The following is a 144179-nucleotide window of genomic DNA, read 5'->3' as shown; positions in this document are numbered from 1 at the left end:
AGATACAATGATACGAGTTGAAATGCCTAGATATGCATTCTCAAAGTTGAATGTTAAGTTGACCGCTAAGGCAAAGTTAACGTGTCTATACATGGTTTTTACCAATATTATATTGTGTATGAACACCAAAACTTACTTTTATATATTGTACTTGAACCCCCTAGGCGAAATTCCTGACTTCCCCATTGAGGGAATAGATCATGACACTCTGTATAATGACTTTAGTTGTTGCATTAGGGTCAAAGGTGGCTTTAGGACAGGTCGGTTGGTCAAATGAACTCACTACTCGAACTACATATACATAAGCAACAAAAAAAAATTAAAATGAATACATGTAGTAAGATCACGTATGTTCTGAATCAGCCAACTCTAGATCACCATGAATTCGTCCTTGTGTACCATAATATAGACAAGATGATTTGAGTTATGATTGGAAGTGAACGAATTTTCGCAGGAAGTTCTATTTTGCAAGGACAGGTTGGCTAGCAATTGCATTAGTTCCAACACCAATAGCATTCTTCTTAGTAGCAGCAAGTGGAAATGAGGTAGCACTTCAAGCAGGAACAGCTCTGATTGGATTGAGTTCAGGATTTATCTTTGCTGCAGCTGTGTCAATAACATCAGAACTTTTTGGACCAAATAGTGTTGGAGTAAACCACAACATTCTCATCACAAATATCCCTATTGGATCACTTGTCTATGGTTTCCTTGCTGCTCTTATTTATGACAATAATGCTGCTGCTGGTGGAGTTGCAACTTTTTCAATACAGATGGTTACTGATTCAGTGGTTTGTATGGGGAGGAAATGCTACTTTTCAACTTTTCTCTGGTGGGGTTGTCTTGCCTTTTTAGGACTTGTTTCGAGTGTGTTGCTGTTCTTTAGAACTCGCCCTGCTTATGCTCGATTCGAGCAAAATCGTAGGACAAATTTGTTGGACTGATCATGGAGTTTAGCTTATGAAAAATTTCTCCAATCAACAGTTGGACAGAAGATTTTCTTTTGGGTTATGTGGGGGTGATTTAGTATGACCTTAGAGTAATTGGGTGATCATGAACTTTTAATCATGCTTGCGCTATGGGTAAAATTTTAAGTTTTCACAAATTTTGCTTCATGAACAATACTTTTGACTTTTGACGTCGAAATTTTGCCATGGCAAATAGGAATCAAAAGTTAAATATAATCCATTTTCAAAATCATTAGGTATAATTACTTGGTTTTGTGGACATACATTAGAACATGGGTACAAATTACTTTGAAGGGCTGATTTCATCATTGAAACCCATTACAATTTATTGCACCCTTTGATAAGTAGAATACTCAATTCAATACAGTTTTTTTTTCTTTTCTTTTTTTATACATCAATAATAGGCTTAATAGAAGACTCAATTGCTTTAGGACAGACCGGTGCATAAAAAATTTAATATTGAACATCGGAAAAACGTTATACCCCAAGAGAATGTAGTGTAAGTTGTCTATTCTAACACATACATAGTGGTTCATTTTGCTAACTTATAACCAATAGGTCAAAAAGTAAAAATATTACCATTACTCCAAAATTCTTCTCTTAGGAGTTCAAAAAATCCATGGATTCAAAGTTTTGGGGTAAGTTCCAAGAAAAGTTTTTTCTTGCTTGAACTTGCAAAGAAACTAACTTGCCTTTAAAAATGAATGATCTTGAACTTTTGACGACATCTACTTGATTCATGAGCAAATCTTTAAGGTCAAAATCAAAACTTGTTAAACCAAAAAAATTTCCTAAGAGAAAAGCACGTCAAAAATTTAAGACCACTCACCTTTAACGTCATTCTTATTTAATTACCTGTTATTTTGTGCATAATAATTAGTAGCTTACGACATAAATCAGCAATGGTGTTTATATAATTGTGTCACTTGGCATCATAGCCAAGGTTATTAATACTAGAATAAGGCATTTTATCAAATATGTACTTTTCTTTAGAATTTAGAGTTATAAAGATCAGAGTCACAACTTATATTTGACTTTTAGTTAACCAAAACTAATAATGTAGGTCTTTCTTCACATAACTTACATCATAATATATTGAGATAAAGTATAAAAACACACCTAAATTTTTTTTTTTTTTTGAGTTTCATGTTGGGTTTTAAAGGTGTGAATGAGAAATAAAAGGTTGTGCCTTTTCTAAAGGGTTGTGACCGTTCCGAAAGGTTGTGACTTTTCTAAAAAGTTGTGACTTTTTTGAAGAGTTGTGACTTTTCTGAAAGGTTATGACTTTTGCGAAGGTTTATGACTTTTTCGATAAGCCACAATAAGCACATGTTCACACTACTCTTTGTTGTCTATAAATAGAGGATTTCCATCTCATTTTAAAACATTGAATTTCTCCCTCTTCTGCATATATATTTTCTTACAAACAAAGTTGAGTCTTTGTATGATTTTGTTACTGGCTTTTGAGTTCGCTGAAATTATTAAAGTTTGAGGTACCTCTACTTCTTTAATAGTTTATCCATTTTATCTTGGGAGGAAATAATTCATAACCTCGGATACAATGAGGGGATTAAATTCCTTAAGGACACAGTGAATTCTGTGGACTCGGATACTATTTTTTATTTTCATCTTTATTGTTTCTAGTTTGCTAACTTTGATACAGGAATAACAAGCTTAAGGAATTTAATATTTTTTCTTGTATCTGAGATTTTTGGATTGGGGGATGACAGATCTTAGAAGTCATTGCCATGGTATTTATATGATTTTGTTATGTCTAAGTACCTTATGAAGGAATCTTAGACTTGATACTACAAAGTAATATTTTTTCTTCCTTACCATAACCTTGGTCAAATTAAAGATGATTAAGTTAAATAATGTGTTATTGTCTTAATAGTTTTCAAAAACTATTTTCAAAAGTTTATTATCTGTTGTGATAAAATTGGGTAGAGAAATACTTTTGTGTGTATTACATTCAATATTGGAGGCATCTTTCAAGGATCTTAATCTAAAAACTTAGATGGCAAGACTTTTTTTTTCAGAAAAGAAGAAGAAAAGAAAAGTTTAATATTCGATTTAAAGAATATAAAAAGTTCATCGAATATTAAATTTGTTCCACAAAAGAAAATATTATTTGGTCTGAGTACATGGACGCTCTATAGAATTTAACATTCATAGATTTGAAGTCAATCCAACAAACTTGGTAACGAGGAAAAACTTTTTGAAAAAAAAATCATTTCCTTATGATTTTCTTACTAAAACTTGTATAGTTTTCTACTCCGTGTGAAATTCGATTGTGTCTGATGTTTGGAGACTAAAATTTTTTGATTTTCTATTCCTTTGGTTTGAAGAATATAAAAACTTTGCCGAATAAATCAGATTGTGCATTTGATTTGAAGAATATAAAAACTTCACCAATTTATTAAACACTCTTTTTGAATGAATATTCCAACTTGAAGAGTATAAAAACCCCATCAAGAATATAAAGGGTAAATAATTTGAAGATTATAAAAACTTCATCGTTAACTAGAAACAATGTTGTATTTTTGGTTTCTGAAGATTAAAACATCTTGGTTTTCTGCTCTGTCTAAATTTAAAATTGATTTGAAGTCATAAAAATTTCATCAGCATTCAAAGCTTATTCAGTTGACAATTTGAAGAATATAAAAACTTTATTGTTAAGTAGAAATAAGTCGTACAAAGATACAGTCTTTAGTATTAGTATTTTAAATACTAAGTGGTTTGTTTAATTGTGACAGAAAGAAAAAAAATATACTAGTGACATAAAATTAATGATTTTGTGTCTGCAATAGATGCATCTATGAATTAAACTTTGACAATATGTAAAGATTGTCAAAGAAAATGGAAGCACTACAATTCTTTTGTAGAATATTATCTTTAAAAGAGGTTTTATGCTGCCAATATGTATTTTGATAGTATACATTTGAAAGCGTGAGAAAACAAATATGTGAAAAATTATTTTCAAATACTTGAAAAATATTTTTGCGATCATAATTAAAATGTGGGGGTTCTTTGCTTGTGATAAAGACAAATTAGATTTGATGTCTAATTTAAATGTAGAAGCACAAGATATGAAATTGAATGACATTCTTGTGTTATGTTAGACCTACAAAATACTTAGAGTATATTTTGATCGTTGAGTTTCTCTTTTACTAGTATATGATATGATATGACTAGTATGAAACTATCAAATTAAATATATATACTTGTTCAAAAGAGTTGTGTTCTCTTATGAAAAAGTGTCACTTAAACTGTTGTGATCTTTTATGAAAAAAATATGTCTACTAAAATACAATTATTTGTATAGATATGAATATTGGTTAAAAAAACACATGTCATGTTTTGTATTATAAAGAAGCATTTGGTTCATATGCTCTTATTGGACCCGATGAGACTATGTTCATGGATAATTATGCAACAATCAAAATTGAAGGGTATGGAAAGGTCCTCTTGAAAAGGACATATAATAAGGTGTTGACTTTAAACACTGTTTGTATTTGACAAAGCTGTAATAAGTAAGAAAAATATATTTGGAGGAAGATGTTAACCTCGCGGAGGGTCTTTTCAAACTCAATATTTCAGTTCCTTTTTTACTTGCTTGAGTCAACTTGTTTATGACATGAACGTTTGGGACATGTCAATTATAAAACCTTGTGAGAACTGATCAATTTAGAAGTTTTATCTAATTTTGAGTGCAATAAATCAAAATGCCAATTTTGTGTTGAATCTAAGTATACTAAGCATCCTTATAAATCTATTGAAAGAAATTTCGATCCCTTAGAGTTGATTCACACTGACATTTGTGATATAAAGTCAACACCATCTCGTGGTGGAAAAAAGTATCTCATAACTTTTATTGACGATTGCACTATTGTTATGTCTATTTGTTGAATGGTAATGATGAATCAATAGAAGTCTTTAGGCAATACAAAACTGGAGTTGAAAATCAGTTGGGTAAAAAGATAAAAATGATAAGAAGTGATAGAGGTGGAGAGTATGACTCTCATTTTGCAGAAATATATTTGAAAAATGGAATCATCCCTCAATCTACTTCCCCTTACTCACCTCAATCTAATGGAATTGCAAAAAGAAAAAATTGAACTTTAAAGAAAATGATGAATATCTTACTTATAAGTTCAGGTTTATCATAAAACTTGTGAGGGGGAAGCCATCCTTACAACAAATCAAATACTCAATAGAGTGGCCATAACAAAACACAGTCTATTACATATTAGAAATGGAAAAGAAGAAAGCCCAACTTTGAATATTTCAAAGTGTAGGAGTGTCTAGCCAAAGTCCAAATTCCTAAACTTAAGAAGGTCACAATAGGAAATAAGATCGTGGATTGTGTTTTCATTGGATATGCTACAAACAATAAAGCATGTTGATTTTTCATTCATAAGTTTGAACATCTGAAAATTCATGACAATACGGTAAATGAATCAGATAACGCTGAATTCTTTGAATATATCTATCCATATAAAATTAAACTTGAATTATCTAGTGAAGGGTCTAAACGACCTTGAGAAGAATAAAAGGAGAATGTACCTAATAAAGAGATTCCAAAGCATAGTAAACATCAAAGGACATCTACTTCCTTTGAATCTGATTTCCTAACATTTCTTCTTAAACATGAGCCTTGAACATTGAAAAAAGTTAAGTCTTCTGTTGACTCATCCTTTTGGAAAGAAGCTGTGAGCAACCACACTAGGGAGTTGGTTGATCTTCTTCTAGAAAAAAAAACTGTGTGTTCAAAATGGATGTTCAAAAGGAAAATGAAAGTTAATGGAACTATTGATCATTACAAAGCAAGACTTGTTGTCAAAGTCTTTAGACAAAAAGAAGGTCTTGATTTTTTTTTAAAACATACCCGGCATTAATTAGGATTACATCCATTCGAATGTTAATTGTATTAGTTGTGGTATATGGCCTTCAAATTCATCAAATGAATGTGAAAATAACTTTCTTAAATGAAGAATTGGAAGAAGAAATTTTCACGGAACAGCTTAAGAACTTTGTGGTTCCTGGTAAATGAAAGAAAGTGTGCAAATTTGTTAAGTCACTTTATGGACTAAAACAAACACCCAAATAATGACATGTAAAGTTTGACTAAACTATGTTGGCAAATAGATTCAAGAATGATAAATGTGTTTACATTAGAGACATTTCAAATTAGAAGATCATTGTTTGTTTGTATGTTGATCATCATAGAGACACTTATGACATATATGTTACTAAACGTATGATAGAAAACAACTTTGATATGAAAGATCTTGGAGTTGCTGATGTAATCTTAGGTTTAATAATCCTTAGAACTCCACAAGATTTAGAATTGTTACAGTCTCATTATATTGAAAAGGCACTTACATAAGTACAAGAATTTAAATTTTAGTACTTCTAAGATTCCAATAAATATGAGCTTTGCACTTCAAAAGAATGAAGGTGAAAGTGATTCACAATTGAATTATGCAAGAGTACTTAGAAGTATGATGTATATCATGAATTGTACGCGATCAGATATAGCATGTACTATTAGTAAACTGAGTCGATTCACAAGTAATTCCAATAAACTAAAATAAAATCATTGGATGACAATGAAAAGAGTTTTGGTATAGTTAAAACATACTCAAAATAATATTTTGCATTATAACAAATATCCAGTAATATTAAAAGGATATAGTGACGCAAATTGGATCACCGGGTCAAACGCAATAAAATTCACGAGTGAATATGTATTTACTCTTGGTGAAGAAGCAGTCTTTTGAAAATCTTTCAAACAGACATGTATTTCTCGCTCTACAATAAAATCTGAGCTTTTCGCTCTAAATAAGACCGGTGAAGAATCTCAATGGCTCCAAAATTTCTTGAAAGATATTTTTTTTGGTCCAAGTCTTTGGCACTTGTATACATGCACTGTGACAGTCAAATTGAAATATGTAGGTCAAGGAGCATGATATATAACGGAAAGTCTCATCATAAACAACAAAGACACAATACTGTCAGACAATTACTCCTTAGTGGATTTATCACAATTGATTATGTAAAGTCAAAGGATAATATGTCGAATCCACTTGCAAAAGTCCTAAATAGAAAGAGAGTTGAGAGATCATCAATGAGAATAGGACTATAGCCGAGGACAAATCATCATGGCGGTAACTCTACCTAGAAGATTGGAGATCCCAAGATCTAGGTTCAAAGAGATCAAACAAAATCATTGATGATGGTTCAACATAGTCAAAATAATTTCTAATGGTTCATTCTCATGACGAGACAATGTAGAGTAACAAGGATAAAGATATTAAGACTTTTTAAGAATTTCTAAGTTTGATGTAGGGTATATCAAATGGTGTATCTACGGGATAGAACATTTAGAAATCACCTATGTAAGTGTGAAGTGTAAGCCGCTTCAAGGAGAATCCCTCTCGCACTTATGAACCAAGAAGTGTTCATGGATGAAACGAACAAAACAATGAGAATGAAAAACAGTTAAAGGGTTGATTGTGTGACTTATGTTGTCTAGGTATACACTAAAACTCGACCGTTCAAAGATATCAAATCTACCGATTGACCGAGTATATCCGATATATGTTCACTATGAAAAGTTCAAAGGAAAACCTACTTATCCAGATGTAATTAATTCTTACTTAAGAATCACACAGTTTTTCATGCATATGTTTTAACAATAGACATTCCCCATTCATGTGGAGGATTGTTGTGTTTTAAGGTGTGAATGGAAAATAAAAGATTGTGACCTCTACGAAAGATCGTGCCTTTTCTAAAGGGTTGTGACCGTTTTGAAAGATTGTGACTCTTTCAAAAAGTTGTCACTTTTTTGAAGAGTTGTGACTTTTCTAAAAGGCTCTGACTTTTGCGAAGGTTTATGACTTTTTCGATAAGCCACAATAAACACATGTTCACACTACTCTTTGTTGTCTATAAATAGAGGATTTTCCTCTCATTTTAAAATATTGAATTCCTCCCTCTTCTGCATATATATTTTCTTACAAACAAAGTTGAATCTTTGTATGATTTTGCAGCTGACTTTTGAGTTCGCTGAAATTATTGAAGTTTGAGGTATCGCTACTTCTTTAATAGTTTATCTGTTTTATCTTGGGAGGAAATAATCCATAACCTCGGGTACAGTGAGAGGATTAAAGTCCTTAAGGACACAAAGTGAATTCTGTGAACTCGGATACTATTTTTTATTTTCATCTTTATTGTTTCTGGTTTGCTAACTTTAATACAGGAATAGCATTTTATACATAAATTATTGAGAGTATGAGTTTCATACATAAACTATCACTTATTAGTTTGAGAAACACATATTTCTCTTTTATTCTGTGTGCACTACACTCTTTCTTTTATTTAGAAAAATTACAGCATCACACTTTACATGGACAAAACACTCCACCTTAACAAAAATTAAAAAAATTATTACAATTAGTTAAAATCAAAGATTAAAGTATTACTATCTCCCGTAAAAAAAATATAAAATAAAATATAAAATATTTTTCTTACTTCACTCCACTATTTTCTCTCACTATTCCCCCCCCCCCCCAATTTTTTAGTTTTATTTTTATTTTTTATAAATATTTTTTTAAAAAATCGTACTCCATCTCTCCTCCCCCCCCCCTTCAAATAATAATTTAGATATTTTTATTTTTTAAAAAAAATTGTCCTGCCCCATCTAATAGAGAAATATTTTTTACTTGCCGCAAGACTTTGTTTAAAAATAATTTTTTTATTTCTGTTATATTCGGTACACAAGTAGAAAAACAATATTTCCCTAAAAATATATGTACATATCTAATACAAAAAGAAAAAAGTATAAAAAATATTATGAATTAAGAGTGTAGGGTTAGATGGGGTGGTATAATATTTTTTTATATAAAATAAAAATAAGAATATTTTTAGGAAGGAGTGGGGGAGGGGGTGTAGTATGAATTTTTTTAAAGTATTTTATAAAGGAAATTTTAAAAAAATTAAAACATAAAAGGACGGGGATTGTGGCGGGGGGTGGGTGGAGTGCGTGAGCAAAATATTTTATATTTTATTTATTAAAAAAATAATTTCTCATTTTAAAAGTAATTTCTTTTAATAAAAAATAATTTCTTTTTTGGGTGATACAAATACTTTAGTCTTTAACTTTTAACTAATATTAATAGTTTATTTAATTTTTGTCAAGGTGGAATATTTTATCCATGTGGAATGCCATGTGGCAAGTTATTTTCAAAAAATGGAGAGATTGGAGAAGATGTATTACACATACCACTGAAGTGATGTATTTCTCAAACTAATAAGTGATAGTTTATATATCAAACTCACACTTTCAATAGTTTAAATATAAAACTCAAAAAAAGTGATAAAATAAGTGTGTTTTTAACACTTATCTCTAATATATTTCATAATATTACGTCATTAATCTAGTGCTTTTCAACTCCTATATTGTTAATGATGAACATAGCTGATGATTATTTTGTTGGCTAGAATTTCAATAATTCAATTGTCTATCATTAAAATAAAAGGATTTGTTATAAAATAACTAAGTTGACAATATTATAACAGAAAAGAAAGTAAGAGAATATGGAGAGAAAACAGAAAAGAAAGGAAAGTAGTGTGTATATGTATTCTGTGTGTTTTTTAGCAATTCACAATGGCCAAGAATGGTCATATTTATAGTTATACAAAAGAAGGCAAGTTGAGCAACTTGCAAAGTGGTGTGTCCACACAAATAAATGGACAATCCACTACTTAACACTCCCCCTTGGATGTCCACATGTAAAGAAAAATGCTAGTAAAAAATATATATATACATAGTTATCCTGAACATCCATTGATGTTGTGCCTCATTAAAAACCTTACTAAAAAAAATCAGTGGGAAAAAGCCTAGTAAAGGAAAAAGAGTACACACATCTGGTAATACGTCTTGAATGCTGCCTCATTAAAAACCTTGTTAGGAAAACCCAGTGGGACAAAACCTAGACTAAGGGAAAAAGAGTGCAGCGCGTATTATACTCCCCCTGATGAAGACATCATTTAATATCTCGAAGATGACGCATTCCAATTTCGTATCTCATTTTCTCAAAGGTTGAAGTTGGCAATGCCTTAGTAAACATATCTGCTAAATTGTCACTTGAACGAATTTGTTGGACATCTATTTCACCCTTCTTTTGAAGATCATGAGTGAAAAAGAATTTTGGTGAAATATGTTTTGTTCTGTCTCCTTTGATGTATCCTCCCTTCAGTTGAGTTATACATGCAGCATTATCTTCATACAATATTGTTGGAGCGTCTTTTGTCAAAGAAAGGCCACATGTTTCTTGAATGTGTTGAGTTATTGATCTTAACCAAACACATTCTCGACTTGCTTCATGAATGGCTATTATCTCTGCATGATTTGAAGAAGTGGCAACCATATTTTGCTTTGTTGAACGCCATGATATAGCTGTACCACCACATGTAAATAAATAGCCTGTTTGCGATCGACCCTTATGGTGATCAGACAAATATCCCGCATCTACGTAACCAATCAATTGTGACGGGGATTCATTCGAGTAAAACAAACCCATATCAATGGTCCCTCGAAGGTATCTGAATATATGCTTAATTCCATTCCAGTGTCTTCGCGTTGGGGAAGAACTAAATCTTGCTAACAAGTTTACTGCGAAGGCTATATCTGGTCTAGAATTGTTGGCAAGATACATTAATGCACTAATTGCACTAAGGTATGGTATTTCAGCACCAACAAGCTCTTCATCATTTTCATGAGGTCGAAATGGATCTTTATTAATATCAAGAGATCTCACAACTATTGGGGTACTCAGTGGGTGTGCTTTATCCATGTAAAATCTCCTTAAAATATTTTCTGTATATGTTGATTGATGGACAAATATCCCATTTGAAAAATATTCAATTTGTAGACCAAGACAAAATTTTGTCTTTCCGAGGTCTTTCATTTCGAACTCCTTTTTAAGACATTTTACTGCCTTTGAAAGTTCTTCAGGAGTTCCGATAATATTCAAATCATCAACATACACTGCTATTATAACAAATTCAGATCCAGACCTTTTCATAAAGACACAAGGGCAAATTGGATCATTTTTATATCCCTCTTTTAGCAAGTATTCGCTAAGACGATTGTACCACATTTGCCCTGATTGTTTCGCCCATATAAAGATTTTTGAAGTTTTTTTGAACAAGTTTCCCGGGAATCTTTATATATTTCAGGCATTTTAAATCCTTCAGGAATTTTCATAAAGATATCGTTATCTAGAGAACCATATAAATAGGCTGTAACGACATCCAGCAGATGCATGCCAAGTTTTTCATAAACTGCCAGATTTATAAGATACCTGAAGGTGATTGCATCCACCACAGGAGAATATGTTTCCATATAATCAATGCCGGGTCTTTGCGAAAATCCTTGTGCCACAAGTCGTGCTTTATATCTTACAACTTCATTTTTCTCATTTCTTTTCCGCACAAAGACCCATTTGTACCCCACAGGTTTTATACCTTCAGGTGTTCGGACTATCGGTCCGAAAACTTCGCATTTTTCAAGCGAAGCTAATTCAACTTCAATTGCATCTTTTCATTTTGGCCAATCATTCCTCTGTCTACATTCATCGACAGATTTTGGTTCAAGATCCTCATTTTGTTGCATTATTTCCATAGCAATATTATAAGCAAAACTATTGTCGACAATTACATTATTTCGGTTCCATATATTTCCTGATGAGACATAATTTATTGAAATTTCTTTATCATTTTCAGGCGCCTTAACCTCTTCCAAGGTTTCATCAATTGTTATGTCTTCTTGCTCATCTTGAGCAGGTTCTTTCATATCATGAGGTTCTTTCATATCATGACCATCTTGATTATTTGCTCCTTTTCTTTTTCGAGGATTTTTATCTTTGGAACCGATTGGTCTACCACGTTTTAAATGTGGTTTAGACTCATTTGCATTATTTAATTGTCCTATTGGGACATCAACTCGAATTGGAGCATTAGCAGCTGGAATATGAGATTTAGTAACTCTTGATAGGTCAGTGAATGCATCTGGCAGTTGATTTGCAATATTTTGCAAATGAATTATCTTTTGAACTTCCAGTTCACATTTATTTGTACGAGGATCTAAATGATATAATGGTAATGCATTCCAATCTATTTCCCTTTTGAGCTGCTTATTTTCTCCCCCTAATGTTGGGTATACTGATTCATCAAAATGACAATCAGCAAATCTTGCAGTAAATAAATCTCCAGTCATAGGTTCCAAATATTTTATGATAGAAGGAGATTCATACCCAACATATATCCCCAATCTTCTTTGGGGTCCCATCTTTGTGCGTTGTGGTGGAGCAATTGGAACATATACTGCACTTCCAAATATTCTAAGATGGAAAATGTTTGGCTCCTGACCAAAAGCCAATTGTAATGGAGAGACTTTGTGATAACTTGTGGGTCTGATCCGCACAAGACTTGCTGCATGCAAAATAGCATGACCCCATAATGAAATGGGAAGTTTTGTTCTCATAAGCATTGGTCTAGCAATTAATTGGAGACGTTTAATTAATGATTCCGCTAGACCATTTTGAGTATGAACATGAGCAACCGGATGCTCAACTGTTATCCCAGTGGACAAACAATAATCATTAAATGCCTGAGATGTGAACTCACCGGCATTATCAAGACGAATTGCCTTTATTGCATAATCTGGAAATTGCGCTCTTAACTTAATTATTTGAGCAAGTAATCTCGCAAATGCCATATTACGAGTTGATAATAAGCACACATGTGACCATCTTGTAGATGCATCTATTAAAACCATATAATATTTGAATGGTCCACATGATGGGTGAATGGGTCCACATATATCACCCTGTATTCGCTCTAGAAATGTTGGGGATTCAATGCCCACTTTGATTACTGATGGTCTAGTAATCAATTTGCCTTGAGAACATGCGGCACAAGTGAATTCTTTAAACTGAAGAATCTTTTGGTTCTTCAAAGAGTGTCCATGTGAACTCTCAATTATTTTGCGCATCATATTAGAACCGGGATGGCCCAACCGGTCATGCCAAATAATAAAATCATTTGAGTTAGTAAACTTCTGGTTTACTATGGCATGTGTTTCAACCATGCTAATACTTGTGAAGTATAAGCCGGATGAAAGAGCGGGTAACTTTTCAAGAATAAACCTTTTGCCCGACATCATTGTAGTAATATAAAGATATTCATTCTTTTCATCATTTGTAGTCTCAATATGATAACCATTTTGACGAATATCTTTGAAGCTTAATAAATTTCTTTGAGACTTACTACAATATAATGCTTCATTAATTGTTAAATTTGTTCCCCCAACAAGTACAACTTTAGCTTTTCCGGATCCTTCAATTAATTTTGTACTACCAGATATTGTATTAATATTAGCTTCTTTCATAATCAAATAAGAGAAATATTTCTTATCTCTTAAAATAGTGTGTGTTGTGGCACTATCAATAAGACACATATCATCATAATTGATTTTGGATCCAACTGATGACTGAGAAATTTCCATATTCTTCATAAATGAAAAGAGATACATTATAAGAGTGTGAAAAACTAACAACATAAAAACTTTAAGATATTGAACTGCTTTAAAATATAAAAACAGTAACTATAATATCATGAATGTGTGTGAAAAATATTCTTTACTCACATGTATTTTTGACAATATTGTATATATAAAGTATTAAAAAAACAACATTAGTACTAATATGACCTTAATTGAATATAATTATAACACATGCGATAACATATATCTATGCAGATTGTTATGTGCCATTATCAAATGATGTGAAAATCATATATACACAGTATACACTAATTTTATAACTTAATGGCTAATTTGACATATTTTAGCATCTTCGATCATGTATTATTATATGTGTTAATAAAGCTCATCAGATACTGGCTGCAAATCGTAAATAAATTACTATGTTAACACGCTTGAAATTCGGTTCATATTTCTTTATATAACTCAATACACTAAAACTTTTAATAAATAAACTCAATTAACAATTTATTTTGGTAACAAGTGTCATAGTGAGAAGTGTTAATCTAGGTTTTTGAATGGTACAAATATACAACTAAAAAACATCAAGTAATATTGTGTGATAATACTACATAAAAATGACAAATAAGTAACAAAAATAAATAACACACCATACTACATAATATAGAGCTTTCAACTTTTACACATTATTACAAACTATATGTCTCTTTGTAAAAGTTACTAATTATAAGATATATTCCCTGTCAGATGATAAATTCCTTAATCAATACTCATAAAATCTTCAGCATCCAAATGAGTAATATTTGGAAGATCTGCGAAATCATCATCTTTATAAGCCATATTTGCCTCAATATTTTCATGTTTATTTGAGGGGGTTGCTTCATCATCATTATTTCGAAAACTCAAGTTTGCCTCCACATTATTATCTCTCCTTTTGAGAGAGGCTTGATAAAGTTTCACAAAATGTTCGGGCGTACGACATTCACGTGCCCAATGACCCTTCATACCACACCGGTGACAAAAATTGGATTTACCTCTGGAAGAATTATTTTGAGGACCTTTATTGTTCTCATGTTTATTTCCAACATGATGACGATAATTGATTCGTCCTCTACCACGTCCTCTCCCACGTCCACGACCACGGCCACGACCGTGGCCGCGATAATTAGTTTGTCTTGATTCAGACTGATTATGCGCTGCTACAACATTCGCTTCAGGGAATGGAGCAGATCCAGTGGGACGGGCTTCATGATTTTTCATCAACAAAGTATTATTTTGCTCAGCCACAAGTAAGCATGTAATTAATTCAGAATACTTCTTAAATCCTTTTTCACGATATTGTTGTTGTAACAACACATTTGAAACGTGAAAAGTGGAAAAAGTTTTCTCAAGTAAGTCATCATCAGTGATAGAGTCTCCACATAATTTTAACATGGAACTTACCTTGTGGATCGCAGAATTATACTCTGTCACGGTTTTAAAGTCTTGAAATCGAAGGTGAATCCAGTCATATCGGGCTTTTGGTAACACCGTAAGTTTCAGGTGGTGATACCGATCTTTCAAATTAGTCCATAATTCAAGAGGGTCTTTTATAGTTAAATATTCAGTTTTTAATCCTTCATGAATATGATGACGGAGAAAAATCATGGCTTTTGCTTTATCTTGGCTTGATGCGTTATTATCTTGTTTAATAGTATCACCTAGACCCTTAGCGTCAAGGTGAATTTCAGCATCAAGGATCCATGATAAATAATTTTTTCCAGAAATGTCAAGTGCCACAAATTCAAGTTTTGATATATTTGATATGATAAAACTGGGATAGAAATTAATTTTAGAAATAGAAAAGACAACTAAAATAAAATTTCTTTAGTAGATATACCTGATATAGAGATTAATTTTCTGGAGAAAATTAGGACTTCGTGCTGATAACGTGTTATAAAATAACTAAGTTGACAATATTATAACAGAAAAGAAAGTAAGAGAATATGGAGAGAAAACAGAAAAGAAAGGAAAGTAGTGTGTATATGTATTCTGTGTGTTTTTTAGCAATTCACAATGGCCAAGAATGGTCATATTTATAGTTATACAAAAGAAGGCAAGTTGAGCAACTTGCAAAATGGTGTGTCCACACAAATAAATGGACAATCCACTACTTAACAGGATTAAAGTTTTAAAACTGAAAAAGTTTTCTTTTTCTTTTCTTTTTGGAATCTGGATGATAATGCATGTCGGGTTGGCTCATTTGTTGAGATAGAGAGCAGGGCGGGGCGGGCGGGGCGAGTTGAGTTCAACTCGTAAATTTTTTAAATCGTCTCACTCCACTCCGCATAATGTTTTAAGATTATTTTTTTAATTAAATTAATATGAAAAATAAAATTCATAATTTTTTTTTATTTTTATGCTAATCAGCATCAACAACTAATTAATTGTTTCTAGTTAACATTTCTAACAGTAATATCTTAATCGATAACTTACTGTTTCTAATTAACATTTCAACAACTAACAAATCACTGAACACGTCTAGTTTATTTTTTTAAAAAAAAATTAAAATTAAAATCAAAGTTTAGTATTAAAAAGTTTATATCTTTAATTTTTAATAATAACAAAGATTTAATTATCTTTGGATTATTATTTGGTACCTTAAACCCACAATCCGCTCCGCTCCGCATTAATTTTAAAAATAATTACTTCAACCCGCCCCCATAAATTTAAACCTATCTCACTCAGCATAGCTCTCAGCCCCCCCCCCCCCAACCCAATACCCCGTCCCGCCCTGCCCCACCCCATTACCATTCCTGATACACACACAACCAAATGTCGAGTCAATTTTATATTGAATGGCGGAGGCACTTTTTGGCTTCGACGCAATTATATTCTATTTGAAAAATAAAACCAAACACAATTAGGATTGATTCATAAATTACCAGAACAACAGGTAGACATAGAGAGACAATTTCTATGTGGATTTAAGTTATAGATGAAATTATGTCCGATTTTCTATAAAATACCGATGAGGCCTTCTTGGAGCATTAGCTCCTTATAAGTTGGTCATTTATTGTTCTAAATTGGATCGTGACAAAGTTAATATATTTATTTGAGAAAAACAATATTATATAGGCGCCCATCAAAATAATAACCAACAAATATATATATATTTTATATTATCATATGATATATATATATATATATATTATTCAAAATATTGTATATTTGTTTTTGTATATTTAACTAGCGAATACAATGATTTTATATCTAGCCTTAGTATTTTTTCCTAGAAATATAATCAAAAGATTTACCAATAATAACCTAATAAGTATTATGATTGTGTAAATTTTTATAAAATGTCAATGCATACAACTTAAACTCATTCCACTTATACCTCTCTCAAGAAATCTAATCTTCCCAAACTAACAAATAACATCAAATATTTCCACATAAAGAAATAATATATTAATGGTAAGTACAAAATGTTTCATTTTTAATGCAAAGGAATAATCTTTCATAAGCCAAAGCCATCTTTTTTGCAGTGAACATAGAAGCTGCATATTCCCTACAAACCTTTCCTCTTCTTGCTAATTTCCCTCTTCCTTCTTCAACCACTTTTTCAAGTGCTTCTACCAATGACTCCACATTTGGTGTAAACATAAATCCATATTCATCATTCACAACAATTGTTCCCTTTATACTAGGAAACCTTGAAGCCATAATTGGTTTCCCACTCATCATTGCTTCCATTAATGTAAGATCAAGGCCTTGTGGTCTAAGTGTTGGATTCACAAATATGTCTATTGAGTTATAAAATGCTTTTAATTCAGATGGATTCATTGAACCTAAGACTATAACTTGAGGTCCTAAATCTTTGTACCTTTGTAACCAAGGTCCAGAGCCAGCTACTATTAAATAAACATTAGGGTATTTTTCTTTGAGTTGTGAAAATGCTTCATAAAGTAAAGGGTGTCCTTTATCTTTTACTAATCTTCCAGCTACACCAAATACTATGCTTGCATTTTGTGGCAAACCTATTTTGGATCCAAAATCATGGCCTAGTCTTGAATCTTCACAAAATTCTTCTTCATCTACACCATTGACAATCACATGGACTCTTTTTCTTGGGATTTGGTACACATCTCTAAGCATTTCTCCACAACTATCACTTATAGCTACATGGTGTGCATAGTTATGAAAAAATCTAATTTCATTTAACACCTTTGGTATCATGCCTTGTAGGCCTTGATTAAAATTTGAGGACATAGGTTCGTTAGGATTTCTAGCTAAATCTTGGAATATGCTTGATTGTACACTCTCTAGAGCTATTCCATGCCATGATACCACGAGATTCGAAAGGCTAAGAGCTACATGATGAGGCAATGCCACACTTTCTGAGTGAATTATATCGAATGGTTCTCTCTCATTTTCCTCTTCATATTGCTCCCATGCCTTATTGTAACGCCATTTCCCTGCCTCGCCCTCATGCCAATGAATAATTGGTGAAAGATTGGAACTTTGTGAAGAATCATCGATCATATGTGATGTAGTTGGAGTAACATGGTCTAGAGGAGGTGAAGTGAAGACATGTACTTGATGGCCACGACGTGCCATAGCCATATGCAACGTATAGGCATGACGTTCCATGCCACCAGGGGTGGCACTCATAGGCCATTTCCTAGAAAAGACCGCGATTTTTAGATTTTTCAATGGGGGATTTTTATCATTGAACTTCAAACGGTTCCATGAAAACTCAGCATTGCGTAGATCACCAGACCAAGACCTGATTTTCGAAGAAGTGGTGGTGCAAATGGAGTTAGTAGGGGTATGGAGGAATAGAAGAATTGGAATGGTGAAAAGAACAATGAAAAAGAGGGTGGTACAAAGGCTAGAATTAAGAGAAAAAAGAGGCTTTTTAGGCTTGTTGAATGCCATTATGTTTTGAGGTTTGAAAAATAAAGGGGGTGTATAGAAATATAGATATGACTTTAATTTGTATAATATTGAAAGGATTTTTCAAAGTTGAGATGCTAAGGAAAGTGGTGGTGGGAAAGTTTGGCACATATGCATGCACTTAAGCAAGTGCACATTGGACTGTTGGGTTGGCTTTTTAGTGCGTTCCTCACGCATACATTTTGACATTATATATTTAGTGAAGTTTCATGTGAAAGGCACTAAAATTATTCTTTAACTTATGTGCTACAAGCCTAAAATCATAATAACTTTATATGTATTTATTTAAAATTTATTTTTTAAAAAAAAATAGATGCAAATTATTACTTAATATTTTTTTTCATAAATGATTTCTTCTAAAAAAAAATTTCAATTATTAATTTTAGGTAAGATTTTATCAATCTAACCTTGAAAAACATCATTTTACTGAGGCAATTATTATATGAATTATTCACATCATTTTATTAAACTTTGTTTCTACGATCCTAAGACTCAAATTCATGATCCTCAATTTGCTCTGATATCATATTAAAGTATGTGATTATCTCATCTAAAAATTAAACTATTAGAAAAGTACACTTTTCCCTGTTTAATCTAAACAATCAAATAAATATTTAGTTACGTAAATAAATATTATAAAATGACCAAGAGTAACGGTGTTGTTGCCTTGTTGGCACATGTAATCTGCGAGATTTTTTTAGTGAACATTTTTACTTAGGTTAATCCACACATAACTTTCATATCGTAGTCCTTCTATGTAATTTATATTTTTTATTACTTATGGAAGGGGGTTGGATATAAAGTTCTGTAGATATAAACACAACTGTTTGATTAAGGAATGTGGTTTTATTTTAATCATGATAAGAAAAATATGTAGCATGAAAATAATCTTTTTTTAAAAAAAATGAAAATATCGGTTACACTTTTGGCAGTAATGGGAAATCATTAGTTAATAATTATCAAATTCCCATTTTCTCATTGGACAAATGTAATTCATATAGAGCTTTTTGTGTTGGTAACTTAAACTATATTTGGCATTACTATTAAAAATTACTTATTTTTAAAAGTATTTTTTTAAAATAGCTTTTCAGAAAAGTATTTTAAAAAAATTATAATATATCTTTGATTAATTCATTTGAAAAGTTCTTTTGATAAGGAGATTGTCTTTGATTAATTTTTTTAAAAAAACGCATTTGAGAGTCAAATTACGTAAAAGGACAAAGTATCAATACACTTTCAATATTAAGATTATTTTAGAGTGAAATTATTTAAAATATCTATTATAAAAATTTGATTAAATTTTTATTTTTATTAAATTAAAATGTACATATCTAATTTTTTAATCAATATTATACATAGATAAATAAAAATAAATAAATATTGATATACCATTAACATGATGATTAAAATATAATTAAAAATATTAAGAAAAATAAATTGAAAATCATTCCACAAATTAAATCACTATATATGAAAAATTCGCCACAAAAAAAATAAGTATAAGGAATATATCGATAAATATGTTTATATGGCAGGGGTATTTTGGTCTTAAAAGAATAATTTTATGCTTCTACCTCTGTTTTTTTAAGAAGCAAAATTTTTTAGCTTTTTTCCAATAGCAGAAAAACTGCTTATACTTTTAGTTAAAAGCAGTTTACTGATTTAACTAAACACCTTAATTTTCCAAAAAAAAAAATCAAACTAAATATTTTTAACCTCTCAACCAGTCACCATGACAAGCAGGCTCTTACCAATTAAGGCATAAATGCATAGAAGGATATTGCTTTTACCAAAAAGTAATAATATTGCTTTACTTTATGGAAATATCTAACATAAAGAGAGAGATCAAGTTTTTTATTTATAAAAGTCAACAATTCAAGTTAAGCAAAATAGACTTATTTGCAAATTGAATTTTGACGTTTTTAGTTAAGAGTTTATCTGGTAGAAAGTATTTTGTGATGTACGTATTTTATTGAAATATATACATGTATAATTTTAAAGACTTTTATTTTTTTGTTGACTTTCTTCTTTTAAGTTTAATTTGTTGGCTTTTATTTCTTGACCTCTAATTAAGCACTAAAGTGCCTTTGCTACTTTTATAAGCACCATTTATGCTTAAATGTTCAGTAATATATTTACGTGGTCGAAAAAACAGCTTTATCTTTTATTGGACGAAATGTATAGAGTAGAGAAGCACAAATAAGAGAGATAATATTTATTAAGGGGATATTAATTAATTTTGTTCTAATCCGCAGGATATTAGCTTGAATCAAAACGGACAGATTAATTTGGGCTAAATAACAATCATAATTCAATCGGCTCAACTTAAAATTATTTTTATTTGTTCTTTTATACTTTATACCAAAACAAACTAGTTAATTTTTTTTTATTGAGATCATTATTATACTAAAATAAACCAAATCCACAAACATTATTTTTCTAATATTTTAATAAGTTTTTGTATTGGTCAATTTAAACTACATAAATAAGCAGCCTAAAATAATGCAAGCTTTCAAATAATCCAATTAATTAGACTTGGTCCTAATACTTTTCGATGATATGAATATTTAATATAAATTGAATTTTTTTAACTTTTTACACAAAGTAAAAAATAAGGAAAGGAAATGGAGCTATATATGTTGACTATGTCTTTGTTGAAGCTTTAATCTTGGTTTGGTCCACATGAGCTAAAAAACAAATTTTGTAGTACATAACACAATTGAATAACTTCTAGCCCATTTTCTATGTTTCTTTGAAAAGAAATTTACTATTTTAGTCTCAATGTTGTCGATGAATACATAATATGTACGTATTTTTACAACTGATAAACTAATATCGTAATACGTAAACATTGTAACATATATAATGATTCATGTCAAAATGGCTCCATAAGTACTATAACATTGCTAATAGGAAGTTTATGTATATATTAAAACCTTATGGTGGTAACTTTCATTTATTTACATACAATTAGATCTCACCTCAACTCCATACTTTAGATACAATATTCATATATAGATATTATATATATAATATTATTTCAAGCACAATCTTTCGATACATACATTTATTTGCTCTTATTATTAACACCCATACGAGAATTCTTAATCACCACAATTTTGCTATCCTTGTTTCCTTTTGGTGCATAAACAACATACTTATTGCTAGATTTTGTAGAAGGTGGCCATTGTCCACAAGCCACAGCCATGTCCCTTAGTGGTTGAAGGGCTTCTAATGTTTCAATAATGGCTGGCATTTTGGGCCTATCTTTTGGGTTCAAACTTGTGCATAGTGAAGCTAGATGGGCCATTTCTTTTGCACCTTTTACTGAATATTGTCCACCAAATCTTGGATCCATTATGCAACGTAATCTTCGACTACTTGATAAGTAAGGCCTAGTCCAGTCCACTAAGTTTTGCTCATTCTTGGGCCTTGTTTTGTCCATTGCTCTTCTTCCTGTTAGTAGTTCTAGTAAAACCACTCCAAAGCTATATATATCACTTCTTGTAGTAAGATGTCCTACATCACAAGTAGACTATGAAGAGATTTGATTCTTAGTTTGTTTCAATAAAACATACGATAATGAGAGGAAAACATTTATTCGCGCTTCGAGTTTGTACCAAGCAAGTAAAGACATGTCTTGTACATAAACTTTGTTACTTAATTATGGTTGAGAGAAAGAACTATGTAAATCTCATTTTAATTTGCAGCAACTCTTTGATGTAGAATTTTTTTTTATTGATTTGGTGTAAACGAGGACTAGTATATTTCTCTAATGGTGTAGACCAAGTTCATAGAAAATAAATTTAGACCCATTTAGAAATTGGGTTCTACTACCAAAAAAAATGCACGAATTGCCTTTAAAATGGGATCATTTTTAACTTTAGCCCCTCATATTTAGTGTTTTGCTTTTTTTTATTCCTTTAGCAACTAAAGTACTTATTACCTAGTAGGACATTTGTTCTTTAAAAAATGAAGTTACGTGGAATATTTTGATACGAATGTTTATAACCTGCTAAAAAGTTTTTGTTATAAAAGACATAAATTAAAGACCGCAGAAAAAAGGCATAAATGTCAAAGACTCTTTCTACTATTCACTCTTTTTTTTTGTTCTGATTTTTTGTGGATCATAGTAGTACCTGTGCTAACATATTCAGGGGCTGCATATCCATAAGTGCCCATTACTCTAGTGGTAACATGGGTGTTTGATCCTTCTGGTCCCATATGTGCAAGCCCAAAATCTGACAATTTAGCAGTAAAGTCCTGAAAAATGAAGCATAAAAGGGGAACAATATTACTAAATCTTTGTATTAGTCAAAAAAATGAGGGAATGCTAAATAATACTAATAAGAATACATACAGAATCCAGCAAAATGTTGGAGGTTTTGAAATCACGATAAATAACAGGTTTTTCAGCTCCATGCAAGAAAGCAAGGCCTTTGGCTGCTCCTATTGCTATCTTCAATCTTGTACCCCATGGCAATGACATCGATAATCCTAAAATTTTTATGCTAAGTTATTTTATTCAAACTCATCACCAATCAAAAGGTTTCATTTTTTATTTTTTTTTTGTAATTCGATGAAATTTGACCTTCCGCTCACTTGTATTTTCGCAAATTACACATAATTTAGTTAATAAAACGAACTTACTTTTAAAGAGATGATTCTCAAGGCTGCCTTTGGGCATGAATTCATAAACAAGAAGGCGTTCTTCATCCTCGCAACAGTAACCAATCAATCTTACCAAGTTTTTGTGCCTTAGCTGCCCTAGAAATATTACTTCCGCCTATCAACCAAAAATAACTGTTAAAATAATTTAAAAAATACATTATTAACTAAGTACTAGAATATAAAAACAGAAAAAATAAATATTTACTTTATATTTGGCTTTGACTTTTTAGCTTAACTTGCTGATGATTGTTATGCAGTCCTATTAAATTTTTGCACCCAACAATTATGAAGACTCAGGAGTGTTTGTTTTCGGAGTTTAAAGTTCAAAAAAATATATTTGATTATAAAATTTTAAAAAATTCTGTTTTTATTTTTTTCAAGAAATTTCAAAAATAACTAAATGCTATTTTCACCTTTTTCACTTTAAATTACTCATAAAAACTCAAACATAGATTATTATTATTTTGAATTTATATCACTGTCTAGTGGTCTAATTTATATGAAAAACAATTTTAATTTATTTGATGGTCAACACACATTTTTGAGATATCACTTTTACTTTCAAAATAAAAACTACAGTATTTTTTAAATTATTTTCACACTGAAACATTAGGGCATCTCCAACCCTAACACCAAGTTTGGTGTGAATCAACTCCAACCCACTGCCCCAAATTTTACACCAAAAAAGAATCTTTTTCTCTCTCTTTATTATTATATTATTATTTCTTACTTCATTTATTACTTCTTATTTCATTTATATTTTCTTATTTCATAAAACAAAATTCTTTCTAAAAAACATTCACTATATATAATTTTCATATTATTTCAAATTATAGACGTTTAATATAAAATTATTTTATAATTCATAATTTTTTAAATAATATAAATTGCTAGCAAATATTACATATTATACATAATAATGGATAACAAAAATAAAAGTGAAATCATTAACAAATTATAATTAAATAATCATTACACAATTGAAAATTTTATTTTAAGTTTTACATGAATATTCAACTTTCAAGATCACTACGGTGCTTCCATAAATGTTCTATTAATGCATTACGTAGTTCAATATGAGCTTCTTTTTCCTTAATTTTTTATGTCTAGCAAGTTTGTTGCTAGTTTGTTGAATATTTATTATTTTCGATAATTCTAAAGTACATTGTATTATTTATCCACCAATTTCTATTTTTGCATATTTAATTTTTGTCAAGGTTAATTGTACTTATATCCAATTCAAATTTATAGTAGAATTAACATAAATTTAATTTCAAAAAAATTCAAGTACAGGAAAATAATATATAAAAAAAATTAAAATTTTAATCTAAAATTAATATTATAAATATATTACGTAAAACTAATAAAATATTTTAATTAAAACATACCAATTTATATAATATTTAATTAAAAGTATTGTTTAATAAAATAGTAATAAAGAATAATTTGTGTGATGAATAGTGTAGCACCAAATTTGGTGCAAAATTTGGCATGGGTTGGAGAAACTTTGCACCAAATTTTATACCAAATATAACATTTGGTGTAAAATTTGGCCTAACACCAAATTTGGCGTAAATCAACTCCAACCCACTACACCAAAAAAGAATTTTTTTTTTCTCTCTCTTCATTATATTATTATTTCTTATTTCATTTATATTTTCTTATTTCATAAAATAAAATTCTTTCTAAAACATTCACTATATAATTTTCATATTGTTTCAAATTATATTCATTTAATATAAAATTATTTTATATCATAATTTTTTAAATAATAGAAATTGCTAGCAAATATTACATATTATACATAGTAATTAATAACACAAATAAAAGTGAAATCATTAACGAAATATAATTAAATAAATATTACATTATTGAAAATTTTATTTTAAATTCTATGTGAATATTCAACTTTCAAGATCACCAAAGTGCTCTCATAGTGATATATTTTATATTTCAATTTTGATGTATGCCAATTACTAGTTTGTTAAATGTTTATTATTTTCGATAATTCTAAAGTACATTGTATTATTTGTCCACCAATTTAGATTTTTTCACATTTAATTTTTGTGAAGGTTAATTGTACTTATATCCAATTAAAATTTATAGTAGAATTAAAATAAATTGAATTTTAAAAAAATTCAAGTATAGGAAAATAATTTATAAAAAATTAAATTTTTAATGTAAAATTAATATTATAAATATATTACGAAAAAATGATAAAATGTTTTAATTAAAACATACAATTTATATAATGTTTAATTTAAAGTATTATATAATAAAATAATAATAAAATATTTAAGAAGTACATTTGGTGTAAAATTTGGAGTGGCTAGGAATAACTTTGCACCAAATTTTACACCAAATATAGCATTTGGTGTAAATTTTGGAGTGGGTCAAAAAATATTTAAAAACAAAAAAGAAACAACAAAATTATAAAAAAGGGAAAATGGTCAAAATGCCCTTAAACTATTTGAAATGAATAAAAAATTTATTCGTTTATAGTTTAGTCCAAAAATATCTTTCTCATCAATACTTTGGACCAGAAATGCCCTTATTGTTATTTAATAGGTCAAAATGCCTCTATTGTTACAAAATGGGTCAAAATGCCCCTTTTCGAATAAATATATATTTTAAAAAAACAATTTTGTTTCTTATAAAAATATTACTTTTAAGGAACTCTATTTTTATTTTCTTTCTTTTCAAACCACTTTAAGTAATAATAGTGTAGGAAATTATTTTATTATTCGTAATCTCATTTTATCAATTAAAAAAGAATAATTTAATGTATTCTAAGTTTAACAGATAATATATGTCATATATATAAGATCATTATAAATTCATCATTAATTTTTATTCAAATAATGATAAAAAATAATTATAATAAAATAAAAAAATATTTAATTTTTCAATTTTTTTTCTAATTGAAGTAGAATAAACATTTGCTAATAAAAGAAATATTATTAGAAAAAAATGTGTTCAAAAAAAATTGAAAAAGGGTATTTTTGATGTATTAAACAATAATAAAGGCATTTTTAAATTAAAATATTAACGACAAAAGTATTTTTAGATTAAACTATGAACGAAAGAAATTTTTATTTATTTTAAATAATTTAAGATCATTTTTAATCTTTTCATATTAAAAAATTATGTGGACCCCAATAGACCTGTCAGTCTGTCAAGTCAATTTATTTTAAAAAGTCCAAGCTTATGCTCCGCAAGTCAAGGATTTAATATTTGTTTAAGGAGTTCTTGTCTCTTCATATAGCTCATAAAACAATTAATATATCCTGTCTCTTCATAGCTCAAAAAATATTATTTCCTCCGTTTCAAAAAGAATGACCTAATTTGATTTGGCACGGAGTTTAAGAAAATAAAGAAAAAAATTTCATTTTGTGGTTCTAATTAAAGTTATGTCAAATGTACCAAAATATCTTTTAATCTTGTGATCTTAAAAATGTTATGTGAAAAATTAAAATTAAAATTTTATCAAAAAAATCATTTTTTTAAACGGATTTAAAAAAAAGGGGATATTCCTTTTGAAATAGAGGAAGTAATACAACTGACATCAGTAAAACAGTGTTTTGCTTGTAACAATACCAAAACTGAAAATAAAAATAAAAAGGAATTTCATCAATATGAAATTTCCAACAATATTATAACAATTTTTTGAAGTTCTCTTTTTATTATTATTATTTTGTAATCATGTCATATTTGGTACCTGGATTAATTAACCAATTTAGATTTTGTTCGTATAAAATCCATTAAACATAACACTCTTCCTATCAGAGGTTCTTTCACTTTCGGGCGCAAACCTAATCCGAAACTTTTGATTAACGGATGAAATCTCATATATTTCATCATACTTTTTGGTGGTAACAAACTAACAACTAGGGATGTTGAATGGGCGAACTGAATTTAGGTGGATCAAATGGGTTGATTTAATTAACTATCTCAATAGTTACTTTGAGTTAAAAAGCAGGTCATGATATCCCAACCTATCCAATTTTTACTAAAAATTTAATTTCTTTAATTTGTTGTTCTTTTATAAAAATATACTAAGTGCGTAATAATATTTTTTTTCTTTTGTTATGATAATAAATAACGTATCAGACAAAAAAAGTATCTTTTTGAAAATAATCATAGGTCAATTTAGACAACATATCAATCAAATTTTTAGATGAGCTGAATTTAGCAGGTCAAAATGGACAGATCAATAAGCCACTAAAATAACAAAAGTTACTGAGAAGAAAAAAAAAAAGAAATATAGGAAATAGATAGATGTTAATAATTACCAGCCATTCCCTATGCCCTTGAAGTCCTTCAATATTAAGAAGCTTAACAGCAACAGCTTGAGATTTCAAACTACTCCTCAAATTCTCATCAACATACCCTTTATGTACAGTCCCAAATCCACCTTCTCCAAGCAAGTAATTCGTCGAGAAATTCTGCGTTATCGCTCGTAATTCACTCAGCTGGAAATCAAACAAGTCAGGTCCAAATGTTTGAGCAAGATCCTCGTTAATACGCGTTGACGAGGATCTGCTCAAATCCGAAAATGACAACCTACGAAACGATGGTAATGGACCTATGTTCTTCGAAAAATCGGATTTCGAGGTTTTGCACCTACTAAAATTGCCAAATATTGTTTGGTCATCAGCTGAACAACAATTAGCTGTAAAAGGTCTCCAAGATTTTGAGTCTTTAGTCATGATTTGGTTTGATGAAAAAAAGATGAAAAAGTTGATGAGAAATATAAGAAGGGATGTGTGGATTAGATAAAGGTAATTAATTAATTAAGGATAAATAATTGAGGGATTTTTTAAAATTTAATTTTATTGATTATTATCCACAATGAGGTGAAGACATTCTTTCTGTAACTGCTCCAACCACTCTACTAAATAGGGTATTTTTTGTACTAATATTTTTTATGTGGGATTGATTTTGTTGCTCGATTTGTCAACTACGTACTTGTCTTCATGCAAAAAGGTGTTATTTTTGTAATAAAAAAATTGGGAATAAATGTCACCTCATCACTTATATGCCAATCGATTTGACTTTAATTGGTTGAATCAAATTGAAGATACTTGTGTGTACTTTAAGATGTGAAAATATATGTAAAAGCTAATTGGTAGCTTGGAAAAAATAAGAAAAATAAAGTTGAATGGAAAAAAGAAAAATGAAACGTATGCAAGTAAGGTGTAATTTATTTGAGTTTGCCTCATTTCTAGAAGCTAGGTTAAGAGGTGAGAATTATTTCAGTCAGCCTTAAAGGGTCAAAGTCAAATGCTTCAACGATCACCACCGTGCTAGGGTTAAGGGTCATTTGCACAAATACCACTATTTTAGTGTGATCTTTAATTTTATTTTTCAAATCATGCTCTTTAATTTTTGTTTATATTGAAAACATCTTTAATTATGACCTACTTTATCGAGCAAAACTAATTTCGGAAAGCAAAAATTTTTAGAAAATGTTTGTTTTGGGGCATAAGTTTTGTAGTATCTTATTCACAAGACAATACTTTTAGAGAACTTTGTCTTGATACATAGCTTGGCCATTGAACTTATCCCCGCGTGGCATAGCTTGTGCCATTAAACTTATGCCTTGGGGCATAATTTGTGCATTGGACATAATTCTTTTGTCTTAAGGCATAACTTACGTCACTGAACTTATGTATTGGGGTAATAACTTGTGTCTATTTGGGACGTAATTTATTTTGTCTTAAGACATAACTTGTACCACTGAACTTATGTCCTAAGGCATAACTTATGCTATTGAACTTATGCATTGGGGCATAACTTATGTCACTGAACTTTATGTCTTGCGAATCTTTTGTCTTGTGTATCTTTGCTGTCTTGCGATTTTATTTTTTTAATCTTTTCACTATCAAGAGCATTTTCGACCATTTTTTGGTTACTTAAAAGACAAAATGAAAAAAAACTAAAGGCTATGAATTTGAAGGGCAAACCTTAAAGACATCTCAAAATAGGGACAGTCTATGCAAAATTTAAGGTTGGATATTTAATGTGTGAACAACTTAATATGGTGGCCCAATATCGAAAATGAGAATTGGTCATGTACGTTTTGCTTTAATAAAAAGAAAAATAAATTAAATTTGACTTGACATCAAAAAACTAACTGAAGAAATAAAGATTGTCCTAGACATATAAAGAGATCATCACATCCCTTAAATAATGATTTTTGACTCTTCAATTATAAGGTTCAAGAATTTATACACACCGATGATAGAAATAATTTTTTTAATACTCCTATGTTATATAGACTTTAATTTCACATTCTCAAGTTGGCAAGTTGAGGAAATTATTGCATCATGTTTTACACTTACTCCATGAAATCTCTTTTTTTCTTTTTTCTTTTTTTGTAAATTTCTCCCCGTGCACCTTTTCCATGAAGGAATCCCGGCATGTCTTTACAATAATTAATGTTGTATCTATACATGCATATAACACACTTCTTTTATGATAAACATTAAACCAGTTTCTTAATTAGAAATAAATAAACCAATCTCCGAATAGAGATTTTATGAAAATAATAAAAAAAAATTAATAAAAATCATTTCCTCGATCTTTAATGGGCTACATAATGTAAATCTAAATTAATCGCACAAATGATTTCAAATATCATATGGTTAAAAACAAAATGATTGTATATTCTGTAGTAGTATTAATTACTAATTAGTATTACCATAGAGTTCCCATGCACTTCCCAGCATCTTAATAAGTTGTGTGCAATTTCGTTTAGTGTACTGATCACGTCCCACTTTCACTATTAAAAATAAAGAATTTTGCAACAATTATTTAGTGCCAATAATAATACAATGAAATTTACTCAATTACAACTAAATATTTTTGCGGCAACATAGATGTATCGCCACTAAATGTTTTTTTCTTGTATATCTGATCACATTTCAAATAACTTGCATATATTACTCGTATAAAAATTTATAGGACACCAGGTTCATAGACAAAAAGAGAAAGATATATTTGAGACCAAAGTATGTTTCTCCAAATTCATCACATATACATCAAATATGCAGGAGTAGTTAAAAGAATGAGGTGGTGAGTGATGTTAGTTATATGTAGAAACTTCTTTTCCTGCTCCACTATAACAACCAAACTTTGGATGCTATACTTTTTTTATTACAAATATATGTCACATTCAACATTGGTATATATATATATATACCAAAATTAAAAAGATATGAAAATTTCTAGTCCATAGGTCGCGTCACCAATTTTGGATGTTGCTTGGAGTTTGCACAGTATGACCAAAGTTGGTAGGATATTTTCCCCGTACATAGTTTGAGGTCAATTAAATTAACATGGAGGATAAATATGTGAAATATTTGGTAGCATATAGCACACAAAACTTATACGCTCATTATTGTTGGTTGTTGTAACATGCATAAGTTTTATTTAGGAGTGATTAATTTGTCGTGAAATAAAATATTTTCTATATCGATATTTGAGAATTATTTTCAAACTATTTTTCAGCATTCGACTCATCCATATCCAGATCATATGAATATTTGGAATGCATATTATGCAAAGACACATGAGTCGTGATTTAGTAAGAATTTTTAGTGGAAAAGGTAGATAATAATATAATGTCTACATGTTAATCGAAACAGTTGTAATAAAGTAAGAGTTAATTTAGTATTTCCTCTCTTCAATATTAGTTGATCACTTTTTTTTTACATACATATTAAGAAATCATAAATAAGAAAATAATTTTACTAATTCGCCCCTTAAAAAGTTCGTGGAAATTTTATAAACAAATGTGAACACTTTTAAAAAGAATTAATTGCAAGAGTAATATAAGAAAATTTTAATTAATGCTTTCTTGATTTAACAAGGTGGACAACTAATATTGACAACTATGTTTAACACAATGATCAACTAATATGAGACGGAGGGAGTAGTAGAAGAAAATGGTTTACCACTACTAATTAGGGGAGCCAAGTGGGTCAATGGCCTTACGACAGGAAATTTTATTGTATGAGTAAGAATAAAATGATTTCTTTTTTGAATATACAATATATATTGAATCCCTTGATATTTTTATGTAATTTATCTTAATATTTTAAATTCTATGATGAAAATTTGGACTCCAATGTCCGTTTAGATTGACTTATAAGCTGTTTTCAGCTTTTTTGAGTGTTTGACTGACCAACTTAAAGTCATTTTGTGTTTAAAATAAGGCCCAATAAATAATTAAATTTGTTTGGATGGACTTATTTTAAGAAGCTTATAAGTTAAAAACAACTTATAAGTAAAAAAAAAAAATTGGGCTGCACCTACTTATTTTTTCAACTTATAACCAGTTTTCAACTTATAAGTTACTTAAAATAAGTTCATCCAAACATGCTCGTAATCAGTTTTGGTTGGTCTTGTAAACAAGGTTCAGCCGTGCCACCTGTGAGTGGATCAAACCCAGTCTAGACTACTTAGGCTGGCCTGTAACAACCCAAGTAAACTCAACGTAATTAGTCAGGGGATAATTTCAAATATGTACCAAAAAGTTATTAGTTTATAAAGAATATAGTCAAGAAAATGATAAGATGAAATATAGTCAAATTCGTTATTTTAACCACGGTTAATCGCTATTGAGCCACCGTTAAATAGCATTTTTTTTTACTTTTTATTAGCCACGATTTACTTTTATTTTTTATTAACTACGATTTAATCGTGGCAAAATAACTAACTTTTTTTAAATTCTTTTTAGTACTAACAATTAAGTAGTGTATATGTAATGTATCTATATTATATAAATATGTATCAATATAATATATATGGTATATAAACATGTGTATATATAATGTACAAATAATTATATAGTGTATATGTAATATATTGATATTGTATAATGTATATAATCGTGTATCAAATTATATAAACAATTATGTAATGTATCATTCATTCTCACCTTAATAAATAAAAAATAATAAAACAATATAAATATTCATTTTTTCACAAAAAGTGAAACAATTAAAAAAGAAAAAAAATTTTAAAAAGCAACAAAAAAATATAAACAATAAAAAAGTTTTTTTTAATAGCGTTATTTAACAACGGTTAAACCATGGCTAAATAGCGATAAACCGTGGCTAATGTATTAATTATATCAAATATGATCCTTTTATTCGAATTAGGTCATTTTAGGTAATTTTGTAAGGAAGGATTACACAAATCCCATAGTATTAAGAGTTAATTACATTTTATCCCTACTATTTTTCAAATTACAAAAATTTCTCAAATTTGGTGGAATACGGATACATTCCAAAATGTCATGTATCCGACTGATACAACGCGTAAAGTGATATATCCGAGAATAAGAGAGAGTAAAAACTTTTGTATTTTTTTCAAATTGTATGAAATTTTAGAGAATATGATAAAATAAGTTGTATATTTAGATATTTCTTTATTTTGTAAAATTATATCAAAAAAGTGGTAAACAAATATTATGAGTTGTCGATACAATTTTCCCATTAATCAGAGCAATGGCCTAACAACAAGGTTTTGATGCTTAGGCCCGTGACAGGCCAGATGGATCGGCCCACTTTCGAGAGAATTAAACCAAGTCCAGTATCCATCTTAATTAAAAAAAAAGAAAATTACGCGGATAAGCAAATATTTACTAGTTAATTAGTTAACATAACTATAATTTAATTAAATTACCATTATTCACTAACTTACAATCATAATTACGTGGCCCACGTCTAGAATTTACATAATTCGGCTCCCGATTGTATAAATTCAAAATTTGTATAACTCGGTTCTTAATTGTATAAATTCATAATTTTTCTAATTGTATAAATTCAGAATTTGTATATGCTTATCTTAACTTGTGTATAATTATCATGTTGATACATTTGATTGGTATAAGTTCTAAAAATTCCTAAATGTATAAATACAGAATTTATATATACTTACGTTATTTGCATATTAGCAGCAAATTATACAAACGGAAATACATAAAGCAAACGAAGCTTTAGTTATGGAGCGTAATTAGGCAAACTGTAGCTAAGGAGCATAATAAAGACACTTATAGTAGCTATTTGTGAAATTTTCTCACTAAAAAGGAATCTCTATTTTGATAAAACCTTGGGGGTTGTTTGATTTATGGGATAAGGTAGGATATTTCAGATTAAGTTTGAGTATAACGTTTTGTTCTGTTTGGCCGAAACTATAAATTTGTATTGGGATAAATTTGCATGTTCAACCAAACAAAATATAAATTTAATCTTGAATATCCCACACTATCCAATCAAATTAGGTGTTATTCAGACGGATGTCCTAGACGACCCCCTCACAATGCCTTCCGAGTCAAACTTGTCTCATAGGACTTGCCTAATGCGATTTTGAATTCCATGTGTGATTTGCAAACTATTACACAGTGGGAGGTTTACCCCATGCGCACAAAATGTGGGCAGAGGTTGTAGCGGGTGTGGGCTATCATGGAGTTCTAAAAAAATAGGTGCTATATTATCCCACCACTTAGGTGAGATAAATTAACCCAAGGTTAAAATCTCAAGACTATAATCTCAAATAACTTAGTCCGCGAACCAAACGATCCCTCAATTAGAAAATTTCTCTTTAATTTTTTTAGAAAAATAGTGGGTCTATTTGGATGCTTTTGGGAAGATTTATCTCCTTCAATTGACCTCGATTGTGTTGTCATAAACAGGGAAAGTATCATCCCTCTTATATGATTCACCTAATTGGTACTGTGAATTCAACTATTCAAGTGTATGAAGAAGTGCCAATTTCTTGAGATAATTGAGTCACTCATGACTTAGCATATGTCTTACAAGCAAAATAGAGGTGAGCAATGAATTAATATCAAATTTAAACGGATCAAGATATTGAAATTAATTAATATGCCATAATTCAAATAGCTCAAATTTATTCGGATATCAGTCATTAAATATATATTTTTTTGTTATATGTGAATTAAATTACAAACAAATATATTGAATAAAAAGAAAAGATAATCTTGAATGTGAATCTCCATGAAACTAAATATGAATTTATATAGGCGAAATAGAGAAAATTAAATGAAAAGAAAGACTTGAAAATAAAATATTTCTTACCTTCATACACTTCTTTTTTGTTACATGTTATTTCATTCACAAATCAATATGATGAAGAGGAGAAATTAAAGTTTGGAGGTTATGAACATGAAAATTATGGGAGGTTATGAATATTATTAAAAGTAAAAATTAAAGAGGTGTAAATCATGGGTAATTACTTCTTGTAAATAAATTAAATAATAATAATAATATAAATCCTTAAAATATTATCTTTTTATGATTAGAAGGAAGAAAAAAAAGAAAAAACAATGAATTCATTAAGAGTAGAAATTAAAGATATGTGAGTTATGAATAATTACTTCTTGTAAATTGTATGTGAAGAGTCTTTGTTCTAAGTTTTTCTCCATTACTAAAATATTTATTTGTAATAAATTGAGTAATTTACTTTTACAAATACAATAATTAATTTTAAATAAGAAAAAAAGTCAAAAAAAGAAGAAAAAAGATAAATAAAAATAGATGCCATAGAGAGGTGCCACATCACCTTATCTATATTTCTCCTTTATATTATATATAGATTGTGAAAAGAAATTAAAGCTAATGTATCTTTCTTAATTTAGTACTTAGCTTAAATTCATCCACATTTAGATCATCTTAATGACTTAATCTCTAAATTTATTTTCGTACTGTTTTATATTTTGATTGATTGAATTATACTATTTACCCATTTTGACCTATGATATAACGAATTATCTCGAGTTTAACTTGTTAAGATCAACTTAAACAACATGTCATAAATCAATTCGTTTAAACTTAAATAAGTTAAATAAATTATTTAAAAAATAATTCAATTTTTGCCTGCTCTAAAGCAAGAGTAGAAAAATCTTAGCTAGCGTTTGACCCCGAATTCCCAAATATTTTGGGCAAGTTATTTTTGAGTGAAGTTTGGTGAAGTTTCACCATACGTTTGGCCATAAATTTTTTCAAGAATATTTGACTTTTTTTAAAAAAATGATTCTGTATCCGTAAGTTCTAAAAATTCTTTAAAATATTCATAAATTATCATTTTATAATGAACATGTTCCGATTAAAAAAAACTTATAACATAATTGATAACAATCAACAACAGCAAAATAACAATATGAGCAAGATCAATACACCACATTAAAAATAAATTCTTTTTTTTTTCAATTTTGTCACTCAAACTGTTCTTTTCATGAAGAGGTAATAACAAACTGTTCTTTTATAAAATTTTTCCACATTCTAGGAATAATCTCTTCTCGACAAACTTTCATTTCTAGATCAGAAGATCGAAAAGATGAAGTAGTATTGTTACTCTGAGTCGATTGTTCATCATTTTCATCAGATATCATAACACTTTCATATTCAATGAATATTCCATCGCTGCTTTGATTTTCACGCAAAAGATATGTAATATGGCACAAGCAATTATTATTTTCACCTGTATGTCTAAGTTATAATTGTTCATGCCTTGTCGTAGTATTTTGAATCTACTTTAATTTTCCACGCACCAAATGTTCTTACATTACGCAAAGAGTCATGTCTATAGTTAAATAACTCTTTGCCATTCTTAGGCTCTCTTTCACTTCCCATGTAGTCTTGCAAATGACAGTGATGGAACCCAAGCTTTGCTTTTAGCATAAAGCTTTGGGTTCCTTGTCCTAGTATTGTGTGTCTTTTTATCGCACTCCTTTCTATGATCGATCGAGATGTTATTTAATAGTGTTGGTTGACTACATTAATGAAGTAAGTTGGTAGATAAATATTAGTTGAAATTAATAACTGATTAGTGTTTTCATAAAATATAAAAGTATTTTTTAAAATTTCCAAATATTAGAACTTGACCCAAATACTAGTTTTTTTTTTGTAGAACTTGGAAACTTGGGATGTTTGTCAAATATATTTGATAAGTACTGGCAAGTTATATGGCCAAACATTAGTTTCCAAATTTTTTTCAAATTTTTCCCAAAAATATTTGGAGCCAAACTATACCTTATATTCAACATGCAGCAGACTAGCATGAGATTATTCCTCCGTTCCTAGCCCCCTCTAGTCCTTTCTTGCTTAAAGTTACACTTCAAAGTTAAAACTTAAAATAAGTGAAGAAAAATTGCAACATTATGTTTTTTAATTCAAATTCATACATGTTTAATAAGATCCATCTTGCCTTATTTTACTAGTCAATCGTATAATTACAAGTATATTTACACATCAAATATTTGTAAAGATTATAGTTGGAGGTAATTTTTTTCAACGTTTTATTTATAGAAACACAAATCAAAACTGATTCATAAAAAAATTCGCCTTTTTTGAGTAAGAAATTCGCCTCTTCCTTTTTTTCCCCCCTCCTTTTCTCCGTTCCTTTTGAATTTTGATCTAAAAGATCCATTAGTTTTTAATATTCTTCCTTCGAATTTATTCGACTACTTGTGTAATTTAAATTGGGAGTGTTCACAATTCACAAAGGTAACATGAAAAAACTATTAAATAATTGTTTATCTCAACATCATCTCAACATCAACAATGATACTAATACTGAACTAATAGTCAAATTGTTCTATCAATAACATATTAAATATCAATTGTTAACCATGACCATATATAATTTCAAAAATCAAAGACAATTCTAGCTAGTCTATCAATTTATAAGATAAACAAAGGCATCTTTAAACCTCCTAGAAAAAATAATTTAAGACTTAACAATTTGCCTTACTATTTCATAAATTGTATAACAAGCTTCACTTCCTTTTGCTTTCTTTAATTTCTTTCTTTTTTTTTCTTCCTCAAGGTTTCTTGTTTTTTCTTTGGAAAAATGGAATTTACAGCATCAATATTTTCATCAATTCCCCAATCTCCATAGTAGCTGGCTGAATTATTCGTGTTGGAATTTCTTGGGTCATCACTCTTTTTTTTCTTCAATATCTGCCAGAGGCAGCATGTTGGTCTTGGTGGTGAATCCATTTTAAGAGAAAAATAACAAGAAGAAGAATAAACTAAATCTTATAAAAACATATATATAGCTCTCTTATTAATTACTGTCAAGTCTGCTTTTATTTCGAAATCTTGTAGTATCTCTTATTTAGATTTTCTTTTCACATCCTATAAATAGCGAGTATATATATTAGTTTTGCGACACGTGCGTAGCGTGTGTATGCAAATCAGAAAGTACATAAATTCTTAGAATAATATTAATATTATTAAAATAAAAATTAATTGAGTAAACAAATATACATGATATATCATACATAGTACTTTATAAACAATATTGTATGTTTGTTTGAGGGCACTAAAACAAAAATTTGAAGGGAATGTTAAAATGAAACTCTGGACATTGATGAATCATGTTTATAGGAGTAAAAAAACTTAAATATGTAATCAAAGTTTGAGAAAAAGCTCATTATATAATTTATTAATAGTTTGCTAACCTATATCACAACTGTTACACAAAGTGCCCATTAATTCATGTCATTATTTATTAACAGAAAATAGTTGATTTTGGCATACCGGTTTTTACATATGACCAACGATGAATGGCCACATCACTAACTAAATCATCCTAATTAAAAAAGGGATAATTATTGTTATACCCTAAAAAAGAAACGATTTACTATTGGATACGACATTACTTTCATACCCCCTTTTTTTTAACTATCTCGCTCATTTGATACCATGAGAGTATATAATATACCTTGATGGTATCAAGCAGTTTCGCTGAATCATTGTCTCTTCCTTCTTGATACCGTCATAGCATATTATACTCTGATGGTATCAAAAAGAAATTGTTTGATACCATCAGAGTATAATATACTTTGATGGTATCAAAGAGGAACAAGGGAAGGGGCACTGACGTAAATATATGTTTGATACCATGAGAGTATATATATATATATACTCTGATGGTATCAAGAAAGAAGAGACAGTCCTTCAGCGAAACTGCTTGATACCATCAGAATATATTATACTCTAATGGTATCAAAGAGGAAAAGTGATGCTGACATCAGCATGACGTCATGTGCAAAATTAAAAAGGAGAAAGTGAGGTAACATTGACATAATCCTAAACCTTGGCATAAATTAAATTAAGTGCAAAGTAACATTGAGTTACAGTTTAATAATTCCAATTTTACTTCACACTTAGAGCCTGTTTGACATTGTTGTTAGGAGGAACACTTATTTTGAGGAAAAAATAGTTCTTTTTTTTTTTGAAAAATCAAGGTGTTTGACCAATCAGTAAAATTGTTTTTAAATGAAAGCGTAAAGAACTTTATTCTACTATTTGGAAGAAGCTAAAAAAAATTGTTTCTTAAAAAAAGCAGAAGCAGAAGCAGAAGCAGAAAATTATTTATTTCAAGACTAAAATATTTCTGTCGTATATACATATTTATCAATATATCCGTTATATTTATTTATTTTTGTGGTGAATTTTTCGTATCTAGTAATTTATTTTGTGGAATGTTGTGTAAATTTATTTTACTTGATATTTTTAATTATATTTAAATCTTCATATTAATATTATATCAATACTTATTTTTTATTTTTTTTATCTATGTATATATTAATTGAAAATTTAAATATGTACATTTTAATTTAATAAAATCAAAATTTAATTAAAAATATTATAATGATGTGAATCCGTATTACTTGGATTCCAATGTTAGGTATTGAATTCCGGAAAAAAAAATGGATAATTGCATTACTGGCCCTCTAAATTTATCCGGACACTATTTCTGACTATAGAATGCATGAATGATGAGATTTTTTCCTAATGGTCTTTTCATCTATATATCAAACTCTATTTTAATTTATCGTTCATACATGCTGTTTACCTACCACGATAACCTATAATCTACGACCTTGCATGTTTTAAATGAAAAATTACATAAATACACAACTTATTTTATCATGTTCTTTAAAATTTTCTATCATTTAAAAAAATTATAAAAATCTCTACTCTTTTCTATTCTCTGATACATCACTGTATGCGATGTATCGGTTATGTGATGTATCAGGACGTTAGATACGCCACTTTACGTGATGTATCGGTCGGATACATCAGTTACGTGATGTATCAGGATGTCGGATACATCACTTTACGCGATGGATCGATCAAATACATCACTTTAGGTGATGTATTCGGATTCTATCAAAACAAAAGGAATTTCAGATAATTTTTTAAAGAATAGAAATAAAGTATAGTTGGGAAGAATCACTATGAAATTTAAGTAAAATATACCATTTTAAATATAGAGAGGTGAGAGAGGTAATAAACTTGCTAAATGGCTCGAGCGTTATGTATTCATCATTGATAAATGATTGCAGATACCTCCTCATTGTGCAGTTGGATAATTGCAGTTGGGTATATAATCTCCAATGATTGCATCCTAAGATCCATTGTATTGTCTAATTAATGTAATGTCTAGTTCTAATACTAATTTGTGTGTTATATAATGTCTTCTACTATAACATGTTATTCTGGTATATTTTTAGACTCTAATATAGTAGATGTGTTATACAGGTGGCTGTCCATTTTTTTCTTTTTCTGCCCACTAACTTTGTCCTTTTACTTTTCCCTACCCAATTGTATTACCACTTGCTTTTGATTATAACTCCCTCTCCTTTTCCGACTATAAATAATCTACATGTTATGATATTAATATAGAAAATACTCTTCATTCTCTCTTTCTACATCAGTCTTTCTTCTTGTTTTACTAAGTTAATTTGTTTTATAATACGTTATCAGCACGAGTGTAACGAACCATTAAGTCATTTTGAGTACTAGGGCTTTTTATTTCATAAAAGACTCATTTCATAAATTTTTAATGGGTATTTTGGACTATTCGATAACTATGATTATTTAGTTGAGGGGTGAATTTAAATAACTAATTAAATTAATAGGTTAAAGTGGTAATTTATTTAATACCATATACCACTTATCCCATATTTATTAAATTAGAGTTAGTAGGTTTATAATTGTTAACACCACAAAACATTGTGGCAGACGTGAGTATTCCTCTTCGAAGAAAGAAGAACTCTTTCAGGTAAGACTCATCATTCAAATATTCAAATCTTAATTCTTGTAATGGTGTAAAGGAATAGAGGATATTATATTGTAATATTAAAGTTGAATTGTAGAAAGAAAATGGAAATTGGCATACGTACTGTTATGAAAGCATTGTTGGAAATTAGGAGAAGTGGTGCATGGGAGTAATTATTAGCTTATTGTATTGTGGAGTTGAGGGAATAGGGATTAAAAAAATGAAGCTTTATCTTAGTGGTGCACTTGTTTTTCTCATTGTTCAAGATTTTTTTTTGTGATTTTCAGCTTGTAGCCTAGGCAAGCTCCAGTTAAGATTTTTCCTTATATCATGTTAACGTCTTAAGGTAAAATACAAAAATAAAATAAAAATAAAAATAAAAATAAAGAGGTGAGTTACATGTCCAATGGTTAAAGTAAGTTATATATGAGTTGAGATCTATACACCTAATTCCATTGTACAAGTAATAAATAAATAAAGGTGCTAGTGTGGTTACAATTAGTCTGACGTGCAAGCTGTGTTCCTTGCAATATATTTGGTAGAAAATTTTCCTTTGTTAAATTTATTAACTTAGGTTTATGATACTTAAAAAAAATTGAGACTTAACTCTTGGCTTGAGATATAGAAAATTTATTATTGCAATATAGGTGTCTACAGACATATTTGCTTACGAATATTGTATACTTGTTAGACGAAAAACGTTCTGAGGCATCGAAGAAAGGAAAGACATTCGTGAATTAGCTTGCTTGGATTCAGTTCTTCAGTTGAGGTAGGCTATGGTTTATTCGATATCATAGATAGACTCTTAATAGTGATTGATAGTCATTGAGTAATGTGTGAAGTTCACTATGCATTTAATTATTGTAGTTTGGATGGTTGATATGTTATTGTGATCGATCTGAAATCCCAAAACTGTGAAATCCATAATCTTGAACTTGTCCTATCAAAAAAAGTGCCTTGAATAAAGAAGGTTTGATGAAATATTGTTAATGAAGTGGAATGTAATAATAAAGAATGATAAATTAATTATATTTGGATCGGGTGTCACGAGCCGATACGGTATATTTGGATCGGATGTCACATTCCGATACGATATATTTCAATCGGGTGTCACATTCCGACACGGTATATTTGGATCGGATGTCACGTTCCGGCATGATAATATTAAAGAAAAACAAATTAAAGTGACTTAATGTTATCCAATCTCCAATAACTCATTTCCCAAAATAGCGTGATGTGGAGGCCTGAGTCCTCATGTATGATCTTGATATTATTGACTAGTTATGAAATTGTTCATTGTGTTGTCACTTGATCTTGATATTGTTGGTTGCCACTTGTTAAGTGATATGGTTGATTTTCCTTTATTACTTTATGCATATTGATTTCTATTTTGAGCAGGCCGATGATACCTAGTTAGTACATGTTGTCATATACTGACCCCTACTTGTATTTTTCTTTGTTTTATTTTGTGGAGTGCAACGAGTGTTCCATCGACTTCTACTCAACCTCATCTCTAGCTAGTGTCCAGCACATCAGGTTCCAGGGTGAGCTATTCATTCTAGCCCGTGTTGGATTCTCTCGGTCATGGCATGATGTCCTTAGTTTTTGAACACATTAAGTATTATTTATTCTAGTATTTGATATTTTCAAACTTAGTGTTTTAGAATTAGATGTCCTTGAAGTGATGACTTTCAGGTTTTTGGGAAAACGTATGTAATAGACCTTAGTGGCTTTATTATTTCTAACTCTCATAAATTACACTTTCGCATTATTGTCATACTTTATAAATTGAAATTTGTATCGTTGGTTCTCCCACCTAGGAGGTTAAGTGTGGGTGCCACTCATTGCCCATTTTGGGTCGTGACAACGAGCCTCCATCACTTTGAGCTATTTTAAAAAGATAACAAAATGGTAAGGATTTTATTTTCTTAAAATGTCGAATATTTCTAAACTTGAATTTGTTGCTCTTGATATATCTGGAAAAGACTACTCATCATTGACATCAGATACCGAAATACACCTAGAATCGATGGATCTGGCAGACACCATCAAAGATGACAATATGACATCTTGTTAAGACTGTGCCAAAGCCATTATATTTCTCTGCCAATATCTTGACGAGGGGTCAAAATTACAGTGCCTCATATTAAAAGACCCTTTTAAACTATGGAAGAATCTATAAGAAAGATATGACCACGTGAAGTTGGTCATCCTTCCACATGCACATCATGATTATCTCAATTTGAGATTAATGAATTTTAAAAATATAAATGAATATAATTTTACGTTATTTAGAATTATAATACAGTTAAATTTTATGCGGAGAAAAAATCACTCAGCAAGATAAACTTGAAAAACATACTCCACATTTCCATCCGCAAATATTCTCCTACAGCAACAATATCGCGAAAAGGATTTTAAAAAATATTCTGAATTACTTTCTCACCTTCTTATTGCTGAACGCCATAACGAACTGTTAATGAAAAATCATGATAGTCGGCCCGTTGATTCTTTGCCATTCCTTAAAGTGAATCAGACAAATTATAACCAATGAGAAAGAGGTAATGGCCCCAATCGTGGTCGTGGTCGTGATCGTGGTTGAAGAAGAAATGATGCTATATCAAAGAAAAATTCCGAAAGTATATGTCATAGATGTGTAGGTATGGGGCACTGGTCACAGACCTGCCGGTCATCAAAACGTCTGGTTCAGGTATATCAGACATCTTTGAAGAGGACAGAAAATAATTCAGAGATAAACTTTATCTCTGAAGATAATATTAAGCATATACATATGGATGTAGCTGATTTCTTCAATTTCCAAAAGGAAATATGAATATTAATAACCCTGATAATATTTAAATAATTTTCTTTTTATTCGTTAGTACTAAATAATATGTTTATATTTTTCTAAGTGATGTAAATAAATAAAATTTATATAGTGAACCATGTTTTAATTATAACGTGTACCTTATTTGTTTTTGAAGAAAAATATGGATAAGCCTCAAATTTTGTTTGGATAAATAATTAATCACGAGGATATTTGTGTAATTGATAGTGGAATAAATCATGCCATTTTTAAAGATGAAAATTATTTTTTGTACTTACTTAGAAGGAAAACAAATGTTACTATAATTTCTGGTAATTCAAAAATGATTGAAGGCTCCAAAAGAGCTACATATTTCTGTCTAAGGGGACACGGATTGTTATAAAGGATGCATTGTTCTCTTCTAAAACCTTAAGAAACTTGTTAAGTTTTAAAGATATCCGCAAAAATGGATATCATATTGAGACACTAAATAAAATGAATACTGAATACCTTGGTATAACCAAGAGTGTCTCAGGCCAGAAATAGATTTTAGAAGAATTATCGACTTTATCGTCTAGCCTATACTATATAAAAAGTAGTGCAATTGAAGCACATTTGATCGTAAATCATAAGTTTACTGATCTAAATATATTTTTGTTATGGCATGATCGAATAGGTCATCCTGGATCAATAATGATGAGATGAATTCTTGAAAATTTAACTAGACATCCGTTAAAGAACCTGAAGATTCTTACGAATGATTAATTTTCATGTGCTACTTGTTATCAAGGCAAATTAATTGCCAGACCATCAACCCTGAAGGTTGGCATTGAATCTCCTAGCTTTTTAGAGCGTATATATGGGGATATATGTGGACATATTCATCCACCTAGTGGATTGTTTAAATATTTTATGGTCCTAATAGATGCATCATCAAGATGGTCTCATGTGTGTCTGTTATCATCTCGTAACCTGGCGTTTGTGAAGTTATTAGCACAAATAATAAGATTAAGGGCACAATTTTCAGATTATCTAATTAAGGCTATTCGCCTTGATAATGCTGAAGAATTTACATCCTAAGCTTTTGATGATTATTGCTTATCAATTGGGATAAAAATTGAACATCATGTTGCTCATGTTCATACTCAAAATGGCCTTGCAGAGTCATTTATTAAGCGCCTACAATTGATGGCAAGACTTCTACTTATGAAAACAAAATTATTGTTTACTGTTTGGGGTCATGCTATCTTACATGCAGCAACACTTGTACGTTTTAGATTGATAAATTATAATCAATTCTCTTTATCACAATTAACATTTGGTCATGAGCCAAATATAGCCCATCTAGGAATTTTTGGTTGTGCGGTATACGTGCCAGTAACACCACCACAACGTACAAAGATAGACCCTCAATGAAGGTTGGGCATATATGTTGGGTTTGACTTACCCTTCATAATTCGCTACCTTGAACCATTGACAAAAGACTTATTTACTGTTTGATTTGCAGATTATCGATTTGATGAAAAAACTTTTTCGCAATTAGGGGGAGAGAAAAAAGAACTCGAAAGAGAAATTGCGTAAAAAATTTCATCACTATCTCATTTTGACCCACGTACCCGCATATGTGAGCAGGAGGTCCAGAAGATCATCCACTTATAAAAAATAACAAATCAAATGCCAGATGCATTTATTGATTTGAAATGGATAACTAAGTCACATATCCCTATAATGAATGTGCCCATCCAAATTGATGTCCCAAAAGGACCATCTATTAGTATCATAGCTTCTGAATCCCAAATACGCCTGAAGCGTGGTAGATCACTGGGTTCAAAGAATAAAAATCCTAGAAAGATAAGCGTGAGAAATATAGATGATACTATAAAAGAACCTCCTGAAAAAGGTCAAGATTTGAGTAGTCTTGATATTCCTGAAGAAATCATTGAATCCGACACTAAGTGAATGAAGAACTTTCAATAAGTTCTACCGGTGATGAGATAATTTTAGATCAATCGAAAATTATGATTGATAATGTTTTTGCATATAATGTTGCACTTAACCTCATGCAAGATAGTGAAAGTCTTGAGCCTAAATTCGTCGAAGAATGTCAACGTAGATGTGATTGGGCAGAATGGCAAAAGACAATTCAATCAGAATTAGATTCACTTGCTAAACGTGAGGTTTTGAACCTGCAGTCCAAACCCCTAAAGGTGTAAAATCAGTTGGCTATAAATGGTTTTTGCGCAAAAATAAAATAAGAGAAATGAAATTGTAAGATACAAGGCATGCCTTATTGCATAAGAATTCTCTCAAAGATCCGGGGTCAATTATGAAGAAACATATTCACTTGTTATGGATGAAATAACTTTTCGATATCTCATCAGTCTAGCTGTACATAAAAAATTTGAAATATATCTAATGGATGTAGTTACAGCTTACCTTTATGGTTCACTTGATAATGAAATTTACATAAAAATCCATAAGGATTAAAATTGCATGAAGCATGTACTAAGTCTCAGGAGATGTACTCAATCAAATTGCAAAGATCATTATATGGTTTTAAAAAATTAGGGTGTATGTGGTATAATCGTCTTAATGTGTACTTGATAAATGAAGGTTATATAAATGATGTCATTTGTCCATGTGTTTTTATTAAGAAAATGAAATCAGAGTTTGTTATACTCGCCGTTTATGTTGATGACATAAATCTCATTGGAACCCCTGAAGAGGTCCAAAATGCAATTGATTATCTAAAGAAAGAATTTGAGATGAAAAATCTTCGAAAGACAAAACTTTGTCTAGGTATGCAAATTGAACATTTAGCAGACATGATTTTTGTCCACCAATCTGCCTGCCATGAGAAAATCTTAAAATGATTTTATATGGACAAAGCACATCCATTAAGTACTCCAATGGTTGTTCGATCACTTGAAGTGGAAAAAGATCTATTTCAACCTCTAGAAGAGAATGAAGAACTTCTTGGTCCTGAAGTACCATATCTCATTGCTATTGGTTCACTTATATATCTTGCTAACGTAATCAAGCCTGATATAACATTTTTTGTTAATTTGTTGGTAAGGTATAGTTCATCCCAACGCGAAGACATTGGAATGGTAGCAAATATATTTTGCGATACCTAAAGTGTACCATTGATATGAGTTTGTTTTATACTAACAAAGGCTGTGTAGACTTTATTGGTTATGCAGATGCAGGTTATTTATCAAACCTACATAAAACTCAATTTCAAACAGGCTATTTATTTACATATAGAAGAACTGCTATATTATGGCGATCTACAAAGCATTCTATTGTTGCTACTTCTTCAAATCATGCTGAAATAATATCAATTAATGATGAAAGTAGAGAATGTGTATGGTTGAGATCAATGATACAGTTCATCAAAGAAAGATGTGGCCTAGAAAATGATGTCAAAGTACCCACAGTTATATTCGAAGAAAATGCCGCGTGCATAGTTTAATTGAAAGGTGACTTCATAAAAGGAAACAAAACGAAACATATTTCACCAAAATTATTCTTCACACATGATCTCCAGAAGAATGGTGATATTGATGTACAACAAGTTCGTTCGAGTGATAATCTTGCAGATTTATTCACAAAGGCATTACCAACATCAACTTTTCAGAAGCTAAGATATAAGATTGGAATGCGTTGTCTCCAAAATATCAAATAAAGTTTTCATCAGGAGGAGTAAAATACGCGCTGTAATTTTTTTTCCTTAACCAAGATTTTGTCCCACTGGGTTTTCCTCGTAATATTTTTAATGAGGCAGTACTCAAGGCGCATTACTAGATGTGTGTACTCTTTTTCCTTCATTAACCTTTTTCCCACTGAATTTTTTCTAGTAAAGTTTTAACGAAGCACAATATCTACGGGTGTTCAGAATAACTATGTATATTATTTCTTGTAAATTTTTTAATGAGACACATTTCACATAGACATCTAAGGGGGAGTGTTATACAAGTGACTGTCCATTTTTTTCTTTTCCTACCCACTAACTCTGTCCCCTTACTTTTTCCTACCCAATTGTATTACCACTTGCTTTTGATTATAACTCCCTCTCCTTCCCCGGCTATAAATAGCCTACATGTTGTTGACACCCAATTTTGACTTTCCACAACGCAAATTAGCTATCAAATTTCTTTAAATTTTGAATTTTTTTGAAATAATTAGTTTTTATAAAAAACAAAGATATTTTCATGTTATTCTCAACTATTTTTTATCTTTTTATAAATTTTAATATAATATACATATTTCTATATAACTATATCTTTGATTACTATTTATGTGGTTATTCGAAAATCATCTCAAAATTTTTTATTTTTAACTAAATACAATGTTAGTTAGGTTAATTTAATTATAGTTTGTATTTTTAAATTCTTTAGTTTTTTCTAAAAAAAAAACGCCCTTTCTTCCACATCGAAAATTGATGAAGAATTTGAGATTTTTGGAGCCTATATAAAGGCTCATATTCTCATTAAGAAGGGGGAAGAAGTGAGAGGTTTTTTAGACACCCCAAAGTTAGAAATTTTCTTACTTTGGCTAGGATTTTGGACTCTTGTCCCCAACCTAAAAGTTGTGAAAATATTTAGCTTTCAATCTATATTTTTCTTCAAGGAAAATAGGAGATTGAAGTCGAAATTTAGGTTAAGAACAATGTTCTTATAATATCGAACCCACGAAGGTTCGAGTATAAATTTTTAATTTTTCTTTTTGTAGATTGGAGTTCCATCAAGCTTTTGGGTGGTGGTAAAGTTGTCTTCCGCTCATCGTCTTCAGACTCGCTGTCCGAAAAGAGGTAAAATCTTTTCTCAGCTTTATTTAATTTAATTATTTTATGTTTTATATTTAGTTGATTCGTAGTCTTATTTTTTTTTAGTTAGCATGTATTAAGGATAATTAGAATAATGATAGAAATTTTTTATAGTTAACATGTGTTAGGATTAATTAGCTATAATGTGTTAGGATTATTTCATAAAAACTCTTAGTTTTGTTCATTATTTTTCCAAGTAGTTTTCTTTGACAATATAGATTTTCATGTTTTCAATTTCTTCTTTTAACACGATTTAGATAACAAAATATGCTTAAAATTATTATTTAATTAGAACTCTCATGGCCTAATCGATTTAATTGTAGCGTATATATTAAATCCGTGTTCATTAGTTACTTAAATATATTTCTTTTTTTCTTTTCTTTGTCTACATATAATATATGTTGTTAGTCACATTTAGGATGCCCATCAATTTGATACCTTAACATATTATAATATATTCCTTGGTTTAGCTTAAAATGAGTAGATGCTTATGTAATTTTATTTTGATGCGTGTGATATTGATTCGAGTCCATCTTTGCATATTGTTGAGTTTTGAGTCTCCCATCATCTGGCTCAAATTGCTGAAAAGTTGATACATGAAAATGAAGCTAATATATATGATTTGAATATTGATATTGGGCTGTATACATGGAATAGAAGTGGAAAACAGTGTTGTATGCACTGATATATAGTATACATACAGTTCGATATGTAAGAAAATAAATATTTGAGCCTTTTCCCATAGCAAATTAAAAGTTTTGTGTAGTAGTGTTTACAATAATCAACTAATGGGTCCCAGCATTCCCCACACTTTTTGACTTTAAAAAACAACGTTCCAAAATCATGAGTTAGCCGTTATAGCATTGAGAAAACTTCTAGTGATGTAACCACTGCCCCCAAAAACTTCTCCCACTTACCACTACCGCACCCCAAAAATTTCGAGATTTACACCCAGGAAAATCAACTCAAATTCTCTGTTTTCTTCTACTTTGGCCGAGAGGCTTCAGTCATGGCGGATTTCTCTTTTCTTTCTGATAGCGACAATGAAAAAGCTGTAGAAGAGCTTCTGTCACAAGCAATGGATCAATCTGTTCTTGAACAAGTTGCTGCTATTAACTGTTCTGGCTTTACTGACTCTATCCTCCCCACTCAGCTTGAAACTCGGTTTCGCAAACTCAAATCCCTTCCTGCTGCTCCGATAACTCGAAAACCCTCTACTCTCACAAGAAATTCCAGGAGTTTCGGTTCCTCGGAGTTCACAAACACCCCCAAAACGAAGAAAATTGATGGTGAAAATGAGAAAATTGAAGGAAGCCCAGTTGTGGAGAAAGGTTCTAAGGTGAATTTGGAAGATGGGTTTGTTGAAAAACAGACAAAATTGAACGTTAATTCGGTCGAAAATGATGTTTCCTCGAAAACCCCAAATGGGAAAAGAGGGAAAACATCATCATTTGGGCCAATATCATCTCCATCAGATTCTTGGAATTCTTCCAAGGACTGTTTGTCTCCACCAGCGAAAACTGGGTGTTTTTGGTGTTCACCTAAGAAGGGGTTTAATAAAAAGGGGAAAGAGAATAGGGGTGTGAGTATGGGGCTAAAATGGGGGAAGGATGATGATTTGTTATCGGATTTGAGTACGTTTTCATCGAAAAATCAAGAGAAGTTGATGAAGAAAGCTATGGAGGAGCAAGAGAAGATTAATAGAGAAGCTGAGAAGATTGTTAAGTGGGCAAAGCAAGCATCTGCTAGGATGGATGTTTCTAGCATTGCAGATGAACTAAGTGATGATGATGACACTTTCAAATGATTGTGAGGATTCCCTTTTATGCTGCTATACTAGTTGGTAAAAAGCTCTCTTTTCGTGCCTGTTTATATAATGAGTTTACTGTTTTGATCTTATGCTGGACCGTACTGGCGATATTATTGTATAGTTTTACGTCTTTTGGTTTATCATATGCATATGATATATAGGAAAATGGTGTGAGATATATATGTTTCAAGTGCAATTTAAGTCATTTGTGCCTCAGATCTTGCAGGAGATGTTAATATCTGTTCAATTCTAATTCTGTTGTCAAATTGTTGTGGCTTCCCATTGAAAGACTTGTGAAGGAGTGAAAATCTAAGGTCAGGTTAGTTTGATGGGATAAAAACGGCAACAATTAACTTTATTGTAGGTTCTACCTGTAAAATTTTCTTGAGGCACTTGTACTAGTCGTTTTCTAATTAGTTTTTCTTTCCTGACTATTGTATCTTGTGAAATAATGGACATCAATGTACCAAGGAAAATTAACTGAATGAAAGGTTTGTTTTGAGGAAACTTTGAAATTGAGCTTTGGAGGTGGTTTTAAAAGGTGAATGGCCATAAAGGAACACGTAGTGATATTCCGATAAAGATTCTTTTAAGATTAAAATTCATTGGCAGCAAATGGCAATGAATGAAACCAGAAAATCAGAGTGATCAATCAAGGTCGAGATACTTGTCAGTGTGCTTTTTCTGGTTTTTTCCAGGGGGACTTTGCCCTGCAATTTTCACATGCAATGGGATACTTTTCTGTAAGTTATCTTGTAGAGAACAGGGTTACCATTAAGGGGCTTGGCTAGAGGAAAAGGCTTGTATGTGATTTGACTTGTTTTGCATCTACAATAATTTGTTTTTACTGAATTTAAATAATAATAACAATAATAATCAAAAGCAATGGAGGAGGTGGAGGAGAAGAAGATCAAAGCAGTCTCTGGTTTGATGGATGTTTCTAATATGCAAAATGAACTCAATGACGAGGAAACTTTCAGATGATGATGAATGTTTACCCATTATACTCGAGCTATCTATTCAAATGATGATGAACAATTATCCATTATACTGAGCTATCTTTTCAAACCTCATTTTAGTAAGTTGTTTGTTAAGTTCTACTCTGTATGTTATTGTCAATAACATCTATAAGAGCTTTTATGATTGCTATTAAGCAACAATTTAGTGTCTTGTTTTATTCGCTTTTTTTTTTAATTTTTTTTTAAGTTTCACAGGAAAGCGGTTGCTAAGGCTTGTAGCATGCTTTTATCCTTCGTCAATTTTGGACTTAAGTTGTTCTGACTGTCGTATCTTTTTTGAACTGATTATAAGTTGTTCTGACTGTCATATCTTTTTGAATTGATTAACTTCATTTGTCATCTATCGTCTGTCTCTTTTTGAGAGAAGACTTTCTGTCATGCCTGCCTATGAAGAACTTCAAGTCTATCGCCCCGATGTGGTGGTAGACCCTGCAACTTTTTCTAGAACCGGGTGTGCAAATGTGTCTTCACCCTCTAGCCCTCTACTATGACCCCACCTCCAACTCTAGCTGAGAAGTGCCTTCCACCCACTTTCATTTTTGCGTTTGCCCAAAAGCTAAGTTGCTTGGACTCTTCACTTTTAGTTCACACTTGTGTCGACACGATATGGTTGTGGGTATAGGATCCGTATCGGATTTGGTCAACCGATTTTGGATACTTTGAGTAAATTTGACGGAGAAATCTGGGACAGATATAATGATTTTTGTAATCAAAACAAAAGCTAAGGTGTAATTGAAGAAAATGGAATACCTTGTGTATAGAAATTTCTATGCTAGTCCTTTTCCTTATATCTACGTCTAGTATTCTCCTCTTGATCAATATTTTCTCCTCGGAATACCTTGTAAGTTTTCCACATAATGTCTCATAATTTAGACATAAATTTATTTTTAGATATTTGAATTATTTTTAGCCAAATCCCTGGACCCATATTCGTGCCTGGATCCATAGCTCTGAATCTTAAAAGATAGATCATGCGACCTCTGGATTCGCATCCGTATTGGGCACCCACACCCAACTGTGTCTAGAACCGGACATCCAACTGTGTCTTCACCCTCTAGGCCTCTACTACGACCCCACCTCCAACTCTAGCTGAAAAGCACCTTCCGCCCACTTCTATTTTCTCGTGTGCCCAAAATCTAAATTTCTCGGATTCTTCACATTTGATGCCGCATCCATGTTAACATGACGTGAGTGTGGGTATGGGATTGGGTCAATTGATTTTTTATACTAAAATCAACGGAAATCCGGGGTAGATACAATGATTTTTTTAATCATAAAAAAAGCGAAGGTGAATTTGAAGAAAATGAAATACCTTGTATATAGAAATTTCTTCGTTAGTCCTTTTCCTTATATCTTCTTATGTGATTCTCCTCGGGATCATAGTTTAGACATCTATTTTTAGATAGTTGAATTATTTTTAGCTGAATCCCCGCACTTGTATACCTAGATCCATATCGCCAAATCTTAAAATTTAGATCATGATACTCGTATCGGACACCCGCACTCGAGTCTGAGCAACTTAACCCAAAGCTAGACTGCCTGATCTTTAAGGGCACTGTCTGATTCCCTTACCCAATCTCATGAGGAGTAAGCCTAGCCCTAACTAGGCTACTGAAATTTCTGAATTCTCTGCCATGAAGTAAGCTTTCCCAAGTATGACATATGCAGAAGTGGCTACAGAAGTTGGAGGAACAAAGTTGTTGGACTACCGTTTACACGAGGGTACATTAGTATTTTGTCAATTGACAACATTAAAAAAAGGTAAGAGATAGGAATAAATTTTTTGGGTGTTGCACTACTAAAGTAATCCACATAATCTTCTATTCCTGTAACTAAGTTTTTCTTTCTCACTCCTTATTGTAATTTTTTTACTACTTCATCCACTCTTTTTTACTTTTTTGAATTGTAGGGAAAATGATATCATCTACTTCTACTTCAAACTAAGGGTGGTGTTGGAAAAAATACTACAATATTGATATTGGACTAGAATTATAAAGTAGTAAATAACTTATTACAAACACTATGTCATGGCAAGCCATTGCCTTGAAAGCGATTTCGGCCCGACTCCGGTGCAAATCGTTGTAGCCGGTCGCTCCCCAAGGTTCCACAGTTACTTTCAAACACGTGCACTCGTGGCTAAAAGTTTGGAGGTTGCCTAAAACCAATTGCCCAAAAAATATTCTAAGAAGAAGAATGGAGGAAGATGTTTTCTTTTCTTTTTGGTTGGTGTCATATTCTATGTTCACCAAAGACACTTCTTTATATAAGATTTGCAAGAGGAGTTGCAAAGAGGAAGTAATTTTGAGAAACGGATGTGAATGTTAATGACATTAAAGGCTAATGACATTAAAGGTCATTACATAACACTTAACAAAAAATCTTATTTGGAACGAATATGGACATTCATCCCCTATGTAACAAATTTGTTTTGTTTTTCTTTGCACTACACCTAATTAATAGATGTAGAATTAACTCACATAAAATTAACTCAACAATCCCCACTAATGCAAAGATAAATAGTAAGTACAAATTTTGGGTAAAAGGAACATGTACTTAAGTGTCAATATCTTTCGATTTGAATTAACACAGTGAATCAATGAGGCGACAACTAATATCCTTAAAGTGAAGTACTCTTGAACTAAATGGATATAAGTTGAGACCCCCATAATAACACATACCATATCCTTAATTTTAAGCAAACTCCGCGATACGAATAAAATGTTTTTATGGTCATGCATACACATAAAGACGACCCAAGTCTTTTATAACCATACGTTTACACTCACGTAGGTGATTCTATCAAGTCTATGTCAAATAGACCACCTTAAATTTATAGGGATAGACCACCTTAAAGCTATAGAATCATTAAGCGCAAAATAAGCCCAACCTTATAAAACACTGCCTCACACCATAAGGATAGAAAATGTGGTGTATATTGAGGCCTAATAGGTCCACCACACTACCTCGATCCTCAATCAACTGGCTTTAGCCCCATCCCCCTCGATGTTTTAAGGATTATTTTTCTTGCCAAACCCTTGGTCATAGGATCCACCAAATTTCTTTCGGACCTTACATATTCCAAGGAAATAACACTCAATTTCAACAACTGTTTAACTGCACCATGTCTGATACGAATGTCTCTTTTTTTAATTGTACACACTATTTTTGGCAATCCTTATTGCTGCGTGTGAGTCACAATGAAGAGAGACTGGTGAAGCTAGTCTTCCACATAATGGCACATCTGCCAAAAGATTTCTCAGCCACTCAACTTCTTGCCCTGCCAACTCGAGAGCAATGAATTCAGATTCCATGGTACAACGTGCTATACAGGTCTGTTTGGAAGACTTTCAAAAAATAGCTCCTACACCCAAAGTAAACACAGCCATTGGTCGAGCTAACTTCGTCATTTTCAGTTACCCAGTTTGCATCACAAAAAGCTTCTAAAATAGCAGGAAATTTATTAAAATGCAAACACCAATCCATAGTACCTTTCAAATACCTTAACAAGCGATGAAGAGCATTTCAATGTTCACTACTGGGATTAGGAGTATATCTACTCAATCTACTACCAACATAAGCTATATTAGGCCAAGTATAGTTCATGAGAAACATTACACTTCCAATTATTTTAGCATATTCAGTTTGAGAAACACTAGATTCTTTTTTCTTTCTCAAGTGTATGCTATAGGATCATAAGGAATTCTCACGGGAACTACATCAAAATAATCAAAGTTTTTCAACATCTTTTCAATGTAATGAGACTGACACAAAGAGAAACCATTAGCTGTTCTTTTGATTTTAACTTCCAAAATCACATCTGCTTCACCAAGGTCTTTCATTTCAAACTTAGAAGACAAAAATTCTTAAAATTTCTTAGTCTCATTAATGACATTCACATTAGGGCCAAAGATTAACGTGCCATCTACATATAAACATTATCACACAATCAGAACCTATCATTTTAGAATAAACACAAGTATCAGATGAATCTACAACAAAGTCATTATCCACTAATGTGACATTAAAAGTTATTATCCACTAATGTGACATTAAACTTTTCATACCACTGCTTAGGTGCTCGCCTTAGTCCATACAAGGACTTCTTCAATTTGCATACTCTATCTTCTTGTCCTGGAACTATAAACTCCTCCGGTTGAGTCATATAGATCTCTTCCTCTAAATCATCATTTAAAAATGTTGTTTTGGCATCCATTTGATGTACCACTAAATCATGAATGGTGCCTAAAGCAATAAGAGTCCTAATGGTCGTTATTCTAGTTACAGGAGAATAAGTATCGAAGTAATCAACACCTTTCTTTTGGTTATAATCCCTTATCACAAATCTAGCCTTTAGGCAAATCATACAAGTCCCAAGTGTGAACTATAGAGTTTAATTCACTTGTAATAGCCTCTTTCCAAAACATCACTTATATTGATCTCATTGCATCATAAGTCTTAGGGTCTTCTTCTATTAAGTATATAAACACTAATTCATCATTTAAAATATCAATGTCGAGATTTTTAGTCAAGAAAGTAGTGATAAAATCAGGACCAAGGCTAGTCTCAATTCTCTGTCTTTTATTCTTTCTAAGTTCATTTTCATGCTCATTAGAAATAACATCAGAAGAAGGCACAACATGAGAATTAATAGACTTAGATGTAGAAGCATCATTTTGCACATCACTGGGCACATCATTTTTCAAAGGAAAAATATACTCAAAAAATTCTGCATCTCTAGATTCACAAATAGAATGATCATATCTAAAGACATAAATCTATATGCAACACTATTTTGAGCATAACCAATAAAGACATTGTCAAAAGTCTTAGAACCAATGTTTACTTGTTTAAAATCAGTTAGATCAATCTTAGCCAAACACTCTACACTTTCAATTTGAAGTTAGGAGCAAACCCTTTCCACAACTCATATGAGGTCATGTGTAACTTCTTATGAGGAACTCTATTAAGGATATAACATGCAGACAAGACTGCTTCTTCCACATATTGTCAGATAGACCCGAGCTTAAAAGCATAGTATGTATTATTTTCTTAAGGGTTCTATTTTTTTGTTCGGCTACACCATTTTGTTGGACTGGGGGGGGGGGGGTAAGGGAGCACTAACCTCATGTATAATACCATTTTCTCACAAAATTTATTCATCGCCCCTATCAGGTCTGAATCTCTTGATCTTCCTATCTAATTGATTTTCCACTTCTGCTTTGAGTTTCAAGAACATACTTTCAGCCTTATCTTTAGACTTACGAAGATATACCGTAGTGTATCTAGAAAAATCATCAACAAAAGTAATGTAATACTTTTTTCCACCTTTGCTAAAAGTGTTCTTGAAATCTGCTAAATCTGAATGTACTAGTTCAAGCAATTCAGTTTTTCTACTAATAATGGATTTGAAAGGTTTTTTGGCATGCTTTGCTTCTACACACACATGACATTTAGAAAAATCATCAATTTTTACTGGAGGAATTAATTCCATTTTTCTAATTCTTTTAATAGAAGCAATATTAACATCTAGTCTACCATGCCATGCCACAAATTATTAAAGTCAGCAATATAAGCAGAATTTGAAATACTTGCATTATGGACTATCTCTTGAACAATGTTCAGTACAAATAAGCCTCCACTAAGATAACCCTTCCCAACAAAGTCTCTTCCACGAGAAATAATTATTATATCAGCTTCAAAAACAAGTCTTTAAGGCCTACTTTGTTGTGAAGTGCTCCGGAACTAAGTTTCTACGGAGGGAGGGAACGTACAGAACATTGTTCAAGGCTAAAGTTTTTTCAGAAGTTAATTTAAGTAAAACTTTTTCTTTACCCATAACTCCAGCAATAGTGGAGTTACCCTCTCGCCATCAGTGTACTCCTCAAAGTCATGAATAACTCCTTATTGGCACAAAAATGCCTTGAAGCGCCTGTGTCCAGCACCCAGTCAGTCTTGTTAGTCACCAGATTTGCCTCAACGATTAAAACAACAATCACTTCATTACCCTCAACAAGATGAGCTTGGACATCACTTTGTCTTTCTTGCTTCGAGTTTTGCCCTTTTCTTTGATAGCACTAGGCAGCCCTGTGACTAAGTTTTCCACGCACAAAATAAGGAGCCTTAGATTTTTGAATTTGACTCTCTCCAGCTTGTTAAAGTGATTTTTCTTCTTCACATGTTCCTTTTTCAGGACTTTCTTCTTTTTGTCTTTGAACCTGTCTTTCCCAACATTACCAGAAGATTCCACAAGATTAGCTTTAGAAGAATTAAGAGAAAGAGCTTCCATCTTCTTATCTTTGAGACGGTTCGCCTCTTCAGTCCTCGTGTAATTAATAAGTTCCTGAACAGTTAAGTTCTTTTTCTTATGTTCTAATTGATTTCTATAATCACTCTAAGTTGGTGGAAATTTTTCAAGCAGAACATTAGCCTGAATGATCTCACACATCTTCATGTCCTCGTTGAGAACATCAGCAATCAAGTTCTCATATTCGTGAACTAGTTCCATGATTGGCTTATTGTCAACCATTTGGAATTTAATCCATTGACTAACAACACATTTTTTCTTTCCTGCATCGTCAACACCGTATTCCTTTTTCAAACTATCCCATATGTCCTTAGCAGATAAGTAACAAATAAAGGATTAGTCATATGGTTTAGCAAATGTCCTAAGACAGTTCTATTATCCTTTTCAAACTTCTTCTTAGTAGCATCATCAACAACCACAGCATTGCTAGAATCAATGGTGGTGTTAGAACCATCCACAAGAGGTTCATTAAATAAAACATGATCAACTTCTAGTTGTTAAAATGAAATCAGGAGTTTTTGTGACCAATGTTTAAAATTATTTCCGTCCAAAGGCTCAAGCTTTGACATGTCCGGAAAAGTTTTGTTCAATGAAATAGCCATTTATCAATATTGTATGTAAGGAAACCGCTTTCAAATTGTTGGGAAAAATAATAAATATTGATATTGGGCTAGAATTATAAAGTATTAAATAACTTACTACAAACACTGTGTCATGGCAAGACACTGCCTTGAAAGCGAGTTCAGCCCGACTCCGGTGCAAATCGTTGTAGCCGGTCGCTCCCCAAGGTTCCACAGTTACTTTCAAACACGTACACTCGTGGATGAAAAATTGGAGGTTGCCCAAAACCAATTGCCCAAAAAATTTTCTAAGAAGAAGAAAGGAGGAAGATGTTTTCTTTTCGTTTTGGTTATATCTTATGTTCACCAGATGTTTTCTTTTCGTTTTGGTTGGTGTTATAGCTTATGTTCACCAAAGACACTTCTTTATATAGGATTTGCAAGAGGAGTTGCAAAGAGAAGAGTAATTTTGAGAAACGGATGTGAATGTTAATGACATTAAAGGTCATTACATAACACTTAACAAAAAATCTTATTTGGAACGAATATGGACATTCATCCCCTATGTAACAAATTTGTTTTGTTTTTCTTTGCACTACACCTAATTAATAGATGTAGAATTAACTCACATAAAATTAACTCAACGGGTGGTTCAGCTGGGTATCCTTTCAAATGATGATGAACATTTACTTATTATACTGAAGCTATCTTTTCAAACCTCATTTTGGAAAGTTGTCTGTTAAGTTTTACTCTGTACTCTGTATATTATTGTCAATAACATATGCAAGAGTTTTTCTGATTGCATTTAAGCTTGTTTATACCTGGGATTTTGTATGAGTTCTTCATTACTGATTGATTTCTCGAAGTGAGGAGAAATGTGGTGTTTCATCTGTAGATTATGTTACTATATGGGATAAAACTTGATTCTGATTGAAGGAATAGCTGTGGACAGATGCATCGAAAGAATACTGTTACTACATTTTCACGAGCTATTGCATGCTAATGTTTTTTCCTTTTGACAACTAGACGTGTCCTTGAATTGATAAACAAAAGGCCAGGTAAGCTTTTGAGGAACCTTTGCAGTTGGAGGGGGGATTTTCTTTTTGAGATTACGAATATGATCACTAATTAAGCACATTAACAATATCTTTTTTATGTGGAATTTTCATTTTGAATCTGGAAGTAAAAGTAGGCAACTAAGAAGCTTGAAGTTAAAGAAGTTTGTACCTTATCACAAACTTCAAACACTCTTTGACCTTTGCTAATGTTTGCTAAAAAAATAGTAAGTAGCATGTTTACTCTATTTTATATCATTTGTGATGAGTGCCTTAGATTCTGATTTTTCAATTACTGTTGCATTTCCAAATTGTTGTTCTTCTCGAATCATGAAGTCCTTCCTTCAACGACTGAAGGTAGGGTAATCTATCTTCATTAGAGGATAAACTCGGTAGTAGTACCAGCAGGATCACAATAATTGGAATAGATAGCATAATTTGGCTCTGATATTTCTGGAGTAAAGTTGAACTTGATGTTTTTCTGGTTTGTCTGTCTAGTTCAGATAATATCATTAAAGCACAGGTACTACAATCAAGGAAAGTGATTTACAAGGGAAAATTACTATGAGCAAAAGGAAGATTTCTAGGTAGAATTGTAGTTGAGTTTTCAGGAACTTTGGGGATATGAATGACTAGGCAAATGTGGTGATGAAATTTCTTTCAGAACAATCAATTTATTGCAAACATCAAATAATAATTGATAGAAAAAGCAAAGCTATCAATTGGCATGTTCTTCCTTGTTCATCAACTATTGTAATACATTCTTGTCTTTATAGTTGTGTGTCAGCTGTTTAATCTTTACCTTATTCCCCCTTTTCCGGATTTACCTTTTATGCAGCTCCTGTATACTTTGGTTTTGCTCATCTCCCTTACAAGATTTTTCTACTTTATTTTCCTTTTCGCAATGATAAACTTCTTTTTGGACCTCGGATGAATAGTATCATGTATGTGAACTTAAGTCTGATTAATATTTATATACACATCTGTTTAGCCAGCTGCAAAAAGTTGAGCTTCCAGAATGACATAGACCCTGCTAGATTAATCGAGTTCTCGATCTGCTGCTTTTACCACATTGGCATCTGTTTTAAATTGCCATGTAAATAATGTAGAGCTTTTACTATTTGTTACTTAACATGACATTGGCCCTGCTGGCCTCATCTTGCTCATTGCTGCTTGAACACTTAAGCATGTGAAGAATTTGACCTGAGCATCGAGGAGCTCAAAAAGGGAGAGTTGTGATCACAGTGCTGAGAGGTACAAACGCAGCTCAACAAAATACTCCAGGAGGGTTCTCAAAAAATTGTTGCGTCCTCGCGGAGTGTGATCACAAACGTAACAGTAGTGTTCAACAGTGACTGTAGCACACCTGTGCCCGGGAAGACTTTCTTTTGTGGGCTTCTTTCCATTTTTAGCCTGTATCTTTATTTCTTGAATTGATATCATTGTTGGTTATATATATGTTATGTTACACATGAAAACTCTGCTCTTAAATAATATTAGTCACTGCATGTAGCACCTGAATGGTATGTTGGATGAAATCAAGAATGTACACCTATTTTCTCAGCATTCCTATTACAAGTCTCGTATTCTTTTAAGGTCTGCATACACACCACTCTTCTCAGGTAGAATTATATTGGACATATCATTGTTGTTCTCCACATTCTGTCTCATATCACTTTATTTTCTCAGCATTCCTGTTACAAGTCTGAATTCTTCTCAGGTCTGCGTACATACGACTCTTCTCAGACTCCATTTATAGAATTATATTGGACATATTATTGTTGTTCTGCACATTCCGTCTCGTATCACTTTATTTTCAGGATGTAAGTTAGGATTCCCGCTTCATCTAGTCCGATCCCGAGCAAGTTTCACCGGCTATATTAATCGTCACATATCATGCTTCAACAATTAAATGTATCTTAATCAATATTACACAAACAAAAACAAAAAAGTAGTAGAAATTCTCTATATTTTTCAGGAAATTAAAAATCTCTGGTAAAAAAGACCATATGTAGAAAGTACAGGACCTAAAGAAGATGATTGTGGCTAAAGCATATTTTCAATTAAGGTATTGTCTGTAAAGATCTTTTTCTTTTGGTGTGCTCTGAATTCTCTAAAGTTTACAAGAATTTAAAGAGAGAAACAATTTTCTTCCATGCAATGTGATTTTAAATTTACTAGTCCTATTAAGTAATAATATTGGCCTCTTGATGTGACTGACATATGAACACTTAATATTGTAAATCTCTCTGATCTTGGTTTCACACTGAAAAAGTAGTCGTGCTCATGTATTAAAAACACAAAACTAGATAGTTTGCAAACTGCAAAACATGATGAGAATATCTTTTTCACTAGAAACTTATGTTAACAGTGTTTAATTAGTTGTTTATGTTCTATTCTTAAATTAAACAAAGGCCAAACTAACATAAATGCCTTGGGAAGTTTAAAATCCTTCGATTTATGAAATAACAGCCTTTCTTAAATGACAAGATGTTTACTTGATTACATGTCTCTTAACAGAATCAGTTAATCCATTGGTAACATTATATGTTTTATGGAAAATCTCTTTATGCAATCAACTTATATAATTCCACTTCCTATTCTGTATTTAGTAGTAATTTCTACATTACATGTCTTTTTCTGGTTATCAAAATTAATTACGTAATATCCTTACGTGCATTTTTTCCCCTTACCAAAATTAATATTCCCTAATGCGTTCACTCTTTTTTTTTCCTAGCTATAAATGGCACTAATTATCAACTTCTCTTATTCATAATTCACTCTTCTAAAACCTATTATTCTCCTTAAGTCCTAGACAAGGAAATGAGTTCTAAAGTTTTTTACCTTTTATCCATTTTAGCCTTTTTGGCTTTCTCTCAACTTGCTTTAGTTTCATGTAGAAAGGCCAAAACCAACCATGGTTTAGATGGATTCACTCTTGATCTTATCCACCACGATTCTCCTCCTTCTTCCTACTATAACCCTTCCATCACCCCTTCTCAACGCCTCTGAGATGCATGTCAACGATCTTTCTCCCGAGCATCTTTCTTCATGAATCATGCTATTCAATCAGACATCATTCCAGAACAAGGAGATTATTTAATGAAAATTGCAATCGATACGCCCCCAAGGGAAACCTTTGCAATTGCTGACACTGACATGGATACAATGCAAGCCATGTACTCATTGTTATAAACAAATCTTACGCCTTTTCCATCCTCGAAAAAGCTCAACGTATAAAATAATTGGGTCGTCATAGTAAGGAATGTGAGCTAGTGAGATATCCAACTTGTGTAAGAAAAAATGTTTGTGAATATGAGGTGCGTTATGGTGATGGTTCTTCTTATAGTATTGGTGATGTTGCTTCTGAGACATTCACATTTGCATCAACAACATCTAAAACCAAAAAGTCCATAATATTTCAATTCCACATGTTATTTTTGGTTGTGGACATAATAATGATGGCGCTTTCAGCAGTCATACTGCTGGGATTGTTGGATTAGGAGGTTCAAAAATCTCTATTATTAAACAACTTGATAAACAAATTAAAGGGAAATTCTCTTATTGTTTAGTCCCAAATCCTTTATCACCACCATCTCCTCCTTTTCCCAATGCTACAAGTAAAATTAATTTTGGTCCTAAGGCATTTGTATTGGGGCCTAACGTTCTTACAACCCCCATAATTCGAAAGAACCCTGATATATTCTACTTTCTAAATCTCAAAAGTGTTAGCGTAGGAGGTAAGAAGTTAGGGTACTTTAAGTCTTCACAACTCACGAGTTCTTCTGTTGCTGATGAAGACTTGGGAAATATTATAATCGATTCTGGCACAACATTGACATTTCTCCCCAAGGAATTTTACAACAAATTTGAATCGACTTTGATGGAAATGATTAAAGGTGAAATTAAATTACGAGATTATTTTTAAATATTTAATTGATCATATTTTTAATTATAGGAAAGAGGAAAAAAGATCCTACCAATGAGCTTTCCCTATGTTACAAGACGAAAAGAGTTGTCGAATTTCCTAAAATTGTGTTCCATTTCACGGATGCTGATATCGAGTTGTTACCTATGCATACATTTGCACAAGCTGAAGATGTAACTTGTTTTACAATTGTTGATGGGGTTGATAATACTGGTGTTTATGGAAATTAAGGGTGGCAATTTCAGCACGTTTAAATAAAATGAATCAATTTAGTCCATATTTATTTAAATGAATCATTCATATTTTTTAAATGGATAAATATGAATTGACCTATTTTAAAAGCTCATACAAATATGAACAAAGTGAGTAAAATATGGGTATCCATATAGACCCTTAGATCACCCACTTATAATAAAAATTTCTAATTGCACTAATTTTTTTTTTAAAAGAAAAGTGGTGTGGGTTGGGGGCAGGGGCATCATTTTTTTTTTTTTTGAAATTTTTAAGAAAAATTTAAAATAAATTTGGGGGGGGGGGGGAGAGTTTGGGTAGGGGGTCCAGGTGGGCGTGGGTGTGAGGGGGCCAAAAAATAATAATTTCTTTTTGAATTTTTTTGACTCTTTTTTTAAAAAAAAATTGGGGGTGGGGGTAGGGGGTCCGGATGATTGGGGGGGGGGGGATGGGCAAAAAAATTATTTTTTTTAAAAAAATATTTTTTTAAAATTTTTTATAAAATTTTTGGGTGGGGTTGGGATCTGATAGGGGGTAGGGTGGAGAGAGGGTCAAAAAATTTATTATTTTATTGAAATTATTTTAATTTTAAAAAAAATTGTGGTGGGGTGGTAGGGGGTTCGAGTGGGGGGTGGACGGGTGGGGTGGGGGTAGGCAAATTTTTTTAGATTTTTTTTTAAAAAAATATTGTGGTGATGGAGATAGGGGGGTGGGCGAAAAATTTGGTTGGTGGAGGGGTGGGTGGGTGAGGGGTGGGGGTAGGGGTTACGGGGATAGAAGAAAAATTAAATTTTGTTGTTGTATGAAAAATTAATTGTTTAAAAAATAATAATTTAGGGATGGATTGAGAATTGTAGGGGTTAGAACAATAACAATTGTACTTTAATTTAATATTTTTTTGGCTTTAGGAGATTAAAGTGGATTAGATGGTTTTTACTCAAATCATATTTGACCAAATTCATATTTATCCATATTTTATATGGATGAATTGTAATCCAATCCATTTTAGCTCAATTCATATTTAATCCATCCAAATCCAATCTAATCCAACGATTTGCCACCCCTAATGAAAACTTGGCACAGATGAATTTCCTTATTGGATATGATCTTGTAAATCACAAACTCTCTTTTTTACCTACTGATTGTACCAAATACTAATAAATTTGGATTCTAATTTCATATTTTTAATTAATGTTATGTAATGAAATTTTTATTAATTAAGCACATGCATCAAAATTTCTTCTTGAAACTCTAAAACACCACTTATTTTGAAATAAAAAAAATAAATTAAAATTTGATTAAATGAGTGTTATCCTTTATATTTTAACTAGAAACAATTTGATTAATCTAGCATTCAACAAAATATTCCGATAGACAAGTTAATTTTAAATACTTTGTTGAATATAAAGGCAATAAATTTAACCCAATGAGTTAAATCACATAGCGTGGTTTTATGTTATAAAATAAGATTATATAATACCAGTATTTTAGGTACTTCTCTCTCCAATTATTTTTCCCTTTCACCAAAACAATTAACTCCTAAAGGAGAAAACCAGTGACTTTCTTTTTTTGAGAACTGCTTAACTATTAAAATATAAGATATCTGCATTCTTAATTGTTTCCTCGCTACATATTTGCTTTTCATGATTTTTGATATACTTTAGTTAAGCTGAGGGACTATCGGAAACAATCTCTTCACCTTCACAGGATCATGCTGAGTTTATATATTCAGATAATTAAGATGATTAGTTACCAACTATAACTAACTCAACGGTTGTCAAAAATAAACTATAACTAACTCAACAAATTAATCCAATAAGCTGTTAATTAACTAGCAGCTTTAATACTGGAATACCCAAAATGACCATTCTGCCCTTTCTTATCTTCTGCTATTGGTTTTGACAAGTAGTGTTAAGCACACCTGTGCCGGGAAAGACTTTCTTTTGTGGGCTTCTTGTCAATTCTAGCCTGTATCTTTATTTCTTGAATTGATATCACTTATTAATTATATATAATGAAAACTCCACACCTGAATGATATGTTGGATGAACTTAGGGGTGCCCAAATGGGTCACATATATGCGTATTCGTTCGTTTAATCCATTTTAAAATGAGTTGGTTATCCACCCATTTAATTTATTTAAAAGTGAGTAAACTATAGATCAACTCATATTATCCATCATAAAATATGGGTAACTGTTGACTAGGGAGTTAGTTAGGCAAGCTACCATGATTAATTAAACTAACTAAGTTTGTTAGGAAGTTGTTAGAAGATAGTTAGAAGTAGTTAGTGGAGTAACTTGTACATAATACTCTATAAGTACACATGTATTAAGTGAATAAAAAATGCAGCACTAAAATTCTTCTCTCTTCTTTCTTCCTTTCCTCTCTTCACTTTCTCCTCTTCAATTTCTACTCACATTCAACCTCCATCAATGGAGTTTTAACATGATATCAGAGCCTTCACTATGTCCTGCAGTGTAGTGCACTCAATTGCTGAGATTCGAAGCCAAGAAGAAGTAGAATCGATAGTCAGCAGTTAAGAAGAAAAACAAGTTTCGAAGCTATGAAATAATGGCAATTACAGCTGAGTTTGAAGCTGAATCTATGGAAACCAGCAACCTAAATACAAACACAACAAATACCACCACTGAAGCAGTACATTTCAGTGCTCCGGTTATAGATCACAATCATCCGCTTTACCTTCAACCTAATGACACTCCAGAAAGTTCTTTAATCTCTTTGCAAATCATCGGATCAGAGAACTATGCAATCTGGACTAGATCCATGCGTATTAGACTACTAGGTAAGAGTAAACTAGGGTTTGTTGATGGTAGGTTTCCTAAATCAAAATTTGGCCCTGAGTATTTTGATATTTGGGAAAAATGCAATGCTGTTGTTTTATCCTGGATTATGAATACTGTGAGGCCAGGTTTACTCAATAGTGTAGTGTATAGTGATGATGCTCACAAAGTGTGGTGTGATTTAAAGGAGAGGTTCGACAAGATTAATGGTGCACATGTGTTTCATCTTCATAAGGAGATTCACAGCCTAAGCCAGGGAACTCTATTAGTGACTGATTACTACACTACACTTAAGAGTCTATGGAATGAGTTCGAATCCATCATGTCTTATCCAGGATGTTCCTGTGATGAGTCTAGGAAATTCAAAGAACATTGTGAGTATCAAAGACTACTTCAGTTTCTAATGGAATTAAATGAGTCCTACTCAGCTGCTAGAGGCCAAATTCTGCTTCAGACTCCTACTCCTAATCTAAACAAAGCCTTATCACTCATCTTAGATCATGAAAGTCAGAGAAATCCGATTCATACAAGCTTATATACCTCTCTTCATAGGGCTATTGAAAGTACGACTCTGTTCAGTCAGAAAACTTATACTCATGAAAGTGATAATTCTGGACATTAACAAGGAGGTGGTGATGGTCATCCAAATAGAGGACATTATGACTCTCAATACAAGTCAAAGTCCTAGAGTCCTAGAAGCCTCAGAAAGTTGTGTGTGAACTGTGTGGATACAGGGGACACACTAAGTAGAAATGCTTCAAAGTTAAAGGTTATCTTGTTGGCTGGAGATCAAAGAAGAAAATTGGAGGCACCAGCTCCTATGCTAATCAAGTTGAGGGCTCTCAATCTACTAACAATGCTACTTCCACTCTGAATACTCCAGCTCCAACAACTTTCTTCACACAAGATCAGTATCAGCAGATCATTCAAATGCTGGTAAAAGGAAGTAAAAATGCAGGAGAGCACTCAGCCAAAACAGCCACTGCAGGTAGTACCTTGTCTGCTTTAGTCTTCAAATATCTGCCTATGAACTGGATAGTTGACACTGTAGCCACAGACCATATGACAGCTAGACTTGATGTGCTTGAAATAATTCAAATAGTGCCCAGCTTTGAGATGAGACAAGTTCATTTGCCTACTGGTAATGTGGTATCAGTCTCATATACTGGAAGAACATAAGTATTTGATGGGCAAAGTATTAATAATGTGCTGTTTGTTCCAGATTTTAAGTGTAACTTGCTGTCTGTGTCACAACTTACCAAAGAACTTTATTGCATGATAGCCTTCTTTCTTGACTTTTGTATTTTTTAGGATCTCTCCACTGGACTGGTCAGGGGGATTGGTAGAGAAGATCAAGGTCTCTACATCCTCAAGGAAGGTTTTACTAACTCAGTTCCAGTTTCTCCTCATTCAGCATATTCAACCAATAACTCTTCCTCTTCATCAAGTCAATCTGAGACAATATCCGTGTGGTATAAAAGACTAGGACATGCCCCCATAGATATAATAAAGAGGTCTACTGGTCTTCATATTGTACATACTATTGGGCATTTACCTTGTACTATCTGTCCCTTAGCTAAGCAAACCAATCTGCCTTTTCCTGTTAGCTGTCATGCCTCTAAATTTGTGTTTGAACTGGTTCACTATGATATATGGGGTCCTTATACAGTACGAACTCATTCTGGAATAAAGTATTTTGTTACTATAGTAGATGACTTTTCCAGATTTACTTGGCTATTCCTTATCATATCTAAAGCTGATACTATAGTTGTACTGAGAAAGTTCTTTTCACAAGTTCACAATCTTTTCTCTACTGATGTAAAATCCTTCAAGACTGACAATGGAAGTGAGTTTCTTAATCATAATGTTCAATCTCTTTTGTCTACTCTTGGCATTCTTCATTAGAGTATATATGTTTATACACCTCAGCAAAATGGTGTTGCTGAAAGAAAACATAGAACTATCCTAGATATGGCTAGAGCTCTCAGATTTCAAGCCTGTATTCCTTTAAAATTCTGGGGTGAATCCATCACCACAACTGTTTATCTTATTAATAGACTTCTTTCCAAACTGCTTCATTATAGGTCCTCTTTTAAAAGGCTATACTCTTTCTCTTGCCTCTCAGCCATATATGTTTTCTCTTCCTCCTAGGAAGTACTCTAGACAAACTAAACCTCCCCTTTGGCTTTAGGATTTTGTCACTGCCCATCATAGTACTTCCCTCTCATTTCCCATATCTGATCATCTGTCCTATGCTTATTTGTCCCCCTCATATGTCCATGCTCTAGCTGCCTACTCAATCATAACTTAACCTACTTCCTACTCTTAAGCATCTCTTGATCCTCAATAGGTTCAGGCAATGGAACTAGAGATATCAGCCCTACAAGATAATCATACTTGGAGTGGGGTGGACTTACCTCCTAGCAAGCACCCAATTGGCTGCAAGTGGGTCTATAAGATGAAGTACAAAGCTTCAGGAGAGGTAGAAAGATTTAAGGCAAGGCTAGTGGCCAAAGGGTACAGCCAACAAGAAGGTTTAGACTACAGTGAGACCTTTAGCTCTGTTGCCAAGATGGTTACTGTTAGATCTATTATTGCCCTGGATGCTTCTAAAGGCTGGTGTATTCATCAAATGGATATTCACAATGCCTTCCTCAATGGTGATCTCTTGGAAGAGGTGTACATGACTATTCCTGCTGGTTTTGCAAGACAGGGGGAGCATGGTAAAGTCTGCAAACTCTACAAGTCCCTCTATGGCCTTAAATAAGCTCCTAGGCAATGGAAATTGAAATTAACAAAAACCCTAGTACAACTAGGCTTTATTCAGAGCCACTATGATTACTCATTATTCACTAGACAAGTTGAAGGTGACATAGTTATTGTATTAGTCTATGTAGATGATCTCTTAACCACTGGCAACAGGAAACCACTTATAGATTACACCAAAAAAGACCTGCACAAACAATTCAAGATAAAGAATCTAGGAGAACTTAAAATTCTTTCTAGGAATTGAAGTTGCTAGATCTAGTCAAGGTATACATTTGTCTCAAAGGAAGTATGCGTTGGAGTTAATAGCTGAGACTGGTCTAGGGGGAGCTAAGCCTGCAGGTACACCACTTGAACAGAATCTGAAGCTAACATCTGAAAGTTTGATGAACATGTTTCTCCTAAAAAAGAACATGCAGATCCTATGCTGAAGGACCCTGGCAGATATTAGAGGCTAGTTGGAAGACTTCTCTATCTTACAATGACCAGACCCGACTTTGCATTTTTAGTTCAGAAGTTGAGCCAATATATGCATTGCCCCAAGGAGTCACACATGGATGCAACACTCAGGGTGGTAAGATATATTAAGGAAGCTCCTGGCCTTGGGCTCTTAATGCTAGTAGAGACTTTAGATCAACTCCTTGCCTACTGTGACTCAGACTGGGAGCATGCCTAGAGACTAGGAGATCAGTCACTGGATACCTAGTCAAATTTGGTGGAGCTCTCATCTCTTGGAAGTCTAAGAAATAAGAGACAGTCTCCAGATGTTCAACAGAGGCTGAATTCAGGAGCATGGCAAACTGTGCAGCTGAGGTAACTTGGTTAATTAGCTTATTCAGGGAGCTTGGTATTCAAGTTGATCTTCCAGTTAGAATAGTGTGTGACAGCAAGTCGGCAATACAAATTGCAGAAAATCCAATCTTCTATGAAAGGACCAAACACATAGACATAGATTGTCATTTTGTAAGGGAAAAGATCTGTCAAGGAATTCTGAAAATTGAATTTACCCATACTGAAGATCATCTTGCTGATCTACTCACAAAGAGTCTTGGCAAAGCACAACATCAACTACTCCTAAGTGGCTTAGGAGTCATGGATTTGTTTAAACCATGAGCTTGAGGGGGAGTGTTGACTAGGAAGTTAGTAAGGCAAGCTACCATGGTTAGTTAAACTAACTAAGTTTGTTAGGAAGTTGTTAGAAGATAGTTAGAAGTAGTTAGTGGAGCAACTTATACATAATACTCTATAAGTACACATGTTATACACATGTATTAAGTGAATAAAAAATGCAGCACTGAAATTCTTCTCTCTTTTTTTTCCTTTCCTTTCTTCACTTTCTCCTCTTCAATTTCTGCTCACATTCAACCTCCATCAATGGAGTTTTAACAGTAACCCACGGGTATACACTAATTTCACTCTTCTTAATATATGTAAAACACTTTTTCAATCTTAGACCTTAACTTTCCTCCCTAACTCAAGTCCCGATTATCGATTTTTGTTACTAATTCAGAATCTAATTTTTGATTGTTTCTCGACCTCGATTTGTGACCCAACTCTTGGATCGAGTCGGGTCAGAGTTCGATCCCGAGTTATAATTTGCGATTAGATCTCGAGGCAGGGTCCTAGGTCGAGAGTCAAGGTTGGGTTCCTGATCATCTGTCGGGTTGGGCTCCCAAATTGGTCGTCGGGGTTGGGCGTCAGTTCGAAAGTCAAGTTTTGGATCAGGTGTTGGGGTCGGATCCCGATTCTAAAGTTGGATCTCGGATCAAGAGTTGGGGTCAAATCTCGGTTAGAAAGTTGGGTCTTGATTCAAAAGTCGCTATTAGATCTTCGATCGGGTCTAGAGGTCAGATTCCCGATCGATCATCGGGTTCATGTTTCGATTTTGGTATTGGGGTTGGGTGTTGGTTCAGAAGTGAGGTTCTTGGTTGGGTGTTAGGGTCGGGTTTGGTTTGAAAGTCAGGTCCTGAGTTAGGATTCAAGGTTAGATCCCAATTTGAAAGTCAGGTTTCGAGTCGGAAGTTGGCTAGGATCTTGATTCGAAAGCTGGGTCCCGTAATTGGTGTCAAAGTTCGAGTACTGACTTTGGGTGTCGGGTCCTATTTTTGTGGTCGGGTCCCAGTTCAAATAATGGGTCCCAGGTTGAGAATCGAGATCAAGTCCCGAGTCAAGTATTGGGGTTGAGGCCGTGCCTAGATTCGAGTGTCGGGATTGGATCTCAGTTTAAATATCGAGTTCCTTGTCGGATGTTGGTGTCAGGCCTTGAATAGTGTCTCGGGTCGAATTCTCGATCGGACCTAAAGTAGATGTAAAAAATAGCTAAAGCATATTTTCAATTAAAGTACCACCTATAAAGATCATTTTTTTTTGTGTGCTCTGAATTCTCTAAGTTTACATGGATTTTAAGAGAGACAATTTTCTACCGTTCGATTTCAAATTTACTAGTCCTATTTAGTAATAATATTGGCCACTTGATGTGAATGACATACGGACACTTAATATATTGTAGATCACGCAATAAATATTCTCTTTGATCTTCGTTTCACACTGAAAATGTAGTCGTGCTCATGATTAACAACAAAAAAACTAGATATGTATGTTCTATTCTTAAACAAAGGCCAAACTTCACATAAATGTCTTGAAAAGTTTAAAATCCTTCGATTTATGAAATAACAGCCTTTCTTAATTGACAAGAGTTTCACTTGATAACATGTCTCAACAGACTCAGTTAACCCATTGGTAGCATTATCTGTTTTATGGAAAATCTCTTTATGCAATCAACTTATATATAATTCCATTACCTATTCTGTATTTAGCATTATTTTCTAACTTACATATCTTTTTCTTCTTCTCAACATTAATTAATATCCTTACGTGAAATATTTTCCCTAACCAAAATTAGTATTTCTTAATACATTCACTCTTCTTGTTCTCTCTCTCTTCATTTTTTTTTTGCCGAGCTATAAAATGGCACTAATTATAACTTCCTTTATTCATAGTGCACATTTCTAAAACCTATTATTCTCCTTAAATCCTAGCCAAGGAAATGAATTCTAAAGTTTTTTTTCTTTTATCCATTTTAGCCTTTTTGGCTTTCTCTCAACTTACTTTAGTTTCATGTAGAAAGGCCAAAACCAACCATGATTTAGATGGATTCACTCTTGATCTTATTCACCGCGATTCTCCTCTTTCTCCCTATTATAACCCTTCCATCACCCCTTCTCAACGCCTCCGAGATGCATGTCAACGATCTTTCTCCCGAGCATCTTTCTTCATGAATCAAGCTATTCAATCAAACATCATTCCAGATCAAGGAGATTATTTAATGAAAATTTCCCTCGGTACGCCCCCAAGGGAAACCTTTGTAGTTGCTGACACTGGGAGTGAATTGACATGGATACAATGCAAGCCGTGTACTCATTGTTATAAACAAATCTTACCCTTTTTCGATCCTCAAAAAAGCTCAACTTATAAAATAATTGGTTGTCATAGTAAGGAATGTGAGCTAGTGAGAGATCCAACTTGTGTTAGAAAAAATGTTTGTGAATATGAGGTGCGTTATGGTGATAATTCTCATAGTATTGGTGATGTTGCTTCTGAGACATTCACATTTGCATCAACAACATCTAAAACCAAAAAGGTCCATAGTAATATTTCAATTCCACATGTTATTTTTGGTTGTGGACATGATAATGGTGGCACTTTCAGCAATCGTACTGCTGGGATTGTGGGATTAGGAGATTCAAAAATCTCTATTATTAATCAACTTGATAAACAAATTAAAGGGAAATTCTCTTATTGTTTAGTCCCAAATGATGATTTATCACCATCTTCTCGTCCTCCCAATACTACAAGTAAAATTAATTTTGGTCCTAAGGCAATTGTGTCGGGGCCTAACGTTCTTACAACTCCCATAATTCGAAAGGACACCGATATATTCTACTTTCTAAATCTCGAAAGTGTTAGCGTTGGAGGTAAGAAGTTAGAGTACTTTAAATCTTCACAACTCATGAATTCTTCTACTGCTGATGAAGACTTGGGAAACATTATAATTGATTCTGGTACAACATTGACAATGGTCCCTGGGGAATTTTACAACGAATTGGAATCGACTTTAGTGGAAATGATTGGAGGTAAAATTAAATTATGAGACTATTTTTTAAACGTTTAATTAATCACACTTATAGTTATTTAATTATAATATTATGTCTCAACAGAAAAGAGGAAAGAACATGGCCCACTTCCGCTATGTTACGAGGCGAAAAGCGTTGTGAATAAAATTCCTAAGATTGTGTTCCATTTCACAGATGCTGATATCGAGTTGTTACCTATGAATACATTTGCAAAAATTGATGATTTGAGTTGTCTGTCAATTGTTGATGGGGGTGGTGGTAAATTTGGTGTTTATGGAAACTTGGCACAGATGAATTTCCTTATTGGATATGATATTGTAAATCACAAGCTCTCTTTCTTACCTACAAATTGTACCAAACACTGATAAATTTGGATTTTAATTAATTAACCGCTTTCTATGTAATGAAATTTGTCCTTTGTTTAATAAAACTATGTATGTGTTAGTATTTGGAATGTTTCTTTAAGTTCATAATAATCCTCAACTATATATTATAAACTTTAATTTGAAATAATTAAAAGATAAATCAGGAAATTTAGAACTTCTTTGAATACAATGGTTCACAATTCAAAAATATTTCAATACATATTCACATCTAAAATAAAGAAAAAGACATACCTTTATATTTTTCTTAGTAGGAATTCAATTGCTTGAAAGTGGCTCATGGAAATTAAGGTTCATGATACTAACATCAAAGTTCTTTAGTAGTGGGAGGAAAGATAATCATCATTTTTTCTTAAGAACAGATTGACTCATTCGATAGTCGATACTATCAATAAACGTAAGAAATTATTGGATATTTTAATTTAATTTTCATATGATATTCCATACGATCAAGATATTTAATTGAATTTTTAAAACTTGCGAGAGGTGTAGAATCACCATCTTCAAGGTCGGTTCATTTTATCAATTCCATCATAAAAGTTTCTATCTAATCAAAGGAGACTGAAATCAGCTTTTCACAAATAGTTTCTCATGTCTTTGATGGTGAGAATTGTTATACCCCATTTTAACTCGAGGTCAAACGGTGTACAACATATTGATGATTCCTAAATTATTTAATTTTAAGGAGTCGCCACCTAATTATTTTTTAAGGTAAATTAGGATACCTAAATAATTAACTTATTCAAAGCTAAAGAATGATCTCCGATTAGTGGTCTACTTAGCTTATGAGATTCTAGATAAGGGTTCTAGTTATCCTAAAGGGAAGGGGTTAGGCATCCTTCAAGATTCGTTAAAAACGATTACCGGCCAAACTTAGGTTAAATGATTAAAATTATAAAAAAAGGTTGCTCAAAAGTTTTGAAAACAAAGCTTAGTAACTAAGTGAGTGTTTAAATGCGATATATATATATTTTAATAACTATTCCTTAAAGAAAAATATTGATTTTCTTTTATTATGATGAACCATTTTAATTAAAGTTTCACAAATCTAAATATCCATATAATGTTAGCTATTGCATTGGTGAGAACACAACGACAATAATAATAATAATATGATAAATAATAATAATAATAATAGAAATAATAATATTAATAACGGCAGTAAATAATAATAATAATAATAATAATAATAATAATGATAATAATAATAATAATGATAATAATAATAATAATGATAGTAACACTAAATAATACTAATAACGATAATAATAATAATAATAGAAATAAAAATACTAATGATAATAATGATAACGAATTTAATACTAATAATACTAATAAAGATAACGATAATAATATTAATAATAATAATAGTAAAATAAAATACTACGAATAATAATAGTAACGATAATAATAATAATAACAGTAAATAAAAATACTACTACTACTATTAGTACTACTAATAATGATGAAGAAAATAATAATAATAATAATAATAATAATAGTAGATAGAAATACTACTAATACTAATGATAATAGTAATAATAATAATAATAATACTAACAGTAAAATAAAATACAACTACAACTCATAACAACAACAACAACAACAATAATAGTAATAATAATAATAGTAAATAAACTATACTAGTATAATAATGATAATAATAATAACAAAAATAATAATAATAATAATAATAAGTAAATAATAATAATAATAATAATAATGATGATAAATAGTGATAACAACAACAATAATAATAATAGCAATAATAATAATAATAATAATAATAATAATAATATGATAACGGTAAATATAATAGCAATAATACGAATAATAATAAATAGATAATAATAACAATAGCAATAATAATAATAAGAATAAGAATAATAACAATAAGCATAATAAATAATAACGTTAATAACAAATAACAATAACATATAATAATAATAAAATAATAACATTAGTAGTATAATAATAATAATAATAATAATAATCATAAATAAAATATCGATAAATATAATAATGATAATAATAATAATGATAATAACAATAAATAATGATAATAATAATAATGATAATGATGATGATATTAATAATGATAACTATACTAGTAATGATAATAGTAATAACAATAATAATAACAAAAATACTAACAATGATAGTAATAATAGTGAATAAAAAAAACAAACATTGCTACTATTAATAATAATAATGACGAAAATAATAATAATAATAATAATAGTAATGAAATGATGATAGTAATATTAACGAAGTAATAATAATAGTAAAAAATAGCTATTAATAATAATGACGAAATGATAATAATAATAATGCAAATAATAATAATAATAATAACGAAAATGATAATAATAATAATAATAATAATAGTACTACTAATAATATTAATAACGAAAATAATAATACATATAATAACATAATAATAATAATGGTAACATTAATAATAATAGCAGTAAACAAATGTACTACTAATAATGATAATAATAATTACGAAAATATTAATAAACTAATAATAATAATAATAATAATGCTAACAGTAAATAAAATACTACTACTAATAATAATAATAATAAAAACGGTAATAATAAAAATATATACTACTACTACTAATAATAATAATAACGAAAATAATAATAACAATAACAATAATAATATTAATAATAATAATAGTAATACTAACAGAAAAATAAACATTCCACTGCTTCTCTTAATAATATTAATAATGAAAATAATAATATTAGTATGAATAACGAAAATAATAATAATAATAATAATAATAATAATAATAATAATAATAGTAATACTAACAGAAAAATAAACATTCCACTGCTTCTCTTAATAATATTAATAATGAAAATAATAATATTAATATGAATAACGAAAATAATAATAATAATAATAATAATAATAATAATAATAATAATAATAATAATAATAATAGTAATACTAACAGAAAAATAAACATTCCACTGCTTCTCTTAATAATATTAATAATGAAAATAATAATATTAATATGAATAACGAAAATAATAATAATAATAATAATAATAGTAATACTAACGGAGAAATAAACATACTACTACTTCTATTAATAATATTGATAGCGAAAATAATAATAATAATAGTAATAACAGAAAATAAAATATACTACTAATAATAATAGCAATAATAATTAAAATAATAATAATAACGACAATAATAATAATAATAATAATAACAATAGTAAAAATAATAATAAGGATATCGGCTCCATGTGAGGGAATGAAGATTACATTGAAACTCCATTTTTGCTCCCGAAGTGTTCATGCAAACAAAAAGAGAGTGACGAAATTAGGAGGCTAGCATTTTTAGGATAATATTTAAGCATAATGACAACGAATAAAACAAAGGAACATGAAGTAAATATTACCTGTTGCAGGGCAGTGAACGGGGATGATTTGGTCATGAATCTACCCTCGTTTTTAAAAATAAAGCTAAGTGCAAATTCAAAAATACTTTGAAAGAAATATTCAAAATCAGTGTAAGAGTTTATTTTTTTTGTCTGCGTTTTTTTCTTTCTTCTCCTGTCCGTGTAAGTGTAAGCCCCCAATTGTTCTGTCTAATCCCTCTATTTATAGGGAGATAGAAATTAAAAAAAAATAAAATAATAATAATAATAATAATAATAACGGATAATTAAAATAATGCGGAGTGGGCGAAAATATAAAATAATGCGGAACGGCGGAAAAATAATAATTAATACGAAATGGGCGGAATATTTAAATAATGCGGAATGGGCGGATTATTAAAATAATACGGAACGGGCGAATTTTTAAAATAATACGAAACGGCGGAAAAATAATAATTAATAGGAAATGAGCGGAATATTTAAATAATGCGGAATGGGCGGATTATTAAAATAATACAGAATGAATAGAAGAAGAAAAAAAAATAGTTGAAATATATATATATATATATATATATATGTATATTGATGGGAAATTAATATATTTATATTTATTTATTTTTTGGATGAAGAATATTTTTTTTTTTTATATATATATATATTGAAGAGGGGACAAAAGATTATGGGTTAATTAATATAATATTAATATAGGGTATGGGGAGGGGGCACGCGTGTATTTGTTTATTATTTCGGAAGAATATATATGGGGAAAGGGGTGCACGCTTGGATTTGTTTATTATATATATATATATATATATATATTTTCGGAAGAATATATATGGGGACGCGTGGTATAAATTAATATTATTTATTTTTATTTCATCAATTATTTATTTTAAAAATAAAATCGGATGTGAATATATATATTTTGGAAAAGAGATATAATATTAATATGGGTATATGTGCAGGGGACAAGCATGAAATAAAAAATGGTATAGGGATATGGGAAGGGGGACAAAACATATAATAATATATATATTTTATTTAAATTTTTTATTTTTAAAAAAAAATTGGATGAATTTTTATAATATATATATTTTTTATTTTTATTTTTAAATAGGAATTCGGGTGAATATATATATATATATATATATTTAAAATGGACAAAGAATGATGGGCGGGGCACGCGTGGATTAAAATAATATTAATGTTTTAATTTTTATTAAAAAGATAAATAAAAAATAATAAAAAAAATCGGATGAATATAATATATATATATATATATATATTATTATATTCATTTTTTTTAAAATTATTTGGATGAAAAGAAAACAATTATATATTTTATTATTATTTAATGTTTATTATTATTTATTTTTTAAATAGGAATTCGGGTGAATATTATATATATATATATATATATATATATATATATATATATTAAAATGGTACAAAAGCGCGGCGGAAAATATATATATATATATTATTATATTCATTTTTTAAAATTATTTGGATGAAAAGAAAACAATTATATATTTTATTATTATTTAATGTTTATTATTATTTATTTTTTAAATAGGGGACAACGGGTGATGGGCATTATTAATATAGTATTAATATATGTATGAGTAGTAAATTAAAATATTTTTTTATTATTATTATTATTATTTAATTTTATATATATATTTTATTATTATTGTATTATTATTATTTTTTGTAAAAATTACATTGTTGAGGGTAAAAATTGGGTGTCAACAGCTGTCCCTCTTTGACCGAAGATGATGAAAGAGTTTTTGGGCAAAGAAGTTGACATAATAGCCAATTTTGTCCCGGCCATCAATGTTGAAATGAAGTTTATGAAAAATGAAGCGAAGCAAAAGGGAGCGTATTGACAATATAAAGAGATAAAGTGGAATTAAAAACCTGAACTCGACAAGGGGCGAGAATATTGGGAAGAACGAAGTAAAGCCTAACCCCAAAGAAATCGTCCCAATAACGAATAATGGCGAGACTGGATTTTAAAACCTGAATTATGGAAGTAGGTTGAGTAGAGTTCGAGAGTAGATTCATGATCATTGTTGGTGAGTTTGACTTTCCAACAAACATCCCCCGTTCACTGCTTAGAAACAATTCCACGTTATGCTGCGATTTCTGCAAAACTTAAACTTGATAAGACAATTAGTAAATATTAAATATAAAGCAATGTGCAATAAGCTTATGGGAATGACACCTCTAGAGTGCGAGTATATATAATGCGGTCTTGCGAACCGTAATGATTAAATAAAGCCTATGAAAATAGGGTTAGCCGATGACTCATGAGAATGATGCCTTTCAGCAATGATTAATGAAATGAGGCCTTAACCCAAATAATTTATGAAGATTGCAACTTCTCAAGTCAATGATTAATGAAAATGACGTATTTGCAAATATTGCAACTTTTGCAAGCGTTTTATACAATTGTATTTAAAGCATTTGTGCAAAGCAGTAAAAAAACAATTGAGAGCCACTTGGAGCGCAATAAAGCATTTGAATATATCGAAAAGCATTAGTGCAGTGCATTTGAGAGTATTTGTGCAGTGCGTTTGAATATATAAGAAAGCATTAGTGCGGTGCATTTGAATATATAAGAAGCATTTGTGCAGCACGTTTGAATATATCGAAAGCATTTGTGCAGTGCATTTGATAATGTTTGAAAGCATTTGCAGTGTATTCGATAATATTTGAAAGCATTTGTGCAGTGCATTTGATAATATTTGAGAGTATTTGTGCAGTGCGTTTGAATATATAAGAAAGCATTTGTGCAATGCATTTGAATATATTGTAAGCATTTGTGCAGTGCATTTGAATATAGTGGAAAGCATTAGTGCAGTGCATTTGAATATAGTGGAAAGCATTTGTGCAGTGCATTTGATAATAGTGGAAAGCATTTGTGCGGTGCGTTTGATAATAATTGAAAGCATTTGTGCGGTGCGTTTGATAATAATTGAAAGCATTTGTGCAGTGCGTTTGATAATAATTAAAAGCATTTGTGCAGTGCATTTGATAATAATTGAAAGTATTTATGCAGTGCATTTGATAATAATTGAAAGCATTTGTGCAGTGCATTTGATTAATAATTGAAAGCATTTGTGGAGTGCATTAGAAAGCATTGAAAGCATTTGTGCAATGCATTTGATAATATTTGAAAGCATTTATGCAGTGCATTTGATAATATTTGAAAGCATTTGTGCAGTGCATTTGATAATAATTGAAAGCATTTGTACAGTGCATTAGAAAGCATTTGTGCAGTGCATTTGAATATATCAGGAAGTATTAGTGCAGTATATTTGAATATATTAGAAAGCATTAGTGCAGTGTATTTGAATATATTAGAAAGCATTAGTGCAGTGCATTTGAATATATTGGAAAATATTAGTGTAGTGCATTTGATAATAATTGAAAGCATTTATGCAGTGCATTTGATAATAATTGAAAGCATTTATGCAGTGCATTTAATAATAATTGAAAGCATTTATGCAGTGCATTTGAATATATTAGAAAAGCATTTGGGCATGCATTTAAAGAAATTTCAAGATATTATACACTGCAATACCCGCATTAGAAAGGTGAGCACCTATGAAATGTAATGCAATACCCGTATTAGAAATGTGAGTGCCTATGAAATGTGCTGCAATACCCGCATTAGAAAGGTGAGCGACTATAAAATGTACTGCAATACCCGCATTAGAAGGTGGGTGCCTATGAAATGTACTGCAATACCCGCATTAGAAGGTGGATGCCTATGAAATATGCTGCAATACCCGCATTAGAAGGTGGGTGCCTATGAAATGTGCTGCAATACCCGCATTAGAAGGTGGGTGCCTATGAAATGTGCTGCAATACCCGCATTAGAAGGTGGGTGCCTATGAAATGTGATGCAATACCCACATTAGAAGGTGGGTACCTATGGAATGTGCTACAATATATGTTGTATCCTATTAGAGGGTGGATGAACTCATATCCTATTTTATGGTGGATGAACCCATATCCTATTAGAGAGTGGATAAACTCATATCCTATTTTAGGGTGGACGAACTCGATATGTCCCATTTTAAGGTGGACTAACCCAATATATGGTGCAAACTTGTAAATATGAATTTTGGTGCAATGCATTGAGATTTGTGCAATTTGTTTGTAGTAGAAAACATTGATAATCTAATATGGAAGGCATGTTGCAATGTCTTTGCAATACTTAATATTCAAAATGCAGTGCAGAGCTCGGTGTACTGTCTTCATGAAAGCAAAATTCATAATATAGTATTTGCAAGCTTGATGCAATGCCTTGTAGTAGCAATTATCCCACGTATAATGCCTCTTGTATTAGCAAACATTAACAGTGCAGTGTAGCATTAACGAAAATTCCTAATGTGCTGCTCATAATTTAGGAACCTTCCACCTTGGTGACATTGATTTTCAAGAGATTCCTATGCTCAAAGAAAATTGTGAATTTCATATTTCATTCTTGATTATATTGCACCATTTGAATCTTGCGAATTCTGGTTTGATGTTGGGCCTCATGGTGCTGTCATTCAAGAATAAATAAAAAATAGCCTTTGCATTATTCAAAGAAAATTTGTTAGTATAAAATAAAATGGTTGCCTTGCATTGAACTACGAAGTTTTGGCGTTGAATCTGCATTTCTTGTTGCTATGGCTTTGAAGCAATTATGGCGTGAATATGGCTCGTAATCATAACCTTTGTATTTTCGAAGGATTATAGGTCCTCTGCAAAGCTGTCCCAGTTTTGCTTTTGGGAAAAGTGAATTTTTTATTTTATCTAGACCGAACCCAACATGGGCGCCTACGTATTCCGCTACCAATGGGAATCAGATCACACGTAGTTCATTCAAAAGTCTAGAAAGAATAGCAAAAGAGTAGGTAGAAGATGAGAGAGAAGGCATGGTTAAACAAATATTTTGAGTTGAGCCGGAAGCCTTAGTGGTGGTAGGAAGAAGGCTAAAGGTATTTGTCAGATTGACTAATACATTTCTTCGAACCACATTCTTCTCGTTATCATCATTTTGTGCTTGCACTAAACCCATATTGTTGTTGAATGCTTTCAATTCTTCTGTCATTATATTTTTCCTTAATGCAGATTCACAGCCAAAACAATATTCAATGCTAGACAAAAATAAAAATAAAATTTTAGAAACGAAATAAAGTGTTAGCGCATGAGAATATACAAATGAAGATAAAGTAAAAAAAAATCATGATTTTGTAGAATAAGAGCTCTAGACTAGAGAAAATGATCTAAGTTTAGAACGAATTGACGAGAAAGGTTGACTTATGTCAAACAAAAAATGTAATATTTGGGTAAGCGCAGAGTAGGTATGCAGCAGGTCAAGAATAAAGCATTTAAGAGTGTGATTAACAACTGATTAATGGATCTAATAAGGAAGGTTTTTTTAATAGAAAATATGTCAATACGAATTTGTTGAAACGCTTGAGATTAAGATAATTGATAAGGAAATTATGATCAATCAAGCGCACAAGGATTGGACTTGCTAAATTGAAGGATTGCGAAAAAAAAATAATAATCTATTTTAGTACGGGCGTATTAAAAATTATCAAGGATGGAAACAATGTCAATTGTAGACCTATGATATTCTCCTCGACTTGCATGTCAAAACTTGGAATTAGCAGGTGCATAAAAAAAATCTTGAAAACCCATTAGAAGAAAAAACACAAGTATTTGAATTAAGCTAGTGAAGCAACAAATGGCATGAAGATCACTAATAAGTTGCAAGAGTTTGAATGCAAAACCTCCATGACATAGATTAAGTGCTAAATTATTTCTACGAAATATGGAACTAAAAAATATTTTATTGTTAAAATAAGATTATATACGTAAAAGAGAGACTTGAAAGAGCTTGAGAAGAAGGAGAAAATAATAATAATCTAAAAAAGTAGAATTTTGGCACGAGAATAGCAAAATCAACGTGCAAAAATATCAAACCTAAAGATGAACGATTAAGACCATTTTAAAGGACTAAGAAAATAATTTAAAAGCAAGTTGCGGACACAGGTATTGAAAGAGTAAAAGAAAGTAATTTTAACATAATGACAAATTAAAATTAAAGGAAGAAAATCTTAATTGAGGACGCTAAGAGTTCGCACGAGTTTAAAATAATTATGATCTTAAACGATGCTCTAGATTCGTTAAAATGCGGCAAACGTGAAAAAAAATAATTATAAACATGACATAAAATTTATAATAGGTAATCAAATAAAGAAGTAGAAAAATAATTTTCTCTTCTGTAAAAAAAAAACAAAAACAAAGATGATGTTAGTAATAATCAATTAAATTCATGTTGCAAAATAAAAAAAATTCATAGAAGTCACATAGAAAGCAAGCATGCAAATATTTATAAAGCACATAACACAAGTATAATGCGTCCTAATATAGGTGACCTCTTTATGCCAGAGGTAGGTCTAACGCGTATTTGAAAAATAAATGTGCCATAATATGTCATTCCATTGCTCTTTAATTAATTAAACAAATCTATCCCCAAAATTAAATACAAAAAATAGAATTAAGATTTATTACATGCCAACAATAATAATAAAATTCTCCATCGCATCTAAAAATCTTCATTCCATTTACATGTTCATGGTTCAATCTCCACAAGATAAAAGCTTGTGATCTTCATAGCTATCTGCATCACAAAAGGATTAGTAATACCCTCCCTCTTAATGTTTAATTAATTTAGATAAATGGTCCATATTCTGGCACAACTATTTTTCAAACAATGCACATACAAATGATAAAATTACTTGGGGTCGTGAACCCACTTGAACATTAGGATAAAATTGACTAATGGACTTAATATATCAAGGATATTAAGCCTCCTATGTTAAATGATGCATGTCCTAAAAATGTGTTGGTTTAGCTCTATTCTGGGTGAATTAAGAATGGGTTTACTAGACACAAGGTTCCCGAGTGGACAACTCGAGTGAGAAAGCTACGCGGCCACACGGAAAAAAAATCTGGACACCCCGCGCATATGCCAACTCTCCTAAATTTGGATTTTGAAGAAAAATTTGTGAGTGCGCAAAACACACCTCACGTGTACGTGTGATCGTGTCAATTTTCCAGAACTGGAGAAAGTATGAACGAAATGACAATTTATATAAAGCAATAACAAATAAACAATTTATATAAAGCAATAACAAATAAACAATTTATATAAAACAATAACAAATAAATAAATTATATCACATGAGCAGGATAAACACAGATTAAGCAATTTAAATAAAATAAATAAATAAATAAATTATTAACCTAAGTCAGTTGTGGTTTAGACCTTTAATCCCCAGCGGAGTCGCCAAGCTGTTATACCCCATTTTAACTCGAGGTCAAACGGTGTACAACATATTGATGATTCCTAAATTATTTAATTTTAAGGAGTCGTCACCTAATTATTTTTTAAGGTAAATTAGGATACCTAAATAATTAACTTATTCAAAGCTAAAGAATGATCTCCGATTAGTGGTCTACTTAGCTTATGAGATTCTAGATAAGGGTTCTAGTTATCCTAAAGGGAAGGGGTTAGGCATCCTTCAAGATTCGTTAAAAACGATTACCGGCCAAACTTAGGTTAAATGATTAAAATTATAAAAAAAGGTTGCTCAAAAGTTTTGAAAACAAAGCTTAGTAACTAAGTGAGTGTTTAAATGCGATATATATATATTTTAATAACTATTCCTTAAAGAAAAATATTGATTTTCTTTTATTATGATGAACCATTTTAATTAAAGTTTCACAAATCTAAATATCCATATAATGTTAGCTATTGCATTGGTGAGAACACAACGACAATAATAATAATAATATGATAAATAATAATAATAATAATAGAAATAATAATATTAATAACGGCAGTAAATAATAATAATAATAATAATAATAATAATAATAATAATAATAATGATAATAATAATAATAATGATAATAATAATAATAATGATAGTAACACTAAATAATACTAATAACGATAATAATAATAATAATAGAAATAAAAATACTAATGATAATAATGATAACGAATTTAATACTAATAATACTAATAAAGATAACGATAATAATATTAATAATAATAATAGTAAAATAAAATACTACGAATAATAATAGTAACGATAATAATAATAATAACAGTAAATAAAAATACTACTACTACTATTAGTACTACTAATAATGATGAAGAAAATAATAATAATAATAATAATAATAATAGTAGATAGAAATACTACTAATACTAATGATAATAGTAATAATAATAATAATAATACTAACAGTAAAATAAAATACAACTACAACTCATAACAACAACAACAACAACAATAATAGTAATAATAATAATAGTAAATAAACTATACTAGTATAATAATGATAATAATAATAACAAAAATAATAATAATAATAATAATAAGTAAATAATAATAATAATAATAATAATGATGATAAATAGTGATAACAACAACAATAATAATAATAGCAATAATAATAATAATAATAATAATAATAATAATAATAATATGATAACGGTAAATATAATAGCAATAATACGAATAATAATAAATAGATAATAATAACAATAGCAATAATAATAATAAGAATAAGAATAATAACAATAAGCATAATAAATAATAACGTTAATAACAAATAACAATAACATATAATAATAATAAAATAATAACAATAGTAGTATAATAATAATAATAATAATAATAATCATAAATAAAATATCGATAAATATAATAATGATAATAATAATAATGATAATAACAATAAATAATGATAATAATAATAATGATAATGATGATGATATTAATAATGATAACTATACTAGTAATGATAATAGTAATAACAATAATAATAACAAAAATACTAACAATGATAGTAATAATAGTGAATAAAAAAAACAAACATTGCTACTATTAATAATAATAATGACGAAAATAATAATAATAATAATAATAGTAATGAAATGATGATAGTAATATTAACGAAGTAATAATAATAGTAAAAAATAGCTATTAATAATAATGACGAAATGATAATAATAATAATGCAAATAATAATAATAATAATAACGAAAATGATAATAATAATAATAATAATAGTACTACTAATAATATTAATAACGAAAATAATAATACATATAATAACATAATAATAATAATGGTAACATTAATAATAATAGCAGTAAACAAATGTACTACTAATAATGATAATAATAATTACGAAAATATTAATAAACTAATAATAATAATAATAATAATGCTAACAGTAAATAAAATACTACTACTAATAATAATAATAATAAAAACGGTAATAATAAAAATATATACTACTACTACTAATAATAATAATAACGAAAATAATAATAACAATAACAATAATAATATTAATAATAATAATAGTAATACTAACAGAAAAATAAACATTCCACTGCTTCTCTTAATAATATTAATAATGAAAATAATAATATTAGTATGAATAACGAAAATAATAATAATAATAATAATAATAATAATAATAATAATAATAGTAATACTAACAGAAAAATAAACATTCCACTGCTTCTCTTAATAATATTAATAATGAAAATAATAATATTAATATGAATAACGAAAATAATAATAATAATAATAATAATAATAATAATAATAATAATAATAATAATAATAGTAATACTAACAGAAAAATAAACATTCCACTGCTTCTCTTAATAATATTAATAATGAAAATAATAATATTAATATGAATAACGAAAATAATAATAATAATAATAATAATAGTAATACTAACGGAGAAATAAACATACTACTACTTCTATTAATAATATTGATAGCGAAAATAATAATAATAATAGTAATAACAGAAAATAAAATATACTACTAATAATAATAGCAATAATAATTAAAATAATAATAATAACGACAATAATAATAATAATAATAATAACAATAGTAAAAATAATAATAAGGATATCGGCTCCATGTGAGGGAATGAAGATTACATTGAAACTCCATTTTTGCTCCCGAAGTGTTCATGCAAACAAAAAGAGAGTGACGAAATTAGGAGGCTAGCATTTTTAGGATAATATTTAAGCATAATGACAACGAATAAAACAAAGGAACATGAAGTAAATATTACCTGTTGCAGGGCAGTGAACGGGGATGATTTGGTCATGAATCTACCCTCGTTTTTAAAAATAAAGCTAAGTGCAAATTCAAAAATACTTTGAAAGAAATATTCAAAATCAGTGTAAGAGTTTATTTTTTTTGTCTGCGTTTTTTTCTTTCTTCTCCTGTCCGTGTAAGTGTAAGCCCCCAATTGTTCTGTCTAATCCCTCTATTTATAGGGAGATAGAAATTAAAAAAAAAATAAAATAATAATAATAATAATAATAATAACGGATAATTAAAATAATGCGGAGTGGGCGAAAATATAAAATAATGCGGAACGGCGGAAAAATAATAATTAATACGAAATGGGCGGAATATTTAAATAATGCGGAATGGGCGGATTATTAAAATAATACGGAACGGGCGAATTTTTAAAATAATACGAAACGGCGGAAAAATAATAATTAATAGGAAATGAGCGGAATATTTAAATAATGCGGAATGGGCGGATTATTAAAATAATACAGAATGAATAGAAGAAGAAAAAAAAATAGTTGAAATATATATATATATATATATATATATATATATATATATATATATATATATGTATATTGATGGGAAATTAATATATTTATATTTATTTATTTTTCGGATGAAGAATAATTTTTTTTATTATATATATATATATTGAAGAGGGGACAAAAGATTATGGGTTAATTAATATAATATTAATATAGGGTATGGGGAGGGGGCACGCGTGTATTTGTTTATTATTTCGGAAGAATATATATGGGGAAAGGGGTGCACGCTTGGATTTGTTTATTATATATATATATATATATATATATATTTTCGGAAGAATATATATGGGGACGCGTGGTATAAATTAATATTATTTATTTTTATTTCATCAATTATTTATTTTAAAAATAAAATCGGATGTGAATATATATATTTTGGAAAAGAGATATAATATTAATATGAGTATATGTGCAGGGGACAAGCATGGAATAAAAAATGGTATAGGGATATGGGAAGGGGGACAAAACATATAATAATATATATATTTTATTTAAATTTTTTATTTTTTTAAAAAAATCGGATGAATTTTTATAATATATATATTTTTTATTTTTATTTTTAAATAGGAATTCGGGTGAATATATATATATATATATATATATTTAAAATGGACAAAGAATGATGGGCGGGGCACGCGTGGATTAAAATAATATTAATGTTTTAATTTTTATTAAAAAGATAAATAAAAAATAATAAAAAAAATCGGATGAATATAATATATATATATATATATATATATATTATTATATTCATTTTTTTTAAAATTATTTGGATGAAAAGAAAACAATTATATATTTTATTATTATTTAATGTTTATTATTATTTATTTTTTAAATAGGAATTCGGGTGAATATTATATATATATATATATATATATATATATATATATATTAAAATGGTACAAAAGCGCGGCGGAAAATATATATATATATATATTATTATATTCATTTTTTAAAATTATTTGGATGAAAAGAAAACAATTATATATTTTATTATTATTTAATGTTTATTATTATTTATTTTTTAAATAGGGGACAACGGGTGATGGGCATTATTAATATAGTATTAATATATGTATGAGTAGTAAATTAAAATATTTTTTTATTATTATTATTATTATTTAATTTTATATATATATTTTATTATTATTGTATTATTATTATTTTTTGTAAAAATTACGTTGTTGAGGGTAAAAATTGGGTGTCAACAAGAATTACTAACTCTTTTTAGTAAGAATGAAGATTATTTTGAGTCTTTAGATCTTCGATAGATTGTGGAAGAGGATTATGTTTTTTTTCTTGTCAAATAATTCCACTGTGACTCAGGTTAAAAGTCAGAAAGAAAAGTAAATTCGAAAAATCTAAAGCGAAAATAACTTTGTTTTATGGTGTGTCTGCAATAATTTTTACAATAGTTAAGACTCTCAAATCAAGCAAAAAAATTGAAATCATTTGAAGAAAAAGTATACAAATGATTAAAAAAACGAGGCATTAAGGTATTTAATTTAATAAAGAAATTCGAGTTGTAGAAGATGAAGCAATTTGAGACCATAAAAAAGTACTCATATCAGCCTTTTGGCGTTGTTAACAAGGTAAGACTGTTTGACACGAAATTTAAAAATTCAACAATTGCTTAAAAATTCTTGTTATAGTATTTGAAAGATATACGGTATCCATAATCACATTAAAAACACAAAAAGAATTGTCCCAGATTAACTCCATCAGCTAAAATCAATTTTAATTAGGTGGGTTTGTTCAATGGATTTTGTCAAAGAAAAAGAATTTAAGATAGGGGTAGGATATTTTATAAAAGCTAAGAAAATAGTTGAATAACTTTCTTATAAAAAAAAAGAAAAATTATCTAAATACACAACTTATTTTACCATATTCTCTAAAATTCTCTATCATTTAAAAAAATTACAAAAATTCATATTCTTTCCTAATCTGAGATATATTACTTTACGCGATATATCGATCGGATACATCACTTTTGAAAATTTATAATTGTGCAGTGGAGTCCATGTAAGCTTGATCTTCCATGGCTAAGAATGCAGAGATAGAGAGTGAATTGAGAGGAACTTTGATATTATTTTCATGTACAACAATGAAGGAGAAGTAGCTCCTTTTATAGACAATACATTTTGCACCATGTGCATTTTACTAACTAACTCAGTGACAGTTGGAAGTTAGTTACATAACAAACTTATAACAACTTCCAGCTCACTGCACTAACTAACAACTAACCATCAGTTCACAATTTTTGCATTTAACAAACAACTAACACTCATTACATTTAGCTAATTCTCAATACTCCCCCTCAAGCTTTAGTCTGAGTATATGTTGAAGACTCCAAGTCTGGACAGTAAAACATGATGAGAAGCTGCTCCTAGACCCTTTGTCAGCAAATCAGTTGGTTGTTGTTTGGTATTAACATAGGTAGATAGTATCAATCCATTCTTGATCCTTTCCCTCACAAAATGATAGTCAATTTCGATATGTTTAGTCCTTTCATGAAATATGGGATTAACAACAATTTAGATTGTTGCGTTGCTATCACAATGCAGTCTTACAGGTGTGATAATGTTGACATTCAGCTCCTTCAATACCCCTAATAACCAAATCACCTCTACAACAGCTCCAGCCATACTTTTATATTCAGCCTTTGCTGAACTTCTGCTCATAGTGTGTTGTTTCTTAGATTTTTAGGATATAAGAGAATCTCCTAGCTTGACCATATATCAAGTTACAAACCTTCTAGTATTAGGACAAGCTACCCAATCTGAATCACAATATGTCTCAAGTTCCAGGCTCTTTTTACTACTCAACAGTATACCTTGACTAGGACTACTCTTGATATATCTGACCAATCTCAAAGCTGCTTCCCAGTGTAAAATTTTAGGTTGTTGCATGAACTATGACAATACTTGCACAACAAAACTAATGTCCGGCCTTGTAATAGTAAGATACAATAGTCTTTCAACCAACCTTTGATATCCTGTGATATCCTTGAGTATAGGATCCTCAGTTGCTCCAGTTAGTTCATCATTCTTCATTGTGGTGAGCTTAATATTTGCTTCCAAAGGTGTGTTTACTGGCTTTGCACCACTAAAACCAGTGTCTGAAATTAGCTCAAGTGTATACTTTCTCTAATTAAGTAGTATACCATCTTTGGACCTCATGATCTCAATTCCTAGAAAATATGACCATCAAGATCTTTCATCTTAAATTTGCTATGAAGGGAGTCTTTCAACTCTTGTATCATCTGGCCATTATTCCCTATTATAAGTAAATCATCCACATAGATGAGAATTACTGCTAAGTTTTCACCATCCTTCTTTGTAATGAGAGAATGATCATAGGGACTTTGTGTGTAACCAATTTCTAATAGAGCTTCAATAAGCTTCAAGTTCCATTGCCTAGAAGCCTGTTTCAGGACATATAAAGATTTAAGTAGCTTGCACACCTTATACTCCCCTTGCCTCTGAAAACCCTGAGGCATTTCCTTATAAACATCCTCAAGAAGGTCACCTTGCAGAAAAGCATTATGAACATCCATTTGGTGAAGATGCCAGTTATGTGAAGTTGCCACACTTATGATAGTCCTGACTGTAATCATTTTAGCTACAGGGGAGAAGGTTTCATGATAATCTAGATCTTCTTGCTGGCTATAACCTTTAGTAACCAGCTTGACTTTGTACCTTTCAACTTCATCATTAGCCTTAAGTTTAATCGTGTACACCCACTTAGATCCAATGCCCTTTTTATCAGGAGAAAGATCTACTACTGTCCAAGTACCATTTTGCTCTAAAGCAGTAATTTCATCTTACATTGTTGTAACCCACTCTTTACTCTTAGAAGCTTCCTTAAAATTAAAAGGCTCAGAGGTGGGTGAAAGAGCAATAAGAAAGGATTTATAAGAACAATTCAGCTTGGAATAAGTAACATAGTCATGAATTAGATAAAGACAAGTAGTGTGAGCTTATTTGGAAGACTTGGGCACAAGATAATCCTTGTGCCAAATAGGTGTATTAAGATACCTACTTGGTCTGGCATTGGTGGACTCGGGAGGAACTAGAACAGGTGTGGATGGTAGGTAAATGTCCTCTGCAGCTAAAGGCTCAGGACAATGTTTAATAGTTGAAATTAGAAGGACACTATCTTTTGCAACTATAGGAACTCCAACCTCTTCAGGTGTAGGAACTCCATCAGAGACATAGGAAAGTTCTTATCTTGTAAGATAACAACAGGATCAGGTGGCAAAAACTTAGTAGTATGATTATCAAGGAAAATACGATATACATCATCTCCAGAAACAACTGATTCTTGGTGAGTGGAGGTAGTTTTGAATGAGAACTGAAGTTCTTCAAATATGACATCTCTCCTAACATGAAATGAATGAGTTTTTAGATCAAGAACTCTATAACCCTTTTGTGTTTCTGCATACCCATGAAAACTCCTTTCTTGACTCTTGGAGCAAACTTATCTGATCTAGGCAACACAAAAATAAAACAAAGACAACCAAATACTTTTAAGTGACTTAACTGTAGTTGAGTACCATATAGAAATTCATGTGGAGATTTTTTTTGTAAACCTATTGAGGGAGTTTTGCTAATCAAATAAACTGCTGCTTTTATACAGTATCCCCAATAAGAAATAGGTATACCAGCCTAAAACCTTAAGGCCCTAGCAATATTCAATATGTGTCTATGCTTTCTTTCAACCACCCCATTCTGTTGGGGGTGTGTATGCACATGAGGTTTGATGTACAATACCAAGATAAGCATATAGTTCTCTACATTTTGAATTCACAAACTCTGTGCCATTATCATACCTCAACACTTTCACTTTAATACCAAATTGAGTATTTACCATTAATATAAAGTTTTTCAATACAGACTGAACATCAACTTTTGAGTGAATTAAGCAGGCCCAAGTAAACCTGCTGTAGTTATCTGCTAAGGTAACAAAGTACTACTTTCTATTATAAGTTGGAGTTTTATAAGGACCCCAAACATCTACATGTAATAATTGGAAAATACTACTAGACTTATGTAAACTATCATGAAAAGATGGTCTACTTTTCTTTATTGAGGACAGATGTGACATGGTTTGTCAGATAGATGAATGTTAAGAGATGGTATGTGTTGCATGGCTGTGATAGGTGAATGGCCAAGTCTCAGATGCCACAATGTGGTTAAGCTATCATCCTTCACTACACATTTACCACTGTTTTTATTGTATCCTTCAACAAGTAAAAACCATCATATATTCTATCAATCCCAATCACCTTTCCAATGGAGAGGTCCTGCAACACACAAAAGTTAGGGAAAAAACTAACACTACAGGGCAGATATTTAGTCAACTTGGAAACTGATAGCAAGTTAAACTTGAAATCAGGCACATGCAATACATTCTTCACTTTATAATTTCCCAAGATAGTGGAGCTCCCTATACTTGTAATATGAGCTCTATTCCCCATAGGCAACTGAACAATATTTGACTTTGGATCACCAGATAATTCAATTCATCTAGCAGATCCTTAGAAGATGCAATATGATTAGTGACATCTGAATCAATAATCCAATCATGATCATAAATAGGAGGTATCAGTGACACATTACCTGCCAAGTTTGCCTTGTATTCACCATTTTCTCCACCAGCTTCTGTTGGTTTATTATGTCTTAAATTCTTCACATAGTTGTACTCCTCCTCAATGAGAGTACATTTATGTCCTTCTCCTTCAGCAATGACATAGTTATCATATGATCTGGAACTAGATCCTGCATTATGAGTGTTGTTGCTAGGTATGTAATCAGTGCTGCCTACTCAAGTACTTCCTTGTTCTTGCTTTCTTTTGCTTTTGAAATCTGTAGGATATCCTACTAGCCTATAACAATCCTTCGATAGATGATTCCTATATCCACAGTGTACACAGGGATTATCCAACAATTTTTTTCTTTTGAAACCTTACCTTCTATTGACTAGGATAGTGAGAGGCTCCTTGTTAATGTCCACTACACCTAGTAATCTCTGACTTTCTTCTTGTATGACTATGGTATATGCCTAATTAACAGTAGGAACAGTTGTATTAAGTAATATGTCACTCCTCACATGACTATATGATTCATTTAAGCCCATTAGAAACATCAACAACCTCTGATGACTTAAGTGTTCAGTATAAGGCTTGTCCTCATTATAATTACACATAAGAGCTGGTACTAATGCATCTAATTTATCCCACAAATTTCTCAATTTTGAATAATAGATTGTGACAAAATCAGTACCTTGTTTTAGTGAAGATACTTCTTCCCACAACTGATACATTCTAGTGAGATTAGATTTGTCAAATTATTCCTTAAAATCATCCCAAACTTGTTTTACATTCGAAGCATATACAATTGTAGTGATCAATTCTGGAGCTACAATACTGCTAATCCATAAAAGTACCACAACATTACATCTTTCCCATTGAGCCTCTAATTCTCCCTTGAATGATCATTTTAAGCAAGTTCCATCCACAAATCCAAGCTTGTTCTTCACCAACAGTGTAATGCGTAGTGACCTACTCTATAGACCATAATTTGCAGGTCTTTTAAGCTTTATCAGAATCAAAGATGCACCTGGTATGTCAGAAGAATATAGATAAAGATGATGGTTGTGTTCTAGAGTAGATATTGTTAGCTCTGCCATAACAAAGATTTATTTAGTAGCTTCGAGATTGATTGCCAAATCTATTCGTAGCTGCTGATATAATCCAGTTCTGGCATTTTGATACCATAAAAACTTTATGACTGTGCAGTGGAGTCCATGAAAGCTTGATCTGTCATGCCTCAAGAGGGTACCCTAGATGTAGCCAGCACTCGAAAACTATTATTGGTCTTCAAGCGAACCACTTGATCCAATCACACCTTTATTCAATCACATTCTATTAGCGGAAGACTCAACTCACAAGAATACCACTCATAAATAAGGCCAAAGGCCTACCATCTATCTAATCAACAACTAGTAAGAATGAAATTAGTCAAAACGAAACAAATCATCAACACTCTAGTCTGTGAATCCTCTATCAACAATTTAAGAGGTGTCAATGACAGTTTCATGGCTACCACAAATCAAATAAAGGAAAGCTAACTCAAAGCTGAAAAGACAACTGCGGTATCCTCCGAAAATAGGGAGGACTCACCAACTAGCTGAAAGCGTATATATTCTCAATGGTGCGCCTTTTGATGATCTCTAGTATCTATCTCTGCATTATGAAATGATGTAGTCCAAATGACGTTAGTACGTGGAATGTATGAATATGTAAAATGGCAAAATAAAACATGCATTAGGGTAGAATCAAATCAACTCGGAATCTCAACTCAGAAGAAGGAACAACTCAAAAAAGACGTCCTATGTCTAAACAAGAATATGATTTAGACAAGATCAATCATATACAATCCAATCTATTCTAATCTAACTCAGAGTACTATAAAGACCTATATGGGAGTTTTTCTTATCCGACAACTATCACTTATGAGCCAGTGATAGTACAACAAATAAACGTTGTTGTCATGTTTGTTCATACCTTGCCAGGGTAGGAACAAATCAACAATCATGGATCCATAAATAATCAAGTCCTATCATGTCAGGACAGTAATTTGGAAACATCCGACTTTAATGGTTCAATCCTCTCCTATGTTTGGTGTGACACCCCGGAAATTTTTTCGCAAAGACTCAAACATTTCTTCACGTGTGGGTAGACTCCGATCGGAGGACTTGTAATTCTATACATGAGTTAGGATTAATTCCTAAGTATTTGAAGTGTGTTAGATGTGTTTAAGGGTCATAAGGGATCTCTAACACCAAGTCGAGTCCAAAGAACTCCAATCGATTAAGTTTTCAGACGAGTTAGTATAAGGGTCAACTTCAAATGACCATATCTCCTCGGATATAAAGAACTAGGTGGACCACGACCTACCAAATTAAAGATCTTTGAGTCTTCTTTCCAACGCCACCAAGATTGCAATTTTTGGAGTTTGGAGTCAACAGTTATGACCATTTTACTACAGACTAGTACTGCAGGAATTTCAGGCCTGGGCAAAATTTAGGCTTGGCGCTCCAGTGGCGCCCCACGCCACTATAGCGCCAGAAAACAGCCTCAGTAGTTTGGGGCTTGGCGCGACGCGCCACTATTAGATGTGCAGAGTTTTAAGCCTATTTTGGCTTGGCGCTGCAATGGAGCAACGCGCCACTATAGCGCCAACAAGGTTTTTGCCCAATTTTTCAGATTTTTGAAGAGGGGCAACTTGGACTTTTTCCTAATTATATATACCCTATCCTTGAACGTTTTGGGACCATTTTTCAGTCCTTCCTCTCTCTAAAATGTCCTAAAATTTCCCCTCTCTTCTTCTTCTTCTTCTTCTTCAAATCCTTCTCCAACAAAGATTGCCTTCAAGAGCTTCAAGAATTCAAGCCTTCCATTGAAGACCTAACATCAAGGTTTCTTCAAAGTCTTCAAACAAGATATGTAAGGCTAACCTAAAATATGGATTGAGTTCTTCCATATTCCCATAGATGTGTTGGATAGGAGTTGTGAAAGAGTTGAACCTTCTAAGAAGGTTTTCTTGAAAGTTTTCCTAAACTATAAAATATTTTTAGATACTATTGGTTGGTTGATAATTTTAATGACTTGAGTTACTAAATAGTTATCTTTCATATTATTGACTACAAATGTATCTTTGTATATAGATTTATAGATGTTGATGATATTCTTGAGTTGAGTTTTGTTGAGAGTAAGGATTCATGTTTCATTCACATGAACCCAAGATGAGATTTCTTTTGTCATAATTGTCTTGAGGTTGAGATGGATAGTTGTGTGTATATATGTATTGATTGGAACGGAAAGAATGAATTGGATAGTTAAGAATATCCCTTTGTTTCTATAATTTGAACATAGGACTAAAATGAAGATTGTGGAGTAGATGTTTGATAATGACGTGATGATAATATTTGATGGTGATGTGAATGGTGGTGTTTTGATGATGGTGTAATAATGATGCGAGTGACGATGTTTTGATGATGGTGTGAGTGATGATGTGAATAGTGATTATTTAATATGTGTAGAATGATTGATGAAGAGGTATGTTGATGAGGATGTTATGTGATGAAGTGGATTGGAGTCTAATGCGATTTTATGGTATGTGATGTGCATAATTTGATTTGATTGGAGTCTTAGGAATATTTTGAAAATAAATGATCTTTTGAGGAGGAGCTTTAAATAAATTATTTGTGAACCTTTTTGCATAAACTATTTACACACTATTTTGAGTCTAAAGAATTATTAGTTTCATCTATGATTTAAAAAGAGTTTAAGCATGAGTTGAGTTTGAAAAGTCTTTTAATTATTTTGAACATGAGTATTTTGAGTATAAATGAGTTGAACATTTTTACATAAAAATGTCTATTTTGAGGTAGAGTTGAGGAGTTGGAATTATATTTTAAATGCATATAATATTTTCTACATCCATTGAGTTGAGATGGTATCAATTTAAAGAGAAGAGTTTGATGATTTGAGATGAGTCGATTTGAAAGAAGGTCCAATGAGGCTAGATTTGATTTGAGTTTTGAAAAGAGTCCAATGAGACTAAATGAGTTGATTTGAAAGAGTCCAATGAGACTAAATGAGTATTTTGAGTATTTTACTCACTTGATAGATATGAGCATATTGAGTCTTGGGAGGAGTATCGAGCACCGAATTGGGTAAGAGTATAGTCCATACTCGAACCAATAAACTACATTGCCAAACATAGGAGGGGATGGAACCGTTAAAGTTGGATGCTTCCTATTTTATTGCCCTGACATTATAGGACTTGGTTGGATTGGATCCATGATTGATTGATTCGTTCATACCCTGGCAAGGTATGAACAGACGTGGCAATAACGTCGGCTTGTTGTACTATCACTCGCTCATATGGTGATGGTTGTCGGTTAGAGAAACTCCCAATTGAATAGATTGTGCTTGATATGATTGGTTTGAATGTGATTGTAGATGATTGAGTTGAATTGTAAAACATTGCATAATTTAATTTGCATAGTTATTGAGTTGAGTCCTTTGAGTTGATTGTTGAGTTGATTTTATATGATTGGATTAGGTGATGTGTGATGGATTGGATTATATGATATGTGATTGGATAGTGTACGATGGAAAGGTATATGATTGGATTGGATCGGATCGTATATGACCGGATTGAACTAATGGTATACGATTGGATTGAATCGGATGGTATATGATTTGATTGAACTGTATTGTTTATGATTGTATTGGATTGTATGATGTGTGATTGATCTTTGTCTAAAAATGTATTCTTACTTTAGACTTATGACGCCTTATTTGAGTTTCTCTTATCTTTCTGATTCGGAGATATTTGAACCAACGTTATTCTTCCTTGAGGTATGTTTCATTTTGCCATATTACATACTCGTACATTCCATGTACTGACGTCCATTTGGACCTGCATCATTTCATGATGCAGAGATAGGTTTAAGAGATCGTCAATAGAAGCACCATTGAGGATCTATACACACTCAGCGTATTGGTAAGTCCTTCCCTACATCCGGAGGACACCGTTTATATCATTCTTGCATCGAGTTAGCCCTTTTCATTTTGAATTGAGGTAGCCATGAACATGTCATTGGCACCAATTAGATAGTAGTGATAGAGGCTTCATAGACTAGATAGTGAAGGGTCGATTGAGTATTTCTTTCCTTAAATTATTCTTGTCAAACTATTTTTAATGACAAATATTAGAGTTGATTTGTTGGCCTATGGCCTTTATTCTTTGAGTTAGATTGATGTTTTGAGTTGTCCACCGAATATTCTATTATTTTTTTATCTTCCGCTGATTGAATGAAGGAACGAATGTGTGATCAGGCTATATGGTTCGCTTGAGAGCCAGAAATGGTTTTTGAGTGCCGGTTACGTCTAGGGTACCCTCCCGGGGCGTGACATTTGGTGACATAGTTATTGGATTCGAGTTATTACTTAATCTTACCCAATTCGGTGCTCGATACTCCTCCCAAGACTCAATGCTCATAAAACTCTATCCAATCAGTTCAATCTAGTCATTTCGACAAGTCTCATTTGGACCCTTATCAGTTCATCAATTCTATCACAATCAAACCTCTCGACCGATCATATTATCCAATTAATCCCAATCACATTTTTCAAGAGTAGTTTAGATATGCATTTATGACAATATTTATTCCTATTCAATAATTTCTCCATTCATTCAGCCAATCTTTTGGGGCTAAATCATGACTCATCAAGACTCCAAATCAATAATTAAGGAGACTCAAAATATTTAAGCTTATAACAAAAATATGTACAACAACTCATACCAATCAACTCTTAGACCCAACCATTAAGAATATTGAAATATAGGAATCAACTCGGGTTCATGGGGATGAAGAATGAAACATTTATCAATTTCTCAACTCCTCAACATCAACATAACAAAATCAAGTTAGTAGATGTAAAAATTCATTAGGACATAAATATCTCAAGAAAACTCAATTCATATGAACATTCAACTCAAAGAATATGTAGGGCACATGGGTGAATTCAATCCATGTTATGGGCAACCTTACATACCTTAGAGTAGAACTTGAAGAAATCTTGATGTTAGGTCCTAAATGGAGAGCTTGAATACTTGAGTTTGAGAGCAATTTTGTTGGAGATGATTTGAGAGAGAAGATGATGAAGTTTGGGGGTTTTGAGGAGGCTAAAGACTGAAAAAAATGCCCTAAAAATACGAAGCACCAATTATCCCAAACAAAGTAGAATCTAGAAGTCACAGAATCACAAATCACAAACCAGATTCAATGTCAGAGATGAGAAACGAACCTGAAAGTGATGAACAAAGTTTCCAAATTGTGTTTTAACAAAAGAATAGGCATGAAACGACGTTGAAATCCAAATCTATTCCGTAACAGAGCCAAAATAAGATGCATCAACAGAGTCAAAATAGATTGACACGAGCCTGTAGGCTTTGATACCATGTAATCAAATGAAAGATCTTATCTTATTGCAGAAGATGGGTAATGAATAAATACAATACATTTGATGCTAACTAAGGAATGAAATTAAAAGAGATTTCTATAATCTGCTATCTATTCCTATAAGTCTGCTACCTAAATATATCAATGTATGTTACTAGCATTTAAGTCTATATGCATTCTTTAACAACAATCAATATATATATATATATATATAAATTTCCTATTTCATAGTTAATATTAATTTCTACATTACATATCTTTTTCTGATTATCAAAATTAATTAATATCCTTTCGTGCATTTTTTTCCTTACCAACATTAATATTCCTTAATTCATTCATCATTCTTCTTCTTCTTTTTTTGCCCTATAAAATGACCCTAATTATCAACAACTCTTATTCATAAATCACTCTTCTAAAACCTATTATTCTTCTTAAAACTTAGCCATCGAAATGAATTCTAAAGTTATTTTTCTTTTATCCATTTTAGCCTTTTTGTCTTTTTCTCAACTTGCTTTAGTTTCTTGTAGAAAGGCCAAAACAAACCATGGTTTAGATGGATTCACTCTTGATCTTATCCACCGTGATTCTCCTCTTTCTCCCTACTACAACCCTTCTATAACCCCTTCTCAACGCCTCCGAGATGCATGCCACCGATCTTTTTCCCGAGCATCTTTCTTCACGAAAGTCTCCATCCATCCCACCACACCTTTCAATCATGCTATTCAATCAGACATCATTCCAATACCCGCAGAATATTTAATGAAAATTGCCATTGGTACTCCCCCAAGGGAAACCTTTGCGATTGCTGACACTGGCAGTGACTTGACATGGATACAATGCAAGCCTTGTACTCATTGTTTTGAACAAATCTTACCCCTTTTCGATCCTCGAAAAAGCTCAACTTATAAAATAATTGGTTGTCATAGTAACAAATGTGAGGCAGTGGGAGGTACATATTGTGTTAGAAAAAATGTTTGTGAATATCAGATGCGTTATGGTGATAATTCTTATAGTATTGGTGATGTTGCTTCTGAGACATTCACATTTGCATCAACAACATCTAAAACCAAAAAGATCCATAATAATATTTCAATTCCTCATGTTGTTTTTGGTTGTGGACATGATAATGGTGGCACTTTCAACAATTTTACTGCTGGGATTGTTGGATTAGGAGGTTCAAAAATCTCATTTATTAAACAACTTGATAAACAAATTAAAGGGAAATTCTCTTATTGTTTAATCCCAATTGATTTATCAGCACCATTTTCTTTTCCTCCCAATGCTACTGGTAAAATTAATTTTGGTCCTAAGGCAGTTGTGTCGGGGCCTAACGTTGTTACAACTCCCATAATTCGTAAGTACCCCGATACATTTTACTATCTAAATCTCGAAAGTGTTAGTGTTGGAGAAAAGAAGTTGAAGTTCAAGTCTTCACAATTCATGAGTCCTTCTGCTGCTGATGAAGATTTGGGAAATATAATAATTGACTCTGGCACGACATTGACATTTCTTCCTGAGGAATTTTACAACAAGTTGGAATCGACTTTGGTGGAAAAGATTAAAGGTAAAATATTAAATTTCATTATCATTTTTATGTATACACTTTTACTTATCTAATTATTATATTATGTCTCGACAGGGAAAAGGAAAAAAGATCCCTTGGATTACTTTCCCCTATGCTACGAGACGAAAAGCGTTGTTGATTTTCCTAAGATTGTGTTCCATTTCACGGATGCTGATGTTGAGTTGGTGCCTATGAGTACATTTGCAGAAGTTGATAAAGATTTGACTTGTTTGACAATTGTTAATGGTGGTGATGATGGTGCTGTTTATGGAAACTTGGCACAGATGAATTTCCTTATTGGATATGATGTTGTAAATCACAAACTCTCTTTCTTGCCTACTGATTGTACCAAACATTGATAAATTTTGGATTTTAATTTCATATTTTTAATTAATCAAACCCTTCTATGTAATGAAATTTGGCCTTTAATTGATTAATGGGAGTATGTATGTGTTGATACGTATTTGGAGTGTCCTTTTCTATAAGTTCATAATAATTCTCTATCATTATAATCTTTGACGTTTTTATATTTGGAAGGACATTAAAAATCATGATAATTTGGGAAAAAAGAAGAAGGTAAAGCACTAAAAGTGATACCATGTTAGAATGTTACAAATAGGTAATATTATATTGTATATACTCAGCCTGATTTTATGTCCATAATTTGATTTTCTGAATTTGGACGCTTAACTTTTTTCCCTAAAATCCTCAGTAATGCAGATCAATGATTTGAAATTATGCAATTATTTCATAGTGAGTGATATATATATATATATATATATATATGTATATATAGCCTAGTAGTTTCACACAAGTGTAGGTACAATTCTAATATCTTTGAATTAATTTTAAAAAAATAAAGAACAGGGTATATCTTTATATTTTTCTTCGTAGGAATTCAATAACTAAATAATCTTAAGTATAATTCTTAGCTAGAAAGTGGCTCGCGGAAATTACTGTTCATGATATTAACATAGTTGATTGACTCATTCGATACTAGCAATAAACCTAAGAAATTATTGGATATTCTCTTCTTTTTTTTCCCTTCAATGATATTCCACAAGATCAAGATATTTGGTTGAATTTGTAAAAATTCTTGGAACCTACAAGACATGTAGAATCACCATCTTCAATTACGATCCAATGTATTAATTCCATCATAAATGTTATATTTAACTCGAACTTACGATTTTTGTTTATGCAATATTTAGTAGCTTTGAACAACTTTTGATTTTTTTCTTTCTGAACGATAGCTTTAAATGATCAATATTATTCAACATGCATAGTCATCAATGCTTTGAAATGCACTACATGATTTTTTTTCTTTCCATTCTTTGTTAATTACACTGTTTTCATTCTGTATGTACAGATTTTAAACATTATTGATTCAATTCACCACGCTTTTCATGAGTATTAAGGAAGCAAACATTTCCTATTCCAAAAGCATAACAGAAATTCATTGTACCTGAATGTGGAAAGAGCTTCATGGACTATAACATTAATATATAAACATGTTAATACTCCATTTTACAAAATTCATAAAAAGTACTACTCTATTTGAGACTTGCACACTAGGGATGGTCTTGTTGAATTCAAGCTGTAATAGTACTTCCATCACTATGTCCGTATCAAGTTCTTCGTACTTTTGAATTTAACATTCTATGATGCACGCGTGCAGATTTAAATTGTTTCATCTCATGGATCATCTGCGTAACCCGAGATCAAAAGGAAATGTATGGTTCAAAATATACATTACTTCAAGTGCAGGTGACAATATAACAAATCAAGTTTTACCTATGAAGTAGAACAAGCACAATTTGTAGGATGAACTACATATATAGGTTCCACCAACAAACAAATATAAATAGTAATAAAAGATGAGTGTGCCTTTGCACCACCTAAAACCAATAAGCAAAGTCATGGCAGGTCCGGATCTGTACAAATTTCTTCAAATTTGAATCTAACGTTGGGTGATTCTCGATAGAATTGTTTCATCTCATCCTTCATCTGTGTACCCTGACGAAAGTACCCAGTATTCCAAATGAAGATCTCCTTAAGTACAGGTGCAGATGCCAATACAAACTTCACGAATTCCATTTCCATCTCAATAAAACCAATAAAATAACGCATCTCCATATTTTGAAGCAGCTTCACAGCACCACACAAGATTGATTTGGCTGGTAAGAATTGTATAACAGGTTCCACAACAATGCCTACTACTTCCTAAAATAGTTTTGGTAACCATATCAACAAGTTTAATGATATAGTAGGAGAGAGCTTACACATTCAATTGTAAGTTCTTGTAATTTAGGGCAGCTTGTAATCAAGTAAACTGCACTTGAAACCTCCTCATCATTTCTGAACGACATGTCCAAAATACAAAGAGATTTGACATTGTTTAGAGCAATCGGAGGGCTCTCTGGTATATGTCCCCATGGTCAAGTACTAGAAGCAAGCCAAAAATTGGTTAAAGATACATCATTTGGTTATGATATGTAGCAACTTTCATTAGTAGACTATAATTAATATTATCATAAATGTACATTACCTCTAATGATTAACTGCCTAGTTCCAGTTCCTTCAGGGAAGGCATGTAATGGAAGAACTTTGTAAGATTAGAACAAAAAGGTGACGGATCCGTCAAAACTCGTGAATTGAACCTGATGTTCCAAGAAAGTTGCAGTATTTGAGATTATCGGCATCAATTTCAAGAATGTCAAATTTGGTGAACCTAGTCAACCTCAAACTTTCAAGCATTGGGCATTTGGATATGAGATTCCTAAATATTGTTGGATCAAAAATGACACTTTGAAGATTAAGACTAATAAGCTTTGCAAACCCTTTGAAATCAGGTGGAGGGTGGAAGAAGCACATATCAAGTTCCAGATGTCTTAGTTGCTGGAATGTAAAAAAGATAAGAAGAGGTAAATGATATTTGTTGCCTTAGAATATTTGAAGGGTAAATTCTTGGACGTTTTTCTTTAACAAGCAGAGCATCCAGTAATAAATATTAGGATAACATGTCAAATTAAGAAGTTGGAGTGTAAACTTTAGTATTGGTGCTTGATGCAGTTGTAGAACTTGGTAAATGATTGTCTTGGCTTCTTGATTGTCGTTGAAAGATGTGAAACTCACTGCGAAAATCAAGTTCTGCACGTGTTACCCATTTGTACCTCCAATCTTTTGACAAGATACTGGTCTTCATTGCATCTTTCAAAGGCAAGCTCCCTAGAATTTTATCCAGGACATTACATGGCAAATTGCTAATTGTAGCACTCTTCATGGTTTAATACACAAGTTTGTAGACAACTCTAATAATTCAGATCTGGAATAAAGAAAATGTCCGAATTCTCATAAATACACATTTCAATAATGTATGCATAGTCTTATAGAACTACTAGTTCAACATTTTCAATTGCATAGGAGTTTATCATTTTACCAATATCGGAGGGAGAAAATAATGATGAATGAGAGAGTACCAAGAAAATGTTGATTGGAGACAACAGTGGTGAAAACATGAATTTAATCTAGGAGATTCAATAATGTATATATATATATACACACATAAAAGGATATGTCACCTAAACACACAATACCTTTTTTTGGCGAGGGGGACGAGGCAACAATTTCCATTTCTAGAAAAAGATCTTGTAGAAACCTATTCTTGCAATTTGCAAAACTTTCATTAGAGCAATTAGCTCATAGAAAATATTTTTCGGAAAATATTTGTCACTCACCAACCAAACATGAGAAAATAAGTTAGAAATCAACTTATTTTGCAAAAAAACATTTTCCATGGACAACATTTTCCTTCATACGAGATCAACTAACCCAATACTAAATCACTAATCAAAGTCATGGCGCTTCCGTGATTTCTTGGAGTTCAATCGGTCTATGATCTTCTACAACTTCTTCAAATGTGAATTCGACATTGGGTGATGCTTGGTGAAATTGTTTCATCTTATCCATCAGATGTCTACCCGGCCGGTGAAGGAGAGATGAAATATACCAAAAGAAAATTTTCTCAATTGCAGGTGCAGATGCTAATATAAGCCTCACAAATTCCATTTCTATCTCAAGACCACTAAAGTACTCATCTACACTCTTCGAAGCAACTTCACAGAACCATACAAGCTTTGGTGGTCTTGTAAGTATTGTACAACTGCAACAGGTCCCACAACATCGTTCATTGTTTCCTAAAAGATTTTCACAAAGAGGTCAGGCTGGATACAGAGGACAAAATTCTATTGAATTACCTTAATGAAAAAAACAGGAGAGAGTGCGTACACATTCAATTGTCAGCTCTTGTAATTTGGGGCAGCTTGCAATCAAGTAAACAACAACTAAAACCTCCTCACTGTTTTCAAATAACATTTTCCCAATCCTGAGAGATTTGACATTGTTCAAAGCAGTCGGGGAATTCCCTGACAGACCTCCCACTGTCAAGTCCTAGAAGCATGTCAAAATATTAGTTCAAGATACGAATCAGATACATAATTTGGTTATGATAAGTACCAAACTTCACTAGACTATAATAATCCAATAATATCACAAATGTCCATTACCTTAAATGAAACACCACGTACATCCAGTTCAATTAGGCAAGGCATGTAATAGAAGAAGTTTATAAGATTAGAACAAACAGGAGATAGATCTGTCGAAACTTGTGAATCGAGCCATATAGTAACTTCCCTAAGCATAGGGGCATTCTTGAAGCAAATGGACTTTGACGTTCCTCTAAATTCAAAGCATTTGAGATTAGCGGCATCAATATCAAGGGTGTCAACGTTTGTGCACCAATTCAACCTCAATATTTCAAGAAATGGGCATCTAGAGATAAGATTGCTTAATCTTGTTGGAAGAAAAGTGACATAATGAAGACCAAGATTCACAAGCTTCTCAAACCCTTTGAAATCTGGTGGAGGGTGGAACAAGCAATTTTGAACTTCCAAATGCCTTAGTTGCTGGAATGTAAAAAAGTGTGAAGGAAAATGATAATCGTTGCGAGCTTACACAAAGGGTGAATTCCTCGACATTTTTCTTTGACAAGAAAAGTATCCAGTGATCAATATCAGAAAATCTTATCAAGTTAGAGCCTTCAAATCTAAACTTCAGTATAGGTCCTTTATGGAGTAAGAGGACTTGGTAAATGATTGTTTTAGCCTCTTGAACATGTGCAAGAGACTTGAAAAACTGTCAAGTTCGTTTGCTTTATAAATTTCACTTGCCTAATTTTCAATCATTTGGATGACTTGCATAAATGTAGTATTTTAGTTTTCATCAAAGTTTGCGACGTTTCGGGTTTAACGTTACTAAATGCACCATAGACATTGAGTAGACGTGGAATTTGAATAATGGGAAAAAAACCAAAAATGTCCTTCATTCTATAGGAAAAAATAGAGCAAGTTTATCCTACTATTCGAATTTGATCCTAAATAAATATATTCTTAATCACTATTCTCTCTGTTCTATATTAAATGAACACTTTCTATTTTAATTGATCAATTTTATAATTTTGCCTTTTATTTATATCAATACACATAAAAATAAATTAGAAAAAACATACATAGTATTAAGAATTGTTCACATAGGCCATATTAATTATTACAAGATAAAATGAAAAAAATGTAACTAATTTTGTTCTGATTTAATAAACGATTAAGTAATATGAGATAGTTATTTTTAGTATAAAATGTCTTCTTATATGGGACAGAGGGAGTAGTGGACTAGTTCAAGTTTACCTCTCAATTATAAGAAATACAATACTTCCTCCGTCCATATTTACATGTCCAATATACTAAAAATAGATGTTCAACTTTACTTGTTCAGTTTGAAAAACCAAGAGAGAATTTATCATTTTATGTCTATTTTACCCTTGCCATTAAGTACTATTCATTTTTCAATATTTAGATGACTTATAATTAATATGTATGATATAGTTAAATTATCTCTCTATTTATTGTTTTTTAAGAGGTGTGCCAAATAAAAAATGGACAAGTAAATATGGATGGAGGGAGTACCAAATTGAGCTAATTCACCAAAAATAAGGACATTTTTTAAGACATCTTTAATGATTAAGACTATAATTTCAAAACTAAAAAGCTCTTTGTTCCTTTTTAATGCATTGAACAATTTAAAGCATGTCTAACTTAATTTATCTAAAACAGTTTATAAGTTGAAAGCAACTTATAAACTCTCAAACAGATTTAATTATTTTATTGAGCTTATTTTAAGCACAAAATAATTTTAAGTTGATCAGTCAAATACTCAAAAAACTGTTTTCAGCAATTTATAACCCAATCCAAATAGGCTCTTAATTCTGAAGAACATCCATCTGAAAATATATTATTATTATTTTTCTGAAGAGGTCAAACAAAGTACACAAGCAATTTAGAAAGGGAAAGAAGAATCTCAATTAAACTAGTGAAAAGAGCCAATATATTCCTTAATTTTACAATTTAGAATTGATATATCTTTGTTATAAAAATGACTCACATATATTCTTATTATTACACAAATGACTTAGATGTACTTTATTATTACACAAATGACCAGATATACGCTTTTCGTCTAACAGAAGTGAAAAATTTTATTTCGATTTTAGTTTTTTAGTTTTTATTTTAAAAAAGATTCATGTAAGGGTATATTAGATCATTCTAGTAAAGTTCAAGGGCATATTTGATCTTTGTCACATGTGAATTATTTTCACTTCTTTAATTCAACGGCTAATTTTAGTTTTAAATATCTCCTTTAAGATCTATTTGCTTATCATTATTTGAATTTTTTATTCTTATTTATTTTTAGTGTGAAACTACAAAAAATATAAAGTAAGAAATATGAATTAAAAAGAAAAAAAGGAAGAAAAAATTTAAGACTATTTTCTTTGCGGTCATATTATAATTTATTTTTGTATTTGCAAGAAAAATCACAGTATTTGTTAAATTTTACGAGAGGATGAGTTAAAAATTAATGTAATCATCAAGATAATGAACCAAATTATTCGTTGAATTAAAGAAGATCAAAAAAAAAAACACATGTGTGAAACAAATTAAATATACTCCTTAATATTGCAAAAGGATCAAATATCCCTACATGAATTTAATTTTTTCACTTTTTTTAGACAAAAGTGTATATCTAGGTAATTTGTGTAATGATAAAGATAATGTGAATCACTTTTATAATGAGAGTATATTAGCTTTAAATCGCAAAATTGAAGGGTATAGTAACCCTTTACCCGATAAAAACATTATTATTGCTACAAAAATTGATCAATCTCAATGTTTTTTTTAAGTCAATATTGTTAGTATTGATTTTAATAATGAAGGTTTAAATGTGCACGAAAAAAGAGTTGACAACACAAGAGGAAATCGAAGGATTATAGCACAAAAGGAAAATCGAAAGTAAAGACAAAGGAAAGCAGCATAGTCAAAAGAAAATCAAGCAAGTATCAATAAAAGTTGATTTATTTAATCGGATTCATTCGATTTCGATTGATTTTTATTCAAATCGTGTGAATACTTTTAAATATAACCAGTTATATGTAAAAAAAATTGGACATTAAGTGGATGTGAACAGTCATATGGTCAAAAGTTCTTTTTTTGGATATTACATAAATTGATACCATCAAGCTTCATCAACATAAAATTATTATTAATGAAATTGATTATATTCAAATCTATGTTAGACTGTTATTTTGGATATTTGTTCAAACTTACAAATGAGCAATAGACATTTACTAAATGAAAATCTTTTTAGATTCTGTTAATCATGCTTAAATTAGTCAACTTAGTCTTTATATAGCGTCTTCCTCGTTGTTGTGAAGGTATCATAATTCATACATCTAGCAAATGAAGTTCAATATTTAGATATATATTAGATTCAGTAGTTTGATTTTTCAAAAACACCTTACATTCATGCCTATAAAAAGAAATAAATTCAGGATGCATCAAAAAATTTTGTTGGTGCTATATTTCTTTTTGAGTTATAATGGAATACAAGGAATGAGGATTTTGTCTAAATCAGAAGATGTGGAGTTAGAAAAACAACTAAAACTCTCAAACAAGCCAGCAATTAAAATTGTTCAGGTATAGTATTCTTTTTGAGTTCATTGTACTCTTAAATCTCTTGAAGCATTATTAATTTTTATTTGATAATATTGATTTTGAAGTGGAATTGTTTTCCTCACATAGTTTCTGGAAAATGGACCTTACATTCTTTTCCCATTTTCGAATTTTTTTTTGTACATGAAAATTGTGAATCCTCTGCATTATAGTACTTTTTACCATAGATGGTCATATAACTATTGAGTTTTTTTCATTGAAGTAACTTAACTATTATGTGTTTTAACGTAGAAATCACAAAATTTTCCTTAGTAACAAAGATCCCATATGCCGAAAAATCCAATTCTCGGTCTGTAAATTTTTTAATTTATTCTAAAAATAAGAACTTAAATAAAAACGACTCGACCCAATCCAAACCCCATATCTAATGAGTACACATTTTTTACTTTTTAGTCAAATAAATATAAAGGAAATTTTCATAAAAGTACAATTACTTAACTTACCTTGCAAAATATAGTCCAAAATTTATTTTACAAATCTTTAGTCAAAACACAATCTGATATACAATAATATATATCCAGTATGCAATGGCGGAGCCAAAATTTTCAATAAGGAGGTCCAAAATCTGAAGAAATAGACATACGAACCAGCCAAAAGGGGTTCGACATATACTATTTATGCATCAAAAATTATCTTAAACATGTATAAATAGTATAATTTTTCACCGAAGGAGTTTCAAATGAACATCCTACCCACCATGTGGCTCCGCCCCTGCTGGTATGTAACAATATACAAAGTTTTCATTTTTTTTTTTTGAAAAAGTGTTTAAAAACTTGAAATACAATATTATAGACCTAATATAAATATTATTCAAAATAAAAAAAAAAAGACATTTATATACTCATATACTATATATACAATTTTATACACTTTTATACAAATCAAATTTCATCAAACTTCACGGATTGATTTCTTTTAAACGTTAAGATAAAATCTTCTAAAAATATGTGCAGAGGTAGATCTAGTGATGACCTTCCATACCCAATAGTTGAGACATAATTAATCACAACAACATTTGTTTGGCAAATATATTGAAAACTGCTAGCAATTTGCTCTTGGGATTTTGCTAATCTGTAAGTTGCAATTTTCGTTTTGAGACGATATTTTTGTGCATTGGATTGTCTTATCAAGATATAACATTGGGGTCCCCAGTCCTCTAGGGCCTTTAAGCTCTTCTTTTGGGTCAATTCATGTAAATATTGTAAATCCTGAGTAAATTATGTGAAATAATTTTATAAGCAGTATTATAATGTAATTATCTCTAAAATAAATTCAATTTAAAAGAATCGATTCAATTCCACCTAACTAAAATCTATATAAGAAATTAAAATACTATAAGCGTGAATGAATTTGAAAAATATTTTGAGAAAAATCCAGTCAGGTTGTTTTAATTGAATTTGTATTTATCATATTAAAAAGAAAACTATCATCCATAGAAGTTGAATTTTCCGTCATGTGATTTTTATGTTAGAACTAGACACAGGTGCCAGTGCTAGTGCTAGCACAGACCCAATATCTGTTATCTTTTATCTCAATTTATATGACATAAATAGAATTTAAAGAGTCGGTTAAATTTTAATATGATTTTTTAGATATTTTAAGTTGTTGATTATTGTGATTTATAGTACTATTTTACGTATTACTCCCCTTGACCCAGTTTATGCGACATTGATAAAATTTTAAGAATCAATTTAATTTTTTATATGTCTTTTAATTTTTAATTATTGTGATCTATATACTTTTACGTTATTTTTAAATAATATATATTACTCATTTATCCCTATTTATGCGACATTGATTCGAGGGTCAATCAAAATTTTTATATGTCTTTTAAATATTTTAAGTTGTTAATTATTGTGATTTGTAGTTTTTTACGTAATTCTCAAATATATTACTCCCTTTGTCCCAATGTATGTAGCAACAGAAAAATTTCAAGATTCAATCAAATGTTGTTAATTATTGAGATTTACAATACTTTTTACATAGTTTTCAAATTATTGAGATTTATAATACATGTTACTTCTTTTGTTCTATTTTATGTAACACCGATAGATTAATTTCAAGAATTAATCGATTTTTTTATGTTTTTAAAAATATTTTAAGTTGTCAATTATCATGATCTATAATATTTTTTTTGCAATTTTAAATATATAAAAAAAATTAAAATTAGACAAGCAAATTAAAACGGAAGAACCATAAAAAAACTATAGAAGTACCCTCAAACTGCTCAAACAGGCATGTCGACGTGATGGCTGCTTGAGCAGCTTAACTCCCTCTTATAATATAGTAGTAAACATAGTTAAATGGCTTCCGTGAAGAAAAAAAAAGCCTCATAGTTATGTAACCATTTATGAAATTTACCCTCATATATATCAATATTATAAAAAATAGGAATAATATATCTTCATCTGCTAACCATTTCTTCTCTGAAATAGTTTTGTGTTTGAAAGTAACACATTCAATAACAAGATGTGTTATTACTGTTATTCAAATTACTAATTGGTTCATGAAGTTTTTGTTTGCAGACTAAGTATGGGGATGTATATGACTGTGTAGATTTCTACAAACAACTTGCATTTGATCACCCGCTATTGAAGGACCATAATTTTCATCCTAAGGCATATATCTACTCTCTTTTCATTTTCCCTTTATTTTTTAAAAAAGAAATATGATATTGTTGGCATATAACTAAACATTCGTTGGAACAGATGAAACCTACTTTATCAAGGATAAAGAAAAATTCAAGTGATTCAACAAGTGGTTGGTCATCGACAATATGGTCAAAAGATAGAGGTTGTCCTGTTGGAACTGTTCCTATTAAGAGAATTACGAAAGATGACCTTTTAAGACAAAGACATATGCCACCGCCAGAAGATGTCACATTCGATGTGGTAAGATAATTTATGAACAATTTACTGATTTTGCTTGAATAATTCATTACTTAAGAATCCATTTATTATATATAGATATGAAAAACTGTTGATGCACAAACATAAAAAAGTTTACAATAATCATCATGGCAAAACTCATAAATTGCAATACATTTAATGCAGAGCAACAACAATAGTGAGCCAAAAGAAAGATACACATCTGGATATAAGGTACATGACTATGAAGATTTTATCATACTTTTATCTTACGACATCAAATTGTTTGGTGTATATATAAGGTTGTTTGGTGTATATATATAGAGAGAGATTTATCTTGATCCTTTATATGAGTTAATAAAATTATGTATTTCTTATATTCAGGTTGCAATAGCGCGAACTCCAAATGATGCAAATAACAAGTTTACGGGTGCTGGAATGGTAACTAATTTTTATAATCCTCACGTTGATGGTCGTCAACACAGTGCATGTCGACTAAAAATTCAAAAAGACTCAAATATCTTACAAGTTGGTTGGAGAGTAAGTTTAACATGACCATTTACATCTGTAATTTAATTGTTTCATGAGAATGAGATGTGATAAGGATTGAATATTGTATCTCTAAGATGAAAATTATTTATATAACTTCTTTATCAGTAAACTCACTCTTGATTGTATATTTTAATGTGTATATTTTGTGTTTTAGGTGGACCCAACATTATACGGTGACAATCTAACTAGGCTTTTTATACATACTCAGGTAACTTATCTTATGTACCTTAATGATTTATATCGTGAGTTCATGAAAGTAGTACATCTTTTCATGCCGAGTCAGTGTTAGGGTTGGGTTGGTTGATCGTCCAAAAAATGATTCTTATCCCATCCGTCAGGTTTGTATGTATCCACGCTCCTGTTTATTATTTTCTAGAACCATTTAACTATTCACTTCGATGTAGAAAAGCCATGTGTTAGTTATATATTTCTATTTTTAGGTTGATGAAACACATTGCTTTAATACCCTCTGCCCTGGAATATTTATACAAGTAAACAGTGAGATACCTCTTGATATGTCACTCATGGATAATGTTGCACACCGTGGAGGCACTACATTTGAGGGAAGAATGTACATTGAACGGGTATATTTTATGTATTTCGTTTCTTTGTCTTATTTAGAATTTATTTCAAAATTTATACAAGTAAAAGGTTGTTTATTTGGAAAAGCATATAAATATTGACATTGACATTTGCTTTTTGAAAATAAGGATTTAATCAGTGGCAATTGGTGGCTTTTATTATCAGACAACTATGTACAAGTTGGATTTTGGCCTCAGAGAATTTTCACTGGCTTGGCAAGCTTTGCTACGAACGTTGAATGGGGAGGAGTGGTGTATAGTCCACCGGGTGTACCTAAACCTCCCATGGGATCAAGTTTTTTTCCAATTGGAGACAATCTTTATGATGCATTTTGTAGAAGTATTACAGTTCTAAACGAGACAGGAACGGTGAATAAAGTGGATAAAGTGACCATGCTTGTCAATAGTCCTAATATATACCATGTTTTATTTGAACGACTTGAGAGTGATACAAAGTCTGACCTTTTTGTTCTTTACGGGGGACCTGATGAGAGTGCAAAAGTCTAAGTCTTGGTAATTACTACTATTGATGATACATCTTTAATTTCCATTTTCTAAAGAAAATCAAGAATTTCTTGATGAATTTATGATTCAATATTTCTAGCAGACCTAATTAACAACTTTTGAGTACTTTGCAATTTGCACCCTTATGTATGCAATTTTTTAATGATTTGCACCATAATTTTCTTATTTTTAGGTAAAACCAAAAAATAATGTATTATTTTTTATTTATGAGGGCAAAACGTATATGTAGGTAATCTGAAATACACCTTATTAAATTTGCTTCTAAAGATTGGAGAACACAATTTGCAAGGTTAATTAATTAAGCTATACACATCATTCTCCAATCTAATTCAATACACCCAATTTTGACCCTCCACAACGCAAATTAGCTATCGAGTATCTTTAAATTTCGAACATGTTTTAAATAATTAGCTTTTATAAAAACACAGATATTTTCATGTTATTCTTAACTATTTTTATCTTTTTATAAATTTTAGTATAATATACATATTTCTATATAACTATATCTTTGATTACTATTAATGTGATTATTCGAAAATCATCTCAAAAAGATTTTATTTTTAACTAAATACAATATTATATAGGTTAGTTTAATTATAGTTTGTATTTTTAAAATTTTTAGTTTTCTCTAAATAAAACAAATCTCATTCTCGCACATCGAAAATTCAGAAAGAATTTGGGGTTTTTGGAGCCTATATAAAGGCTCGTATTCTCATTAAGAAGGAGGAAGAAGTGGGAGGTTTTTTAGGCACCCCAAAGTTAGAAATTTTTTTTATTTGGCTAGGATTTTGGACTTTTGTCCCCAGCCTAAAAGTTTTGAAAATTTCTAGCTTTTAATCTATATTTTTCTCCAAGGAAAATAGGAGATTGAAGTCGAAATGTAAGCTAAGAACAGAGTTCTTATAACGTCGAACTCACGAAGGTTCGAGTCTAAATTTTCAATCTTTCTTTTTGTGGATTGGAGTTCTGTCAATCTCTTAGGTGGTGGTGAAGTCATCTTCCGCTTGTCGTCTTCAGTCTCGCTTTCCGAAAAGATGTAAAATCTTTTCTCAACTTTATTTATTTAATTATTTCATTTTTATATTTATTTGATTCGTAGTCCTTTTTTCTAGTTAGCATGTATTAAGAATAATTAGATTAATGATATAAATTTCTTATAGTTAGCATGTGTTAGGATTAATTAGGTAGCATGTGTTAGGATTATTCCATGAAAGCACTTAATTTTATTCATTAGTTTTCTTTGACAATATAGATTATTATGTTTTCAATTTCTTCTTTTAACATGATTTAAATAACAAAATATGCTTAAGTTTATTATTTAGTTAGAACTTTCATGGCCGAATTGATTTAATTCTTTCTTTAAAATTTGAGTTAGTATAGCGTATATATTAATTTTATGTCCTTTATATATATATATATATATATATATATATATATATATATATATATATATGTATATGTTGTTAGTCACCTCTAGGACTTTTAATAGTCATTGTGAAATCATTCGCAGCTTAAATACTATAATTAGTCCATTTTTGCAAATAATTTTTTTACTCTGTTAAAATTAAGAAAAATTAGTTAATTAAATGGATAGTCAATTTATCTCAAATTGGCTACAATTTTAAAGAGAGGTTTGATTTTCATGCTAGTTCCCAACTAATCGATGCTCAATGATACTGGTCTTCAGTTGCCTTTTCGGGTAAACCCTTAATCAGTCACTCACAAGAATGCCCCTATTTTGATATGGCATTTAATTTTTTGTCACAATCCAAACTATCCCTAAACATGACATGGTGAATAGGATCCTGAAAGATCTTAAACAAGCCACTTGACATAAGCACGACACTAAGATAATTGTACAAGGACGCGTAGATGCAGTCCAATATTGAGCGCAACATCATTTCTTTTGATGGAACAGACGAGACATGGGGTAGCTTGGAGCTTCTCTTTTCCGGAGAAGTCAATTTTAATTTCAAATTGGGAGCTGTGAGAAGTGATCTTTCTCTAATTTATACTTGTGGTTTAGGTGCTACAACTTCTGATATCTGGATTTCGAAGAATAACGATGTACATGTATCTTGGACGAAATGGTTCACCATCGAATATCCTCAAAATTCTGGGCTACATATGGGTTCTCGAACCACTAACCCATTCTCTATACATCTTCGCTAGTCAAACAAGGGTGACATTTTACTTTCGCTTCCTGGATTCATACTAATATTTGGGGGTTCAATAACCAGTAGTTACCTTGGCTTGTTGTTCTTCATGCTTCTATTTGGTGGATTGGTTCCTATAGTAGATTTGAGATATGGTGGACTGAGAAGTGGGTACAATGAAAGGCATCATGGAAGGGTTTTGACGGTTGAATAAGAGGGATTACAACAGAAATTGCAGGCCGCGAGGTCAGCCAAATTTCAATAGAGGTGCGAATGCTTCCTATAGTAAATTTGAGATATGGAGGACTGAGAAATGGGTTGTGACTTCTGCAACGGAATCCGAAACAGAAAACAACAAGGAGGAGGTGTTTGGTACTTCTTCAATTCTATGGTGGTGGCGTCGTCATCATGTACCTTCAATCGGATGGTGATGGCGTCGTCATCATGTACCTTCAATCGGATGGTGGTGGCGCCGTCACCCAATAAAACCATCACCACTAATTCATGTGGCCCCATCTCCATCTCCTATTGATAATGCAGTTCCACCATCGCATATAGCTTCTTCACCAGCTCACCCAAAAAACCATCCCCAGTTGATAATGTGGTTTAGCCACCACACACGGCTCCCTCTTGGACCCCGGCTCCAACGACTTCTTGCATCAAGATGGATGATTGTGTATCAGATTTGATCACTTCCGTTTTTAAGCGTAAAATTTCATTATCTACACAATGTTGCAAAATCGTTTCAACAATTTCCGATGATTATTTTTACAGAGGCTTCGTGCACTCCAAGAGGGTACCCTTTTTCCTAGCCAAAGTAAGAAACTATTGCAGTCATCATCAAGGCTGAAGCATGATCAAATCTTTGCACACTCATTAAGATTTTTTTGTTTTTTCCTCTTTTGTTTTATTGGTCATTTATATAATTAGATTTTAGCTTTACTTAAAGGATAATACTTGGTAGTTAATAATACTACATGTTAACTTTTCCTTAAATTCTTTAATTAGTTCAATTGCCTTTTTTTCTATTTTACAGTTTAATTATTATTCTTTGTGCTCATATTTACTTATTCATATTTTACTTGCTACAACCCTTTAGAAACAATAAACAGTATCACCATTACTTTTTGAGTTTTGTCAATATCAACGGTAATTACAGTTGCATCATATTTTTGAAAACTCCATAAATCCAAAGGCAAGGCCCTTATCTTTTGGTTCCTTTTATAGAGAATTTTACATACTTGGCATTGAATTTTAATTTTATGAAAATGGTCATTTAAAAATAAATCTACTAAAGAAGGTGTGGTTGGTTGTACGATTTTTTTAGAAGTTTGTACAAAGAATATGGTGGATAACTGATAAGTAGTGATATCCAAGTCATATAATGTATTGTATATTCAAGGGAGTGGACTTATTCTATCAAAGAATGAAGTTTATGGTGTTCATGGCGATTGGTGAAATTTTATTATCTACCTAATAGTTGGTTATAATAGTGTTTTTATTTTAATCTTGATAGAATAGTGGAATGGTAGAATTATTCAAAATCATAGAAAATATCTAAATATAATTCTAAGTAAATACTCCAGTAAAGATATCATTGTTGTTAATTAACTTTGGTATAAGACAATAAGTGAAGGTGATATATTTTGATTTTTGAATATAGAATGTAAAGAGATAGCAAAAATATCTCTACTACAATGAAAGAAAGAAATAAGACTGATAGCATGCTTATAAATACATAATTATGAAGATTTATTGTTGAAAATCAGTTTCTTTTTCTTCAGATGATTAAATTTGTTCAAATTAAATTAGAGTTAATAGTTAAAAGCCCCCTTAAATTTGATACATTTTATTAAATGCACACCTAAAATATGAGAAATTTTAATTGCCCCCTCAAACATGAATTTTTGAAACTATTTAACCCCAATATGTCACAAAGCACAAAAAAATTACTATGTTCAATTTATGTGACTCACTTTCTGTTTTAGACAATTCCTAAAAAAATGACACATTTTTATATTTAGTAAAAATTTAATTTTTGTTCCTATGTATATAATGCAGTTTGACTTGAAATGACGTTTAGAAAAATGTGGTCTAAAATAAATTATAATTTTTGTGTGGCAAAAATTATTTCATGAGGGGTAAAATGAAAATTTTAAAGTTAAATTTTTACTAATATAAAACTGTGTCATTCCTTTTGGGATTGACTAAAAATGAAAGCGAGTCATATAAATTGAAACAGAGTAACTTTTTTAATCATGTGCCATATTAGGGGGGGAGGGAGGAAATAATTCCAAAAATTCATGTTTGAAGTGGTAATTAAGACTACTCATAGTTTAGGGGTAAATAGTTCCAAGAATCCATGTTTGAGGGATAATTAAGACTACTCATAGTTTAGGAGTAAATAATTCCAAGAATCCATGCTTAAGGGGATAATTAAGATTTTTCATAATTTAGGTGTGCATTTAATAGAGTGTATCAAGTTTAAGGGAACTTTTAATTATTAACTCAATTAAATTATTAAGAGTAGTGGAAAAGGATTAGGATAATTAAATTCTTGGATTTAGTTAAATTAATTCACCATTTAGCCACCAAGGATGACGCATAAACAGGATAAGACCGACAATTTAATTTGGGTAGAAGTAGAATTTCCAAGTTTAAAGGGATTGGGAAGTAGTGCCGCCTTCTATATTTGTTTATATTATTCAAATAAGTGTGACATAGAATCATAATTTGGATAGAAGTAGATGTTCCAAGTTAAAAGGGATTAGGAATTAGTACCGACGTAGCTTAAATTATTTGTCTATTTATATCAACTCATGTTTCTTCTTCTCACATTCACCACTCATTGTTATTCTTTTTTCTGAAACGTTCAACTCACAAATAATTTATTTGATCTTTTTCTGAAACATGTCGAGATCAAGTGATATATTATTATGTGTCTTTCTCTTGTTGGGTATTTGCATAAGCATCGTTAACGCTACCTCAAGGGAACCCAAAAGAGAAAACAACAAGGAGTTGTTTGGTACTTCTTCAATTCTATGGTGGTGGCGTCGTCATAATGCACCTTCAATCGGATGGTGGTGGCGGCGTCACCCAATAAAATCATCACCACCAACTCACATGGCTCCATCTCCGTCTCCCGTTGATAATACAGCTTCACCAACTCATGCGGCTGCATCCCCAATTGATGATGTGGTTTCGCCACCGCACACGGCTCCCTCTTGGGCCCCGACTCCTACGACTTCTTGCATTAAGATGGACGATTGTGTATCAGATTTGATCACTTCCGTTTTCAAGCGTAAAATTTCATTATCCACACAATGTTGTAAAGTCGTTTCAACAATTTCAGATAATTGCTTTTACAAAGGGTTCACACACGCCAAGAGAGTACCATTTTTCTTAAGCAAAGTCAGGAACTATTGCAGTCATCATCAAGGATTGAATTAAGCATGATCAAATCATAGCACACTCATATTACTCTTCTGTTTTTTTTGATCATTTTAGCTTTACTTAGGGGTAGTTGGTAGTTAGTAGTATGACTTTCTGTTAACTTTTGCTTGGATTCATTAATTAGTTCAATTGGATCTTCATCTCTACTTAACAGTTTAATTACTATTCTCTCCATGTATATTTATTTTTCCATGTTTTACTTATTCGCGATATGATTAGTTCAATTGGATCTTCATCTCTACTTAACAGTTTAATTACTATTCTCTCCGTGCATATTTATTTCTCCATGTTTTACTTATTCGCGATATGATGGATATATCAATCAACTAACGATTATATGAATCTTCTGCAACTATTTCTCTTTATTTGACCTCAACATCCCGACATAATAATTAATTAATAAGAAGACTTACCGTCGCTTTACAACACATTATAAAAGTTCAATTCATCAAAATAATTCAAATCAATCAGAGGCAAAGAAAATTCAGACTTGATAGCTTGAATATAGTAACAAATCTAGTATGACAAGTTTTTTGACTGGGTGTTAATCTTTTACTTATATATGAGAGTATCAGCCAAGACTACTTTAGTTGACTGAACCCCGGCCTTTAACACATAAATTGCTGAAAAGAGATGGTCCTAATTGCCTTATTTGCTTTCTGCAGCCTTGTTATGCTCCATAATCCTCAGTAGATTATAACAAGTAATCCATGAGAAATGTGTTATACTGAGGTATTAATTAAAGGCTTTTATGGTCATTCAGGAATACACAAATTAGACATGTGCAAGGCATTTAAATAGATAAATGGATAGATAGATGAAAGAGCGCAAAAACATTATAAAGGTCAAAAAGCTATCTAATTCTTCTGCCTTCCAAAATTTAGGTCATTTTGAGGTACAAACCACACACACAAAAGAAGAAGAAAAAGTAGCATGGGTATAGGAGAGTTTGTCTCTGTGTACTCTCAACTAGACATAGAGCAAGCTCAAATGAAGAGAGATAAAGCAACAGGAGGACAGAACCGAAAACATCAACAAGACGGAGAAGGTAACAAGGAACAATTGTCAAATCTATTTAAGGCAGCAGCAGTAGCCTCGATTATTGCATTTTCATTGGGTGCCATTGTGCCAATTCTTGCTGCTTGCTGTGATCGTGGCAGCGGTGAGCTTGGCATTGTTAGCATTTGGAGGAGTTGGTGCTTTCTTGGGCAGAAGTCCTATGGTGAAATCTTGTGCCAGAGTTTTAATTGGTGGATGGATGGCTATGGCTATTACCTTTTGACTTACCAAGCTGATTGGCTCTACTGGCTTGGAAATGTGATTGAAACTTTCTGTTCCTGGCATTTACCTAGTTCTACTTTAATCTCATCTAATCAAGAAATTCGTACTGCAAGTTGACTTAACGTTTTGTGTAATAATACCGCGAGGCATTCTCTGAATTTATATTAATCTTCCTACTGATAATATTAGTCATGGCACACGACCTTTTTACTTATTCACAATATTAACTGGATACACACACGCTTTCTCCAATCCAGACAATCTTTGGATTAATTGAGGATAATTATAGATCTCAGTTTCAGAATCATTATGCAACACCTAGTATTAGTAAAATCCCCCCTCTAAAGCTATCATTTTCTCTTTACTTCAACACAAGAAGCTCTCTTCCCCCATTATGCTCTGTTTTCCCTTTCCATGGTTATTGACTAACTCGACATCAGATAAATCAGCCTCCAAGACACTAAAAAGCAATTGAATCAGATGCATACCCTCAAATCTCCGCCATCTTTTTAAACTTCTGAAGATTCAATGCATCCCTATTAATGTAATCAATGTAGTCTATGCTCCACTGATGTAATGCTTGTCTGGATCTTTAAGTATCGGGTCCAAATAAAAAAAAGCAAGCATATAGTCAATTAAGGTGTTGTAATTGGAAAATTAATAAAATAAATCAAGACAATGGGGGATGCTTTAGCCTAATAATCAAATACAACATGGCAGCCAGAATAAAGAAATTTAATGCTCAGAACCATATAAACTTATTCAAAAAGTAGTACATCACATCAGAAGTTTTAGGAATTCGATTTTATTCAGAAAGTAGCATCAAATCAGAAGTTTCAGGAATTCAATTTTCAGTTTTTATTTTTTTTTAAAAATAATCTATAAAACTGAATAGCGGCCGACAGAGTCTTGTACTCTTGTTCTAGGTTGTCACTTTGATGATGTATTGTAATTCCATTTATGTTTGGAGACCCCAGTTAGGATAGAAAAGAACAATTGTGGCAGGTTGATAGCTAGTGTAAAAGTGGCATGGTAAGTCTTCTTATTAATTAATTTGTTGGGATGTTGAGGTCGAATAGAGAGGAATAGTTGCAGAAGATTCATATAACCATCCTCAACTTTAATCAACTTTAATCGAGAGCAAGGAATAGTTGTATATCGAATAAGTGCGTTTCATAGCTAATATTATTAGTAGTCCAGGAGTGATATGGTAAATTTACCATTTTAGTCATTGATTTGTAAGTAGTGTGTCAAGTCAATCATGGACAAATAAATATGCAGCAAGAGAGTAGTAACTAAATTGTTAAGTAAAGATGAAGATCCGATTGAACTAATTAAAGAATTTATTTGAAAATATATAACCACCCTTCTTTAACTCCTATTAGGGGGCGGAATCCTATATAAAGTAAGCTAAATGATCGAAAAAACAAAAGAGGAAAAAAGTTGCATTACCACTATTCTATTGCTAAGATTTGACTATGCTTCAGCCTTGATGATGACTAAAATAGTTCCTGACTTTTCTTAGGAAAAATGGTACCCTCTCGGAGTGCGTGAACCTTCTATAAAAGTAATTATTTGAAATTATTGAAACGACTTTGCAATATTGTGTGGATAATGAAATTTTATGCTTGAAAACGGAAGTGATCAAATCTGATACACAATCGTCCATCTTGATGCAAGAAGTCGATGGAGCTGGGGCCCAAGAGGGAGCCATGTGCGGTGGCGAAACCACATCATCAATTGGTGATGGAGCCGCATCATGAGTTGGTGAACAAGACACATGCGATGGTAGAATTGCATTATCATTGGGAGATGGAGATAGAGCCACGTGAGTTGGTGGTGATGGGTTTTTTGGGTGACGACACCACCACCATCCAATCGAAGGTATATGATGATGATGATGCCACCACCATCAGTGCCATGCTAATATTGAAGAAGTACCAAACAACTCCTTGCCATTTTCTATTTTGGGTTCCAGTGCAATCGCACCGTAAACTATGTCTATGCAAATACCCAACAAGAGAAACACACATAATAATGTGCCACTTTATCTCGACATGTTTCAGAAAAAGATGAATGTGCCACTTTATGTCAATAGATCTTTTGAAATACACATGTTTATAATCATAAAAGTTCTCCACATCAAATAATGACATGGATGAGTTTTTTCTCAAGCGAAGATGAGCCAAACGTTTAACTTGGCATAGATGAGCGTTTTTTCATAATTCGATGACATATTTGAGTTTTTTCCCTTGTACACTTGTATTTGACAATTATTCACCACCTCTATTGAAATTGAATCGGCTAGATCTATGGGAAGGCTAGACTTACCTGTTATGTTGAACCCATAGCAATCACTGTCGAGAGGAAAATATGTGAAAGGACCCATATATTAGATCTCTCAGAAACTAATAATTAAGAGGCTGATTTTATTTTCAAGAAAAGAATGATGCAATATTCATTGTGTAAACATGTTACCAAATCTGCAAGAGTTGGAAAGATACCTCAAGTTTTCAGTGCTCTATTTCATTCTTTTTCTGTAAATGCAATGCTGTTTTATGATGTGTGTACTCTCAATATATTAAAAGATTTGCTTGTGATCAGCAAAGATGTCACTTCGAACACTTGACGGCTTTTGATTCATTCTTATTTTGATTAGGAGGTGTCACATCATTTGAACACATGACATCATCTTGTTGGACTTGGATTTGACTGGAATGTCATGGCATTGAATATGTGACATGTCATTTGCAAAGTTAAAGTGTCTAACTTACAAAACATGTCAACTGTCAAGTTTAAGAGGCTATCTAGGTACATAACCTTTTTGTGATAAGCCTATCTCGCTAATACTTCAATAGTTGAACAAACAAAAGCAATCCCCTCTTGCACCATCCCTGGTCCTCTTGGATGAAAACTGTTAAATAAATATGATGTATTGAACGCCTAAGTAATGTTAAAAATTTCATTTAGACATCTCAAATAAAGGTGTGATATGTTGAACGCCTCATCAATGTTAAAAATGTGCCTGCTAAACATGTTTTCCACAGTCAACCAAAACATTTAAAAGCATGAGGTTCACGCAATAGATGTGGAAAATGTAACCACAGAGAAATAAATATGTTGTATGGCTTCTTCAAATAAAAACCCCAACAATTCATCGTAAAAGCTCCCATTCTAGCATTAATAGTAACACTTTTACAGCTTCAAAAGAGTTGGGTTCTGGCAATGAACAGAGATGAGTACCAATACCTCATCCCCAATACTCACAGATCCACAGTTACAATTCAGAGTGACTTTCATCCCGAATCAAACTGATAAAAAATCAAAGGAATAGCAACTCTGGTCTTTGACATAGAGCAAGCGACAACAAACAAGAGCAACTTTCTCGGTCACCTGATCTAAGAGAATTGAAAATGCAAGCTAAAACTCACCAGGAATGTTAGAAGTATAATCAAAATCTCCTACTTTTAATACATTATCTGAAATCATCACAGGATACACAACATTGCACACTGATTCCTAAAGGATATCTGGGAAAGGTTAGGTGAGTTCAGTTCAATCTGAATAGGAAATGTATAGCAGCTAGCTCTGCCCAGAACTCCTCTTGTTCAATGTGATACACTTCTTCGTATATGAATTCTACTTTGGATGATGCTCGAGAGAATTGCTTCATCTCCTCCATCATTTTCATTCCCATGAACTCCTCTCGTTCAATCTCATACACTTCTTTAAATTTATATCCCACACAAGTTTGAACACAAATTTTCTCCAGTGCAGTTGCAACTGATAACAAATACTTCAAAAATTCTATTTCAGGTTCATGAGCCTGAATGAATTTCATATCCACCCTTTTCAGCTGCTTCAATGCGCTATGAGGCATTCCTTGGGCTCGTAAGAGATGTACAACAGGCTCCACAAGATACTTAGAGGCATAAGACTTGAGAAAGTAAAACAAAAGGAGGTTATTATTAGTTGGCAGAAGAAGACACAGCAAATCGACCAATTTAAAACCAAAAGACGAAAATGAGACATGCTGCAATTACAAGCCTCTCTACGTTGGGGCAGCTGCTGATCAAGTGGAGCATATATGAACACCCTCAACGCAATTAAAGTTGAAATAGGGGAAGTTTAAAATTTTGATGTTGAGCAGTAATACCTGATGCAAGATAGTCAAAATGCGTTTTGAACGCGTAGTCAACGAAACGCATTTTGAACGCGTAGTCAAAAAGGAAAAAAACGCATTTTGAACGCGTAGTCAAAAAGGGAGGTTCAATACGCGGATTTTACGCGTTTCTAGTTTCCTATAAATAGAAGACCTCTTGCCCTCATTTATCCCATCCCAAAAGAGAGAGTAAGAATACAAAGAGAGTTATACACCAAGATAAATATTTTAGTCTTGAGTGTCCTCTTTAGTAGTTGTTCCTTTTACAAGATAGAAGTGTTAATTGTTGTTTTCTCCTTGTATTTGAGAGCTGTGTACTCCATATTAAATAGTGAGATCCTTCTACCCCGTGGTTTTTTCCTTCTATCATTTAGAGGGGTTTCCACGTAAAATTCTCGTGTCCAATTTATTTTCATTATTCATCATATCAAACTTTAGTTGTGGTGCTTCCTCCCCCAACAGTGGTATCAGAGCCCTTGGTTATTCTGTCTGTTTTATGCGAAGATACTATTTGTGAATAGTAAATTTGGTGAATAGTACTATTCACGTGAATAGTAAATTTCGATGACGGTACAGTTTGTCACGATTGTTCGCAAAAATATTCAGAAACGATCTAGAAGGGTGTGAAGCAAATAACAATGTTGAGTACAACAAAGTTTGACGTTGAAAAATTCAATGGGACTAATTTCTCATTGTGGAAAATGAAAATAAAAGCGATATTGAGAAAAGACAATTGCTTAGCTGCAATTGAAGGCAGGCCCACAGACTTTGTTGATGACAGTAAGTGGAACGACATAGACAGCAATGCAGTTGCTGATCTACACTTGGCACTAGCTGATCAAGTGTTGTCTAGTGTGGCGGAAAAGCGGAAGGCGAAAGAAATATGGGATACTCTTACAGGGTTGTATAAGGCCAAGTCTTTGCATAATAAAATCTTCTTAAAAAGAAGATTGTATACTCTTCGAATGGCAGAGTCCATGTCAGTTACTGAACATATCAATACTTTGAATACTCTGTTTTCGCAACTTACAACAATGGGTTGCAAAATAGAGGGGACTGAACGTGCGGAGCTTCTACTTCAAAGTCTGCCTGACTCGTATGATCAACTCATCATCAACCTAACGAACAATACAGACAGTCTAGTTTTCGATGAAATTGCAGCCGCTGTCTTAGAAGAAGAAAATCGGCACAAAAATAAGGAAGACAGACAAGCAAGTTCGCAGCAAGCTGAAGCTTTGATGATGGTGAGAGGAAGACCAACGGAACGTGGCCCCAGTGGGAGTCACAATCATGGAAGATCTCAATCAAGAAGTAAGAAGAATATCAAGTGCTACAACTGTGGCAAGAAAGGGCACTTCAAGAAAGATTGTCGGTTCAAGAAGAAGAGTGAAAACCCTGAGCCATCAAATGCTCAAGGGAATGTTGCATGTACCTCGGATGATGGCGATATTTTATGTAGTGAGGCAATATCAAATAATGAAGGCAGAAAACGTTTCGCTGATGTCTGGATCATGGACACAGGAGCAACATGGCACATGACTTCCAGGAGAGAATGGTTCCATCAATATAATCCTATCTCAGAAGGGTCTGTGTTCATGGGAAACGATCATGCTTTGGATGTTATTGGTATTGGGTCCATCAAAATAAAGATGTATGATGGCACGGTTCGCACCATCCAGGAGGTACGACATGTAAAAGACTTGAAGAAGAATCTATTGTCTTTAGGACAACTAGATGAAAATGGATATTCATATAAGACTCATGGTGGAGTCATGAGAATATCCAAAGGAGCGCTTGTAGTAATGAAAGCGGAAAAACTTGCGGCAAATCTATATGTGCTTAAAGGTGAAACACACCAAGAAGGAGAAGCATCAACTGCGTCAGCAAGTTCATTTGAAGAATCAACGATGATGTGGCATCATAAACTTGGCCATATGTCGGAACGAGGTTTGAAGATTCTTGCTGAGCAAAAACTTCTTCCAGGGCTCAAAAAGGTTTCACTACCCTTTTGTGAGCATTGTATTACTAGCAAGCAAAATAGACTGAAGTTTAGCAGTTCCTCTGCTAAAAGCAAAGAAATACTAGATCTGGTTCACTCTGATGTCTGGCAAGCACCGGTGGAGTCTCTAGGAGGAGCGAAATATTTCGTGTCATTCATCGATAATTACTCTAGGAGAAGTTGGATGTATCCAATCAAGAGGAAGGCAGATGTTTTTCCAGTTTTCAAAGAGTTCAAAGCGCGGGTGGAACTTGAATCTGAGAAAAAGATCAAGTGTTTGAGGACTGATAATGGAGGAGAATACACTGGTGATGAATTTAATAACTTCTGTAAACAAGAAGGTATTAAATGGCAGTTCACGGTGGCATATACTCCACAACAAAATGGAGTAGCAGAGCGGATGAACAGAACCTTGTTGGAACGGACAAGAGCTATGTTGGCAACTGCAGGGTTGGAAAAACCATTTTAGGCAGAAGCAGTCAAAACCGCTTGTTATGTGATCAATCGGTCACCATCAACCGCAATTGATCTGAAAACACCAATGGAGATGTGGACAGGAAAACCAGCTGATTATTCTCGCTTACATATATTCAGAAGTCCTGCTTATGTTATGTACAACACCCAAGAAAAATCGAAGTTGAATCCAAAATCCATGGAATGCATTTTCTTAGGGTATGCTGATGGAGTCAAGGGGTATCGCTTGTGGGATCCTACATCCCGCAAGGTGGTAATCAGCAGGGATGTTGTATTTGTTGAAAATAAGATACAAGCAAAAGAAGGTAGCACTTCAAAAGAAAAATCAGAGACTACTACAGTTGAAGTTGAAGAAATAGAAGAAGTTCCAGTTTCTTCTGAAGCAGCACCAGAGCACGAAGAACAAGAGCAAGCTGAGATCGAAACTCCAGAAGTTCGACGGTCAACTAGGGAGAGAAGAGAACCAGCTTGGCACTCAAATTATTCTATGGAGAGTAATATTGCATATTGTCTACTAACAGAAGATGGAGAGCCTTCAACTTTTCACGAGGCTATGAAAGGCCAAGAATCATCTCTGTGGGTGGCAGCAATGCAAGAAGAAATTGAAGCTCTCCATAAAAATAAAACATGGGATCTTGTTCAATTACCACAAGAAAGGAAGGCCATTGGAAACAAATGGGTCTACAAGATCAAACGCAATGGTAATGATCAAGTGGAGAAGTATCGTGCAAGATTGGTGGTGAAAGGATTCGCTCAGAAAGAAGGTATAGACTTCAATGAGATATTTTCTCCGGTGGTTCGACTCACAACAATTCGAGTGGTCCTAGCGATGTGTGCTACATTTGACTTGTACTTAGAGCAGTTAGATGTCAAAACTGCATTTCTTCATGGAGAGCTTGAAGAAGAAATTTATATGCTCCACCCAGAAGGTTTTGAAGAACAGGGAAAAGAGAACTTGGTTTGCAGGTTGAACAAATCTCTATACGGTCTCAAACAGGCGCCGAGATGTTGGTATAAGAGATTTGATTCCTTCATTATAAGCCTTGGATACAACAGACATAGTTCAGATCCTTGTGTTTATTACAAGAGATTTGGTGATGAAGATTTTGTTATTTTGCTGTTGTATGTTGACGACATGTTGGTAGCAGGCCCCAACAAAGATCGTCTCACAAATTTAAAGGCACAGTTGGCTAGGGAGTTTGAAATGAAGGACTTGGGACCAGCAAACAAGATTCTAGGGATGCAAATTCACCGAGATAGAAATAATAGGAAAATTTGGCTTTCTCAAAAGAACTATTTGAAGAAAATCTTGAGACGCTTCAAGATGCAAGACTGTAAGTCAATTTCTACCCCACTTCCTATTAATTTCAAGTTATCCTCAAGTATGTGTCCTAGCAATGAAGTAGAAAGGATGGAGATGTCTCGAGTACCGTATGCATCAGCAGTGGGAAGTTTAATGTTCGCCATGGTATGTACAAGACCTGACATTGCACAAGCAGTGGGAGTGGTTAGTCGATACATGGCTAATCCTGGTAGAGAGCATTGGAATACTGTTAAGAGAATCCTGAGATACATCAAGGGTACCTCAGATGTTACAATGTGTTATGGAGGATTAGACTTTATTGTTAAAGGTTATGTTGATTCAGATTATGCAGGTGATCTTGATAAAAGCAAGTCCACCACAGGTTATATGTTTACTCTTGCTGGAGGAGCTGTAAGCTGGGTTTCAAAACTGCAATCTATCGTGGCTACATCTACGACGGAAGCAGAATATGTAGCAGCTACACAAGCTAGCAAAGAAGCAATATGGATGCAGATGTTACTGGAGGAGCTCGGGCACAAACAAGAGAAGATTGCTCTGTTTTGTGACAGTCAGAGCGCTTTGCATCTTGCAAAGAATCCGGCATTTCATGCAAGGACAAAGCACATACGAGTTCAGTATCACTTTGTTCGTGAGAAGGTGGAAGAAGGCAGTGTGGATATTCAGAAAATTCACACTAATGACAACCTGGCAGATATGTTTACGAAGCCGATCAACAGTAACAAGTTCATATGGTGTCGATCTTCTATTGGCCTAGCAGAAACGTAACATTGCAGTAATTGGGTAGAAAGGATGGTGTGAAGACTTAATTGATTCTCAATTAAATCTTCAAGTGGGAGAATGCAAGATAGTCAAAACGCGTTTTGAACGCGTAGTCAACGAAACGCATTTTGAACGCGTAGTCAAAAAGGAAAAAAACGCATTTTGAACGCGTAGTCAAAAAGGGAGGTTCAATACGCGGATTTTACGCGTTTCTAGTTTCCTATAAATAGAAGACCTCTTGCCCTCATTTATCCCATCCCAAAAGAGAGAGTAAGAATACAAAGAGAGTTATACACCAAGATAAATATTTTAGTCTTGAGTGTCCTCTTTAGTAGTTGTTCCTTTTACAAGAGAGAAGTGTTAATTGTTGTTTTCTCCTTGTATTTGAGAGTTGTGTACTCCATATTAAATAGTGAGATCCTTCTACCCCGTGGTTTTTCCCTTCTATCATTTAGAGGGGTTTCCACGTAAAATTCTCGTGTCCAATTTATTTTCATTATTCATCATATCAAACTTTAGTTGTGGTGCTTCCTCCCCCAACACCTGAGGCACCGGTGCACCAACTGTAAAGGACTAAAACAAAGTGCAACTAAATTAGCTAAAATTACAAGGCAAATTTATTAATACATCTGAAACTGGTCATTATAATTTCCTCAAGTAGAGGGTTATTTTTAAAGGAAATGGATTTCGCTTTTCCCGTAAGATTAAGGGAATCAACAATGAAGTTATTAAATGAAGTGCAACGGTCTAATGTTGCATGCTCAAGAAATGGGCTGCTTGAAAGAAGGGTCTGGAAAGATGTAGGCTCGAAGGTCACATACCCAAAGCTAAGGGTAACAAGCCTACTAAAAGCTTTAAAGTTGCGAGGAGGGTGGAGTTTACACCTACACAGCTCCAGGTGCCTTAGATCCTAAAATTTGAATAGGTGAGAAGGGAGATGAAAGTTCATATTGTAAGGAAAGCTAAGTGAGAATTCTTGGACATTTTTTCTCGACAGAAACAGAGTCCAGTGATCAATATCAGGAAGAAGCTCAAAGTTAGGGGCGAGGAGGCTAAATTTGGGTAATGGTCCTTGATGGATTGTTTTTGGGAGCATTAGCATCAAACACTAGTTCTGAATGTACATGTACCCATTTGTACCTCAATTTCTTTGACAAAGGCATAATACATTAATATGACTCTTAATTTGGATTCAGCTTGCAACTATGACCTCTAACTTTACTAATGCATAAGTAGGCACTTCAACTATCCAAAATTACTTGAACAGATTGACACATTCATCACATGGCATCCTACATGGCAATTTTGTGTCCAACGTGGCATCTATGTCACGTAGGGTACATATGTTTACTTGTTCAATTTTATGCAAGTTTAAAAGCATACTTGTGCATACCCAAAATTGGAGGGCAGAGATGCCAGCTGAACCCAAGTTAAAGGGCATATTTATGTATTATGCCCTTGACAAAATACTTGTTCTTACTACGTCGCGCAAAGACAAGGATCCTAGAATCTTTTCAGCAACATTGTGAGGCAAATTACTAATTCTATCTGCAGCAGGACTCCCTCCCCTCAACATATTAATGGAAATAATTGCTCAATAACAACTCTGCAAATTGAGAATCAGGTGTGATCATCAGTTCAAAATCGCTAGCTTTCTATATGTGTGATTTTTCAAATGGAGAAAATTAATGAACAAATATGGGAGTAGACAAGATTATCTGTAAAGAAAGACATATATTAGGCATTTATATATCAATTTATAGCAAATTGATAAATGAGTATGTGTTCACTTTAATTTGTTATTTTCAACATATCAAAAAAAAGATTTAAAAAAATATATCTTGTTTTACCGTTAACACTAGTTTCATATTTCCCAAATGAATTTTCAAAACCTAAGATTATACATTAACATATCAAGATTAAAGGACATTTTGAAACATGCTACATATCTTTCCTTTAAGAAATAAGATTCAAATACAAAACCAGACAAACAAATTGAAAAAACTATATGTTAGAGCAAAAACACATATCAAGTTCCAGATGTCATATTTGCAGGAATGTAAAAACCTGAGAAGGTAAATGATATTAGGTGCCTGAGCATATGTGAAGGGTGAATTCCTTGATATTTTTCTTTGACAAGAAGAGTAACCAGTGATTAATATCATGACAACTCGTTACATTTGGACCTTGGAGTGTAAACTTCAATATTGGTCCTTTATGGAGTTGTAGGACTTGGTAAATGATTGTTTTGGCTTCTTGATTGTCTTTGAAAGACATTAAAAACTCACCATTAAAATAAAGTTTTGCAAGTGTTACCCATTTGTACATCCAATCTTTTGACAAAATACTGGTCCTCACTGCGCCTTTCCAAGGCAAGCACCCTAGAATTTCATCCAAAACATTACAGGGCAAATTTCTAATTATATCTACACAAGATCTCCTACCACTCCTTATGGTCAAGTACTTGCGAGTTGCAGGCACTTCTGTTGTTAAGATCAGGGAATTAACCAATAGCATTAAGCAAATGCACTTATCGACTTTCAAAGTATTCAACATTCTCAATAAAACCTAGAGATTGTTAGAGCAATAATGCAAACAAACGTCTTTTACTAATTTAGAGACCAAATGTCTCATGTTTTGTTGCAATTTCTTACCAATTCTATTAATTCTTTAGTTTTTGTAGAAAAAGGATATATCTAGAAGAGCAAGAGTAATACCATATTAGAGATAAAAGCTGAAGCATCTGTAAAATAGTGCCCCCAGGGTTCAAGTAGATGGGCTCATGATAAGTTGATTTGATTCAAAAAAGAATTCAAATTTGAAGAATATTCCAAAACTGCCGTTTTCATGGAGTTTTGGTGTAAACACCAGAATGCACAACAGACGGGAAACCGTAAAGGAAATTCAACAGTACAATTGCAGACATCTGCTAATACAGTTTTTCTATTGAAATCAAATTTTGTTGTAAACAAGAGATTTCACTCTTTTTCTGAGTTCATAAAAGTAATGTAATCCACTTCTTTGTATATAAATTCTACATTGGGTGATGATTGCTTCATCTTCTCCATCATTTTCATTCCCCTCTGACTGAATTTTACACAAGTCACAATGCATATTATCTCGAGTGCAGTTGCAGATAGCAATACATACTGCACAAATTCCATTTCAAGTTTAGAAAACAGCATCAGTTTTACATCCACCCTTTTGAGTTGATTCAATGCACTAAGTGGCTTAGTTTGCAATCGCAAGTGATGGATAAAACATTCCACAACATGCTTCGAGGAATTACACATGTGAAACTGAAAAAAAGGGATTATGATTAATTGTTGGAAGAAGAAGCAATTCAACCTATTTAAAATAAGAAATGAGACGTACCATAAGTCGGAGCCTTTCTAAATTGGGGCAGTTGCTGATCAAGTGAAGCGCATATGCAGCCTGCTGAATCACATTGCAGTAAACAAACTTGAAGTTTAATTGATTGATGTTGTGCAGTGTTACCTGAGGTTTTGGTACTGCAAAGGACTACAACAAAGTAATGGTCATTACCTTTGTAGTATAATTAGCTAAAATTACATGGCAAACCATTTTTCAGTAATGATCATTACCTTTGAAATCTCAATAGAAATTGGTCCCATTATAATTTCCTCAAGTAGAGGGGTATTTTCGAAGCAAATGGATTTTGTTGATCCGCTAATTTTAAAGAATTTGAGAGCAGGTGCATCAACACTGAAGTTATCAAATGGTGTGCAACAGTCCAATGTTACACATTCAAGATATGGGCTACTTGAAACGAGGGTCTGAAAACATGTGGGCTCGAAGGTCACATACCGCAAGTTAAGGGTAACAAGGTTGGTAAAAGCTTTAAAGTCAGGAGGAGGGTAGAATTTACAACCACCAAGTTCCAGTTTTCTTAGATCATGAAATTTGAATAAATGAGAAGGAAGATGAAAGTTCGAGTCGCAAGGACACCTAAGTAAGAATTCTTGGACATTTTTCTTCGACAGAAACAGAATCCAGTGAGCAATATCAGGGAAAAGCCCAGAGTTACGGGCGAGGAGGCTAAATTTGCGTAGTGGTCCTTGATGGATTAACAGAACTTGGTAAATAATTGTTTTCAAGAGACGGTTGTCAACATTAGCATCAAACACTAGTTCTGAACATACTTCTACCCATTTGTACCTCCATTCCCTTGACAAAATACTTGTCCTTATTACATCACGCAAAGGCAAGGGTCTCAGAATTTGCTCGAGAACATTGTAAGGCAAACTGCTAATTCTATCTGCAACAGGGATCTCCATATTAATGACAGCTCTGCGAATGGAATAGGAGATGGTCAGACATGTGCATGTAAAGAAAAGCACATACTTCTTCTCGGAGAGGAAAATAAATAACAAATTTTGAGAAATTTCAAGACGCAAAGATGGACAATATTTCACTTTTGCAATCAAATTTCAGTAGAACTAACAATCACCTAAATTAATTTTTCAATTTTGATGCTAAATCAATATACAAGTAACATCCCCAAAATCAAACATCTTTTACCATAAACTAGTTTATCAAACAACTTTCAATTTTGATGCTAAATAATTAGTTGCAATGTGTTACAAAAGGAGTACGTACACTTGATACAAATTCATTCTAGGCAATTCCCAAGTAAAATTGGGCAAAGGCGCAAATCAAAATTCTAACAAGGATTTATGTATATGTGATCATTTATAAACATACAAACAATGTGGGCTTTACCAGTGAGAAAAAAACAATTGGAACTTTGGCTTTTCCAAGCGTCTAATTGCAAGAGAGTAGTTTTAGGGCTTGATACAAATTCATGTTAGGCCATTCCCAAGTAAAATTGAGCAAAAGTGCAAGTAAAAATTCTAATAAGGAGAGCATAAACATATAAACAATGGGGACTTTACCAATGAGAAAAACTGTCTTTTCACTTGTAAAATTCCTTCCTCTTCATAAATCATAATCAAGCGTCTAATTACAAGAGTGTAATTAGGGCTTCTCCTTTTCTTACTTTCGTCCATCATATAAAGTTTTTTTTTTCGAGTTATTACTTAAATAAAACCCAAAACTATTCATATTTTGCTAGTTTAATACTTTAACTATGAGATATTGACTAGGGTTGTCAATAATTTTTTAAAACAAATGAAATCGATCATACTGAGCCGATTATTAGTTCTTTTATAAAAAAACAGTAAATTTTGATATAAATTTATAGTTGTACCGAATAATGAGATATATTTTCAATTTCATTAAATAAACTGAAAAACTACCAAATGGAACGAAATTGGAGAATAGCAGAAGAAAAAAATAAAATTGGAGAGACCTCCTACTAGTCCAAAATCATTAACAAAGATTCAAAGATTCAACTAAAGAATACGGAGCTATGAAAAGAGAGCGAAGAATTTTAAATAGGAGAACTTTGTCAAGAAAAAAATAATTTCTTGAATTGGCTTGATTACAAATGCCTAATGTCACTTTAGTTTTCTCGCTGAGGCAACAAGGTTTGAACTGATTATATTAGTGGGATTATGTGTAATTTGAATTTTCAAATATACATTTTTTCCCAAAGGAAAAAGAACCTATTCCATATACTATCTTTCCAATTTTACAATAATATTAACCATGTTATGCAACAACAACATACCCAGTGAAATCCCACAAGTGCGGTCTGGGGAGGGGAGAATGTACGCAGACCTTACCACTACCTCATGGAGATAGAGAGGTTGTTTCCGAAAGACCCTAGGCTCAAAAGTATCATTCCCAAATGAGAGAGAAAACCAATATATATAGCATAGCGGCACAAAAGAGCAGCACAACACAATAACAATAACAATAGCGAAGTAATGAGATAATCAAAAGGCACTAACAACACAACTACAGTGGCACGCCTAGACCTACAACCCACCCAAAACCGTCACAGGCACTAACAGGACAAAACATCATTCTATCCCTACTAGCCTTCTATCCTAACCCGCGACCTTCACTCCTTTCTATCTAAGGTCATGTCTTCAGTGATATAGACTAGCATCATCTTCTGACTACTCATCTCCCCAATACTTTTTCAGTCTACCCCTACCCTTCCGCATAACCCCCAAATCCAACCACTCACACCTCCTAACTGGTGTGTTGACACCCCTCATCTGCACATGTCCAAACCATCTCAGTCTTGCTTCCCTCATCTTGTCTGCCACAGAGGTCACTCTCACCTTCTTCCGAATAACCTTATTCCTAATTTTATCACTCCTAGTGTGTCCACACATCCATCTCAGCATCCTCATCTGTGCAACATGTAGCTTCTAAACATGAGAGTTCTTAACTGACCAGCACTCTGCTCTATATAATAACGTGGGTCTAACCATCATTCTGTAGAACTTATCTTTCAGTTTAGGTGGTACCTCTTATCACATAGGACTCCAGAGGCAAGCCTTCATTTCATCCATGTCGCCCCAATGCGATGCATGAGATCATCATCGATGTCCCCACTACTCTGAATGATGGATCCAAGATATTTAAAGCTTTCTCTCTTGGGGAGAGGTTGAGTGGCAAGCCTCACTTCCATACCCTCTTCATCCATCGCAACGCTGAATTTGCACTCCAATTATTCTGTTTTGGTCCTGCTCAATTTGAACCCTTTGGACTCCAGAGTTTGTCTCCAAACCTCCAACCTATCATTAACTTTGTCCTGAGTCTCATCAATCAAAATTATGTCATCTGCAAATAACATACACCATGTAACCTCCTCCTGAATAGATCGTGTCAGCTCATCCATCACCAAGGCCAAAAAAATGGACTAAGCACAAATCCCTGATGTAGTCCCATCTCAACAGAAAAATGTTCTGAGTCACCTCTCACTGTCCTTACCCGAGTCTTGGCCCCAGCATATATGTCCTTTATCGCCCTAATATACACCATTGGGACACCTTTAGCCTCCAGAGACATCCAGAGAACGTCCCTTGATACTTTGTCATAAGTCTTTTCAAGATCAATAAACACCATATGAAGATCTCTTTTTCTTTCCCTAACTTTCACCACCAATATCTGCATAAGATGAATTGCTTCTGTAGTCGACCGACCCAGCATGAATTCGAACTGATTCTATGATATTGACACTCCTATCCTCACCTGCATCTCCGCCACTCTCTCATATCTTCATAGTGTGGCTTAGCAATTTGATACCCCTATAATTATTACAATTTTGGATCACCCTTGTTCTTGTACTCCACCTCTATTCATCGGGCATCTTACATCTTGTTTGGATGGTGATTTTCTATGGTATGGTTAGTAAGAGAATCACGTTTGTTTTGATTGTTCCTTTAATTACAAGATATGGTATGGTTTGATTTCATGATTTTGTAACCATAAAAATTCTCACTTTTTAAAACCACCAATTTGGTGGTATCCCATTGTTTCCTTATTTTTTTTCAATTATACCCTTAATTTTAAATAATTCTAATTTATCATTTATTCTTTATTAAACGTTACCCTAATATATCTACTGCTTTCACTGTCATTTCACTGTCACCTTGACGACCACTAAAGATTCCTCTTAATACCCCTAGAACCTCGGTAGCAGCTTCTCTAATGTAACTAGAAGTCATGTCCCACACATTGTTCACATCCCCGCTACTACTCCAGGCCCCCACACCATTCAACTTCTCCCCCATCTCCTGAGAAAGGGTGGGAGTCGAGCCCCCCATCTAATCCTCGATCGGTTATAAAGGGTCTTCTTTCTCCTATCCCTCTTAATCTCTAAGTTCATCACCAAAAGCCTATGTTGGGTAGTAATATTTTCACTTGGAATAACCTTGCAATCCTTACAAAGGCATCTATCACCCTTCTGGAGGAGTAAGTAGTCAATCTGAGACTTAGCTACCGTGCTACTAAAGGTAACCAATTGATTTTCCCTTTTTAGAAAACAAGAGTTCGCAATAACCAACTCAAAACCTTTAGCAAACTCCAGGAGAGATGCTCCGCCATCATTCCTTTCCCCAAAACCAAAGTCTCCATAAACATCATCAAAACCACTAGAAGTTATATCGATATGACTATTGAAATCTCCACCAATGAAAATCTTTTCGGTGCTCAGTATACCTCTCACTACCTCTTCCAAATCCTCCCAACATAACCTTTTGACTTCCTCAACCAGGCCCACATGGGGTGCATATGCACTAACAACGTTCACAATAAGCTTGCCTATAACTAGCTTAATAGACATCATCCTATCACTAATCCTCTTGACCTCTACCACACACTCCCTAAGATCCGCGTCGACTAGAATATCTACTACATTCCTATCTTTTAAGCCTTCTGAGTACCATAAATTAAACCCATCCACATCCCGAGTTTTGGTACCTACCCATCTAGTCTCCTGAATACAAGCTATATTAATCTTTCTCCTCTTAAGACTCTTCACTAGCTCTATAGACTTCCCTGTAAACGACCCTATATTCCACGATCTTACTCTCAACTTAAGAGAACCCGTCCCCCCTATTACCACTAATTCCCCTCGCTTTCGGCCCCAATCGAGGACATGACCCCAGTACACTATTAGTTACCAAAGCCACTATAAAGGCAAGAACTACACAATGATAAGTTGGGAACAATTAAATCTAGAGAATACAAACAAACAATGAAATAAAAATTAACAATATAGAATGTACAATAGAGACAACACACACTAACTACTCACATTCTCGAGGAAAAGCAGATGGTGAAAGGCAACAACAAACGCGCTTTGACCCCGGGCTTCCCTTTCATTACTTCTTTCACGACGAGAGAACCTCTGCCCATGCACTCGTTAAAGTCATGGCCTAGCCTAGCTGATCCCAGACTTCAATCAACCCCCTCGTGACTTTAGGGTCCCACAGGTTCCAAAGGCTAAAAGCCCCTGGAAAGAGGCTCGCTAGCCTTTTTCTTTCCCTGCACCTAAAAATTGCCTTAGTTCCCTTTTCGGAAAAAAAAGACCTAAGCTGCGTCTATGCTGCTCGATCTTTCTTGACGAAGAGAATGGCATACTTAGGTCTCAGGATGAGATTCTGAAAGATTAACCGCAATATCAGAAGAATTTCTTCCAAAAGTTGAGAGTAAAGTATAAGTAAAATGTCAGAGATTTAGGCAAATCAAGAATACTAATCACTAAGTGAAGAAAGAAAGTGAAGAATAATAACTAAAACAATAACGGTAGGAACTAAGAAAAAAAGATCCGTAAGCAAACTGATCAGAAAAGCACAAATAATTAGTTATCGAAAGGAAAGATAGAACCTTGCCCAGAGAAAATTACGACAAAGATTCTGACTGAAACTCTAAACGTACCCAAAAACGCTTGGACGTCGCCGGAATCTACTTGCAACCGCCGGATATTGGAAGCTCTAGTTCCGATTTTGACCAATCTGAACAAACCTACTTCTCCGGAAAACGCAAGAAGTAGACGAAAAGCTTCGCCGGAAAATAAAGAAGAATAAAGAAAGAGGAGTTTCGCCGGAAAAACCTTACCGAAAACAAATAAAGAAGAGGAAGAAAGGGACAGATCTCGCCGGAGAAAAAGGGAGGAAGATTTGGGTACTTACATATCTCGCCAGAGAAAGTGACGTCGCCGGCGTTTGTTCCTGCAACAGAGATCGGCACTATTTTAAGTCGCCGGAGGTAAGATCGGCTCAGTAGAGACGTCGCCGGAATGAAGTTTAATCTCAGAGAGTTTTCTAGGGTTGGACAAATTCTTAAGAACAGAACAGAAATCAGAGACAAAGGGCTCGAGAGCCCTCTCCCTGACGCCGCAGACCTTTACCATTTTATGCGATTTAATTAAATTTCACTTGAAAGATAAGGAAATAAAATAAAATGTGCCTATCTTTTATAAAGAAAGGAACATTAGTTAACGCCTTTAATATGTGCTATTATGGCAAACAATTATCCAAGCTCCAATTTGAGAAATAGAATTATATGGGTAGGGTCGGAATGATGGCACACCCTATAGAAAAAGAGAATTATATGGGTAGGATCGGAATGATGGCACGATCTTACTGAAAAATAGAAATTATATGGGTAGGGTTGGATTAACGGCACGACCCTACTGAAAAGAGAGAAATTATATGAGTAGAGTCGGAATGATGGCACGACCCTACACAAATAAGAAATAAGTCACTGAAAAGAACGGTGCTACGCAAATCAGATATAAAAAAGTAGTCATCAAAAAGATGGCATGGTGATACACAAATCGGATATGAGAAAGTAGTCACCGAAATATTGCACAGTGCTACACAAATCAGATATAAGAAAGTAGTCCAAAAAATTGCACGATACTACGCAAATTAAATATGAGAAAGTAATCACCGAAAAGATGCATGATGATACGCAAATTAGATATGAGAAAATAGTCACAGAAAAGATACAGAGTGACCCAACTTTTGCTAACATAATTGTTGGCTAGACGAGTGGCATATAAGGGTAATAGCCACCCGCTGGCAACAGAAGTTTTTTGATTCTCTACCAAGATCGTAGAGGCTCTGATACCATGTGAGAAATATTGGAGAAAAATATTATTGAATTGTGTATCTATATTATTACATTGAGACCTTATGTATAGACACTACATTACACTCATTTTCCTACTAGGACACTACATTATAATCATTTTCAAGTAGGATTCTATATACTATTCTTATTCCTATTTCTATTTCTATTTTGAGTAGGATTGCATATACTATACTTGTTCCTATTCCTATTCTAACACACACCAAATTATGTACTTATTTACTATAACTAACTCATAAATTAAGATGAAAATATATATGAATTAATTATGATTTAGCATAAACTAAAGCCTACATATGAAGGGTATATATAATGTATTCATTGATTTAGTGCAATAAATTTACGAATAAAATTCACTAAAATTGAAATAAATAGTAAATTTGAACCCATAATTTTAAAGATACAATGAGTTCAATACTAATAGCCTTAAAACTAAATCTAATAAAATTAAATCATGAATTCGCCTCTGCCACCATTGCAGAGAAAATAAAAAGACCTTGTCTTCTATGATTGGTTTCTGAATAAGGTAAAGGAATCAATTGAAAAGTCTCTTTAGTTGCATATATTTTCTTCTTCTTTACAGATTTGTAACTTTTGCATTATGAGTATTGCATCATTTGTTTCTCGCAAACGATGTCTGTCTCTTATTAGTTTCATAGATTCAGTGTTATCAAAGGCGAAAAGCATAGAAAAGCTCTAAGGTCTATTGAGGCTTTCAGCGGAAAGCACAAATACATCGTGTACTTTAATGAAAAAAGGCACTGAGGGAGAAAAAAATACAAATATATATGTTTAGTCCAAGACTAATAATTATGAACATGAATGACAAATATATGACCAAAGAAATTGAAAAAAAAAACTATGATAAAGTGAAATATCAATTGTTTAGTGTCACTTCTTCAGAAGAGGCTCATTGACAAGGAGAAGTTTGACTTAGAACCTTGATGACGACACTAAAGTGCACATAAAGTGAGGCAAAGCGCTCAACACGTTTTGAGTCTCACTTCAGGGCTTAAGTGCGGTTAAAGCACGCCTTTGACTACAAAGCATAGATCTAGCCAATCATTTTTCAGTAGAGGTTGTGAATAGTGACAAAATACAAGTATATAAGAGGACTTGATCTAATCTTGAATAAGGTTACAGAGGATGTAGTCACATCTTTCCAGAGAATGATGGCGCACAATGCAGAACAGAAGAGGTGTGCGTGACTATATCAAGACCTTTATACACTCGTATTTAACAATTATTTACAATCTCTACTGGAAATGAATTGGCTAGATCTATAAAAAGCCTATACGACTTACAAGTCCTTGTTCCGTCCACAACTATTAATTACCGCCTCCTTAGTTTAAAGACCATGACGAAATGTCTTTGAAAGGCATAGAAAACTCACCATTAAAATCAAGTTTTGTGCGTGTTACCCATTTGTACCTCCAATCTTTTGACAAAATACTGGTCCTCACTACGCCTTTCCAAGGCAAGCACCCTAGAATTTCATCCAAAACATTACAGGGCAAATTTCTAATTATATCTACACCAGAACTCCTACCACTCCTCATGGTCAAGTACTTACAAGTTGCAGGCACTTCTGAAAGTTAAGATCAGGGAAGTTAACCAATAGTATTAAGCAAATGCACATATCAGATTTTCAGAGTATTCAATATTCTCAACAGAATTTTGATATAAAGGCAATATGCAAATTTACATGGATACATAAATCAGTAACGTATGCATAGCCTTGTATGACTAATAGTTCAATGTTTTCAACTACATACAATTTTCCATTTTCCTATATCAGAGAGCACAAGATGATGGAGAGAGTATCAAAAAAGATTAGAAATTGGAAGATTGGAGGACCACAACATTATAAGTATCAACCAAAAAAGAGCCAAATAACTCCTATTCAGGTTTCATTACTCTTCCCCAAATTAAGTCCATCTAACTTGCTGAAATTTTATATAACGATTTTCTTCCTCGCATTAGCCAGGCTTCATTACTTTAATTTTTCTTTACAATAAAACACACAGTTTACCATAAGTTTCGCAGATAGAAACTAGAGATTGTTAGAGCAATAATACAAACAAACGTCTTTTACCAATTTAGAGACCAAATGTCTCATGTTTTGTTGCAATTTCTTACCAATTTCTATTAATTCTGTAGTTTTATTAGAAAAAAGATATCTAGAAGAGCAAGAGTAATAAGTTGATTTGATTCAAGAAAGAAGTCAAATTTGAAGAATATACTTACATGAGACAGCAACACTGAGAAAGAGATCCAAAACTGTTGTTTTCATGGAAGTTGAGCGGGAAACTGTAAAGGCAATTCAACGGTACAATTGCAGTCACCTGTTGTAAACAAGAGACTTCACTCTTTTGCTGACTTCATAAAAGTAATGTAATCCACATCTTTGTATATAATTTCTACATTGGGTGATGATTGCTTGATCTCCTCCATCATTATCATTCCCCTCTGACTGAATTCTGAACAAGTCACAATCCATATTATCTCGAGTGCAGTTGCAGATAGCAACACATACTTCACAAATTCCATTTAAAGTTCAGAAAACAGCATCAGTTTTATATACACCCTTTAGAGCTACTTCAGTACATTATGTGGCTTAGCTTGCGATTGCAAGTGATGTATAAAACGTTCCACAACATATTTAAGAAACTGAAAAAAAAGGGGATTATGACTAATTGTCATAAGAAGAAGTAATTAAACCTATTTAAAATCAGAAATGAGACATACCATAAATCGGAGCAGTTGTTGATCAAGTGAAGCGCATATGCAGCCTGCTGAACCATATTGTAGTAATCAAACTTGAAGTTTAATTGTTTGATATTGTCCAGTGTTACCTGAGGCTTTGGTACTGTGAAGGACTAAAACAAAGCAATGCAATTAGCTAAAATTACAGGGCAAATTCACCAACATATTTCTCAGTAATGATCATTACCTTTGAAATCTCAATAGAAAATGGTCCAATTATAATTTCCTCAAGCAAAGGGGTATTTTCGAAGCAAATGGATTTTGTTGTTCCGCTAAATTCAAAGAATTTGAGACCAGAGGGATCAATACTGAAGTTATCAAATGGTGTGCACCAGTCCAATGTTACACGTTCAAGAAAGAAGGGCGACGTTTACAACGACAAAGCTCCAGGTGCCTTAGATCCTGAAATTTTAATAAGTGAAAAGGAAGATGAAAGATCCAGCGATCAATATCAAGAAAAATGTCAAAGTTAGGCTTAATAAGGAAAATTGGGCAAAGCCATAAACATATAAACAATTAGAAAAAACGATAACAACTTTGGCTTTTCACTTATCAAATTCCTTTCTCTTCATAAATCATATACAAGCGTCTAATTGTAATAGTAGTTTTAGGGCTTCTCCTTTTTCTTTATTTGGTCCGTAATATATAGTTTTTTTCTTTTTTTTCTTTTTTGAGTTACTAACATACTACTTAAACAAAAACGCAAATTTTTAACCTATTCCGTATAGTCTCTCGGTCTCATTTTAGTTATCATGATAAAGTTAGTAATAACCCTTAAGAAAAATGTTAATTAGAAGTATTGCTTGAATAATATATTCCTTATTAATTATTTAATTTTTTTCTATATATATGTGTACTTCTTAATTCTAGAATTATTAATGCTAAGGGCAAAGTTGGAAAAATAATAATTAATTCTCTCGTTTAAATTGATAGTAATAACTATTTTGAAATAATATTTTTAATAAACTTGACAACTAAAACGAGACGGAGAGAATAGTATTTTCCAATTTTAAAATAATAATGCGGTTTAATTTAATTTAAATTGAAAGAAAAGAAATGAAACAAAAAAATTGGCCCACTCTTTTAGAAAGAAAGAACATTATTTGACGCCTTTAATATGTGTTATTATGGTAAACAATTATCCACGCTCCATGTTCACACCAAATTATGTACTAATTTACTATAGAGTTAATAGTTAAAAAAAAATTTAAACTTGGTACACTTTATTAAATGCACACATAAACTATGAGAAGTCTTAATTATCCCCTCAAACTATGGATTTTAGACCACATCTTTCTTAAGTGTCCATTTAAAACAATATAATCTTTGTTTCTATTTATATGATGTAGTTTGTCTTGACACGACTTAAGTAAAGCCTGCAAGCATAATAAAGTGTCATGACTTTACAAAAATATAAGGTATGAATGCAACTCAAAATAAATTAATATTTTCTCTTTTGGGGAGTTTCTCTAACCGACAACTATCACTATGAGCCTCGTGATGATACAACGTACTCACGTTGTCGGAGCCGTCTATTACCTTGTCAAGATAAGGGACACAATCTCAACTCATGGATCCATATAAAATTTCATATCAAGGACTGGAGTGAGGAGTCGTCCGAACGGTGTGATCCTACCCTATGCTAGCTACATAGTTTATGGGGTTTGATTATCTAAGCTCTTACCCAAATCGGTGTTCAATACTACTCCCAAAATTATGCAATAATGCAGCCTCTATTTTTATTTTATTCCAGGGGGCAGCCGCCTACTAATCTTACTCAAAAAGAGTCAATGGGAGTAGACCGCACCCCCCTGAGTGGACGAGAAAGAAAGGATTTCTCGCTCATATAATAACGTGAGTAAGATACTCAAATACATCACATTTAGTCTCATTGAACTTTACTTTGATTAGCTCAAACTCTTTCTCAACTCTTTATGTTTTCTTTTTTTAAAATCAACATGCATTTGGGACCAGTGGCGGACCCAGAA

The 144179-nt window shown here is 32.0% G+C and overlaps 10 protein-coding genes and 4 pseudogenes across 16 annotated transcripts in view; 8 read left to right on the top strand and 6 right to left on the bottom strand.

Moving 5' to 3' along the window:
- The window catches only part of LOC129889528 (protein NUCLEAR FUSION DEFECTIVE 4-like), a 5527-nt gene extending 4345 nt beyond the window's left edge, over positions 1-1182 (top strand). Inside the window, exon 3 of the mRNA XM_055964852.1 lies at positions 455-1182. Coding sequence (XP_055820827.1) covers positions 455-941 — 487 coding nt within the window. The 3' untranslated portion in view covers positions 942-1182. The remainder of the gene's footprint in view (positions 1-454) is intronic.
- A 15761-nt stretch (positions 1183-16943) lies between these two features.
- LOC129889527 (uncharacterized) lies at positions 16944-18513 on the bottom strand. Its single transcript, XM_055964851.1, has one exon. It carries the CDS (start codon positions 18454-18456, stop codon positions 16987-16989), a length of 1470 nt encoding a protein of 489 aa, XP_055820826.1. The 5' UTR covers positions 18457-18513; the 3' UTR covers positions 16944-16986.
- A 2968-nt stretch (positions 18514-21481) lies between these two features.
- On the bottom strand, positions 21482-27859 carry LOC129889526 (probable serine/threonine-protein kinase PBL15). Its single transcript, XM_055964850.1, has 5 exons — positions 27438-27859; positions 23125-23260; positions 22835-22971; positions 22614-22737; positions 21482-21993 (listed from the first exon to the last, which is right to left on the bottom strand). Exons 1-5 carry the CDS (start codon positions 27852-27854, stop codon positions 21542-21544), a joined length of 1266 nt encoding a protein of 421 aa, XP_055820825.1. The 5' UTR covers positions 27855-27859; the 3' UTR covers positions 21482-21541.
- A 20871-nt stretch (positions 27860-48730) lies between these two features.
- On the top strand, positions 48731-59431 carry LOC129889524 (uncharacterized). Of its 3 annotated transcripts, none has more exons than XM_055964846.1 (2): positions 48731-49725; positions 59134-59431. In XM_055964846.1, the coding sequence occupies exon 1, from the start codon at positions 48892-48894 to the stop codon at positions 49687-49689; it is 798 nt and encodes a 265-aa protein (XP_055820821.1). In that variant the 5' UTR covers positions 48731-48891; the 3' UTR covers positions 49690-49725; positions 59134-59431. The 3 variants fall into 3 exon arrangements, with proteins under 3 accessions (XP_055820821.1, XP_055820823.1, XP_055820824.1); XM_055964848.1 differs by having other exon boundaries at positions 59129-59431; XM_055964849.1 differs by lacking the exon at positions 59134-59431 and adding an exon at positions 50576-50593.
- Positions 59432-61453: 2022 nt separating this feature from the next.
- Positions 61454-63947, top strand: LOC129888627 (aspartic proteinase CDR1-like; annotated as a pseudogene).
- Positions 63948-71402: 7455 nt separating this feature from the next.
- On the top strand, positions 71403-72856 carry LOC129888438 (aspartic proteinase CDR1-like). Its single transcript, XM_055963411.1, has 2 exons — positions 71403-72491; positions 72576-72856. The coding sequence occupies exons 1-2, from the start codon at positions 71405-71407 to the stop codon at positions 72854-72856; spliced, it is 1368 nt and encodes a 455-aa protein (XP_055819386.1). The 5' UTR covers positions 71403-71404.
- A 26663-nt stretch (positions 72857-99519) lies between these two features.
- LOC129888437 (aspartic proteinase CDR1-like) lies at positions 99520-100992 on the top strand. The gene is made up of 2 exons (XM_055963410.1): positions 99520-100633; positions 100709-100992. The coding sequence occupies exons 1-2, from the start codon at positions 99520-99522 to the stop codon at positions 100990-100992; spliced, it is 1398 nt and encodes a 465-aa protein (XP_055819385.1).
- A 1558-nt stretch (positions 100993-102550) lies between these two features.
- On the bottom strand, positions 102551-103916 carry LOC129890707 (F-box/FBD/LRR-repeat protein At1g13570-like; annotated as a pseudogene).
- Positions 103917-104488: 572 nt separating this feature from the next.
- Positions 104489-106515, bottom strand: LOC129890705 (F-box/FBD/LRR-repeat protein At1g13570-like). The gene is made up of 4 exons (XM_055966200.1): positions 106507-106515; positions 105199-105597; positions 104992-105082; positions 104489-104829 (listed from the first exon to the last, which is right to left on the bottom strand). The coding sequence occupies exons 1-4, from the start codon at positions 106513-106515 to the stop codon at positions 104489-104491; spliced, it is 840 nt and encodes a 279-aa protein (XP_055822175.1).
- A 2031-nt stretch (positions 106516-108546) lies between these two features.
- Positions 108547-113260, top strand: LOC129888435 (uncharacterized). Its single transcript, XM_055963409.1, has 8 exons — positions 108547-108717; positions 111279-111371; positions 111462-111644; positions 111807-111854; positions 112005-112160; positions 112327-112380; positions 112613-112756; positions 112883-113260. The coding sequence occupies exons 1-8, from the start codon at positions 108547-108549 to the stop codon at positions 113258-113260; spliced, it is 1227 nt and encodes a 408-aa protein (XP_055819384.1).
- Positions 113261-118286: 5026 nt separating this feature from the next.
- Positions 118287-119111, top strand: LOC129888434 (uncharacterized). The gene has a single exon (XM_055963408.1). The coding sequence runs from the start codon at positions 118345-118347 to the stop codon at positions 118882-118884; it is 540 nt and encodes a 179-aa protein (XP_055819383.1). The 5' UTR covers positions 118287-118344; the 3' UTR covers positions 118885-119111.
- Positions 119112-119820: 709 nt separating this feature from the next.
- Positions 119821-120208, top strand: LOC129888433 (vacuolar iron transporter homolog 4-like; annotated as a pseudogene).
- A 1443-nt stretch (positions 120209-121651) lies between these two features.
- Positions 121652-123468, bottom strand: LOC129890704 (uncharacterized; annotated as a pseudogene).
- An 8341-nt stretch (positions 123469-131809) lies between these two features.
- Positions 131810-138716, bottom strand: LOC129889522 (F-box/FBD/LRR-repeat protein At1g13570-like). 5 transcript variants are annotated; one of them, XM_055964842.1, is made up of 6 exons: positions 138462-138716; positions 138208-138330; positions 137585-137930; positions 132492-133197; positions 132262-132408; positions 131810-132185 (listed from the first exon to the last, which is right to left on the bottom strand). In XM_055964842.1, exons 3-6 carry the CDS (start codon positions 137683-137685, stop codon positions 131865-131867), a joined length of 1275 nt encoding a protein of 424 aa, XP_055820817.1. In that variant the 5' UTR covers positions 137686-137930; positions 138208-138330; positions 138462-138716; the 3' UTR covers positions 131810-131864. The 5 variants fall into 5 exon arrangements, with proteins under 5 accessions (XP_055820817.1, XP_055820816.1, XP_055820818.1 ...); XM_055964841.1 differs by having other exon boundaries at positions 138208-138716; XM_055964843.1 differs by lacking the exon at positions 138208-138330.
- Between the last annotated feature and the right edge of the window lie 5463 nt (positions 138717-144179).

Source organism: Solanum dulcamara, chromosome 5, assembly GCF_947179165.1.
Source record: "Solanum dulcamara chromosome 5, daSolDulc1.2, whole genome shotgun sequence".
Taxonomy (NCBI): Eukaryota; Viridiplantae; Streptophyta; class Magnoliopsida; order Solanales; family Solanaceae; genus Solanum; species Solanum dulcamara.
This window is presented reverse-complemented; position numbering and strand designations above follow the sequence as displayed.

Excerpts from the sequence above, each read along its gene's own strand:
- LOC129889527 (XM_055964851.1), bottom strand. The coding sequence starts at position 18,456 with ATGGCATTCAACAAGCCTAAAAAGCCTCTTTTTTCTCTTAATTCTAGC.
- LOC129889526 (XM_055964850.1), bottom strand. The coding sequence starts at position 27,854 with ATGACTAAAGACTCAAAATCTTGGAGACCTTTTACAGCTAATTGTTGT. Across the intron at positions 22,972-23,124 it reads TGAGAATCATCTCTTTAAAA|GATTATCGATGTCATTGCCA; the intron begins GTAAGTTCGTTT and ends TAAAAATTTTAG. Across the intron at positions 21,994-22,613 it reads CCCTGAATATGTTAGCACAG|GACATCTTACTACAAGAAGT; the intron begins GTACTACTATGA and ends CTTGTGATGTAG.
- LOC129889524 (XM_055964846.1), top strand. The coding sequence starts at position 48,892 with ATGGCGGATTTCTCTTTTCTTTCTGATAGCGACAATGAAAAAGCTGTA.
- LOC129888438 (XM_055963411.1), top strand. The coding sequence starts at position 71,405 with ATGAATTCTAAAGTTTTTTTTCTTTTATCCATTTTAGCCTTTTTGGCT. Across the intron at positions 72,492-72,575 it reads TTTAGTGGAAATGATTGGAG|AAAAGAGGAAAGAACATGGC; the intron begins GTAAAATTAAAT and ends ATGTCTCAACAG.
- LOC129888437 (XM_055963410.1), top strand. The coding sequence starts at position 99,520 with ATGAATTCTAAAGTTATTTTTCTTTTATCCATTTTAGCCTTTTTGTCT. Across the intron at positions 100,634-100,708 it reads TTTGGTGGAAAAGATTAAAG|GGAAAAGGAAAAAAGATCCC; the intron begins GTAAAATATTAA and ends ATGTCTCGACAG.
- LOC129890705 (XM_055966200.1), bottom strand. Across the intron at positions 105,083-105,198 it reads TACGTGGTGTTTCATTTAAG|GACTTGACAGTGGGAGGTCT; the intron begins GTAATGGACATT and ends ACATGCTTCTAG. Across the intron at positions 104,830-104,991 it reads GAAAATGTTATTTGAAAACA|GAAACAATGAACGATGTTGT; the intron begins GTGAGGAGGTTT and ends AAAATCTTTTAG.
- LOC129888435 (XM_055963409.1), top strand. The coding sequence starts at position 108,547 with ATGCCTATAAAAAGAAATAAATTCAGGATGCATCAAAAAATTTTGTTG. Across the intron at positions 111,855-112,004 it reads GATACACATCTGGATATAAG|GTTGCAATAGCGCGAACTCC; the intron begins GTACATGACTAT and ends TCTTATATTCAG. Across the intron at positions 112,381-112,612 it reads GGCTTTTTATACATACTCAG|GTTGATGAAACACATTGCTT; the intron begins GTAACTTATCTT and ends TTCTATTTTTAG.
- LOC129888434 (XM_055963408.1), top strand. The coding sequence starts at position 118,345 with ATGTCGAGATCAAGTGATATATTATTATGTGTCTTTCTCTTGTTGGGT.
- LOC129889522 (XM_055964841.1), bottom strand. The coding sequence starts at position 137,685 with ATGGGCAGAGGTTCTCTCGTCGTGAAAGAAGTAATGAAAGGGAAGCCC. Across the intron at positions 132,409-132,491 it reads TTTCTATTGAGATTTCAAAG|TCCTTTGCAGTACCAAAACC; the intron begins GTAATGATCATT and ends ACTTTGTTGTAG. Across the intron at positions 132,186-132,261 it reads TAGAAAGGCTCCGACTTATG|TTTCACATGTGTAATTCCTC; the intron begins GTACGTCTCATT and ends CCTTTTTTTCAG.